Source organism: Neolamprologus brichardi, chromosome 17 (assembly GCF_056152115.1).
Source record: "Neolamprologus brichardi isolate AB-2024 chromosome 17, ASM5615211v1, whole genome shotgun sequence".
Taxonomy (NCBI): Eukaryota; Metazoa; Chordata; class Actinopteri; order Cichliformes; family Cichlidae; genus Neolamprologus; species Neolamprologus brichardi.
The window spans coordinates 28,098,760-28,242,938 of NC_142120.1; the positions used below are offsets into that span (position 1 = coordinate 28,098,760).

At 38.9% G+C, this 144,179-nt stretch overlaps 1 protein-coding gene across 3 annotated transcripts; it reads right to left on the reverse strand.

The window, feature by feature from the left end:
- Positions 1-30,334: 30,334 nt before the first annotated feature.
- Positions 30,335-86,109, reverse strand: LOC102787175 (BMP/retinoic acid-inducible neural-specific protein 3-like). 3 transcript variants are annotated; one of them, XM_006797813.2, is made up of 9 exons: positions 85,360-86,109; positions 70,162-70,531; positions 52,471-52,661; positions 49,874-50,064; positions 44,157-44,262; positions 43,743-43,979; positions 39,371-39,593; positions 33,137-33,479; positions 30,335-31,643 (listed from the first exon to the last, which is right to left on the reverse strand). In XM_006797813.2, exons 2-9 carry the CDS (start codon positions 70,380-70,382, stop codon positions 30,873-30,875), a joined length of 2,283 nt encoding a protein of 760 aa, XP_006797876.1. In that variant the 5' UTR covers positions 70,383-70,531; positions 85,360-86,109; the 3' UTR covers positions 30,335-30,872. The 3 variants fall into 3 exon arrangements, with proteins under 3 accessions (XP_006797876.1, XP_006797877.1, XP_035766639.1); XM_006797814.2 differs by lacking the exon at positions 85,360-86,109 and adding an exon at positions 84,186-84,224; XM_035910746.2 differs by lacking the exon at positions 85,360-86,109 and adding an exon at positions 71,672-71,775.
- Between the last annotated feature and the right edge of the window lie 58,070 nt (positions 86,110-144,179).

Genomic DNA, 144,179 nt, shown 5'->3' on the forward strand with positions numbered 1-144,179 from the left:
GTGGTAACCGACGTCTCCGAAAACGTAGAAGCATTTTTGCAAATATGTGTTGTCTTATTAAACTGAGCAGATATTTGAAATTTACACAGCTACATTCTCGCCTGAAAATATCTTAAAAGTTTACTTTGTGAGCCGAAAAGGGTAATAAGAGTAATATTAAAACTAAGTGGCTGCCGCCATTGTTGGAAACTAGAATCGGCTGGGCTGTGCTATGAATTCTGGCATAGGGTGGGCCACGAAGGATACACCTGACCCATCCTTCAAAGCTGTGGAAAGTATTGTATTGTTTTGAGAGCCTTTTTGTTGGTGGAGTATTGATTTTATGTACAATTCCACGGGTAGACGCGATCTGTACGGTCCGACTTTGCACATGCGCAGTAAGGATCAGGGAGTCCGATCCGTAACTCGTTTTTTTTCTACATTATATTGAAATGTTTCATTATTGCAAACATTTTCTCTCAGGCGGAGAGAGGTCGTGGAGTGTCAGCCTATGGTGTCCAGTGTGTGTGTCCAGGAGAGATGACCTGGGCTGTTTTACTCTGTGGAGGTAAGACTGTCCTAATTTATTTATAATTTAATTATTATTCAAATTGGGCATGATTTATACTAGATTGACTATATTGAAGTAGTACAGTATTTGCTGGGGCAATGCATTGGCCAACTTTATTATATTGTGCTACTATTCCAGTCAAGACCCTTGCCAGTGTTACATTGAAATCCTTACCCTGAACTTTTCTTTACACAGAAAATGTGTAAAGAAATTTCTTTCAAGAAAAGAGTCCCCATGCTAAATCGAAATTGTGAAACAGAAAGGCAATCTCATAATTTTGACTTAGCATGTTTTTTTTTTTGTTTTCTTTTAGTGCTAGAAATAGGACTTCTATAGACTGAGATGGTTAGGGAAAGAATACTAAGGCAGGTCACAGAATCTGATTGGTCACAGATTTTGGTGCAACTTAGAACATAATATGTATTTGCATATTGATACTGGGTTTTGTGGAGGGTATTTCTATTCCTGTGCAAAATACGTATTCATGAGAGATTTTTGAAGTAGGTTTTGCTGTTGATAACACAGTCAGGCATATAACATGGTGCAGACTGTCCAAGACCGCTACCCAGGAATTTTCTGTGCTGAATAAATGACAATATTTTGGTGAATGTCTTGTTTAGATATCTGAAAAATTTCATCGGATCACAAGCAAAGACCTCCTGGGGACCTTCAATGCATTCCTTGACAAATTTGTGCCTGGCCTGCTGAAACTGTACCGGCCTAATCAAAGGAGCTTGCAAAGAAAAGCGTCTGGACTTCTTTAAGTTACTTGAAGACGTTTCACCTCTCATCCGAGAGGCTTCTTCAGTTCACTTCAACTGAAGAAGCCTCTCGGATGAGAGGTGAAACGTCTTCAAGTAACTTAAAGAAGTCCAGACGCTTTTCTTTGCAAGCTCCTTTGACTACGATGACCTGGATGACTGAGAACCTTCACAGACATGTACCGGCCTAAGAAGGGAGCTCTTTGTGAGGAGATGGAAGACCTCCTGGATAAACTTGATGAACAGGTGAGTGAAGTGCTTCTTTATCTGACATTTTTAGAAGAGAGAATACTTTTCTCTTAACAGAAACTGAAAAAGATGTTGGCTTCAAACAAAACACATCAGTGGACATGTCAGTAAAAATTAATGTCATCAGTCATTGCTTTGTTCTTATTTGGCAGTATTTCTATTTAATTTGTAAATAGAAAGTAAAATTGTTAACATGATGTTGTTGTTGGGTTTTTTTTGTAAGTTTTGCGTGTTGCTGGGTCTGACCTGTGCTTTCTTTTCATTACTATGAGAGTTCTGATTTTGCATTGTGTATAGTACACCATGTTACTACACTAATTGAAATTCTTGTTTTCCACTGAATACTATTTAGGCATCCGACATTGTGTCCCACCGGCACTGAGAGGCCTGCCCATTTTCCTCAGAGAGGATGCAACAGAGGTTTTCCTGAAGTGCTTAGTAAGTACAAAAAAGTAATGCAAGTAAAAATAATTGCTATGAGATGTTTTTAAAGATGAGTTAATCCAAAATGGAAATGTACACTTCCTCAGTGCAGTCCAGATAATTTTATAGTGGGGATTGCAGTTGTCATAACTCTCACTCCTTTTTTTTTGCTGAGCAGCAGCTGGGCATTGTTAGTGGGTGTTCCATAGCAGAAAATATTTTTGTACAAAACTCACAAGGTGGCATTAATTAAAGGAAAATAAGCTTTTTGTTCTTATAACCTCTGAGTCAAATGACCAGCATGGTATAGAGGTTAAAGTTAAAATCTTTAGAAATTTGTTTTGTCTTTAGTTTTTCTTAGCTTTCAATAATTCATATTTTACTTTTCTTCAGGACACTGACATTTTATAACCAGTGTTGAACGGTGTATCAGTTGCCATCCTCACCATCCTACAAGATGACGATGCCGATACGTCTGTGCGAGAACATGCAGTGGTGTTGGAAGGGGACATCGTGCTACATAACATTCCAGATCTCTCTACTGCCTTGGCATACCTCTTTGGCCTTCTGTATGCCCTCAACATTGATTATCCAAAGCAGATGAGTTACACCTTTAAAGCAATTGAGGCCATCTTATTTTGACCTGGTCGGACAATATGAAGGTGACGTGGATAAATCATTATTCGAAATGTAAATTTTAGTCAGATGAATCTGTATTGTTGAGAATATATGGTGAAAATTTGTCTTGTAGTATTTTAAAAGATTTGTTATAGTGTTTTCCACTTCACATGAAGCATAGAACTGGTGTTTTACCTGTTAGTTTCCTCTTCATTGATGGTAACATTTCTAATAACTTTTAACTTCCATAGTTCATCATAGTAAGCCCATGTAAAATGTCAATATCTGGGTACATAGGCAATCGTTTGTGGAATTACCCTATTTAAGGTGCAATAGTTATGTTCAGCTTTTACAAGACGGTCAGGGTGTGTGTGCGTGAATTATTAAGTTGCTGGACACTTTTCTTTTTTGGTTCTGGACTGGAATTTTAACGTCTCTGCTGGGGTGCTCAAAGCACCCAAAAGAAACTGGCAACACGTTTTTGTTTGTTTGTTATTTCTTTTTCTTTCTTTCAACTCACTGGAGTAAGAATTGTATGATTACTCAACAAGAATATCCTTGTTTGGTGAAGGCAGAAAAACATGGCATTGAAACCAGAATTTCTTCCTTATACTTCCAGGATTATCCTAATTAGGTGAACAAGAAGAACCAAGTTGGCAGAACTTGTAAATCTTAGTTAAGTCAACAACAGTTGCAAAAGTTGAGAAAACTCAAAAATCTCTTGCATCATGTTGCCTTGAAATTTTAAGTTTTCTCAACTTTTTCTTTTTTACAGTGTAGGACTTGTAGCTACAAACAGCAGAACCGCTTTGAAGTAATGTAAATGGTTATAAGGTTGCATTTGGTGAAGAGGAGTGAAGTAGGGTGGTCTTTGTGAGCTGTGGCAGCAGACTGAGGTTATCCTACCCACCGTGAACACATGCATTGAAAAAATTAGATGTTACTTACTAGAGTGCTGTGAATAAGCCTGGGGTATAGCTCGAAAGAATGGCAGATCATTGCGTTGGCAATATCACCTATTCTCAGACAGAGGTGTCGTATAAAAAATACGAAGGAACGTGGTCTGAGAAAAAAGGAGCGTTTCCTCTCTAATTCATCATTTTAATTAATTACACTCACTGAACACTTGCAACTCATTTAGGCATGCACTGTAGATATGGTGAAGATGACTTGTGGAAGTTAAAACTGTGCATCAATATGGGGAAGAAGGTAATTTCAGTGACTTTGGACATGTTATGGTTTTTGGTACCAGACGGATTGTTCTGAATATTTCAGAAACTGATGATTTACTTCCCACAGGGTTTACAGAGAATGATCAAAAAAAGAGAACATATGCAGTGAGCGGCAAAAAAGCCTACCTGATGACAAGAGAATAGCTAGACTGCTTTGAGTTTATAGAAAGTCAATAATAACAGAATAACCACTCATTGCAACCAAGGTATGCAGAAGAGCATCTCTGAACTTACAACATAAACCTTGAAGCAGACAGTCTACAACAGTGGACCATGCCAAGTGCAACTACTGTCAACAATTAACAGGAAACTGGACCTACAATTCTATTCAATTCTAAGGATTGGAAAATGTTTTGTCTGTTCAAAAGAGTCTCAATTTCTGTTGTGCCATTTCAATGGTAGAAACAACAGTATAAAAATGCTTATAAAAGCCTGGATCCATCCTGCCTGCTATCAAAGGTTCAGGCGGTGGTGTAATGATGTCAGGGATATTTTCTTGATGTACTTTGGGTTTCTTTGTACTAGGGCTGGGCGATATGACCCAAAATTCATATCTCGATATTTTTTACCTGGACGGCGATATAAGATATATATCTCGATATTTTTTTTAAAGCCATAAAGTAAGAACAAAAAGAGAGTTCATAGTCAAAGCTGTGTCCCAGATGTCACACAGGCACTTTTATTAACATAGAACATAGATGTACATAAAATTTACTCAAAAATAAATTATGAGCATTTATTAAATAATAATGCTCCATAAATAAAAGAAAACAATGTTGTTTTTGTGCATAACAAAAAGCTCACAATTGTGCAGTCAAAATGTAAACTAAAAGACGCAGAGCATAGTAACAAAGACGGATTTCACAGCTGCTCTGTTCCCAATTTCTACTGTGTGACTGACAGCATTGAGTTTGAAATCCTCTTCGTAACCACGTCTCTTAACAGGTGCCATTTATGGTCCTTATACACAGTAGGGTAATATTACGTTGAAGCACAGTACGTATCACTCCGCGAGGCTCCTCGGTAGCCGTAATGCTCCAACAATCCATCAAGCGTTGCAGCTCCGTAGCTTACCAAAGTCGTACTAAAACATTTTTTGACAGATTGCTGAGCGCTGTGTACCACATAAAATTGGTTCGCGGCCATCAAGCACAACCAGAATTCATACATAAGGCGCGCTGTCAACTTTTGAGAAAATGAAAGGATTTTAGGCGTTAGCGTGGTTAGCTCGTTAGCGTGGTTAGCTAGCTAACACGTTGACGGCGTCCAGCCCCACGCACGGGGCGATGCGCAGTAACTCGTTAACGGAGATTTGCAGTGTCCATCTTGTCGCTTCCTGCAGGTGAAGCGATGGGGGAGGAGGGGGAGTTGTGTTCAGTGAAGGAGGGGCGAGGCCGAACGAAAGAGAGGCAAACTTGCGGCTCCACTAGTATAGTTATAACGTAACATAGACTATATCGATATAAAGGATATTGTCACATCTTATATCTCGTATAAAAATATATCGATATTTTTGAAAAACTTGATATATCGCCCAGCTTTACTTTGTACCAACTGAGCATCATTTAAACGCCACGGCCTATGTGTCATCTTGTTGCTGACTGTGTCCATCCCTTTATGACCAGTGTACCCATCTTATGTCTGCTTCCTGCAGGGTAGAGCATCATATCACAAAGCTCAGACCATCTCAAACTGGCTTCCTAAATATGACAATGAACACTGATGCTCAAATAGCCTTCATGTGGCTGCAACCAGACTTTTGTTATCTTCATTACCACCGAGGTTCAATCGTTTTCTTTATTACAGCTTTTGTATTGTTAAGGCAGGAGGTCTTATATTATAATATTATCTATTACAAGTCAGTCCATTTTCATGTGGTTTGCAACAGAATTTATTTCAGACAAAATATGGGGATTTTTTTCCATGAACCCTTGCTGGCTCATTTCTGGTCCTCCTAGGTGTCACTGAATTTAAAAATCCTGGAAACACAAACACAAATTGCTTGCCCATAAGAGTATACAAGCAAAACTTCAGTGTTATCCAGAACTAATGACTTCCTTGATTTGCAGCCCTGCAGTGAACTGCAATAGTCCATGTAGCTCTGGCCGGCTCTGGCCGTGTTTTCTTTTTTACTTTCATTTTGTTTTCCTTTGTATCTCAGGTTTGAGAGTGTGTCTTTGTGCATGAATGTGTGTCAGTTCCTTGTTTACATTTGTTCCAGTATGCTGGGTTTATTGTGAGTGAGCGTTTATTCAATAAAGGCTTACAGGGATTTAAGATGAATCTCGTTTCTCTGTCGTTTTCTGTTCCCTCTTTGATTTTAGTACGAGGGCTGAAGATAACGATTAGAGCTGTGCAACCTTCAAAGAATGTGTTGGGACTATCTCAGAGGCACGCGCCTTTCATGTGACCTCTTGGCTGATTTATGTATGACTCAATCTGATGCTGTAAATATTCAGATTAAAAGGTGATGTATCTGTAATCACTCCAAATTATCTTGTCCTTTAGGAATAAAATTCTATCAAGGCCTGACGCTGGTGCCTTGTAGGATGTCTGGGTGGTCCTTTATTTGGCGTTATCCTGGTGGCTTCCTTCAGTGTGTCCAGCTTGAAAGGAAAGCTTTGCATCATGAAAACCTGAATAAATTACAAATTGTCTAAATGCTCAAATGAAAAACTTTCCTAAAAAAAAAAAGAAGTGGACGTCATTCCAATAAAAGGTCAAAGCTGGACAAGATTCGTTGGTCTCCAAATGTATATCTGAGGCCTGGGTTCACACCTTGACTTTCTTATATATCTCACTGCCAGAATGAGACCAGAATATGAACTGTATGCTCACCCAGACATTGAAAAATCAATATAATTTGTGAATTTTGCATTGTAAACCCTTACATGGAAATTCCAGGGCTTTAAGGCAACAAAAGCCTCTGAAAAATTTTATTTTTTTTTTTGTGGTAAATCGGCTGTAATTTGGCTCGATTTGTCAAGTCGGTATCTGCAGGTGCACCAGCGAAAATACAAATGCTGTCCCTGTTTGTGTCAGATTGATCGTTATGACATAAGTTACATGTTATCCCGCTGCTCTGGCTTATCTGATAGAGCTGTGAGCTGACATATTATCAAGAACATTGGTGTCCTTATCAATATTCACTCTGCATCCTGAACCGCTAAGAAACAGATGGCTTCGCTGCTCTTTTTACAAAAACCCACAAGAAGTTGTTACAACACTTGCATACAAAACACAACACAGGCTAGACTAATGTGATGTCACTCTGCATAATGTCCATGTTTCTGATGGATTTAGGCACATAATGGATTCTTAATTAATGCCTGTAAGTTTTGAAAGGTGCCGGTGCCTGCACAAACGATAAGGCTCACTGACTGCCCTACATTTGCTTTTTGGAAACAGCGCATGTGAACTTGATGATGATGATGGTGATGATAACATAAGTAATTAGTTTCCTCTGCGCCTGTGCATAGATGAGTGTGCCATACAGCCATGGGTAGTGATCCAGTTTTCACAAACGTAAGCTGAGGACATTTGTCTTGAGTGTCAAAGCCACTTGACTTTACAGGCCCTCAGGCTCACTTCTCAGAGACAGGCTGACAGGGATCTTGCCAGGCGATTTGGGGCCATATAAGACAGGGCTCGACTGTCAGAAATGCCCTCTTCGTGCACTCACCCAGTAAAAACCTGGTGAAAAGACATCAAAGACAACGTTGTAAGATGTTTAAACACAGAGATTCGGTTGAAAAGTGAAATTTGAAAATGTGTTCTTAAAGCCTGTTGAAAAGACCTCCCTTAATGTCTAAATGTAGTTGAGAGGTGAACAGACCCATGACCCATGGCACATATGAAGGGTGTGTGTGTGTATATATATATATATATATATATATATATATATATATATATATATATATATATGTGTGTGTGTATACACACACGCAAGCTTCTCTTGTTCCTTCTTCCTGATGTCATTCGGTATGCTGTCATTCGGTATCGATACATCTATCACTATGACCGTCTTTCTCTGCTTCTTTATCACCACTTTGTCTGGTTGGTTAGTCATCACCTTTTTGTTTGTCTGTATCTGGAAGTCCCACAGGATCACTCTCACTCTCTACCACCCTAGGGGTGTCTCCCATTTTGACCTCGGGACTTCCAGGCCATTATCAAGCACAGATGTTCCTACATACTATGCCGGCCACTTGGTTATGGCGTTCCATGTATGTCCTGCATGCTTGCATCTTGCACCCTGCAGTTATGTGCCGGATTGTCTCAGGGGCATCTTGCCTGGTGTGATAGACCCCAACCTTGGTACTTTTCAGCAGTATGGATCTTGTATATAAAACACAAGATCCATACTGCTGAAAAGTACCAACAATGGTTACATGAGCATCATGAGCATCAGAACAGGACCACCGAACAATAGAAGAAGGTGGCCTAATCTGATGAATCTTTTTTTCTTCTGTTTTCTTTTACATCACGTTGATAGCCGGATGCATCGGAAGAACGTAAGCCAGTGGAAGCAGTGTGATGCTTTGGCCTTTTGCAATGTGTGTGCACCTTTTAGACATCTTTTGGACCTCTCTTCAACAGAAAATTTCAGTGGGTAAACATAAATAAGTGGATGATCTTCTTTTTCTTGCAGAAAATGACATTGATGGACATCTAATGTAACAGAGTATGTCTTCTGGAAATCCAGCTCTCAGGTTTGAAACCTCAGTGGTAGAGGGACACCATTTGCCAGGGTGCAGCATGATGCAAGAGAAAATGACTAGATTATACACTGACTACTGCAGCATGATGGGCTTTAGGCCATTTTGCAATTTAACCAAAGCTCGTTAAGTGGTGGGATGGAGGATAGTAAGAGGCACAGAGGCCTTTAATCTCATTCTGTGTAAAACTGTTTTTATGAGTCATATGATTTTTTTTTCCTCCACATTTTTTTGTGTGTGTTATATTTATGCAGGTTGCTGCTGTGGTGACAGGACTGCATCAGTCTGCAGTCCCGCTCTTGCCTCAAAGAACGAAAAAATGATTTGAAGGGCATCTTTTTGCACTGAAAAAAATCCCAGAATATAATGTATCCAAATTGGTTTTAGGAAAAAAAGAAATGGTTTGCAATTTGCACCCCAAAATGGGTGGGGAGGGTGTTTTTTTTTCTTTCTTTCTGATCTAACAAGACTGAGGGGGAAGCTTGCACTCCTGCTATGTCTCATAAATGTCTCAGCAATGATTTATTTCCGCAAGATAGCCACAACGTCACCATTCTGTCAAATCCATTCACTCTGATCAAGGAGCAATTTCAGCAGATACACTAGAAGGGCTTTTTTTGATTTAGTTTTTGACATTTTTGCCAATATGTCTGACATACAATATATGCAAATTGAACTTCTCTAATAAGCATCTTCTTTGGTTCATTTGGTTCAGACCTTTCTTTTTTCCCTCTCGCTCTCCCTCACTTTCTTTCTTTTTTTTTTTCTGACAGTCTGCATGCCTAATTTTGGTCATGAAAATAGTCTTATTATTTCCCTGATAAGGGCATGCCTATAGAGATGTCACTATTCTGTTCTCCTGGAGCAATCACCCCATCCATTCAATTTGGATTCAAAATATCACTTGCACTCCTCAGGGGAGATTGTTACCTCTCCACAGCATGTAGCTACATGCGCAGATGCAATGCATGCACACACACTCAAGCACCTCATCACTGTCACCTCAAATAAGACTTGAATGATGGATGGTTTTGTATTGTATTCAAGGCCAAACGGGAACACTGTGCTCTCCCAACCAGTTTTCCAATTTTTTGCTCTCTGCTTTGCCAGGTAGAGGAGCAAAAATGCAACATCAATATGTACTGTTGATGTTTTCCTCATATAAAGAAAAATGCAAGAGATGGTAGCTCTAGGGGGTCAGTGGGAATCACATTAACTTCCTATGAAGGAACAGCATAAAAGACGTATATGACCATGCCTTCTGCCCATTGTTCCACCCTGCACGGTCCCCACTCTCTCGCCATGGGCACACTCTCCCCACGGGGCTGAAAAATGAACGGCACCAAAGCAGATCTCAGAACTGTTACCAAGCAGCTGCACTGTGAAATTGATATTAATTGAAATTGATTATTCAATCTGGGACATATGGGTCATTAATTTCTAATCTTTCCCTTCAATCAATAATATATCCCTCTCTCCACAGCATCTTTTGCCGCTTTTAACTCGTGTTTATGAATAAAAATGATCACAATGATAGCATTCCTTAATTAAAGCCACAGCTTCCCTGTCTCGCCATTATTTTGGAGAATTTCATGCCTCTATTAGATGAAAAAAAGTCATTAAAGCTAAAAGAAACAGTAGGAGTTGGAGAAATGTCCTTGTGTGAACTCACAATGCAAATGTGTTTGTACCTAATTTACAGTTTGATTCATTTCAAGTGAAAGCAGGGGGGGGGGGGGGGGGGGGGGTGAGAGAGAGAGAGAGAGAGAGTTTGCTGCTGCTGTCCTAACCCCATTTTAATAAAAATTCAAATGCTAGGCTTTTTAAAGTCCTTTCCCTGATGTCACATACTGATGAAAATTACATCCATTTACATATGTGGGTGTCACAATTCAGGGGACGTTTATGCATGAACCCAACAGCTGACAACCCAACACAAGACTGAAGGATGCAGTGATAGTAAGTATGTTATATTTTAAGTTATAGTAAAAAAATAAATAGTGAGGAAAAAATGGTTAAAACAAAAAGTAAAGCTTGAAGAACAGGGGCAAGATTAGATGACAAAAGGGCAAACAAAATACAAACATCAGTTAGAGCGATGAAAAGGAACAGATAAACCTAAGACAACAGAAAGGGCAGAAAAAGAAACAGAAGTGGGGAAATAAAGCAAATCTAAAACAGAATGATACAAAAGGATCTAACCTTTGAATTCATGCTAGAAGTAAACTCAAATAGGGAACAAGAATAATCTCACTCAAATAACAGTGAGGCAAAGTGCACAAAGAAGAGTCTGAACATCAGAATTCTTTAATGTGAATATGTTAAGCTTTCCTGTGTTTATATTAGTTATAGTGTTGAATGCGCAAACCAAACATTGCCAAAGTTTGAAATAATGAGATCAGTGTATTTGTTTCAGATATTCATATTGCTCTATCACGACTGGTTCACGTTTTGGTGAGCCTGGGCTATACTGGGAGACTTGCTACAGATGGTTTTCAACTTTGTTGTCAGCCTTGTATTAAAATTTAAAAAGAAAGCCTTTTGTTTTTACTCATTAAGACAGTAATATCTAGTAATTAACTGACAATGTAGCTAAGACCAAAATGTAAAAAGTAATGTAAGGAATTACTTTCTACAGTGAGTAATTATAATACATAGGGTCGTACTTTTTTTTAACAAAAATGAGTTACAAGTAGCATTAATATGGTAACTTAGGATTAATTAATAAAATTAAAATTTGTTGTAAACTTGATAATAAATAAGGTAAAGCCCCTTGGCCCTTCATTGTGGAGTCCATTTGGGAGCCTAGTGGTGCAATGCAGTGTGGGTCCCAAATAGGAAGGCACCTGTGAGCCTTGGGATCACCATCTGATGTGGCAGGGCTGCTAATTCGAGCCCTCTGTGGCCTTGCTGGAAAGGAGGCCTTGCAGTACAAAGTAGTACTGAACAACAAAAAAAGACTGTCTTTAGGAGTCGCTACAGTGCATAGTCTTTCTTCATCTCATCCTATCCCTAGCATCCTCCTCTGTCACACCAAACCACATGTCCTCTTTGCTGCATCCTCTTTTCCTCCAGCGTGCCAATTCCATATTCATCATCCCTTTTCTAATAAGCACATTACCATCTGTCCTTATACAATTCTCTCCTTGAGACCTTACCTGACCAGCACTTCCTCATCACCTCTCTTCCCTTCACCCACATGTGCACTGAAATCTGCTCCAATAAGCACTTTCCAGGGAGCTCCTAAGGACACTCTCTAACACTTCATCCAACTTACTCCAGAATTCCTCTTTCTGTTCTGACAATCAAGAACAATTAAAAAGGGGAAAATTGCAAAACCTTGTATATAGTGTATTATCTTACTTATTTTTTATTTGTTTTGTATTTTCCTTCTAATATCTGTACCTGAGCTGAGGTAACGCAAAAGTTTCCCCGTCGTGGGATCAATAAAGTCTCATCTCATCTCATCTCATCTTATCTCATCTTCAAAATAACACAAACAAACTCTCAAAAACAATAAAAACACCACCATATTTGACAGGACAGCCAACAGTTACTGTCTGTAGTGGGGAAAATCCATAGGCATCAACATTAATGGGCTTCTGACAAAACACAGTTAATTTCAAACATTACTTCAATATAGCAATTTAGGTCATACAGGAGTAATAGTTTATATTTATATTATATGGTACCGACCTTCTTGTTCTTCAAAAGAGAAAATGAGTCTCTAAAACGTGGCTAAAATCCAAGCAGTCTGATGATCTTTAACCAATATGCTACACTAACTGCATAACAATCTTCAGCCATAAAAAAAAAACAGAGCACAAATAGTGAAAACGTTCATGTTCACACACAAGTGGCTGCTTTTCTTCTTCTCTTTGGCAGCCTGGGCATGGTTTAGTGCATTGCTTTCTCCTACTGATAGAATGATGTCATTGCTTTCTTACGTGTTTATTCTTTTAACATCACTTCAAAAAAAAAATCAGTGAACTTCTAACAATTAACAGCCACTTAACTCATTTTCTTAAGTGAGGAAAGCTGGTATAGTTATAGTGCACATTTCTCTGGAAAAACTAGAGGCTTCAGCTACCACTGATTATTTATCTATAAATAATAATTTATCTAATATAAGTATTATCACAGACATGTAAAGACTTTTTTAATTTCATTTAATTTAGAAATTTAAGATCACCAGTATTGGTTCTAGCTTTAACTACAGAGTACTCTGAGGTGCTGATGTAAACTTCAGTAACAACTAAACAAAAAGTTTACTTTTTTTTTCCGCCAAGCCTGTTAACTTCATTTGGTAAACTCACTATAACTTGCCCACAGAAAATTGTTAAAATTACTATGGGGTTAAAGTAGCCCACAATAAAACATTCACTTGGATCAAAAAGGCAAAAACCGCTGTGGGCCATGTGTAGGCATACAACCTTCGCTGCCCATACAGGCTTGTAACAGACCCAGTGACAGCCGCTGTAGGTGTAACAACTGCTAATCAGACAATTTATAGTAAAAGTAAACTTCTGTAAAGTAGGAAATGGTTTCCTTGCATTACAGTAAGTGTAATGTCACAACAAAAACCAACTTGTGATTTGGCAAACACATACAAACATTAGAATCACCAGTTAACCTTACGTGGATGTCTTTAGACAGTGGTAACTGACACAGGTACAAAGAGAACATGCAAACGCCACAACATACACAGCACCAGGTTTGCACTAAGAAAATTGCTTCATTTAGTAAATTTCATGGTAAAAGCGCAAAACCTTTAAACTTATTTTTTCTCTGGTAATAAATGCCTATTCAAACGGAGATATCTTATATTCTCACCAGCAGCCACTTTATGTAGAAGCAGAAAATTAACATGGGCTTCTTCAGGCAACGTAGCTTGCCACAATGCAGCCTGATTGGGCGTTGATTATGTTTGTTGGCTCAACCTTAATTATCCCGGCTGTTTGGTACACATCTTCTCCCTCTGATTGCTGACGCATATCACCATGAGGTTGCAGGGAGCAGCATCCTCCGCACGTCAACTGCAACGTCTCAAGTGCCACTGAGGCTCCTAATGATCATTTCCCAGCACTTCAGGCTGCTCAGAATTTGATTTGGAGTGTGTGTGTGTGTGTGTGTGTGTGTGTGTGTGTGTGTGTGTGTGTGTGTGTGTGTGTGTGTGTGTGTGTGTGTGTGTGTGTGTGTGTAATGGAAGCTTCTTTTCTTTTTTAACCAACACAAGGCATGCGTTTTCTTGAACGCGCCTTTTCTTTAATCATTATTCTTAAAGATGATGAGCCCCTTTTTCGAGTGTGAAGTGATTGAATTACCCGTTTTTTATTTACATTATGTTGTGAAGTAATAAACAAAACCTTACCTTACCTACATGGGGCGATCGTGGGCGATCGTGGCTCAAGAGCTGGCAGTTCGTCTTGTAATCGGAAGGTTGCCGGTTCGAGGCCCCGCTTGGACAGTCTCGGCCGTTGTGTCCTTGGGCAAGACACTTCACCCGTTACCTACTGGTGGTGGTCAGAGGTGGAGCCAGTGTCCGGCAGCCTCGCCTCTGTCAGTGCGCCCCAGGGTGGCACAGTGTAGCTTGCCATCACCAGTGTGTGAATGGGTGGATGACTGAATGTGTAAAGCGCTTTGGGGTCCTTAAGGACTAAGTAAAGCGCTATACAAATACAGGCCATTTACATGTCAAATATACAGCAAGTGGAAGGTGTGGCTTGGTATCGCTGAGAGATATAATACACTCACTAAAACAAAAATAGTGGCTGATATGATTTTACTTCATTAGATTTATGATGCAAGGAAAACAAAACCTAATGCAATAATACAGTCATCTTATTTATTCTTGGAACTTATGCTACTGATTTTTATAGGTCTTCAATTAAATCGGTGCCAAATGAGCATAGGAGAGATAACTCTTCTAATGTTGTAATCATATACAGCATTAGCCGTCATAGCTCATAAGCAAAGCAGCATCTCTATAAGAATCATAATACCAATTGTTTCCTAGATACAGTAGCTATCACAGTAGTGATTTTTATACACAAGAAAGCATTGGTGCAAATGTTTATTTCAAAGATGGCGTGTATTGTTTTTGACATTATCAACACTAAGAGGTAATGTTTTCATGAGCAGGTCCCTTGCAAGATGCTGTAAGAAACATGAATGCTAGCATGTGGGTAACACCTGAAAATTCTTAATTAGGTAAATGATCATACTTGAAACTGAGAAAGCTTCTTGGATGAGAAGTGAAACATCTTCACGAAACTTAAAGATGTCCAGTCGTTTTCTTGCCAAACTCCTTCATCCTCCATTCTTCTGAACTCTGAATCTCAAAGTGAGCACTTGTGAAGTACTCCACAATTAATGGGACCCCGACCCATGCTAACAATCATCTGGACAAATAATTTTCTTACAACTTTCATGACTTTTTCAACATAATGTATCAACTGACTACCCACTTTGGGCCATTCCATATTAAAAGCACCTTTTTCGTGAATGATAACTTTGTTCTAAACACACTGTTAAAAAGTGCCTTACAGTTTGCATAAAACCACACGTTAAAGATAAGTGTACATGTCAAAACATATAAACACATACATACAGTTTTACATTCATTCCTGCATGCACACTTCTGTATACATTAGAAGGAAAAGAACAAAAAATAAGAGTCAAATGATTAAAGGAAAAAAACTCAGCACTTGTTTCAAAATAACCACATGGACCACACCAGTCAGGTGATCAGAGACTCCAACTGCTGAAATGAGGTCTGAGCAGGTCTGCCATATATACAGAAGTCCAGCCATAGAGGGCTTTATATGCCATTAATCTTTTTTTAATGTATTTTGAATTTCATTGAAAGCCAGTGAAGGGCATCGGGAATAAGGGCGATGTGTGAACAGCCTAGCTGCTGCATTCTTAACCGTCTGAAGACTATGGAGGACTGGGAGATAGATGTGAAAAGTGAGCTACAACAATCAAGATCGGAGAAAGTTAAATTTATTGGGAGCCAATAAAAGTTTTGCGATGGATGAGCTTTAGGGATGCGAGTTTCAAAATGTAAATGTTGGTGAGAAATAATGCTAAGATTCTTAGCAGGTGTTTTGACTTTGGGGAGGAGAAGGAAGAGTTGCCTGTGTAATGACTGACTTCCTTAGAGAAGTTAATGGGAGCTGAAGACATGAAGCCCCTTTTTGCCTGGATTGAGATGGAAGAAATTTAAAGACATCCAATTATCGATGGCAGTGAAGCACTCTGTAGGAGCTATAGCTAATGTAGAGGTATCACAAAAAAAAAAAAAAACACCTTTTCATTTTCACCAAAGCTTTCTTCACAGCCGATTTTCTCTTATGGTACTTCTATCCATTTGCAGTACCTCCAGGAAAAACTACATAATGAATCCCAATTTAAATGACCCCAATTAGACATCATTATAAGGGCCAGTCTAACATTAAAGAAATAAGTAAGAAATATTTTAACTGTCAGACTACAGTGTCTCAGTTATCCAGGGAAGAAATAGTACTGATTACACACCCCGGTCCCTTTACACACAGACAGACTCAGACATTGACTGTGGAGAAGTCTATTTGTAAAAAACCAACCACACATACACAAGAAAAAACAGTGACACAAATCCAAATAATTCATAAATGACCTTGTCTAGCACTGGTGCCTCAATCCTCTGATGAGTACATGTCAGAGCAAAGGATTGTCTAATAAGTGATGCATTGGAAAGCCTGGACAGAGTATCCCTAAAGCAATTCTTTTGTAATTGATGTTGCAGCATAAAATGGCTCTCAGTGGGCCTGGCTGATTAGGTTGGTTTTTTGTTGCCGTCTAGCCGCTCGCCTCGCACAAGCAGTCCCTCACCAGGTGGAATGACAGTTTCACATCCAATTATCCCATTAAAGCCGATCGCATTCTTGTGTGTCCCGCTGTGTTTCTTTCATCTCATCTGTAAATGTGCGTTTTGCTGACCAGAACGGTACGCGTGTTTATTCTGAAGTCTGATCACCTGGAATAATGAACAGTGGTGAAAACAAACACAAACAAGTTGCTGGAATTTATGGGAGCGTATTAGAGTATTGGTGAGAGCAGTCCTTCTTTTTGTCTCTTTTTATCTTCGGCTTTCCGTCTCATCTCTGTTGTTTTATTTTATTTTTTTGCATTCGGTGCCATGCAGACTCCGGGGACTGGTGTTCCACTTTCTCTTCAATCCAACAGGGTTCATCAAGCCTAATCAGATGCGTGCTCTGTTGATTCCCCTTCATCTCATCAGATGCGGAGAAACAAGCAAACGTATATTTGTTTGTATACGCAGACGTATAATCCTGGGAAACATGTGGCTGCATTCTGCACGGGCGTTGCAGCCACCACATGCCTAATATTAGCTTACTGTGCAAAAAATAGAGATTATGATAAAGCCTGTATGAATACAGCACTAAAACCAGTGGCCCTTACAAGCAGCACTATGCAACATATGCTGCAACAAACTGACAATTATGATAACACCCTAAAATGAGTTCACAATGTGCTTTTGGTGCCGTGCAAGCAGCATTTCTATTCAAGCATAGTACATTTGTGTTCTGTTGGGTGCATCTGCACAGTTGCTGTGGTGCTGCGTGTGACGTTTGAAAGAATATTTCCATAATAAAAGTAGAAGCAATGTCCGGCCCTGTCTCTCATCCTCCATGCTGACGATTTCATGCTGTTTTCTCCACTCTGTGTGATGTGACAAGGACACATCATTCTAGTGATTTCTCGAGTACACACAGTATCCAGCTTACTTTGGGAAAAGAAATGTGTTAATATACTGGACCAAAAAATAAATAAATAAATAAATAATTGATTTTGAGCCGAGCTGAATAATTAACAGCATTTTTTTGCAGTTGTGGACTGTTCCTGCCTTGTTTGCAGTGTGACTATGCCAATTCAATTTATTATTAATGTGTCAGAAATAGTGCTGTAGTACAATATATCCTGTGTAGGGTGCATATAATGCCATAACATTTTGAAAAGGCCATTCCTACAGCTGTGTCTGACTCCTTGAGCTCCGTGTTCTTGGACTGCTGTTAATGATTCCAGTAACGAGCCAAGTGGTTCTTCTCATATCGTGTGTTGTGCTGCCCAGTGCTTTTACGCGTGATCCCTAAGTACAGTATTTTAATCATATACATGAATTACATATTGGATTAAACACTTTTTAGTGTAATTTTGAATGTAGCTTTTTTACATAACCCAGTGTAGTAAAGTAGTACTGCTCAAAGGCTGAAATTTTAAAATGAAAGCACCTGATTGACTTTTAATAAGCCTACACGAATAGTCATAAATAAGTTATTTCCCTCCTGCTGCATGAACCCTGCAGAATGCGTTATGACAATCTTTCTTTGAAACATATACCGGTATGTTACACTACATTGATTTTCTTCTGTCCATCTTAAAATTTAAACTTAAAAGAATAAACTTAAAAATTCTTATTTTCGAGACTGGAGTATTTTTTTTTTATTAATTTACATATAATTAGGGGAGAATTGCAATGATTGTGTAAAAGTCTAAAAAACGGATCGATCAAATATCAGTTAAGGGGTTAATCTTCAAATTAACATTGTCCTCTTCTATGCCTTGTAATCTAGCTTAACACTTATTTCATCCCCAGTACAGATAAATTCAGCCCAAACTCCAGAACTGTTTTCTTCCACTTGCCTGTGTCTTTCACTCACTCGCTCTCATTCTCTGCACATCCACGGTCGATGCAGCCTCACCTCCTAATGAATGGCATTCATCTAGCACCCTGAGTAATGTCATTTTACAATGCATCATAGTGACTAATAAACTCGGGATTGATTTGTGCTTATACAAAAACACATCAGGCGGAAACCATCACATCAGTAATAAATTGATGCTGATCTGGTCGTAGGGACGGAGCAGCCAAATGCCAGGAGAGTTTTATTTATTTATATTTTTTTCTTATCGGAGGCTCCTCAGAGGTGCAATCGATCTCAGTGCAGAGCCTTTTGTTCTCTGAAGTAATAAAGCAGCGTATTGATTTATTGGCGGGCGACAGTTACCTTTTGCCTTCTCCTCCTGTTCTCTGTTTCATTCCAGTGTCGGATCCCCAGGGAGGAAAAGTTTGGTCTTTACAGAAGCTGAAGTCTTACACTATGCTACAGTAAATGCACATCCACACTGACATTGAGATTTAAAGTCTGCAAAAATACAATGGAAGGGATATTGATTTGAACAAGTAGATTTTTCTGGAAAGGGTGTTAGACAGAAGTGTACAAATATGTTTGTTGATTCTGAGTCTCTCAAATGATAAATCACATACCATAGGATTCTTTATTCAGGTGACCTGCTCTAGCAGGGATTAAAAAAAAAAGGGGGGGGGGAGATAATACGTCAATTAGTTGCACAACTTTTTACTTTTTAAAGGTTTATTTGAATTTGTAGATGAGAAAGGGAATATTATATTACAATATGCATGTCTTTTTGTTTTTACATTAATAAAACTATAGTGTCACAACTTCCCATCTATAGGTTTTCTTAATAATGTCTTTATCTTAATAATGGGTGTATAAAAAATATTTTAAATCATCTGTGCTGGTGTACAGAACAAAACTGGTGTACAGTAAAACTCGGACACATACATATGGTAAATGGTAAATGGACTGGTTCTTATATAGCGCTTTTCTACTCTTTCTGAGCACTCAAAGCGCTGTACACAATTTGTACATTCACCCATTCACACCCATTCACACAAGCACATTTTTCTAAGTGCTTTCTAAGTAACATTCACACACATTCATACTCCGATGGATGCATCGGAGAGCAATTTGGGGTTAGTATCTTGCCCAAGGATATTTGGCATGCAGACTGGGGAAGCCAGGGATCGAACCACCAACCTTCCGATCAGTAGATGACCTGCTCTACCACCTGAGCTACAGCCACCCCAATATTAGTACTGTATAACCAGCTCAGTACATGACATTCACTCTCAAAAGCTGAAACTATTTCTTGGATGGCCACTACCACACAACACAATAACTTCAATTCCTTCTAGTATAACTAGTTAACTAGTATAACTCCAGAATGGGTATTTGCATTTCCCACAGCCATCATGTAGTTGTTATGAAGGGAGGAAACAAACTGGTTTTTGCACCTCTGTAGTTAGCCATCTTATGGTGGGTTTCTAAATACAGCGGGGGTCAGAAATTCCAAGTTCCCAGTCAGATTTTTTTTGCGGACCGCTCCCTCAAGTTGGATTTTCCGCTCGGAAAGTCCAACATACCAAAAGTAAGCAGCAGTAAAACTATAAACTTTTAATCTATACTTCCACTATTGACTCATTAAGTCATACGGAGAGCTCTATCTATAAGTATTAAGCAATATTCCTATCACTTTTTCTGGACTATGCTAATGTGCACCCCTGAATAAGTCAGAAGTTGGAATTTGAAACTTCAATGTGACATGATTTTGAAGTCAGTCTCAAGTGGCCATTAGAGGAACTGTGATTCACATTAACCAGAGGTTGCTCTTTGGAGTAAACAAGCATGCAAACAAAAAAGGCTTAACTGTGTTTTTGTAAAAACCTTTAGATGAATAGATGGAAATCTATTCAATGTGTTTGTTAAAGCTCAAGGATGTTTACCAAAGAACCCTGAATGCTAGCATAAATTTGGTTTGTTTACAACAAAACTCAACAAGGTACCCTTAACCGAGACCATGATCTTCCCTTGTAGTTAATTTTATTATGCCACTGCTGCTAGAGTTTATTTTAATAGTAGCAAAAACACAAAAATAATGATGTTGACGAGAACTTTTTAGAGTTCTGATTTTTCATTTTTCAGCCTGGAAAAATTATTTAACAATGTTTGCTCATCACGTTGATAGAATCTGAGATTTAGTGTAGTCCTGACTTCATACCTAAAATCGACCTCACAAATTACCACTTCAGTTTATAGCCAGAATCAAGCAATTCTTGTCTAAGCAGATTTTGTAGAAAAACTACTGAAATATACTAAAAACTTTTATCTATAGTAATGAGATTTTCTCACATCTTTGTGAAAATCAAATCAGACACCTCAGATGTAGCTCAATAAGAGCACCATGTCTCTAACAAAGTTCTCATTGCTCCAATTCTCAAATATTTGCTCTGGGGTTCATTCTGTCAAAAACTGATTTTAAAATAAAACCGCTCCTTATAAATCACTACTCTAAGTGGTTTAGGCAAGAAAATACAAATCAGACATTGCACAGGAATATTGACCCACCAGACCTCTGAGGACAGATAGCAGAGATCTCTCAGGTGTCCAGAGAAGTACAGCAACACATATGGTAAGAAAAAAAGTTCTCTTTTATCCATTAAGTATGCTCAAAATGTGTTTGCAATTGCTTTTAGTCAACTGAAAGTCTCTACAAATTACCTTACCTGTCTTGTCTGTTTTTTTGTTTTGAGTAATTTATTTTTTTAAAGGTTTATTTTTAAATGTCCAAGGTCATCATCTGCATAACTGTTCTGCCTTTGGGCAAATTTCTCTTCAGATTCAAAACAGAAAATGAATGCATAAATAAAGGTGAAGCAAACATCTTCAGGAAGCTTCAGATGGAGGCTTTAATCAAGACGCTTTACAGTGAATTAGACACGCTTTTCTAGCCTCTGATGCCTCTGACTGACAGATTACTAAAGGTCAAAGCTTCTCTAATCAAAGCGCTCTTCTTGCCACCCACTCACACTGTCACATGGGAGGCCTGTGGAATGAAAAAAGAGAGAGAGAGAGAGCTATTTACAAGCTTGAGGTAATGAATTATGGCTATAGCTGCCTCTGCTGGATGAGTTTTTAGAACCGAGTGTAGTAATTGCACAATGAGCAGAGTGCTGTTAAACATCATAATTATGGGCGTACTACCTTGGGATCTTTTCATTTTGCTGGAGGAGGAATATGTACTGTAGGGCAGAATTATTTTCACTCCTCCATTTCCATTTTTCTTTGAAAATCACCCTCCAAATCCCTAATTACTCAGGCTGTGTGAATGTCTTGTTGTTATTTTATGTATTTCTTTAGTTTGGTGAAGATGGGGGAAATGTTGTAATGCCTTTCCCTCCTGTACACTGAGTTACAACCTATTTAACAACTTCAGGATTGCTACTCAGTTGAGTCGGTTTTTGGACATTCACAAAGTTGAAACTATGTCATAACCAGAGGTGATGTCTTTCAATCTTTCCGAGCTGCATATTCCGTGCAGTGGTAAGCGCTCATTTCCTGTGTGTAATTGACACGGCTGTATCCAGGAAAAGACATGCTGACATTTGGTAATACATTCCACCACTCACATCTCATCAAACGCTACTCATCCATGTACCGTCCTCATCCACCGTAGCTTTTGACACGAGTTGGAGTTGATGGGAGGAGCAGACAAATTGAGGTGATGACTGTTAACCTTCACAGGTGCTTGACTTCCCTTTGGTGTGCAATGTCACTGACGCACGTACATTTGAACAGATCAGAGATGACATCTTGCACCTGAGATTAATAATGCAGGCAGGATCTTTGACCTAGAGTACAGACGCATAACAGGATTTAATCAGCAGCTAAACGTAAAGCCCATATGTTTATTTATCTCTTTAGCATTATTTGATCCCACCTAAACGGGAGACATTAGTAATTAATTAATGTGAGGAAAAGTAAAAAGCCAGAGTCCACTCATGTGTGAAACACAACCTACACAGTGAAGCTTGGCTGCCTACAATTAAAGTTTAAACCCATAGCTAATGTGACATTAAATTCACAGCATGCTTTCATCACACATCAAGTGATATTTGACTTTCTTAACTCTGTAGTTTTCTTTTTTCATGCTCACTGTCCGCATGTACGCATTTTTCCAGAAGCGGGTGTAGTTCAGCATTTAGTATTAACCTGACAGGTGACGGTTGACTGAACCAAATAAGGTCATGCACTATATAGTGTCTGCAAATTATGGCCTCGGTTTTTTAAAAGCCAGAAGAGTTTTACTATTTGTGCATTATTCCAGGATTAATGTTCAGTGCCTCTGGGTCCAGTTAGTTTGCGTGCAGCGCATATAAATGATGCAGATTCCTGGTTGGAAAACTGTTGAAGGGAGTTGTGAAAGGTTTATGGGAAAAGCTTCCATGGCATATTTATATGCGCACTCAATAGGTAGTTTCATATTCATACTAATTTTGTGAATTATGATCCCCAATTAGTGTCAAAATAGAGAGAAATAAATGGCATGGTCACTTAGCTACTTGTCATTCAGCGTGCAGTGTCCACTGTTTCATAGTCAAATCTTCCCCCACATCTGTGATGTCTGGTATTGAAAAACAAAGATGCCCAGACTGAAGGCCCTCCAACACTGAGCGTGTGGCAAAAATATAACACAAAATTTTGCCTTGGCTGTTGGTGGCTGGCACTATATATATATATATATATATATATATATGAACTGATCTGAATAGATTTGAATCTTCTTTCTTTTTGTTTTTTAACATCAGGTCATTGCTAACAGTCGTTTTAGGTGTGATTTATTATAAGTTTGTCCTCCTCTCTCACGGTGGAGAAAATACTATGTTGTAATGTTGTAGTAAATGTGTGAAATCTTAGACTGTTTCAGGTAGAGTGTTCCCAGCTTAACTGAACTTTTGTTGATTAAAACACAAATGGCTACCTGCTGCTGTCGTGTTGACAGCCTCCTACTATCATTTTACACATGCTCTAAAGAGACAGTCTCTCATTGAACAACAGTAAACTGCCAGCGGGATAGTTCACTTGCTCACTAGCAAGATTGCATTCGGTGTTTAAATAGACAGGTTCTAATTTTGTATCAGAGCGGCCACCCCTTTAATTCCAGCTATTAGTTGCTCAGACCAGAATGTACCCAGCATAGTGGTTTGCTTTGTCTCATCAGGCAGCACAGGGATTCTGTAATTCTCTTTTGAACTGAAAAGAGCAGATGATGATGAGTACATTTCACTTTGACGAGTGTACCTCTTATTCACTAAAGGTCATGGAAAGATTGAGGTTGTGCTTAAATATTTTTGAGCGCTGTCTGTACAAAATGGCCCCTGATGTTAAAAGTAAAGCTCTTGTTTTCTCCCCCTTTGCCCTGACACACTGACACAACCCCACACAAAGGCATTTCTTGCAGGCACCATTTTAATGATGGTTTTGCTATGCACTTTAGTTGAACAGAAAGTGCTGTCTGCTGCCTGAGCTAATTGGTATTTCGTCCCATCACCTTGTCTAAAGCGGCCACACAGCGGAAGCAGCATGTCAACATCACAATAGCAGCATCTGCTATCCTGTTAGGGTCTACACTGGATCTGTTCGACAACAGTGCACCGCTGTGCACTCAAGACTTATTTGACAGAGCTCAAAGCCCAACACACAAGCATATCTGTTTGTTTAAGAGGCCTGAAAGTGTTGACAAAGGCTTCAGCTTGCAGTTAAATGTGTAAAGCAGGAGGGAGGCCACTACACAGCTGGTGTAGCCAGCTGCATAGGTATAGTGTACCTCACATCCCATCCATCCACCCATCCATCCATATCAATCACAGAGACAGGTGGAGAGACTGGAACGTTAAACTCACACATCCATTGCTGATGGGATGTTATCTTCTACAGGCGAGAGAGAGATTGACATATTTCTGAAAAACCAAACACATTGAAATATTTATGTTCCTAAACCCGGCACCTGACACTGGATGATTAAACAAAGCTATGAATCCACTCTTTATAAAGCTTAGTCATTGTTTTACACATATGCACATCATTGCTACTCTTCTCTTTAGCCAAAAAATCATCATCATTTCCATATACGATTTCAGCAGAAAATACTGTTAAAATATAGAGCCAAAATTAGTCACCTTATAAGAATTGATACAACATGACCTGATAAAAAAATTGTAGGTTGAAAAGCAGGAAAATAGGGATAATATCACAGTGATAATTGGCTTCTGTTTATGTTAATGTGTACTGAAATATTTGTGCGGCCGGCACATTTTTATCACACTTTATTCCCTTGTAAATAGCAGTTTATGCACATGGAAAGGCACATGCATTGTTTATATATCTGGCCCTCGGGCTTTAGTCAAATGCTGCAGCGGCCCTCTGCCCTTGACTCACCTGTGAGTTCCAGTGTTGATTGTGCGTCTCTGCATCTACCGCTCCTGTTTTTCAGGAAATCAGCTCAGCAGGTCTACGTGCACAAAATTGCGAGTGACTAAACACACAATTCCTTTCTGCAATTTGAACCTCTTCATTTCAATTTCACACGGTTCCCCCTTGTTGTTTTTTTTAACACACGCTGTTGTTTAAAGAGAAAGTAAATAAGGGATTTGCTTCCAAACCAACCAAATATTTTCAGAGAAAATGTACTGTTTAACTTCTGCAGATTTACCTACACAAATAAAATAAAAGGGAACACATCCAGCATGGTCTTGGAAAACTCTACTAGACAAGTGACAGCAAGCAATCTAAAAAAAAGTAACTATATGTATCACCTTTTAACTTATTTGTTTGAAATGATACTATAATGGCAGTAAATGCAGCAGATGTAATCAGATGTGGAGCACATTTCTCATGTCCCTGAGCATTAGTTTTCTGTTAAATGAAGTGGTTTCAAAATCTTGAAATAAATAAACAGACATAAATGTGTGGCACACTCTTGGCTTTCTACTTTCTTTCTTGTGTTCTGGCACTCAAATCACATGTCACAGTTCAGCCCTGCTACTATGGGTCATGCTAAGGTTCCCAGCTGATGGTCATCTCTCTGGCCGCTCACAGTTTGTTGTACTCCCTCACAGATCAGTATCTACTCCAGTTATTTCTGGTGTACCCAAAGGCTCTGTCCTGGGTCCTTTACTTTTTATCATCTATCTATCCTACCCCTAGGTAATATTTTTAGGAAGCATAACATCCAGTTTCAGTGCTACGCAGATGACACCCAGCTCTACCTATCCTCCAAACCCACAGCTACTCTCCCACCCACATCCATTTCTGACTGTTTAAGTGAAATCAAGGTCTGGTTTTCTCACAACTTTCTTAAACTTAATGGCAATAAAACAGAATTCATTTTAATAGGCACCAGATCAAAACTGACTACAGTTCCAACCAGTCTTTCGTTATCCATTGATAACTCTGTTGTCACACCCTCCCCTCAGGTTAAGAGTCTTGGTGCCATTCTCGATAGCACTCTGTCCTTCACAGCACATAAATAATAATTAACCGTCTTTGTCCCTCACTCACACCACACAGTACCGCCATACTTGTCACATCTCGTCTGGATAACTGTAATTCTCTTCTCTATAGTCTACCTCATAAATCCCTCCATAAACTGCAGTTGGTTCAAAATACAGCTGCTCGTATTATTTCCAGAACTAGATCCACTGAACATATAACACCTGTTCTTAAACAGCTCCATTGGCTCCCAATTCACCTCCGTGTCAATTTCAAGATCTTGCTTCTCACTTTCAAAGCGCTTCATAACTTTGCTCCTCCATATCTATCCGATCTTCTCCATACATACTCACCCCTTCGTACACTCCGCTCTTCTTCAGCTTCCCTTCTGTCAGTTCCACCTGCTCGCCTGACTACCATGGGACTCAGAGCCTTTAGTTGTTCTGCCCCGAGACTTTGGAATGCACTTCCACTTGCTCTATGGACCACACACTGTCTCACCACTTTTAAATCACTACTCAAAACCCATCTGTTTAGAATTGCATACACCTGATCTGTCTTAGGCCATTTTTACCTTGCTCAGTTTTTATATTTGCTTTTATACTTTTATGACTGTTTATGTCTAAATTTTATCTACCATGTTTGCTATATATACATTTTTCTTATGTTTTTTATGGTATTGTTTACATGCTACTGTAAGGTGACCTTGAGGGTCTGAAAGGCACCTATAAATAAAATGTATTATTATTATTATTATTATTATTATTATTATTATTATTGACTATTTTCATTTTGGCAACAATCCATTAGCATTTACAAACCACCTTGGCAAGTAGCTTGGGTGTTCAAATCACTATTGAAGGCTTAACAAGTGTTCCTAGACATTTAAACCCAAAACCGTGGGAATCACAGGTGCTGAAGTCCATGCAGCACACTCTGGGGAATTATTGAGGGCCTGCATCTCTACTAATTGACAGCTGAAAGAAAAATTGAAGTTTGTTTTCTCTCTTTTTACATTTTCAGTTGTGTTTTAGCAAGAAGGGCCTGGATTCGAATCCGCCATCTTGCCTTTCTATGTGGCGTTTGCATTTTTTTTCCGTGTCTTTGTGGGTTCTCTCCTGGTACTGCAGCTTCCTCTCACAGTCCAAAGACACACAGTTAGTGGGGTTAGATTAAGTGGTGATTCTAAATTGGCCTTAGTTGTGAATCGCTATCTATCTTTCAGTGTTAGCTCTGCAACAAACTGGCGACCTGTCCCGGTTGTCAGTCTTGCCCTATGGCAGCTGGGATAGGCTCCAGCCCCTTCCCATGACTCTGAATTGGATAAGTGGGAGAAAATGGATGGATATATTGCATATATTTATTTAATTATAAGTGAGTGAGTCTTTAATGGTGGATCATGGTTGTTTAGTTCAAGTTACGTCCCTGACCAAAGTGTCCTCAGTTGTAAGCAGGCACTTAAGTGTACTAGAAATGTCAAAGGTGACTATTAAGTTTCTCATTTAATTCACAGAAAGCAGAATCAGTGCATCATCAGAATCAACATCTCAACCCACAGTTGCTGGCAAGAAAGTAAAGAGCTGCTGTTGTGTAATACTGTATTTATATAATATGCATGTACTTTGTAGCAATAACATCCACTAGTTATGATTTGCAAACAAGCAAACACAAAGGGAATTTTTCAGAGGTAACAGATAATTTAATGCATACATGTTGTTTCCTGTGAGCCACTCGCCAGTTTTTTTGTTTGTGTGTAGATTGTATTTTCTGTATATTTTCTTACATTATTACTTTTTAAACTACTACAATGGACATAACACTTCTGCACACTTTTCAGAACTTCTTTCATCTTACCTATAACTTGTATAATTCAATTTTATAATCATCTTTTATGGTGTTGAATAATAACGTGTTTGCATATCCCTCTTACTGCAGATATGTCAGTGTTTGTCAAAATTAACCAGTCCCATTCAAATCCACTAGTTACGACATGTAACCAATCAGTCAAAGTTACAGATTTAAATCAAATATATTTCAGATGTTCTAGTTTAATTAGTTAGATTTGTCTGACATTTGCTTCACACTTAGCTCTTACAGCAAAAGCTAAAGACTGCAAAGAGCCTACAATGCAGCAAAGGGATATTGCTGTTGAAAGATTTCAGTTCGCAAGAGGGTACAAAAGAATTTCAAACGCATTAAATATACCAGGATACACAGTGAAGACAGTCATAAGTAGTAAATAAGTAGTAGAAATATGTCAGAACAGAGGCACTAACAATAACTGGATATCCTGTCAATACTTATAAAAGGACAAAAAGAAAACTGGGAAGATGGACTTCCAAGAGGCCTACAGTAAAACTAAAGGCCCTGCAGGAATTTCTTGCAAGAACTGTTTGTGTGCTACATGTGACACAATCTCCACATTCTTCATATGCCCAGCTTACTTTATATGGGAAACTTGTTATGATCCAATGAGACCAAGGATGAACTTTTTTTCAATAATTCCAAAACGTACATTTGGCTCAGAAACAGCACTGCACATCACCAAAAGAACACCGTACCTACGATGAATCATGGTGGTGGCAGCATCGTGTTTTCTGGCAGTTTTTCTTAAGTTTGAACTGGAGTTTTAGTCAAGGTGGAAGGACATTTTAACAGTTCCAAGTCACAGTTAGTTATCAGACAAAATCTGCTGAAAAACTTGAGACAAAGAGATGTTTCACCTATCAGCACATCAACTAACCAAAAAACCCAATGGCTCCACCAGAACAAGTTTTGGAATAACTTGGCAATTGCACAGACCTGAATCCAACTTAAAATCTATGAGGTGACCCCAATTTGAGATATTTGGGATGTTTTTATAAAGAACACTGCCCAAATCCAAATTGCTCCATGTTGATACACTCTCAAGGTTTTAATCTGTTTTTCAATTGAATTTTACAGGTTATAGTTCACCTTAAAGGTGAAAGAATTATAAAATTATTTTTTACAGGCTATACCAAGTACACAGCTGTGGGTGCTAAGGGGCTACCCTTAATTCACATAACGTTATCCCCACAGCATGCCCTGCATGAATTATTTTTAAAGAGGAAAGAATATCTGAGACAAATGGAACATTTTTACAAGTATATTTAAGAGCCCCTTGAAAGCGTAAATACCATTCTAATATAAACAAATCACATGTGGCACATTGCACCATGCATAACATTGCACACAATGTTAAATTAATTTGCTGAGTGTGACATATCCAGTGCTAGTACCACCTTGTGCCCTTACAAATTAACATCTTGTGTAGGACAACGTAATGCACTGTAATCAAGTTCTTGGGGTTAAACGCTCTATTTAATGAGGTCTCACTCACCTGAGAAACAGCCTGAACAAAGGTAAGTCTACTGAGACTGCTGAATGGTTTGACTGTACAGTAGACCACAAGGACAGCCCACCTGCTTGTAGATATGGCACAGACATGCTGTGTTTCCTTATCTGGAAAGCTGACATAGAAAGTCATTTATGAAGCCCAGTGTAAGATTTGAACTTTAGACAGGACCTGCTGTAATGTATTCTTCCATTCTCCTTAATATCAAGTAACAGCCTAAACAACACTTAATTTTGTCTGTGAAGGTTCTCAGTCCTCCAGGTCATCGTAGTCAAAGGAGCTTGCAAAGAAAAGCGTCTGGACTTCTTTAAGTTACTTGAAGACGTTTCACCTCTCATCCGAGAAGCTTCTTCAGTTCTAAGGTCACATGGTGGAGAGTCCCAGATATAAACCTAGTGGGAGTATCCCCCCACAGAGGGACAAAAGGACCCCCTGATGATCCTCTAATCGCTTGAGCCAAGGTGTGAAACTGGGTGTGGGTCCCAATCAGCCAGAGTTTCGGGTGAGCTCATTGTGAAACCTGGCCCCACCTTGACATGCGAATTCCTGAGGTCAGATGGCCCAGGATGTGAGTGGGCGTTAAGGCGTCTGGGGAGGGAACTCAAAACTGGATTATAGATGGCAGAGAGTTGGTGTCGTAAACCACCGCCTCTGTTCAAAGATGGTCGCTCACAGTGGACATAGATGGCTTCTTTCATTCCTCTTTCAAACCATCTGTCCTCTTTGTCCAAAATGTGAACATTGGCATCCTCGAAAGAGATGAGAGGTGAAACGTCTTCAAGTAACTTAAAGAAGTTCAGACGCTTTTCTTTGCAAGCTCCTTTGACAACACTTAATTTTGTAATCCAAGTACTGCAGAGTTGTGCTGGTTAGTGCGCCTGTCATTAGCTGTACTTTTTAACCTGCTTACTTACAATTTGCCTAAATGGATGGCGACTGTTGTCTGTAATATCATAGAAATCAACATTTAACTGGTGTTGTGCATTATGAAAAAAGTAATGATTAATTTAACTGACTAATGTTCTTGGTGCAGACTAACAACTGTCTGGTCAAACTGGTTGTACAAATCCCTATATACATGGTACTCTGTACTCTTGACTGTCATCCTGATAACCCCCCGAAAATTTGAACCATGCTTACAAAAAGTCTGTGATGCAATTCCTTAATACGAAAGGGACCCAAAAATTTTTCTGACAGCTGGAATGTGTTATAACATGATGTTTTAATATCAATTTATCTACAAAATCTTGACTGACACCACTGTATTCTGGTTTCCATGGAAAGTGCACTGTCACTAAAGCAAAGGAACATATAAAAATTACAAACAAACAGACTGTACCATTTTTAACATAAAATGTCCGTTCATTTGTCATTGGTACTTACAGTATAAATGAGCAGAGTCATTTCGAAACAGGATGGTTCAACTTTATGAAGCGATATCTGAATTTCTACTGTAGACATCTTTTGTAAAGAGTTTGTTCTGGAGAGTTGTGTATTTCCTTACTGATCCTTCCCATTCATTATACTATAGCACTGAAGGTAGTTGCCACAAAAGAAAAACCAGAACAACCAGTACAGTACATTCTTCAGCTGTCCACAGCCAATCAACTCCTGATTAATTGTAGAGTCTGGTAATCCATAGACAATGAGCACAAATATAAGCATCTGTATCACAATGGGCACAAATCCTATGTCCATGAGTTCTCCTTCTAGCCATTTACAGACTGTATTTCCTTTCAAGCAGCTGTTAACTGCACAACTTGGTGGTCTCGTAATCCACTGAATTGGGCAGACGTGAGCTGAAGGCCTGTAAGGAAGCATGGATGCGAACCACCTCGCTGGCAGTCAGTTTGAGTCTGTGCCGGAGAAGGCAGGCAAACAGGTCCAATCTCTGTTGACCGGGAGGGGACAGCCGGTTGACCCGGTCTCGTATTTCCAAGAGCTGGAGCATAGCTGTGTCCTGGGACCCTTGAGTGTATGGGTAGTCCAGTTGCAGAATCAAGTCACGGATTGCCTCCGGGTCAAAATGCATGCTGTAGCCAAAGACCTGGATACTGTTTATCTTCATGTAGCCCAGGTTCCGAGCAGGATCTGCCATTTCTATAGGCTCATAATAAATGCTGTCATTCAGTCCATCCTGAGTCTTTATCCTGCTACGAAGGTAGATGTGGATGGTTTCAAAGAATGTCTTCCACTTGTTGCCCAATGTCAGAGTCCAGTTGTAGCAGTCAAAGGGCAGGTCCAGTTTGGTGGCCTGCCAGTCTGGAAAATTGTTCTCGTTGACAGTAATGTACCAGCTCTCTGAGTGGCTCCCACCAAAAGGATTGATATAGAGTGTAAGGGCAGGCTCCAGGGTGCTATTCTTTGTAAGGCAGATCTGAAGGGATATTCCCAGCAGCATGTGGACCATGTTGGTCTTATACTTGTTGCTCTTAAGCGTCAGCAGCATCCTCTTCCTCCATGATGGATCAAACCAGCTGTTGAGTCGCATGTCATTGCTGATGAAGATTGCATGGACCTGTCAGACAAAGTAAATACATACTTTCAGTAAAATAAGATGCAGTGCTAAAAATAAAAATGAGATTAAAACTGATTTTTGATGGTTCTATTAATGTTACTCATACGTTCTGGTAATCTGTGGAGGCGAGGCTTTCACTTCACCTCCATGTCTACTGGAGAAATTCTATATTTATTGGAGAACAACATGAGTTCTAAATGCGATCCTTTCACAGGCATGCTATTCTAATCAGTTTGTCTATGTTTACCTTTTTTCCAGATTATGTGATTTCTTGTCTTTGGACTTGAACTGACCTGAGTAACCTTAAGACGTCTGCAGATGTAAATAGATGGGATCGGTCACAAACTGGGCTAAATTAAGTTATGTTACAGAAAAGGGTTTTTATGCGCATGACTTTTTAAGTGATAGCCAAATAAGGTGTGGAGTATTCTAAAAACTATGAGCTGCCTTTTTAGGCAGCTTTATAAAAGGCATATTACAAGGCAAAAGAGCCTGGTTTGAATTGAAGAAGGCACAATGTATTTATGGTTTACACATGATATTAAGATATTAGAAATTGTGACATGCTCAGATGGAAAATTGTCCTCTTTTTTCACTGTATTTTAAGAGCAAAATGTAAGATCCTTCATGGACTTTTTTTTGGCAGTATGGAAACCATCTTGGAAAATGTTGTTTGTTTTTTACGCATCCACATGCCAAAATCGTTACACTGTCATTTAATAGAGCTGAATAAACCAAATTAGGGCATAAAGAATGGGTTAAAACTATCCCGTGGCCTTTGGATAGAGTCAGTCTGCAGTCCTTTTTGACAACATCAACTTAATTCACAAAGGAAGGCCATGAGAGGCATCATACTGTAGTTTCTAGAGCAGGGGTCTCAAACTTGTGGTCCGGGGGCTATCTGCAGCCCACGCCACTTCCTATATTGACATGAGGAAATATAATGCAATTTGGCCCTTGAAGTTACTTTTTTTTTTCTCAGGGATGGAGGATGTGTTTGTTGCTGAGTGCAATGTTAAATTAAGTTTAATATAACATTAACAGGACGGCAATATGAGCAGAGAGTTAATTAAGAGTGAGAAGAAAAAAATGTGTTCATGTTTGCAGTTTTGGCTTGTTATACAATGTCTTGTTTTAAAAAACAAACAAAACATTACATTTTCAGAAATATTGGGTGGGTGTTTTCTTGTTTGATTTTTGTACTACTTGAACACTAAAGTGCCAGTGCCAGCAGTGGCCCACAACTCATTTAAGTTTGAGACCCCTGTTCTAGAGTGACTCCTCCAGGTCACTTTTTCTAGCAAAAGTAAGTAAAATAAAAAGAAACCACAAACTTTCTGTGTGGTAGGACAATAAATGGTATAAAAGAAAAAGTGGTGAAACTAAAGGGTTTCAGTCACCAAGAGGGCGAGATTTTTTACATGTGTCTTTCCAAGACTACTGCTGCTCTCACTAAGCTTGACATGATTACACAAAGGCCAAAAGAAAACTACCTCAAGCCTGCGGTCAGCTCTCTGCAGTAGGTAGCCCAGCTCCAAATCCTGAAGGTCTGTCTCGAACCCCAGATAGTTCTCTGTAGAGTCTGCCACCATAGGCCTGCAGGTCCCTTGTGTCAGGGCAAAGCCTGGGTTGCAGCTCCCACAGCGGGTTTGGTTGTCTGGTGCACAGGCCGCACAGGCCAAGCCTTCTCCAACAGAGCAGGGCGGAGGCAGCTGACAGGAGCTGTGTTCATATCGGCAGCTGCAGCTGTGGAGCTCCTCTGAGAATGCACCAAGCTGGTTGTTCTCTGAGCAATATAGGAGTGACTGGAAATGACTCAGCCAGTAGGACTGAGGCCTGGTGGGGAAAAAAAGAAGACAAAGAGATAAAGGCAAAGAGGGACTGGTTATTGAACTAGCTTTAAGGATGAGCCATTTTAATAGGGAAGTGTTTTATTAAGCCCAGGGCACTTGTCTGGGTCTGCAGACAGCTTGCTTGTTAAAAATTAAAAGAAAGAAAGACCTGACATCATTTTAGTGATCGTTTAGGTCATTTACAGGTCAAAAGACTTGTGCAAAAAGTTTTTTTTTAACGAAATCTTTATTTCAAGAGCTTGTTGACACTTTGTTGTCACTGACTTTGTATTTACTACTTAGAAAAGCAAAATGTCCAAAGACTTTTTTTTCATTAATTAGGTTATGTGATAGTGACAAATGATCAAACTCCATCAGCCAAAAGAAAGGTTCACAAGAGATGGCTGAAAGCTGTGGAATATTTTGATTTAACTTTGTTCTAACCTAGATCAAGTGGAACCAACGACTGTTTGACTAAAATGAGTACAACACAGTCGTCCCAGTGTCACCAAAGGACTGTCGGTTCTTTGTCAGTCCTTTTCATTAATGGGATGGTAACCTAAAACAAAACAATTCATAAGGGTTTCTTAAGGTCAATATGAAAGTTCCAGCCTGTTTGACAGCCTGAGGAGGACAAAGAATTTCCGTAACACAAATATGGTACTTTAAAGGCAAATATGAAAATGAATTCATTCCTGAGCAAACAGCACTAAGAACTGGTATTTTGTACTGAAGGGTACAGAATCCAGAACTGTTAGACCAAACACTACTGGATCTAACAATAGGTTAACACTTATAGTAGGCGTATAACGACCATTAACTCTTTTAACTTTTCTGGCATGTAGATAAAAGCTCTTAAAAGCATAAAATTCACCAATATAGCAACAATCACATGCCCGTGAGTTTACAACCCATCATTGCTCCAGAGAGAGATTATCATTCTGAGCATTCTTACATAATGCCATTTGGTCAGTAGCCAGCAAAACTGTGAAACTTTACCTGTGTTGACTGAATCAAAATAAATATCTCGGCTAGTTATAAAATCTCCATGTCCCAATAGTTTGATATTTTTCTGCTTTCTACTGAAAAGATTTGTTGTTCTATGTTTTCTAGTATAAAGCACACAAAATAATGATATTTTTATATTTTCTTTGGTAATGTGTAGATATGTAGACATGTTAACGCTTAAACAAAATACTTATAGAAGTACCTGAGTCTCTCGTATTAGTTTGCTTTGCTACACTTTAATATTTTATGATGTAGGTTATGCATGCGAAGACTGCGGGTACAAGCAGTTCTGGAAAGTAAAGCGTGAGAACCTGAATAGAGAGCAAGAGAAACTGTCTTTGATGAGTTAGTGACATAAATATTGGAAGTGCACAGCAGTTGTAGGGGGAGTTTAATCTCAGACATACATATAATTCCCCCATGAGCACTTGAGTTTGATTCCCTTCTGTAGGACTTTATGGCTTTTATCCTCTTTGCTTCATGAATGCAATGCTCACTCTATACCGCTGGCTTCACTTGTAGAAAAAAAGGCTTCTTTGATGAGGATGCATTGAAGTAAACTTTATGCTAATCTGAAAATGTTTGCTGGATTACATTTAGGGTATTTTCCTCTGTACTCTGCTATTATTGTGTGCTTGACAGTGGCAAGCAAGCCGGAGCTCGGAAAATCACTGATTTGAATATCAAAACCCTCTAATGGAAAATGCGGTCATGGGAAATGAACCGAAAGGACTCTTCCTTTCCATCAACCGCTACCTGTGGGTAAGGCATTTCACCTCTGACAGCTTCAGCACAGCAAAGCAGTCACCAATAGAAGACTGCGGTTGTACTGTTAGTTCCCCGGTGTGATTATGTACAGGCTTCGTGCTCCCCACAACTCTTTCTCCAAACCGCTGCTGTAAATCACAGAGTTTTGCGCTGCGAGGAGCCAGCAACACTGAGCTTTGATAATACAATCAAGCAAATACAGAGCTGTGTGAGTCATTTAATTCTATAGATAAAGTACATAAAATATTATAGTCAAGCTTCAAGTAAAATACTGTACAACATATGGTGACTTGCATATTATATACACATGTGATAATTGAACTTATTATTCTGATTCCATTGCCATTAATCAGATTTCTAGTCTTCTGGGAAGGAAGGAAGATTTTGGAACATGGGTGCAGGGATTTGCTACCTTTCAGTCATAAGAGCATTAGTGAGATTCAATAATGATTTTAGACGATAAGGACCGGCTCGGTTCCAATTTATCTCAAAGGTGTTGGATGGAGCTGAGGTCAGAACTTTGTGCAAGCAAGAAATCAGTAAACCGTTTATGTATTTGTACAAGATGTACACATGGGATTTGGCGGATTTAGCTGATGTCACCGATCATCCCTGTACATTGGGATGTGTACAGTGACATTTTTTTAAAACGCACTGAAAACAAAAGCAGGAGGAAATTAGATATTGAGTCTTTAGGGAACAAACATAAGAACAAAATAATGGTGAGTTGTAATAGTAGCATAAAACGTATTTATAAAAAAACAAAACAAAACTCTGGGTTCTGCAGGTACCCCAAGACTGAATCAAATCATTATTATCACTGTGGTATTTTACAATAATAACACTGCGCTTGAAATACTATTTCTACTGCTAATGTTCTATTGTTGGATTTGCAGTACAGGCTCCTCAGAGGAGCACTGTGCTACTTATTTTCAGAACATTTCATCATGTTTATCTTCTGCCAGAGGTACTGTATATTATTAGTCAGCCATTAACAGACCAAGCCATCAAGAGCAATCAATATGAAGAACATAAAGAAGTCACCAGAGTCATGAAGTGCAATAATTGCACTTGGGCCATTTTTTGTATCTGTACAAATGAATGTCCATTAAACACTATGATTTTAAAGACAAAATTGTCAAATCTACCAAATGCCTTGAAAGGGTCATTAAAAAGCTATTCAACACTTTTCAAGTCAAATCTTAATTACACTCTATAAGAAGTCAAAGAGGAGAGGACTCATCCAGAGAAACATTCAAAAGTGTACATAGAAAAGGAAAAATCAGCACCTTTACGTGGGAGAGATCTATGCATAAGAAAGGTATTTTCTAACCTGATTAAAGCATAAGTACTAAAAGCATCACTTGAATGGCAATGTGGATCATTATGCATAATGGCCAAAGTTTGAGCACAAAGAGTACTGTGCTGTCTCATCATTAGCTGCTGAACAAAAGCCAAGCCGACTGCTGCTTCCACTGGCTTATTTGCTCATAATTGTCAGCGCAGTGGAAAACTAGCCCGCAGGAAGCAAAATCAATCACATATCTCCCTTCTATCGCAAGTCCTACGAACAGGATGTTAAAGAGAGACTAAGGATGGTTTTCAAGAGCTTCCCTTTCTCTCCAAAGCCAGCTGACGCACACCCCTTTCCAAGTCTCTTTTTAGTATGGAGATTTCTATGAAGACAGAAAAGAAAGGGAAGGCTTCACAGTTGATGTGCCAATAACAACGTAAATAAACAGTGCCTGGACGAGTGCAATGACGCTTCCTGGCAAACTTGTGGGAATATCAGCTGCATAGATCAGTGATTAATGTGTGTTTTGGCAATGTGGTGAAGAGAATAACATTGATTAAGAAGAGGGTGCACTGAGAAACAGAAAAGAAAGAACAACAGAGACATGGGCTGGACATTAAACAGAGCAAACTCTAATAGATTAATCTGAAAGTTGATTTATGTGTTGATTTATGTTGCCATTTCTGCAGCATTACCGTGGCGGTTGAATCGAGGCGAGCGTAGTGTGACTGACAGTGATTGCTAGATTCGTCACCTTCTCCAATCGCCTCTTCTGGCAGGTAAAAGGTACCCATTACGAATGTGGATTTCTTTCAATCTTAAAAGACTAGTGTGTGATTTGACTCCTCCAAGCAAAAGCTCAAACACTTACAAGGGCAGATTTACTGACAAATGACCTTTTTATTCTCATTTTGGGTTTCTGTTGAGTAACTTCCTGTTTCCTGTAATTTTTGGTTTATTTACACCATTATCAGTTTAACTTCCAGCCTGTGTTAGTTTTCCCTCCTCTGTGACTATATGCCCTGCCCTAATTGGTCTCCCCTGTGATATCTCTCACACCTGTTTCCAATTAGCCAATCACACACCTCTGTATTTTTTGAGAAGTGTTGAGTGGCTTGTTACTTGGCTTGTACTCTACCCTTCTGGTGTTCGCTGGGTGGATCTATATTTTCCTGTGTACTTTTCCTTTTGTATTAAATTGTGTTTGCTGTTACTTTTCTGTGTCCTTCCGTCTTTCAGTTCATGTCTGAACTGAAGACTAGATTTTGGATCTTATCCTACCTCTGTGTGTCCTGCGCTTGGTTCCTCGTCCCCTGTGACTGTCACACTCAAGCCATAGAAATAAAAACCTTCCTCTCTCAGCAGCAAATGGTTAAGGTGCATGATGTTAGGGTTTGCCAATATGTTATTTTTTTTTTTTTTTAATTAAAGGATTAATTTTTTAACAAACTTTTAGATTTTTACAAACTGCTTGGAATAACATGCGATTAAATGACTGAATATGTGGTTGTGTAAGTGGGAAATCTTCATAGCTTCAAAAAACTAGACTAAAGGGAATAAATGGACTTTGGTATTTGTGCTACAAAAGTACATATATATTGTGTGTGTCCTGTGCTTGTCCTTCCAAGTCTTCAACTATAAAGTAATTCATATTAAGGAGACAAAAAACAGCATCTCCACTGCAAATATTAGCTAGCGACAGTCAAATCAACACACATTATAGAATTCTTCTGAGCTAGGTGACTACATCTGGACAATTAAATTATTGTGTGATTAAAAAAAAAAAAGTGCTTCCCTCCAAAAATAAGACAACTCTCAAACAACTCTGAAAGCAAATAGTGGATACAGGAATATACCTTTACTTTCCCATCTCTACATAGATGGTGGATGCTAGGTTGTCATAGCTATCCACCTATGTGTGTGTGTCTGTAATTGTTTCAAAAATGCAGGTGCCTTTTGCACATCAGTCAATAATTCAAGTAGGTTAAACTGAACCACAGAAGTCACCCATCAGAAAACATTGTGGAACAAATGTAGTGATTATATTTTTTTAAATATTGCCGCACAAGCATTTATGTATAATAAATGTGTTAAGAAGTCTTAGAATGTGTTACTTAATTTGCCTAAAACCAAATTTGTCACTTAATTAGCTTAACTTGCTAATTAATCAATTCATTAATTAAGTTTTAATTAACAAAAGGCTTTATACCTCATAATTCTGTCTTTGTATTTAGACAAATTAGGGATTTTTATTCATTTTTTTATGAAGATTTTCAACATTCAGACATGAAACAAGTCAAGAAACTCTGGTTTCAAAAACATTGCAGGGGGATTCAGTAATGCATACTATGTGAACTCCTTTCTTTTGAAATCCAGCTGTAAAAACCTTGGATAAAAAAATTAAAGCTATTTAAAAATGCCTGATCTGTTTTAACAGCATTTCAATGACTGCAACAAGATGTACAAAAATTCTTAGCAAATGCAGGTGCAAGAGTGATTCCACAGAAAAATCTATCCCATAATCTCCCCCTATTCAAAAAGTAATTGCAAGGGTACGCAGGCTAAATGCCAGAACTACAATGGCAACTTGTTTACTTTAATCAATGTGTCTGGATTAGTTTATAGAGTAAACTTGTGATGTGCAACCTCTATGAGGAAAACCTCAAACAAGAACACTGCACCAAAAGACACCACTTTAATGTAAAAGGCCACAGTATATAGAGTTGTGGTATGAGAACATTTTGAAGCTGTGCAGAATTATTGAGATTTAATGTGAACATAATAATGGTGAGCATGAGAATGCGTGTTACTGTGGTTGTGCTCACCGTTCTCTTGGTATGCGCACTTGGGGCTGTCTGTGACATCTTTTACTGAGACTGAAGAGTTTGAAGATGACTCTCTCAGCACGTCTGGAGAGGACCCGCATGTTGTTCTCCAGCTGCTCATATCGCCACTGGAACAGGCTATCCAGGGACCACAAGTGCTGTATGGTTGACATGTTCAGGAAATAGTTTTGGGGCAGCCTTGCATAGAAGGCCTTGAATTCATCTGCAACAACAGACATAGGAGAAAGAGGTAAAAGGCATAACTCATCACCACTATTGCAGTCTTACTAAGTAAGTAGTAATATTAAGAATTTATCTTGGCAATAGGACTGGGATATGAAAATATAACTGAAATAATAACCAGTTTTGTTCAGGTCAATGAGCAAAACTGTCAAGACTGAATTATGCAGTCAGCCCGCTATGAAGCTGGCTTATCTACACAAAATTTAAATCCCTCAATCCTCATTTCATCCACAACCAATCCTTCACTGTTGGACAGCACATGACCACAATATTTTGGTTATGATAACAGACCCACACTATTGTGGTTGACAGGCCCCTCCCTTTTTTTTTTTTTAAGCCATGCAGCTCAACTATTGAGGGCAAAGACAGCAAAATGAAAAGAACAACAAAAGCTACCACTTCAACATGAAACATGACCAAGTTATTTCAGTATATATCGAAGATGTCAAAGGATTTTAGTCAAGTGTACGGACAAAAGAAATGGGCCAAATCAGAAAATCAAAGACCTAACCAGTGTTCACAGCAGTCCACAATAAAGGTGTTAACTGTACTCCATGTAGTGCAATTATTTATTTAGGAGGCACCACTGTTGGGAAAAGTAAAACCATCCATATATTTAAGTTATTTTAGTCAAAATGTACTAAAAAGATCTTTGAAACAATCCTGCAATATTACCTTTGGTGACCCTGTAACGCCAAGAGTATCGCATTCGTGAGACTTCACAAGACTTTTCTCCCAAAATCAAAACAAATACATTTTTAAGCAATACACTGAAACAAAAGGAGAATGTGGAAAATATAATAAAATTAAACCTTATACATGCAAATTAATATTTAATTTTATTTCAGAAAACATCAGACCGCATCATATCTTTAAGACCGTCTGCCATTATTATCATCCCAACAGAGCATTTTGCTCTCAGACTGCAGGCTTGCTTGTGCTTACTAGAGGTTCTAAAAGTAGAATGGGAGGCTACACTCCCGTCTCTTCCATCCCCATGTGATTATACACCATTACTGTCATGGTCTCAAGAGTTCAGATCTGGTTTGGTTCCTTGACAATTAATGCATGTCATTAAACTGTGTCTTCGCTCTACCATCGTTTGTATTTTCTCCTGTCTCCCTCACTTGTTCTGTGTCCTCACCCCCCACCCGAATGCAGCAGATGGCCGCCCCTTCCTGAGCCTGGTGCTGCAGGAGGTTTCTTCCTGTTAAAAGGGAGTTTTTCCTTCCCACTGTGCTGCTCAAGTGCTTGTTCACAGGGGTTTGTCTGATTGTTGGGGTTTTCTCACTAATATTGTATGGTGTTTTTTTTTTTTTTTTTACAATATATAAAGTGGCTTGAAATGACTGTTGTTGTGAATTAGGGCTAGATAACTAACAATGAATTGAATTCAATTTTTAGTGCATTTTATTTTTACGTTTTCCCAAAGTGCTGTACAAAAACAAATCAAGAGATAAAGCGAAAGACAAAACCAGTCACATTAAAACACATTTTACAAAGTTCATTGCTACACTGCTAAATATCTGATTTATATTTTATTGTACTAAGATGGTCAGTAGTAGATCAAATCATTATGTATTTGAAAGTAACTTTTCATTTACACTCTTGTTTTCAAAAAATTGTGTCAAGACTGTTGTGGCGGGGCGTGGTCTGCGGTGCCGCTGCAGGGGAGGCAGACGCACCTGAGTGGCATCCGCAATCATGCCTCGTCGGCTTAGAGGCTGAACTAGATCCTGTACTGTTGTTGTTGTTGTTGTTGTTGTTGTTGTTGTTGAAGAGTTCAGCTGCGAGCTGAAAACCTGCAGCTCTGTGTGTGTGTGACAACAGCAACCGGTGAATAAAAGTATGCTGAATAGCATGGAAACGTGGTCCAGTCTGTCGGGCATCTATTACAACTATGAAAAGTGGGAAAAAAATGAGATGGTGCATATTGTCTTTACCTGTGACATTTTATTGTTTTTTTGTTTTGTTTTGTTTATTTTAGAGATATATAATTTGTTGGCCAAAACATGTTTAAAAGAGAAAAATCCTGAATAAGTACCAGTCCAGTTACCATTTATAATGCATCCCTATGCCATCATGGATACTGAAATTTAAAGCATATGCTTAAAGTTAGTTTCCTCTGTCCTCTTTTGTGTAATGAATACACATCCACGATTACATCCATGATTTCCAAAAGTAATTTCATACTTGTATTGATCAGACTGCAGTAATTTTCTTCAGACTCTTTGAGTGAGATCTTTCTAGCAGAATTTCTGGAATATGTGTACATTTATCTTCTATGCTAGTTTTGTGTGTTTTGTTTTTTTAAACTTGCATTTGTAGATGCTGCAAACTGTGTTTGCTAACAGCTACTTTTGGAAGTACTTCTAAGTATATTCACTGACTTCTACTAGAGAATCATGACCTATATTAAATGGATATAGGTTCTATGTATTAAACAGGGCTGTATGTTAGCCTTACCTAAACTGTAATATGAGGATATGTTGCCATTAAGTGGGAGAAGTCTAAAAACTGTATGGTATCAGCTGTGGGATTTTACTTTCACACAGATTAACAGCTTGGATGAAAAAAAAATTCTGCATGACCTTACTGTGATTTTTCTGTCCATCATGTGTAGGATGCTAACAAGGAAAACCTTTATGGCTTCCTGCCATAATTTACTTCCTGCAGCGGTTAGTTCATGTAGGATATTTATCTATCGGTTCCGCAGTTTGAGGCAAACAAACAAGGAGCCTTTTAATGTCGACACATTTTGGCGACCTTGTCTGTTTTGACTACAAATCTAGACTTTGGAGTACCTGAATAGGGACGGCATCTGGCAGCTGGTGCTTTGCAGAGTCACTTCTCACCCTTTCATCATTTTCAGTAAAGCCAAAAAAATAAAAAAATTGGTTGCACTTTGGAGCAGAAAGATACATTTCTCTGTCTGTGGATCACGGCTCAAATTTGAGAAAGCAAAATCTGATAAAGCATTGCGACAAAAACAGTTTTTATTTGATGCTGAAAGCATTGAAATTAAAAACTTATCATGTAAACAGCCTTATTGGTGTTAAGAAATGTCTCCTTATCAGCTAAATTGCATATATACTATGTGAATTAAGATCCTCTGAGGCCAGCAGTTATAGACAACAAATATATAATGTATCCTTTTATCACCAACCAAGAATTAGGAGTCTTTATTCTTGGTTGGATTTAGATGGTAAATGGTCTGCACTTTAATAGTTATTTAGGCATGTTCTAAAGCTCGTTACAATGCCTGTCAGTTACCCTTCATATACTCAGCTGCCATGCAGCGTGCTCCTCTTGGCATTCAGTCTTTTTGAAGGACACTTCAGCAAATGAAGAGGCTGGGGATCAATCTGCCAAACCGACAATTATTGGACAACCCGCTCTTCCACCTGTGCCACAGCCAGCCTTTATGACTTCTGCTTCTGTTGATAAAGCAGCGAGCTAAAAATCGGCGCTATCCCCTGCTAAAGGACACATTTATGACACCTGTGGGTGTCTATATTCTGGGCACGCTCCTGCCCTAGCTTCACAGCCAGCTACTAGAACATAAAGTTTGAAAGTAATTGCACTTAGGAATATTTCAGGCAAATCTCAAGACTGGAAAAAAACCCATCAATTTTGATTTCATCTGAGTAATAATCACTAAGGCTTGGTGACCGAGCACAGCAATAATAACCAAACATTATGCTTAGAGGTTCCATTCAAACTCTGTTTCACTGGTGATATGAAAAGCTGGACGGAGAATAAATGGGTTTTATAGCTGCTTAATCTGCTCCAGACATATTGTAAACTACCTGAGCCGAAAGCTGTTGATTTTTTTTTCTTTTTCTAATCTGGTCATGTTGCGTTGTTAATTTGCTATATCCAGACAGTATGCCAGGATCCCCAGTGCTCAGTCAACTATAATAGTTTACCTATAAATCATAGAATAAGGAGGGACATACATAGAGGATCCTCACTCAGATTTAATGGTGCAGATAAAACAGCTGAAATCATCCCTACTTTCACTCGTATAAATGATTTATATTCAAACTGTCAGATTTTCCTGAATTTAAATGAGGAATGCGACGTGAAAGGCTCCAATAATGCATTTTTATCAAGAGGCCCTCCTCACCTGATTCTTCAAATTCCTTATACAGCAGGCCCCATGTCTCTGTGATTCTTTCCAGGCTCTCCTCCATGGCTTGGATGTCCATGTAGGGGCAGTTGCACTCTGGGAACTTGGGGTCACAGCTGCACCAGCAGTCACTGTCCTTGCAGACAAACTCACCCTCTCCATTGCAGGCTATGTAGCTGAGAGCCGCCTGTACAAAACTCTCTCTCAAGTAGTCTGGAAGGATCACTTGCAAGCCTGTAAAACAAAGCTGGGTTTAATTTTGTCATCAAACTGAGACCTTGGAGAGTCAGTCTGCTGACAGAGTGTGTAACGCACTTAATGCAATCTAGAAATCCCCATATTTCCGTCTTTTCAGATAAAATTATATAATGTCACAACAGTCACAATAAAAGTGGTAAAAATTCAACAAACCTTGCAGCTGGACTTTATTTTCAGGGCTCTGAACCAGCACCGAGCTCACAGAATCAAGGTTGTCATAGTTACTGCATCCAAGAGGACCTGTGCGGGTCTCTGTCACCTGGGCAACAACAAATAAAAAGCTCATTTATAAATTCCCAACTGCATCCATTTTAGGACAAGTGCATGATTATGTTAGATTTCTTTATAGAAAGATATGCTAAGGGTACTTCTACATTTCAGGCACAAATGATGTCACAGAAAATGTACCTTATGCAACATAAATGGCTGTCTCGCCTCTGATTAAATAAAGTAGTTCCTCCATAATCGATTGCACTAGTGAATGTGAAAGGAATGGAAACGAGGTTAAGCTCATTTTGAATCCTCTAAATTGCTGTAAGAGTGCTTTGTTGCACTTATTTCTAAGCAAGAAGTCTACTTTTCCTTTTTTTCCCCAACCCCAGCCACTGATTGAAGATGTTTCGATTGACCTTTGTCACAAAGCCTCTCCAACAAAGACTCTGTTTTCACTTCATTTGCAAGACAAGATCCTATTTCAGCTCTCTCCTTTTTTTTCTTTCCATGACATAGTGAGGAGCACCTAACACTTTCTCATTTTTCTCTCTTTGTGGTTGCGGGACACCATATTTTGTTCAGTGATTTGTCCTGGTCAGGCTTGTCAGAGGACAGTTGGTGTAAAGTGACAGATGGATGAGGCAAGACAATAAGGGTCAGACGATCGGTAGCGCCATCACAGAGGGCTGAAGGGCTTGGGAACTAATATCAGGCCGGGGCTGGAGAGAAGTGAAAACTCAGTACGGGGCTCTTTAATCAAAAGCCTAATCCAGAAGAAAGATTCGGAAGGAAGAATAAATATCCTCTGTGAATGGGAAAAGGAAAATGGAAGATAATTTGAGTGCAATTCTCTGACTATAATATTTATATCACATTATAAATCCCTTGTTTCCCTTATGAGGGATTTTAATGCCGATATGACTGTGAGGAAATGAGATACAATGCTGGCTTTCAGACCCCATGAATATTGAATCCATATAAGGAATTATTTGATATGCCATATGATATGCCATATGGCAAAACACTGAGTGATGAGCAGAGCATTCAATTTCCGCTTTGCTTAGCAGCTGCTATTCACTGTAGATACATTCTGGTATATTAAAAATACTTAATAGGACATTATTGGCCACCTGTACCTCAGCGCAAGACTACATGAGGGATGGAAGCACTTGTGGAAGATGAAAGTGGAAAATGTGTGTCTTTGTCTGGCCATTTTCTTCACCATCTCCAATTGTAGTCCAGTGGCAGTATTCGCAAACATTCTGCAAAACCCTCACAGAAAACTGTTCATTTGGCCTTAAAACATCCTGCAAGAAGTGTGAGCTTAGGAGTGATTGACAAAAACTTCTTTGAGGGAGCGAGGAACCAAAATTATAACCTTAGTGCAGTGGTCTGGCTGACCAGGCTGGCACACGCTTTTAAAGGTGAGGAAAATTGAGACCCCACAGGTACACGAATGCTTCCACTAAAGTCAATTACAATAGATACATGAGACGCGAGAGGTAATGATAAGCGTGTGTGTGTGTGTGTTGTGTGAGCATGCTGCAGACACCTAACGTAAAAAAGGAACAGGCCTTCCATTTTTGTTTTTTATCTTTTATGCAAGGTGCCTGTGGAGGAGTGAGGGAGTGTGGGAGTTTGGGCGTGTGCCAGAAAAACAGAACAGTATAAAGGAAACAATACATGTGCATTCAGATTCCTCTAGTAGCTACTTACATTCTGCCACATAGCTGTGCAGGATGTATTAAAAAAGCTGCTTTTGCAGTATCCTTTTCAAATCCTGATATTCGTTTTATGTATTTTCCGTGACATGGGCCACAAACACTAACCGTGCATGATCTAATCTGTAGTGTTGTCATTTCATCGAACCGATCTCTGTGACTTCCCAGTTTTTAGCTCACTTAAGGGCTATTTATGGGGGAGATCGACCAGCCGGGAAACTGAATTGGCCAATTTTCAGTGTTCTCAGCGTGGACCGGTGACGGACCGCCTGACACACAGTGCTTAACACATTTCTTAGATCAAGGTTTGTGCCAAAGCTGTCCTAAATGAACGGCATTAGTAATAATCACAATAATTTCGTATGTTTCTGTCATTGTTAATCCATTAGTAAACGCAAGCACACTTTTTCATGAAATATAATTATTGGTGTTATTCATGATTTTTCAAATGTCAGTTTTATTTAAAAAAAAAAAGCAGATCTGTTTGTATGCAGTATTGTCACGACACGTTCACATTTAATTTGTTAAGGTGAATTTAATTTCAACTTTTTGAATTTAAGCAAATTGTAAGCAAATTATTATTTTTGATTATTTTTGATTATTATTTTTGATTAAGATGTAAAATGACAGTTACCACATAATTATTGGCAATATTTATAATAAAAGTGTGAAAACTCTGACTCACACATATGACATCACTGCAAAGGGAACCTGAGCTAATATCTGACTAAGTTAGCATTAGTGACTGGCTGTTATGAAATGATGTCTCTGTTTCATAGTCTCTGTTTCTGTTAACCTGATGGATTTCAGGTCCATTCTCACTTCCTGTTTAGTTTTTGACAAATCCTAAAAAATTACAAACTTTATCTCAGAAATTCTGTTTTCTGAAGCTACTCTTCATAAATTGCTCCATTCCCTAACAGGAATAGAGATACATGCAAATTTTCTTAACAAGAGAGAGAGAGAGAGAAGTGACCGCTGTGCTGCAGACAGCAGAAATGTGTGGGCTAAAAAAACAACAAAAACCAGCCTTCTCAATTGCCTCCAACTGCCCTTATGAGTGTGTCAATTTGTGGCTCTGTGTGTGTGCAGTATGTCTATGACTGATTTATTATTTTTCTCCTTGGTATCTTCATGCCAGACATATCCTGTGAGAAAAAACTAGTTTGAAGGAAATCATAAATGACCACAGCAGCTGCCTATCTGCTCTGTGATAGTTCAGCCACCAATCGATCGAGTCACAAGACTGGGGCGCACTCAAATGTGAGCCACAAAGCCCAACAAATTGACTGTCCACAAGAAGGAAATATCAAAACCAGACGATCCTGCTGTTTTCTACTTCGTGACCGGCACACTGTTCATCGCTGTGTTTAGATAGGCTGGCAAATATGGTGTGAGTCAGGTGGGGATCTGACCATTGATTCAGTCTAGGAAATTCTCAAATTGTAGCAAAACTGCTCCCCTCTGTTCTCTAACAACTGCAGTCATTACTCATTGTACAAACAAGCTGGTCCAATCAGACTTTCCTCTGCACTGTGACTTCTTGAATAAAGCCCAGATTTCCAAAGTCGTCCCCCCGGCAAACTACAGCAAAGTGCTTTTTCTTCAAAATGAGCTTCAAATTTCTCTTTGCATGGAGACCGCCGGAGGGGGCCTTTGCCTCACCTGCAACCCTCTCATTCATTCCTCAAGTTCAATTCATGCAGGTCTGTTCTGCTACTGTACGGGTCAACACCCTGTGGAAATGATGCGCAAGTGTGGAGGAATCTGTCGCTCCTTTGACTCTCTTTCCACCAGCGTTGGAGGTGAATCTCTCCTCATACTACTTCCCACCTGTCAGTTACACCAGATGACTGCCTTTGGAGCATGAAAGCAACACTCTTTCGTCTTCTCTTCGCGTCTGTAGCTTCAGAAGGAGAAAAAAAACCCTGAAAAAAGCCCTGATTCCCAAGAAATGAAACAGACAAAAGTTTCTGCCTCTCCACCTCACATGTGCCTGCCTGATCTGCAGAAAGAAATATCCAATCCTCCCCGAACACAATGTAGCGAGAGGACAGAGCTTTGATATAAGTAGGGGGGATCTGATTCATGTTCTGCTACAGCAAAGAAAGCGTCACTTCACAGGACCACCGCCGCTGTGTACCGAGAAATGAAAAAGGTAGAAAAGAAGGGTCATCCCTCCCTCTGTCACCCTATTAACCCCATGCTACCTGAAGGTGACAACTGGAGGCAGAAAACTGTCGTGAGGCGTGTTTCACAAGGCTCATTTATCTTTCCCTCACCATATGTGCTCATCACGGAGCTTCCTCCAGACTCGGATGTGCTTGCAGCTAAAGATCGTATCTCATCACAAGCAAGAGGATAAAAAGTATAATCTTCTGCTTTATTTTCATTGCCATTATCGCTGTGTTTTAACAAGGGAAAGCGTTAACAAAGGAAATAGTACTGCACCCACAACCATTTTTACCAGTTTTCAAAAGCTAAAAGGTTGAAATTAAAAATTATATATCTCTGATAGCTCATAAGAGGAAAACTTTTATTCATCATTTATAGAATAATAACAGTTATATGCAACTAGGCAATACATTTTTTAATGCTTTTCATTCAGTACTGGTCTTTATCTTTTTGAGAATTGCAGGAATAAAAGTACTTTTTGCTATCGTGCATATTCGATGTTTTATCACGTATTATCATTTCCTATGTTAACAATTGTGTCTTGTCTTGTTGCCTAGCAACTGTAGTTGTTTAGACACAATTTAAAACTATGAGCCAAAGAGAGCTTGATTTGATTAATAGATAATATGGAGCTATGAAAAAGTGTTTGTTTTAATTCAGCTGCATTGGAGGGCTGTTGAGTGTGGTTAAGTTTATGTCAAAACATCTCAGATTTATTTCTGGTATTTGATTAGGCTAGTTTTTTGGTTTTTATGAGCCATTCAGAGATGGTCTTGTTGGTGAGTTTTGAATCAATGTCAAGTTTCAGGGCAAAACTATAGTTGATCCAAGCATAGTTCCCAGAGGGTGGAAACATATTGTGTAGTTGATTTGTGTGGGAATCATTGCCATGAGGAGCAAAGCTGAAGAGCTGGAAGATGTGGATGGGAAAGTGTGTGGCAAACAATTAGAAAGCATTAGTTACTTTCTTGATGAATTTTAATATGTGTGTCATGTTCAGTCTATTCAGTAAAAAGCTAGCACTCTGTTATAAAAAACATTTTCATTTTAAAGTTTTACACACTCATCAGCTACAACAATTAAAAGACTGGTATGTGTTAATTATCTTGTTTGTTGAAGTAGAAGTTTTGAATTTCTGCATTTCCCATTTCTCATGAACGTCTAAAGCAACTGCAACATAATTCAATCACATAAAATGAATCTTAAATTCCTTTTATGTCCAGTTTCGACACTGCTGCGGCAGGTGGTTAAAATGACCTCCATGGTGGTTCCAGTGGGTTCTAGTGCTAAATGGCAACAGTATTCCCACCCACTTCTGCCTGTGTTTTCATGAAAATGAACCTTGTAATGCAGAATCTATCTATCTATCTATCTATCTATCTATCGTAGTATTAACACAAAAATTACTCAATTCACTGAACTGAATTCATATTTTTATACCCAAATTTAACAACACTAATTGTATTTTAGCATCAGAAATATTATTTTGATTAAAGAACTTACTCATGCTAATGGATGAACCATTACAGACACGAGAAATATTATTTTGGTAATTACAAAGTGTGTTATTTTTAGTGCAGCTTTGGCACAAATCTTACATTGGGTGGGGGGGTCTAATACATTTTTAGGCACTATATATAAGAGGAGTCTGATTTAGCTCCAAGTATGCAGCAGAAGTGAAATAATGTTCCAAGTTGAGAAGGAGAGATGTATACAGTTAGATATGCCCCTATATAACTCATAACAAGCACACAAAGATACCTTGATTGCAGTGGAGGCGATCTGGATGTGGTGCAGCTTGCGCAGAGTGCTCTCCCTGTCGATGAAGTAAGAGGCAGCCAGCTGGTGCAGAGCTTCCAGAGTCACAGTGGAAGAGTTGCCCGAGTAATCGCTCACCTCTGCTTTCTTACTCAGTTTCCGCTTATCCACAAATATGGTTAAGGCCTCTTCTCCTGCAATTAAAAGATAATCAAATTTAATTATTTTCAAATGCCGCTCGGAGTTTTAGAAAAGGGAATAGAGAAATAAGTCAGGGTCAGTAGCTCTGACCCTGACTTATTTGGGGTTTTTTTTTTAAGTTGTTTTTCTTTATCGTGGAGCTCAGATCTTTTCACTTGCATTTTGTCGTACCTGACCAAAGCTCATTATGCATGTTAATAGATTTTTTTAAATTAACTGTATTTGGGGGGATTTTTAGCCTTCATTAGGACAGGACAGGCTCAGTAGACAGAAAGAACACACATCAACCAGGTGAGCTAAACCAGCACCACTAAACAACCTAAAGTTGACATTATTTGAAATGTTGAAAAGGGGAAAATGTCAGCAGCATTTGTAGCATATAGAACTAGAATGTTATAGATGTTTTCCCGCATAATGTTACATAGGTGGTCTTTAAAAGACACTTAGAACATGAAATAAATAAATACATTCTAGGATCCAACTTTTCCCGAAGGCATTTATTTCTAGTGTCACAATATTTTGCAGCAGAGCTTCAAAATGAGACCGTCCCCAAACCTCTCTGTTGCCTCTAATAACCTCTGTGTAAAGAACTCTGGACAAATATTATCAGAAACACCCAGGATAAATGATTGTTTGAATAAAATCCACCCAGTGCTGCCTTTCTTCAAGTGAATGTAAGCTAAAGCTAGCATGCCTGCAAATACAGATGAAGATCATGTGCAAGCTCTTCCACATATGTAGCTAAATGCATTAAGTGTCACTGAGGTCAACTACTTCATTCAAACTTTAGGAGCTGATCTTGTACCTCAAGCTAGTCCTTTCAAGATTGCTTTATTAGCTAGCATTGATGCAAATGGTCTTTCAATTGATAGGGTACTAAAACCTGCTGAGAGATACATGCGCCAAACTCCAGGTGGTTGTGAGCACAGTGACAGCAGGCGCCTCTGAAGCATAAAGACACTTGACCATAATTAGGATAAGTCACGTCACCCCGAATCAGACGGCACTGATCATTGCAATCAGGACTTCATAAGTCTAGGAGCTGTGATGCAGCACACTTGGAGCTCTGAGAGTTCCCAAGACACTGCACATCATATTTCTCATCATAATGCAGTGCTAATGCCTCAGGGCCATTTTTCTGCCCACTGCCTTTCTTACTCAGCTGCTGAAGGGCAAGCTCTTAATATTGCAATCTATTTATTAATTTCATTAAGTCCATATGTTTCCGAACACAGAGGCTATCCATTCAGAACCACAGAGGCATATCACTGGCAAAGATCCAAGGCAAACTCCTCATTCTCCTCTCTTCATACCACTCAGTCCTGGCTGAGCGCCAGAGTGCAGGGCTGCATCAGCTCTGGTAGCTGGGAGGGTTGCATTTTATGCATCTACTCACAACAGCGACCTTTTCAAAGCCAGGAGTTGCGTCTAAAGTAATTGACATGTGTTGTTTTGTAAAAAGCAAATGTGCTTTTCAAGACTTGCCCGGGACTCTCCAGCATCTTAAATGACTTTTTTTTTTTTTCGCCTCTCGAGTCAGAGAACTATTAGTGCTTATCCATTCATCAGCCGGTAGAAAATCAAAAATTCCGTGGCTGTGACTGGGAGTGGGAGTGGCAGGTTCACGATACACAGGCTTTTACATGTATTCATACATCTCTGGAGACCAATTTTCTGAGCTGCCAGTGGCATATAATTCCACTGTGATGTGTTTTTCGGTTACTCTGAGTGTATTGCATTATTATGTCCCGTCCATCTGTTTTCCATACAGACCACCTGGAAAACCAAATTTTAAAAGCTTTTACCGCAAATTGCATACTTTATTTAACCCCAGATCACCTGAGTGAGAACTAGTTCCTTAAAGCACATTTCCCTGTTTATTCTAAGCTGTAATATATGGGCTAAGTAGTTCTACGCTGGAGTTTAAGAGCAACATTGCTCTTTTATTTCTGTTAGTCATTTGCAGGTGCTGACCTGGGACCAACGTCTTTTTGCATCATTCATTATTTAGCTCTGAAAGCATGTCAGAAATATGAAAATCAGGATCAGAGCTGTGAGTTGAGCAAAACTGCCTAGCTGAATATCTAAAGTAGGTAGTTACTGCTGATAAGATCTGCCAGCAACAGATTTCATAGAAGAACGCTTACCAAAAACTGTAATTCCATCTGTTTAATCTGTTTTGCTCCAGTGTGTCATTTTGACTTTTCAACTTCAATTTTTTTTCTTATTTTGTCTGAAGTTCATGGCAAAAATGGAAATGTGCACATACACATAGTTTCAACAGTTCTTCCAAAGTGTGAATTAATCTAAAAACAGAAGCTACACGGTGGTCCTGAACTGCCCAAGGAAACAACAGTGAATGGTAAAACAATCGGTCGAGGATGGTTAATAATTGTTACCTCCCAGGGTAGCTGACAACAGGAAGTGAGTCCCATACTTCCTGATCAGGCTGTCAGTGATCATCTGGGTGGTGGGCCTGCGGCCCAAGAGTCGGATGTTCCTGATGAACTCAGGAGTAAGAGGTAACGGAGACTCCAGAAAATCTCTCCTTTCCACCGCCAAGTTGTTCACCTTCCATCTTCCAAACTCCCTGGAAAATGAGAAGTGATTATTATTAATATCCACTAGATTAGGGTTTCTAAGTGATAAGAGAAAATAAGATTACCTGAAAACAAGTGAAAACAAGATTTGCGCAATTTTAGACTTATAGCAAACAGCTTGTAGATCTGAAGCAGACATGCTCACTGGTTCACACCGATTAACAGATGAAAATAATGTGCCAAGATATGCAGAAATGCACCAGCAAAGAAGAAGACAGCAGCTTAGCAAAGAGAAAGAAAAAAGCACATATAGAAGAGTATAGACAGATTATATTTTGTTGATTAACACTACATGTAAAAGTAATCTTTATTTAAAAGAAAGGTTCACGTGACTTTCAATCATTTATGCAGATATAAAATATGTCAAAATCACTTATTACAGGTTCTTTAGTATTTTCTCTGTATTCTGGCCTTTTTACATAATTGCAAATTGAATTGCTTTGATTTGAACTGTTGCTGCACTTAGCAATGTAATATATGGAAACTTCATGCTATAAATGTTTATTAACAAAACTCCTTGAAAAGCTTTCAGTTGATCGAAAACGTCACAGCAACAGTATAGAATAAACAATTAGCAGTGGAAAAACATGGCTTAAAGTAGTCATTATGGCATCACTTCTTCTAAGGTAAAGGAGTTGACCGCGTTTGATTATTAGAGATACAGTGACATCATACAGATAGATCTTCTGCCTAAAATTGAGCTGAATAAATTACATGAAGAGACAGAAACAGCAAAGACAGAGAAATCGTGAAAGAAAGAGTAGTGCATTGCATTTACGTTATTATATTGTGTGCTATGACAGTGTTCAAAACCTCTCAACCACGCTGACACAGCCATGAATGTACAGCTCAGAAAAAGAGTGCGAAACAAAAGAATGAATGAATTCACAAGAATTCATTTAGAAATAACATCCAGAGTAAAATCTGCTATCAGCTGAAACCACAACTGCCACATGGTATAAAAATGTGCTCCAACTACGCAGCTTCCATCTGTTTTCTTTAATAACCCCATCATTACAGAGATATACATCAAAATGCACAAGGTACAAGGCAGTAAAAGAAACAATAATGGATATTTTCTATATTGAAAAAGAAAACAAAGTGAGATGAGCCTAAAGAAAAGACTCTGAGCCTTTGTTACGTCTTCAGATTCTTCCTCTCTGTCATTTCCTTCAAATTATTTTCACGTCAAGTGTAGCTTATGTGATGCATTTACTGTACATTAATACTTGTTATGTACTACAATATGTATGAACATATTTGTGTAGGATTGCACTTGACAGACCATAATAATTCAAGAAAGAAAAATGAATAATACGATAAAGCAGAACCATCTTGCCACCTCTCTCCTCCATACAGCCTATATGCTGCTGAGACTTCATCGACTTCCATGTGAAAACACAGCAAGGACATCACGAGAGGAAAAATAGATACCGTATGTCAAAGACAGCACGATAAACTGAAGCGGAGTGAGACGCAACCAACTAAAGGATACAGATGTTCAATCAATAAAGACCAACCTTGCACCCTGCATGCATTTTTCCAAGTATTTGTGTGCAACATTTGCCCGAGGCACAGCTCTTTGTACTGGGATTCCATTTGGCAGTGCTCTGACTTCACACAAAGTTCTTCTGTTACTATAAAGTTCAAGGATGATAGATTTCCACATGAAGCGTCCTTCACACATGGTGCTGTTTACGTTAGTTGCACTTACACACTGTTCTCAACAGAGTGAGCCTCAGTGAATCAAATGTAGCCTCTTATGTGCTTTGTTTGTCTTGCATGTGGCAAAAAAGTACTGGCTGAGAACACTGTGTTGTGAGAAGAAAACTTCGTGTAAAAAGATCTCCTTGGAGTTTTGCTATAATGCATTTTACTTTTGCTACCCAATATATTTGTTTTGATTAAGAACCAGGTAATAACAAAACATAAAGTGATAATAATCATGCATTTTATTTTAGGCACCTTTCAAAGTACTCACGGTCACCTTGTATAGAAGTGTAAAAAGCAGTAAGAATAAAGAAAAATATCAATCAAGTCACTAAAGCACATACAAATGCAGTATGTAAAATGTTAATCCGCTATTTCTCCCCCCACCTCATCAACACGATGGCGACTGCCAAAACTGAAATACAAATGTCGGCTGCCAATATGAGTCTAACTGATAGCACAAAGTTTTTTTTTATCAGTGTGGTTTTGACCCAAGACACTATTTACTGCTTTGAAAAAGCCTCACAAATGTGAAGTTAATCACCAAAGAAACCAAAGAGATAAAACTAAATAACTTCTGAGGCTCCTCACAGGCTTGTGCTCTGACATAAAAGGCCCAAAGCCTACAATACACAACATTAACCGCTCGTAAACTAAAGCATGGCACAGGAAATGACTGAAAAGCTGACTGCACACATGGGTGAACAGCAAATAAAAAACTTTGCTTATACGCACTCATTCACCATATATTGACTCGGTCTTTTGTTCAAAGTATCAATAGCAAAGTGTGTCTGCGGGTTCACGCTCTCGAACCTATAGGGTACTGTAGTTGCAACATATGCTGTGTACCCACTGATCTCAGGTGGAAGGTTTTTTATTTCAGTATCTCCAACAGGGAGAAAAAAGTCTGCTAACTTTGATGAAAGTGCTGCTACTTAAACTTTCAGGCAAGGCTTCAAGTTGTACTCTGACCATTGCTACCCTGCTGTCATAACAAACAGGATAAGAGAACCTGTGGCCTAACTCCATGCAACTAAGGTAGCCGAAGATCAAAACACAGGGTCACTATACAGCAAAGAAGTGAGTGCTGAGCTCAGGGATTCCTAATCTGTATCGATGTTTAAAGGCCCAAAAGATATAACGCGAGGGTGGCAACAGTTACTTTAACCAACTTCAGTATCTATGCTGGTGTTGCTCACATTAAATGTTCTGGGACTTTATGAAAATTATTATTATTTATTTCCACCTACCAATCAGATTTTGTAAAATTTAGATGAGAATCTTAGTTACATTTCATTTTGTGTTGGGATTTTTTATTATTTAAGTAAACATGGAAGAGAACTGCTTATAAAATCCACTGACAACTCAACAAGCTAAATGTTGAAAAAGGTGTTACTATAAAATCTATCCAACAATGCCTGACAGCTGTCTTGTTAGCTGTTGTTGATTTGATTTGGCTGTTATGTTGTTCTTCTTTTATTGTGGAAACTGTCTAATCAGAGAGATTAAACTGCAGTGGATGCTCCTTCATTGTTTTCTTTAAAAGCAGTGGGAGTTGTGGGGTTAACATCAACAGCAACATGCATAACTTTTTGAATGAATTTAATCTACGTCCCTACCCTCACCTATGGTCACGAGCTGCGGGTAGTGACTAAAAGAACGAGATCGCGGATACAAGCGGCAGAAATGGGCTTCCTTCGAAGGGTGGCTGGCCTCTCCCTTAGAGATAGGGTGAGAAGTTCGGCCATCTGGGAAGGGCTCAGAGTAGAGCCGCTGCTCCTTCACATCGAAAGGAGCCAGTTGAGATGGTCAAGGCATCTGACAAGGATGCCTCCTGGGCGCCTCCTGGGTCAGGTGTTCTAAGCATGTCCCACCTGGAGGAGGCACCAGGGCAGACCCAGGGCACGCTGGAGAGAATATATCTCTCGGCTGGCCTGGGAACGCCTTGGTGGTCACCGAAACAAGCTGGAGGAGGCTGCTTAGGCTGCTGCAACTGTGACCCGGACCCGGATAAGCAGAAGAAAATGGATGGATGGATGGATGCTTTTTCTTGTTCAATTGCTGTCCACCCCACATTAATATATTTTTTCCATAACTTCACAAAATCAATATTACTTTAGTTTACTTCAGCTTTAGGAAGCAGAGCAGCATTTTGACATTTTCAATTTGAAGGCTTTTTTTAAAAAAATAACTTTTTTCTGTTACAGATTTCCTGACAGTTAGATTAAGTATAAAACACAGATATTTAATTTATGATGGGACTTGTATTAATATTATCATGACATAGATAAAAAAAGAACAGATAAACATGAAAAAAGACATCCCGCCTACAGAGAAATAACCTAGTTTGCCAATTTGCTAAATTAAGGCTGTTTCCTTTTTAAAGCTGTTCAATGTTTTTGATGTTTAAAAAAATGTAAAACTTAGTTATTAAGCCAAGAACTGCTGAAGATATTTTTTTTTCTCGCTCTTTCCTTGCAAATCTACATTGCAATGAATTTCTAAAGAGACATTTATGAAGTCACAGACAGATATCACAGCTGTAATTATAACAGATAGACTGTGATTACTTTGAAATTTCTCTTGGAGGGTACCAGAGTGTGGTGCCAATTTCTGCTTGGCGCTGCTCCCAATTTACTCACATAATCACGCTCATGTGAGAAGAAAGTAACAGGAAAAATGTTCCTCAAAAAAACCCTTCTGCCTGTTTTGGAGAGCACTCTATTCATTTTAAAACTTTTTTATGATGGGTTACATCCTGATGCAGCGTGAGCACCAAAAGCACAAATGAGCCATGCAGAAATGAATACGACTGTCCCGAGTGATGGATTATTTTTGTCAGACTTCACTGTGTGGCAGGAAATAACAAACATTTAGTAAATGTTTGTGAGCTGCATTGTCCAATCAGTCAAATGTTGCACTTTTCTGTCTTCTGAGTAAAAGCTTGACTGCTGTAATCAGAATGGGTTGAACAACCTTGGCTGCAGATGATGGATGGAGGGAGTGTGGCCTTTTGAAAGGGTATATATCACATTAAACCAGGAGTAATGAGGAAAGCTCCAACACACAGATGTTTAAATGATACAAAGACTAAATCGCCAAGAACTCAGGCTGCTTCATACAAAAGTTAGAGCAAGCTGGTGACACAGATTATAAACAACTCATATCATTTTCCTTTTCTGTTATAGAACTATAAAGCGAGACTGATTCACACAAAATTAAGCAGAAATTGAGGGCAGTGTGCGAAGTAAACATAATGATGTTAAATGGATATGTGGTACCAGTTGACCTTTTTGCTGACACTGTAGTATTCAGACAAAGGCTTTGACTAATCTCTTGCTCAGATATATCTAGTGTAGCTATTAATCTTCACCTCATTTCATGCCGTACAAATAAATGACCTCTTCAAATGGGACACTATGTCTCTTGAGTTCCACTTTGCAGTGTGAAAGCACTACTTCAAAGCCACAGCACGTTCTGTGGGACCAAAAAAAAGAGAAATAGAAAGGGAGGGAGGGGGAGGCGGGGGGAGTTACAGGTACAGGAGGAGTATTCGAAAATCCCCCGCTGTTGTTCGTTTCTTCAGTTATCGTTGACTGTGATAAGCTAGGCCTGTCTTATCTTAAACCCCCAATAGGCCAAATGGTTCATCCTGCAGGGAAAGGATAAAATGAAATGGGTTTCACTACAGAGTTGATTTTAGGGGCTGCAGTCCTCTCTACACCCAGCTAAGTCATTATTATTATCAATTTCATTTCTTCTTTTTGCAGGGGTACATCAGTTTCATCAGTTTCAACTCTCTTAACACCATTACTGCCAAGTTGTTGATTTTTTTTTCTTCCTTTCAAACCCCAAAAGGTCCTGTTTCAGCTGGACCATCTCTGCATTCTGATGTTCGTATGGATACCGTAGATCTTCAGTGATATGGCGATGAAACGTTGTCCGGTTGTAGATGATATTGTTAGCTGCTGTGGAAAGGCTGTGAGTTAAGTGTTGCTTTCATTTTTTTTTTCTCATTGTCATTCCTTTAGTGCCATCATGACTTTGACGTTTACAGTTTCAAGTGAAATATCTCTGTGACTTACAGCTGGCTTGTCAGATATTTTATTCAGATTGCTTGGTTTCAGCCGCAGTTTGTTTTAGGCTAATTTGCAATGAACACACAGCACTGTGGCACTTGACATGCGTTACACCTGCTAAATAGAAACGTAGGTTATTAGCATCAGCGCTGACATTACCATTTAGCTCAAAGCACTGTGAGAACAGCACAGCCTCACCCAACCATTGCAGTCCCAGCATCAGACTATAAGTCCTGTTGAAATAAATTCACCCTGATTGTGTTGCTATGTCACATTAAAGTTATGTTTTCTTAGATGCATTTAAACAATTATAGAAGATAGTATGACAAACGCTTTAAATCAAGACCTCAACGAATTTGAAGAGCCACAGTATGTTCATATGTATTGATACAATAATCACAATACAACACTGCAATATTCAAAAGAGAAACAGGTGAGACAAACTGTCCTCTATCATGTGAGGAGCTTTCACCAGTAAGTGTTTTTGACCATTGTGCTACATTCCTTTGTGCTCGTCTGTTGCCTTGATAGCCTGAGTCTGTCAGAAGATCACTGGCAGTAATCTGAATGTTCCTGACCATCTTTTAAGGGAAAAAGCCACTAAGGTGACCTTATAGAAGCCGCTACTGCCTTTGCACATGATATTTCTTTTACTTTAATCAGCATGCAGGATATGCATGATTACAGGGGTTCAGTTAACCAATAACTGAGATCTTTTGTCCCTTTAGCTATTAGCTGTTTAAACTAGACGAATCATTATTACTCTGCCTTCATATGAATATTATTCTTTCTTTTATCTCCACTGAGTGGGTAAGTGGAATAATTAAAGTGTGTTTTTTTTCTCAGGGCATGTGTACATTTCTGTTTTTGTTGATATTTTCTTTTTTTTTTGTCTTTGTGTGAGGATATTTGATGAGGCAATCCAAGGCAATCCAAAATGATATTTTGAGTTCATAAACATTCACTCTACTCTGCAGTCCTGGATAAATATAAAGGACTCAACAACTGATGCACTTTTACTAAACTAAAATACTTCCATGTGTTGTTAATTTTGTACTGCTCAACTACAAATTAGAGGGATGATTGCACTCCAACTTCTAAACCACTCCAGACTTAAAGAGAACGCAAAAATGTCAAATATCAGCTACACAAAACTGCAGTTCAATATCATCCCTACCAGGTCTTACAATTAGGTAAACACAACCTGAGATGAACAGCCTAACATGACATATCACACCATGTCATTACTTCACACACAAAAAAAACCTAAGCCAAAATCCAGAAGCATTGTGCGAAGCTTAATATACTCCATCATTTAATAGCTTATAGAGGCACCTTCAGCAGCAATAGGTCTAACAATAATAACTAATAACTGCAATAACGTTCCCATATGAATTTATCAGTCTCTCACAGTGGTGTGGAGCAATTTTGGGCCACTCATCTTTCAGTGTTAGGTTCTTTGAGGTGTGCAAGCCTTCATTTATGCACAGCTCTCTTAAGAAACAGCCACAGCATTTCAATCAGTTTCAGGTCTTTACTTTGACCATTGCAGCACCTTGAATATTTTCTTTTTCGGTCATTCTATTGTAGGTTTGCTTTTTTTTTTTTGACCAAGCTTTAGCTATCAGAGAGTTGACCTCGTATTACATTAGACTACTGAATATTTTGGTTTACACTGTTGCCAAAATGACTGAAAGGTACAAAGATCATGTGGTGTTTGGTTTTTGTCAAATGTTGTACTGTGTGTTTTAGCAAAACAGCTCCACTTTTGTCTCATCTTTTCGAAGGACATTGTTCTAGAAGCCTTGTGCTTTGTTAACAACTTAACATAAGCTGTGCTGCCAGTAAGAAGAGGCTTTTTAGTAAGAAGAGTCTTTCTCCTGCAACCCTTCCAAATAAGCCATACTTGTTCAGTCTTGTTCTAATATCACTGTCATAAACATGCTAACTGAGGTCTGCAGAGTCTGAGCTGTAGCTCTTGGGTTTTTGCAGTTTCTCTGAGCATTATAAAGTCTGACCTTGGGGTGAATTTGTTAGAATGTTCACTTCTGGGAAGATTGCCAACTGTTTTGAAAGTTTTCCACTTCTGGATAATCTTCCTCTCTATAGAATAATGGACTTCCAACTGTTTGAAAATGATCCTATATCCCTCGCCTTGATGGTCGGCGACAATTGCTTTTATCTGTGGCATTGAGCTAACAAACACCTGAATACTCCAGACCAGGAAGCTGCCGAAAGGACCAGACTATTTTTATTGTCCTGAAACATAAACCTTTAGGATTTAAGAACGGTGGGCTTTTTTCATGAGTGTAAGTGGTTTTACAACCTTTAATCAGCATAATCAATTCAATCAATTCACAGTTAAATTTTATTGAAATCTTAAAACACAAAAAATAACCACATGGATTTTCTAGGCGCAAGAGGTTCAGAGTAAGGCCAAATGCATGTCAGCACTCCTACCTTCACCCTGGTGAATTTGGCAGCTTTCCTCTTGGCAGTGTTTGCCATGAACAGGTGGCTAAGGCAGAAGGCCCACATTGTGTTTGCATTGGAAGCAGTGGGGATGCTCTCCAGTGAATCCCCAAAGCACACAATCACACACACTTGCACACCCACAAAAACACAAAGCCTCTTTCATTTCCTTTGCAGAACTTGTTAAAAAATCTTTCAAATTCAATCAGTAAGAAAAGTGGGAAATTGAGTAGAGGCATAACGTGGTGTGAATTCATTACTCCATCACTGCTGAGCCAGCTCAAACACTGTAACTCGAGCCACCGATTCTGGTAATTCATCTTCTCCTGTCATTGAGCATTTATTAGGATTTAGCAGAAATCTGAACTACACATGTGGAAGAGCAGTCCAGAAAATAATATTGTCACTTTCAATCACCTCTGCCCTGCAGTCGGCGCTAAGCAGCGTGTCTTTCAACTAAAAAAGGACTGTCAAAAATTATCACTGGCAACAAACACAAGCGAAAGCCAGATTTACTTACGAATGTAGCGCAATGGTCAAAAACACTTACTGGTGAAAGCTTCTCACATGATAGAGGACAGTTTGCAATATTCAAAAGAGAAACCGGTGAGACAGTGTTGTATTGTGATTATTGTATCAATACATATGAACATACTGTGGCTCTTCACTATCTTCTATAATTTTTTAAATGCATCTAAGAAAACGTAACTTTAATGTGACATAGCAACACAACCAGGGTGAATTTATTTCAACAGGACTCATAGTCTGATGCTGGGACTGCAATGGTTGGGTGAGGCTGTGCTGTTCTCACAGTGCTTTGAGCTAAATGGTAATGTCAGCGCTGATGCTAATAACCTACGTTTCTATTTAGCAGGTGTAACGCATGTCAAGTGCCACAGTGCTGTGTGTTCATTGCAAATTAGCCTAAAACAAACTGCGGCTGAAACCAAGCAATCTGAATAAAATATCTGACAAGCCATCTGTAAGTCACAGAGATATTTCACTTGAAACTGTAAACGTCAAAGTCATGATGGCACTAAAGGAATGACAATGACAATGAGAAAAAAATTTAAAGCAAATGAGCCTGTATTTTGTCCATTTACAGTGGAATCATTGCCTCTTTAATACTTTTATGATTTTTACGGATTTAAATAATTGTGGAATGTTTTTTATTTCACTTCCAAAACAACCAAGTGCTAAGAGAGCAACACTTTTTCCAAAACAATCAAAGGGAAGAGTCTTAAAAAGCCTACAATCTATTATGGTACTTTTACCAGATTATTTACCTCATGGGAGAACTTGGAGATGTCAAAACCTCTAAGGGGATTTCAGGAGAGGAGATAAGACAGAGAACATCAGTTAGAATGTAGCAGTGGGATGTTGAGAAGCAGCGCTGAGGGAGTTTGCTCTAAAACACTCACCTCAACCCTCTTCAGAGCACCTGCAGTCTCCCTTGTGGTTTAGGAACTCTGCTGTTGTTCATTGTAGCTGAAGTGCCTCTTATATCAAACCCTAAACTGCTTTGTTGTGATCAAGTTGAACACAAAGAATGGGTGCATCATAAGTACTCTGGCATGTTGAATAAATAAATTAGGAATAATTAGAAGAATCCTTTTGTTTTAGTCCACTATTCTTTAATATACAGCGGAGCTCAAAGACACATTGATGCTATCTGTGCTGTAATTAATTCCACTGAAAATGGTTGTAGTAGTTTAATTATGTGTCCTTAATTTAAAGTGTGAAGCAATTATGTGTTGTTGATGACTTCAATATCTATGTTGACAGCAGCTTTAGGAGTGTTAGACTAAATTGACTTCAGCATGTTGAAAGACTGGAGTTTATTTTTAAAGGTTTGATCTTTTAATATGTCACATTTACATGTTTCAGATTGCCTACTTTTATATTAGACAAAGATACCCATAATAACCAAAAAATGAAATTTTTAAATGATGATTCACTTATTAGGGAAAAGAAAAAAGCTTTCTAAATCTGTCTGAGCCTATATGAACAACAAAGGTTAATTTCGCATTAGCCAAAAACGTCTTGATGAACCATGAGACATTTGGGAAAATTGTCTGTGGATTGACCACTCAAGAGTTGAGGTTTTTGGAAGGTTTGAGTCCTGTTACATCTCATCTCTGATATAAAACAAAAACACATAAACACACATACATATAAAGAGAAAGCAGCAGACAGAAAGACAGACGAAAGAGAGGGAAGGTGATCCGGACTGGGATTGAGTTGGAGTTGCCAGATGGCAGAATAGGAGACAAACAGGAAACTACCTGATATCCCACAGGCCAATGGGAACCATGATAAAGACACAAGAAGGTCAACCAGCAAAACACCTCTAAAAAGGTAAGCCATCTCAACAATAAGAATAAGATCCAAGCCATCAATACATACACCCTACACTGCAAAAACTCAAAATCTTACCAAGTATATTTGTCTTATTTCTAGTCAAAATGATCTCATTACACTTAAAATAAGACAGTGAGTTACAGGGCAACATTTCAGTAAACTAAAGGAACTTGTTTCAAGACAGTGAATCTTAAAACTAGAGATTTTTCACTTGTTCCACTGGCAGATTTTTTTTCACTTAATACGAGGTATTTTAGCTTGAAATAAGTGAAAAAATCTGCCAGTGGAACAAGTGAAAAATCTCTAGTTTCAAGATTCACTGTCTTGAAACAGGTTCCTTTAGCTTACTGAAATGTTGCTCTGTAGCTGACTGTGTCTTATTTTAAGTGTAATGAGATAATTTTGACTAGAAATAAGACAAATATACTTGGTAAGATTTTGATGTTTTGCAGTGTACCAGTCATCAGATACCTTGCTGGAATAACAAGCAGGCCACAGAAAGTCCAGCACCCTGAGGCTCTATGAGCAACAGAAAGAGGGAGTGCAAGGTTTAGTGAGTGTCAGCGTGACAATCAACAATCCGAAAAAAATAGATCAGGAAGATGCCCTCCACCCTGAGATGAGCTGCTTTAAGAATGCCCAAGCTAGCTGAAGACAGACCGAGTGACCGATGCACCTGGGATGTACGATCAACAAATAGAGGAAGGGGCTGACATCAAGAAATCTTGCCAGTGGCTAGAAAAGGCCCACTTAAAGGACAGCAGAGAGGCTCTGATTGTGGCAGCACAGGAACAGACCCATAGAGTCATAAGTCTATCACAGCTGAAATATGAGAAAGTTGATGTGTTAGAAGCAGGAAAACTGGGCAATCATACGAATTTGGGCAACTTTGACAAAAGCAAAAGCATGATGGCCAGACGACTGGCTCAGAGAATCTCCAAAATGGCAGCTCTGGCGTGCATGCCCGGTCTGCAGTGGTCAGTATCTATCAAAAGTGATCCAAAGAAGGAACAGTGACGGGGTCACGGGCAACCAAGGCTTATTAATGCACATGGGGAGTGTCACAGATGACCGTTACCTTCATCAGCAACTCAGTGGGAAAGGAGAGGAGCTGTAGACCAACTCCAAGTCAGTGATCACCAAGTGCAAAAAAGATCAAAGTGATGCACTGTTCCCACTGCTGTTCTGCATAGGCCTTAATCCTCTAAGCCAGCTCATCACAAAGAGTGGATATAATTACAAGTGGAATGATGATCAGCCACCACCTGCACATTGGTGACATCAAGTTAAGTCAAGAGTGACTAAAAAAATGTACTCACTGATCCACATCACCAGGATCCACAGCAAGGGAATCGGGATGTCATTTGGAGTGAATAAATGTAGTTGAATGAAAAAAGAAAGGAATAACCCAAACTGAAGGGGGACAAATGCTAGAAAATGAGGATGCAGGAAGGTCACCCAGCTCAGTAGTAAGAATAGAATAAAATAATAATAATAATAATAATAATAATAATAATAATAAAATAAAATAGAATACCTACACTCTACGGGTCATCAGACACCCAGCTGGTATAATAAGCTGGGTATGTAACTATAAATTGGCAACCACCTGGTGAGCACTGTTAACTTAACTGACATCGCCTGTTTAGTGTTAAACTAAGCAGCCTCATATTTATCACTGTTAAAATGGTTAACTGAAACGTTTTTCTACTGTTGTTATTAGGAACAAAAATCCTGTCCATTAATTTTCTTCTTCCTCTTTTGTCAAACATCTTGGTCCTCGACATGTACAGGAAACCTATGCGTAATATGGACACACATCTTTGGATCAAATGTTGGACCAATCTGGACTCATGAACAAATCAATCTAAGGGCCCCTACGTGTTAGCAGTAGCATACAACATACTAGAAGAACAGAAAGTGAATATATTGCACCTATTATTAGTCAGCAGTCAGGATTTTCAGGCTACACCAGCAACTTTATTTTGTTTAAGTTTTTCATTTAACAGCAAATTTCAAGTCAAGTGAGTTGACACGCCTGAAATCATCCTATGATGACAATGCATTTCTCTCTCTCTCTCTTTCTCACTCACTCCAGCTCTTGGTGTTCGGTCTATTGCTTACTGTAACATAACATGTCGGTAAGTCGGTGATGTTGATGCTGCTATTTTACTTGTCAACTTTACTTGTCAACTAACCTCCACATGTGGCATGTTTGTGTATGTGAGAGAGATGCACTCAAACTGGGAGCAGATTATATTCTTGGATGTATTTATTTGCTACATTTTATTTTACGGAGTAAGAGAGAGATGTTTATGGTAGGTTTGATGTTACTCTAGCTTATTAATTTATGCATAAAGTCCTCATTTTGAGGAAGAGACTAAGGAATGGATCTTTTAATACTGGGATTCAATCAGTAATCACAGCATACATAATGTTCTGGTAATACTTGCCAACACCTCTGTGTTTCCAGAGTTTCTCTATTATTTCAAAACTATCTGTTATTACTCTCATAACTTAAGTCGAATTCTATTTTGTGTGTGTGTGTGTGTAATTGCCAGCTAATCTTTCTAATCTAACACACTCCACATAATACGTATACTTTGAACTCATCTGTCACAAAATCTGGTAACCCACCACAACCCAATTTAAAGGGCATGTGCAGAACTGCTCTCTGAATAAGCAGAGAGATGAGTTACATGTGACATTTAATAAAGTAAAAACGTTCATCAAAGTGAAGCATCCTACTACCTAGACACATCTACAAAATCTCACACCAAATAAAAAGGATGAACAACAATATTATTTAATCTGCACACTATGGGATCACCAAGATCACTTCACACATCACTGAGTATATTACAGAATATAAAAAAGAGATGGCAAACTTAGTGCAAAACAGTTTTAATAGCTCCCAAATCACTTCATACAGCAAAAAAGGGTTTTATCTGGAATTTAGTGCAATTCTTAAAACAATGAGCGTCTAATAAACACAGCTATAATATAATATGCTAAAAGGAATCCATTGGTTTTATCTGCTAATGCTACTAATAATAATGATAATAGGCAGCAGATAATGATTGAGCTGAAAGGCAATTTGCTTGTAGTGACAAATATTACAGTAAAAGCACCTTTGGGCTTGTCTCATCCTGAGAGGTACTGCAAGGTTTGTGTTAGATAAGCCAGGAATATTTATCTCCACACAAAAGTCATTTAAATGCATCCAAGTGACAAGGCGGTGTAGGTTGACCAGAGCTTCAGCTCAGCAACTTCCACAACAAACACTAATGGGGTAGCAAAATAATGCTGAGCAGTTCTGATATATATATATATATATATATATATATATATATATATATATATATATATATATATATATATATATATATATATATATATATATATATAGAGAGAGAGAGAGAGAGAGAGAGAGAGAGAGAGAGAGAGAGAGAGAGAGAGAGAGAGAGAGAGAGAGAGAGAGTGTGTCATCTCAGAAAGCACAAACACTATAGACTGGAAAATATTCTAGTTAGTAGTGAACCAGAAAACACCAATGTATACTGGCAAAATATGTAACTGCTTGGTGGTGGTGTGTCTAAAGAGTGAAACCATGTGCTTAAACGTGTATTATATTAAATTGTCAGCAATGATGACTCTTCAGGTTACAAAATGACTTCATATAGAAGAAGGAATGACCAGCTGACCAAATTTACACTGGTTACTGGTTCAATTATCACTTAAAGTCATAATGAAAATACTAAGGACTGGTCAGTTATACTTCTGCCAGTAAACAATTTAATAGTCAGGTTTTCCCTCTTACGAGTCACAATAGCAAAAAGTTAAATACTCTGGGCTACACAATGGTAAATCTCTAACCGCAGGGTGGTAGTTCCAACTTTTAAATACTGTCTAATTTAAAAATAAAATAAATAAATCTGTAATTCCTCAGTAAATTTTTATTAGATTGATTGTATATATAATGTGGTCAGATTTTTCTAAATCACAAAACTATGTTGCCATACAAATAAAACATTACCTTGTGTGGCTGCTTGTGTTAAGACAATATTCCAACATTGCATTATGGATATAAGAAATAAAGTAAATTGCTATTATACAGCCACAGTTCCAAAAACATTGTGTAAAATGTAAATTAAAAACATGTTTTAGTGACATAGTGCGAAAAAATAAGAACTGAAAAAGAAAATAAGATCATGAACGTGATGGCAGGAACATGTCTCAAAAGATTGGAACAGGACCATGTTTACCTCTGTGTAGCATCCCCTCTTTTTTTAAACAACAGTCTTTAGGGAGATTTTTGCACATTGGTGAACCTCTGCCCGTCTTTACATCTGAGAAACTGTCTCACTAAGATGCTCCTTTTACCCCCAATCGTGTTACTGACCTATGCCATTGACTTTTCTCAATTTTTTGTTGCCATAACCCAACCTTTCTGAGATGCTGAATTCAAAACAACCTTATTATTTCTTAAATGGTACATTTTCTCAGTGAAAGCACTTAATAAATTTTCAATGTTCTATTATGAATAAAATATGGGTTCATGAAATTTCAATAATTGTATTCTGTTTAAATGTAATTTAAAGTTTAGGCAGGATTGTAACTTTTGAGGAAATACCCAGCTCAATTACTAATAAAAAAGCTGAATCAAAACCAATCAACACCACACCTATTTAGGTCCCTTTTATTTAAATAAATGCAAACATCAGTCTTTGAAGATGTGCTCGCTATTTTTTGGTTTTGAGGAGTAGTAAGTAGGATTCATTTAATCTTTCGCAGGCCAAAAAAGGGTCAGTGACTACCTTAACAGTGCATAGCCATCTGTTCTTGTAGTACAGAAATAGCCTGACTGGAAATTTAAGGACATTTGTAACACAACAGGGGCATAACCATGTAGTTTGACCCCCTTGGGAGAAAACTGCAGCGGGCCCACATTTCTTTAATAAAACAATCCTCCCTGAATTTTTTATGAGCTATGTCCAGGTGTGTGTGCCCAAACTCATCACTACACTTCACCCCCCAACACAGAGACTGAAAATAAAGTTGCTGTTGTTTTTTTAGGTTTTTTTTTGCTAGAATAAAAACACACAGCTCTATCCGCCCATGTCTGTCGGTTACTGAAATCAAATGGGACTGAATCCAAGTGAATTCAATTTGGGAAGATTTACAGGCTATTTACTTTTTAGGTTGGTTTTTCCTTTTAATATAATCACTATTAATCAATGCCGCATTGTAGTAATCTAGAGGGCCTCAAACACAACCTTGCAGCTGACAGAAGCCTCTCCAGGGATTCTGTGATAATGCAGAGTAATAAGTACTAAGAGCTCACTAATCACTTGGCCACATGATAAGACTATTAATCTTGCCGCCCATGCAGCTCAGCTCCAGCGGACCACTGCCTTTTGCCGGGGAAGGAAATATTAAAAAGCTCGAACACAGCGACCGATCACAGAAGCCATAAAGCATCCTTACAACGATCCGTAGATGACAGGAATCCCGTCTGTCCATTTCCAGAAGCCTGGACAACATCCTCCTAAACGACGACGGATATGATTCATGACACAATCTCCACTAATTTGGTGGCGTGGCGATACCTCTGACTATGCTGTCATGGCAAATCTTTCTTCTTTTACAGTGCTAATCAACAGATCTCATTTGACCACCTGATCAGGTGACTCCCCGAGGGTTTGGAGAGCAGCAGAATGTGATATAGAACCAGCTGATAGCAGCGTGCGTGCATGTAATACATCATGATTCTGTCTAGGCGTGTCAATTATCCTGTGAGCACTGTGCTGTGAGGATGCTTTAATGCATGACAATGCAAGCCAAATAATACAGTCTGTGTATTAAAGAGCCATGAACAGGGATTTTATAAAGCATACTGCCCACTAAATGCTCTACAGTTATGTTGAATTTTCTCTCCTCCCATACACGTTGCAAAAATAGAAAACAAGGAATGGAAGATGTCCTAAAAACCCTTGGTACCCTGAAACGTGTATTTTCAGAATAAAATCCCCCTGCAATATCTTTCTCTTTAACTTTGACTTGTCCCTTACGTGTATTCTACAACAGATGTATGAGCATGCTTTTAAAAGCTTTTCCAACCATGGCAGATAAAAGTTTACTCCTTTCCTTCCTCATCTCCATCATTTCATTTACATGAAGTGGCTTCATTTCATTGCAAGCATTATCATTTTCACTACAGTGCTTTGTGTGGGTCAGTAAAGGACTTTCATTTAGCTCTCAGGTTGCCAAAATTCACATTTCACATTAATTATGAAGAGTACATGTGTAAATCTTTCTTATTACACACCACAAAATACGCAACAGCAGACTGATAATCGCCCGGTGGTACCTACAGGAAATAGTCACTGCCAATGTCTCTTTCTTTGAACAGTCCAAAAATCAATGCATTGGCCACACAATGAATGTATTGTAACTGTGTCTTTTGCTAGATTGTTGGTTGCTAACTGCATTGAATCAAAATAAGCTGATTTTTTAAATATATTTAAGACTTTTAAATTGTAATAATAGGTGCAATATATTCACAAGCTAAAGAATTTTGGTGTCAGCCTTTCTCTGTTAGCGGTTAAAGTGTTTAGCATGTGCATACTGACTGTACACAGAAGCCTGGAGTTAACAAAATGCTGAGACTGTGACTAACCTCAAAATGTAAACACATTAACATCGATATCATGTGGCCTTATTTACACACAGCTGATCTTTCAAAGGACAACCACAGAGACTATTTGATGCGACTGCTGTGAGATCTGTCATGCATATAATAGGTTAGCAATTTGGCAGTAGTAAATACAGTGTAAAAGTGTCTCCTCATGCTGCAGTCACAACTCACCTGTATATCTTGTATCTGGTGGAGAAACCTTGCCGGTTCTTTTCCACAAAGTCGATGTACTCTGGGGAGTGGTGGAAGGGCCCCTTATCAGACAGGAGCCAGTCCAGGGGTCCCCCGGGTTTGTCATTTGGGAGGCTGGCTGATGTTGCTGTTGCTGTTACACTGGACCATAAACACACCCAGCAGTGAAGGCTGAGGCTGAGGATGCCCCATAGAGCCATCAGAGATGGATGGAGGTTAGGAGGGATGAGGGTGGTGGTGATGGTGGTGGTGGTGGGGGGGCGTTCAGCAGCCAAAGATACTTGTCATTAGCTGGCTCCTCCACTGGGATGACCGAGGGACCTGCATCGCCTCAATGCCCCCCGAACACCTAAAGCAAAAGCACAAACACACAGTTCAGCAAACAAACAAACACCCACAACCAGCAATGAAGAAACTTGGCTACAAAGACAGAAATAAACAAGAAAAAATCCTCAGAATATGTTGCAGCTGACAGAAGCCTCTCCAGGGATTCTGTGATAATGCAGAGTAATAAGTACGGTGTGGCAATGCTGTTTGAATTGGGTTCATTATGTGGAACTTGAATTAATAAATGTAAAAATGACACCTGCTAATTTAAGCTTGTGAGCGTCTGTTGCTTTAATGGTGCTGCTTCAGTAAAATGTCATGTTACTTTACTGTACAATAATGACAAGTCCTTTTACAGTGTGTTTACTGTAATCTATAAAAACAGTTTCTTACTGTAAAAGAAATGATGCACTGTGATGTATAGAATATAAGATTTGCAGTAGAATACTGTCAACTGTTTGGTTGCTATTATACTGTTGCTTCATTGTTTTACTGTAAAATGTCTACACCTGTGCCCTATTTAAGCATTTTCTTTTCCCTCCAAGTTTCCATTTATCTTTTATCACACAGATATGGAACATTATGAAACCTGGCCTAATGGAAGTAGCCACTAAAGCCTCTATCGTGGTGTCCCAGTTCTAGTTCAAACCTTCTCACTCCCAGAAGCACAGGAAAACACATCACTGATCCACAGCAACCAAAGCCTAATCCGAAGGAACCATTACAGCATCTCTAAATGAGATCTGAATTTAAATGTAACAGTAGTTTGCTGTCTTAAAGTGAAACAAATGAACATTACTGCATAATTATTATGCATTTTTACAGCAAACTGTTAAAATGTCTGCAACATATCTGAAAATACTGAAAACATCAGACTATAAAAAACTGTACAAAACAAGGGACTTCAAAATGTCATGCTATTTTAAATAAATAAATAAAACGGTCAACAAACTAAAACTAAAATCAAAAGCAGCTAAAAAATATCCATTCTGTGTTTTACAGGTTTTTTCAGACATGATTTCTTTGATAATGCAAATGCACACAAAAAAAGAGATTGCCAATAATTAAACGCACCCAATCATTAATTATAACCCTACTTTACACAAATAAAGAGAAATAATTTTTCTGGAGCATGATGAGAAAGCAATAACATAGAGTTTACCCCCAAAATTGCAGTATTTTCAAGCAAAAAGACCCAGCAATAATTAGGGATGGACCGATCCGATATTATGTATCGGCATGGGTCTGATACTGAACTAAATTACTGGATCGGATGTCGGAGGGAAATAAAAAATGTAATCCGATCCATTAAATATCACGAAAGCGCCTCACAAAACTTGCGACATGGCGTAACTCGGCTCATAACCTTAGCAGGTATGCGTCATGTGATAGAGCGGATGTGGTGTGCCAGACCTGTCAGCGGTGTGCTTCAGCATTTGGAGCTTAGCTATACCAAACCGGCATTTAATCTCTGAGAAAGTTATCCCAAAGAGAAGTAAAGCAAGTGTGTAAGTTCATCTCTGAATGTTTGTAAAGCATTCCCACGTTAAGCTTAACAACCGATTTATGGAGAGACTGCCTCTTGTCTCCCCCTCCCTCTCCTGCTGCTACTTCAATCATGAAGCTGATCAATGATCAGCTGATCGGCTTTTCTGTCGTGACTCCCGTCTCTCTTGTTTGTTTTTGGCCCACTTTGCACCAGAAAGAGGAAACCAGCGGCTAAACAACAGAAACAACAATTAGAATTTATTTAATATTACTTTCTACACCAGGATCCTTTTCTACCTAACTGTGCAGGGCCGGGTCTAGCAAAGTTGAGCCAGGGGGCCAGGTAGGGCATTAACAGGGAAAAGGGGGCACAAAGACATACTTTTCTTTCTTATTCTCATTTAAAATGTCTTGCTTTTCATAAATAATTATCTGAATCTTACACCCAAAGTTTTAATCTGCTGTAAAATGTATAGAAGTCCATTAATGTATATAGTAACTATTAAGTCTAATATACCCTAGTAAGCTATAGTACTTTTTCCTTTGGGAAGATACCATCTGTGCAGTCTGCAATTCTGTTGAAGAAAGATGTTGAATCTATTTCATTATTGTAGAAAAATGATTGATTTCTGTGCATTTTTTTACACATGGATTGAATTTAAATTGATTGCGTCGATTAAGCATCACAGGGGGGTGGTTGCCTATTTTTTTTTTTTTTTTTTTTTTTGCTGGGAGTTGGCAGCCCTATTATTTAGGTTGTTTAATATTTCTGCTAAGTACTCTTTAAAATACCAGAATAGGGAGGATGGTGTAGGTTTGAGTAAATTAGATAGATCAGTGTTGCTGAACTATGAAATATTTTGGGTGCAGTGTATTTTTTGCCTACAGGTATAACAGAATAGCTTTAGTGTTTTGTGTTTTAAAACTCGAGTGTGAACTTATACAAAATGCAACAAGATATATTTAAAAAAAATAGTTTTATTCATTAAAAAATACACTATCGGATTCATATCGGTATCTGCAAATATCCAAATTTATGATATCAGTATTGGTATCGGACATAAAAAAAAGTGGTATCGTGCCATCTATAGCAATAAAGTGCTGTGAATCCATCTTACTTTAGAGAGACACAAAACCATTTAGCCCCCCACCCAAAAAAAAGTGTATTTCACTTTTGTTACAATTCGCTGCGTTCACTGCTCCATGTGAGCTGGGATTTCCATCCAAAAGAAAATAATATGAGCAAAAACTGAAACGTTTTCCAGACTTGATTACTAATTTTACACACCTCTACTGCAGTCTGGCGCTGTGATTTGCAGAAATATTCGGCTGTAGAAGTTTCACCAGGAAGAAAAAAGTCTAAACTGGCATGATTCTAATTATAAATTCATCTCTTTAACTTGGTGAATAATTGCTTTGCTGCTGTTTTTAAAACTATCCCCGTCATACTCGAACACTTTACTGTCACACCGCAACACATCTATTAAGAGCTGCAGTTTCATGCAAATCAACGGAAGGAAGAACACACTCCCACACGCACAGACACACTTTAAGATAAAAAGTCTTGGCTGCTGTGATTTATCAGACTACCTGCTGTTCAGACTGTTGTCCAGAGCTCGCATTAGTCTCTATCACCATTCTGAGTTCTGTCAATCATCTCCCCTGCAGTGTGTGTGCATGTATGTGTGTTGGGGTATTGGGGGTGGGGGTGAGTCCCATTACAGTATTGTGATGACAATCTGTCAAGTTAAGTCAGCCATATGACCGGGGGTGTGAAGGTTTAAAAAAAAAAATCACTGCTCTCAGATAATGCAGGCGACTGCACTGGAAGAACACACCACAGCTTGAGGTGGGTAAAGGGAACAAAAAAAAAAGAACAAAATTGCTATCAAATAGGATGATATATTCATCTACAGGGTTAATTATTGAAAGTTAAACATGCAGGAGGACTTTAATTTAGTCATTTTAATGAGATGAGATGAGCTGGCAATTTGGAAATTGATTTCAGTCTGACATCGCTGTCAGCACTCCCTAGACTCAGTTTGTCAAACCCTGGTGTGTGTGTCCATTCTCACTTGTGTTTATGTAAACATCTGTATAACCAGCTTTATGGTTTAGTGTGCTTTTAATTAACAGAAAGCACATACTAATGCCTGTACATGCAATTTGGTTTCTGTATGACATCATTGAACTATGCAAAATGTATTTTTTTCTTAAAAGACATGCATATTCAGATCTCCAACAGGCAGTTAAGTCTCAATTGCACCAGTGGAGGTCTCAAATCTAAACTCAAATGTCCAAGTTGGGTTATAAGTATTAAACTGAGTCATAATCCAAGCTGTTCGAGTATTTTGTGGAACATTTTTCTTTCACAGCTGCTGCATGGTGCTTAAAGTACATTGCCAAAATTGAAGAAATTAGTCTCTAGCCTGACTTGAATCTTGCGTTATTTTACTTTCAAATCTTCTGTGAGCTCAAGACTTCAGGGAGTTGAGTCAAAAAGTCACATTTCAGAGCAGTCCAGAGCAGTCAAGTCTTTGATTCTACAGCTGGGAATAGACTTTAAGTTTATTAAAACCTGCAAAGAGCACACTCCCTGTCTGTTAGACTCCTCCTAACATGCCAGGGTTCCCCGATGTTAACAGCTGAAGGGTGGGACATCTGACTCAGTGACTGGAGTTGGGATGCATCCAGCCCCTGAAATCCCACCTTTTACAAAAAAAGACACAGACGAACAGAAAGAAAAAGCTGTGCTGCTAATGCATGTTACAGCTTTACATTGTAGAGCCACAGACACAAAGGGAAAAGCCAGACTTGGACGAGGCGATGAAAAGCTGGATGTGGGAGGGGAAGAACTCTGCAGGGACAGCCGATGGAGACAGCGCTATATGAGACTGAGGTGAACTTTGCCCAGCTGTGACCCTGCACTGAAACCTGATGAACTCGATCAGAAAAATTATTTGCCCACTGCTTTATCATTTGCATAGCTTGCGCTTTTATATTTATTTATTTTTTTGCCGATGGTGGAAAAATCATCTTTATGATAATCTAACTGGGAAAGACTTGATCAAACGGAAAAATTAACTGATCAAGTCAGGTCAGGTCAAAGACTCCACCCACAAGTCTGCAGTTTTGATAAGTACACATTACCTTAAGGTCTTGTATAACATGCAGTAGGCAGAAACGTGGTACAATTTTAATGAAACAGGGCCGAGAACGGTGTTACCCGGTGCCGAAACAGGGCAAATCCTCCCCCGGATCTCTTTCAACTTCTTTGTTGTTGATGCAGTTAAACTGTGAGTGTTTCCTTCAGCAATTTCTCCTCGCATTCCAGCAGCGCTGACTAGTTTATTTGACTGTGACAGAGAGACCTCTGTCTTCCCAGCATTTCTGTTATCGTCTGCCACGCTCTCCGTTTGAGCTTGAGCGTTTCACTTTTCTTTCTCCGTCCCTATTCCTTCAGCAGAGACGCTGCCACACAGTGAGCAGTTATGCTTTGTGTGTGTTTTGTCAAAAAATCTGACACCAAAGTTACGGGTTACTATCCTATAGTGTGAAGTTTGAGAACAAGTTGCTGTGTACTGACAGTATGCCTCTGCTGCAGTAAAATGGCCCCAAAAATAAGCTGCTAGTGCAGCTCCATTAGATGAATCCACACCTACCTCCAGCCTCTCATAACACAGATGAAATGCTTTGTTTTTTTTCCACTTTACATTGTGCATGTTGTGTATAAAGTGACCTTGCTCAGAGGGCAGTTTCTGGCATGTTAATATCAAAATACAGCTCAGAGGTCACATTTAAAGACTCTTTAATCCTATCATCCAACAGGCAGCTGTCCAAAACGCTGATGCAGGAGAACACGGGCCTCTCTCGATTCTCTTCGCCTCGCTTTCTCTCTTTTTCACCCCACCATACTTCTTTTGTCTCACCTTCCTCACACAACCCACTCTCATCCTCATCTGCCTCAATTACCTCTAAAAGCCAACTTTGCATCAAATCGCTAATGACATACGGACATTTGCTATTTTCAGACAAATGCATTTCTCTCTTTTTTTTTTTTTACTTTACCTCTAGATTATGCTATCATATTCAACTTGTGCACTCAGTGCATTTCACGAAGCCGTGTTAAAAGCACTCGTCCTTGAGCCCCCTATATGATCTAGAAACAACAAAACTAATGTCAGGAGATAGAAGATGGAAGGAATTTTCATCTGAAGCAGTAAGGAAGCAACCGGAGCTCCAGCAGATCCACTCAAATATGATTTTGCACGACGTGGGCCAGCAGTTAGCTCGAGGCTGTTTGGAACCTCTGTATAAAATGAAAGCACTGTTTGTTCATGTGAGGTCCTCTCAACGGAATTGTGACGGGAGTGCAAATGATGGGGGACCAGATTTTCCCACACATGAATTTAATGAAGAGTTGCGTCCTCCGGATTGGCAAATACCTAGAACATTATTGGAAGGAGGCGAGATGGGGCATCATATAGCAAATCCATGTTTATTTGAACAATCAAGAGACTATTGTTTTTCCACTCTTTTCATAATCTTTTTGTAGGTCTCAAAAAAGGCTGCTGGGCTTATTCTATGAGGACTGAGGTAATTATAATTTCAATCTACAATCTGAAAAAAGTAAAACATAATGTTCCATAAACCTTTTTTCCTAGATTTGTAAACACCTGTCATTGTGCTCTCAAGGTTTCCAGCAGCTCTCTGACGAAATGGACAGTCAGCACGTGCCCCCATGCACAATACCTTCAGCCTTGTCATGTGACACATGATTGTTTTTCATGTAAAAGAAAAAAATTGTTCAAGACATTTGCAGAGGAAACATAATGTTTCTTTGAGCAGCGGGAACGCTCAGAGATTGCAATTTATCTTTGAAATGACACCTATGACAAGGTCCTGTTTATTTCTGTGGGGAAGAAATATCCATTTGGAAATGCTTTCCTTTTTTTTTGTCCTGCTACTTCAATAGAGAGAGGAGGGTGTTAAACAAATGGCCATTCCACTGAAGCACAGCCAACAGTGGATCAAACTACAACATTTTTACGCCCACTGCCCATCATAATGGCAGGCTATATTCAGTAAGCACCGCTGAACATCAAATATTTCAGCTGAAAAAATACTTAACAAGTCATCTTTGATGACTCTCATCATATGCAAGGTTTAATTTCTTGTCATTGCTTGACCTAAAGGCCACGTACGTCGATGGCACAGCAAAAAAAAAAAAAAAAAAAAAGGTGATGTGTAACTCTGTGATACATCTTTCTCATCTTATTCAAATTCTGAATAAAACATTTGTCAAGTTATTTCCAAATACATTTCACCTCTTGGGGTTTAAACCAATCTCTGCGATTACAGAAAATTCCCTTAGCCTCATTTTCATTTATATAGAGTTAGATCACAACAACATTCATTCTAAGGCACTTGATAATCTAAGATAAAGACCCTACACTGCTGCACAGAGAACCCCGATGTTGCAACAATCCCCTCTGAGAAAGCACCTGGCAACAAGGGGGAGGAAGAACTCCCTTTTAACAGGAAGGAAGGGCATCTGGCAGAAGCGGGCTCAGGGAAGGGTCGGCATCTGCTGCGGTAGAGGAGTACACAGGTAGGAGGAACATAAAAACACAGACAACATGGTGTGTGCTCAATAAAGTCTGAAAGGAGCAAAGAGTTTCTGCAGTATACTTTCAGACAACATTTTCTCATCTGGATTTGTAAAATATCATCTCAAAACTCAGGTTTCCTTCTAGTTTTTTCTTTCTTAATCTTAAAGTCCAGGTAGTCACACTAAGGTACAGATTGTACTTATTAACATCGACTGCCAACATCTATAAAAGTGCTTGTATGTGCAGCACTAAAGAAAACCTTGTGTCCTATAAATGAACAAAAATGCAATTATATGATCAGAATCCTTAACCTTCAGCATATGGCGGTGATATAAAAGACCACACGATTTTATTCTTTTCAGGCAAAAGATACAACCGTTGGGTTTGCTGCTGTATCTCATCAAGCGTATTAAAGGTAATTTGGAAAAAAGAAATGTGACAAAGGGAAGAATCTGACGACTTTTATGATTTGATACCATCAACCAAGACAGGCTTGCTGAGGCTAAATATGATTCTGTGTGCTCTGGCTGGTGTGTACTGTTAATACATTACTTTTGCTTAATGGTGGAATTGAGAAATAAACTCCCCAGTCTCTCTCTCTGTTCCTCCCTAACTGTCTCTCAATCTCTCTTCCCGTCTCCACATATACAGCCGTGTCTGAGCCACGACGTTATTAGCCATTAAGTTGATAGCAGTTGGATGGCAGAAAAAAAAGCTCTACAAAATGCCTTGCAGGTCTCATCCAGTATTGCCGTAGGGTTTTCTTTAAGATATCCAAAAAAGCAAATATTTAATTTGCTGTTTAGATATTTTTATTTCCTGAATGTGGGTCTAGAATTTGAGCTCCTAACAATACATTAGTGACTTACAAATATTGAGAGCCCAACACAATATGAGCCATTTCATCTTTTGAATGAATTTTCAGATTCAAATCAGTGATTTCAGTCCCTAACACTTCTAACGCAGGTGTATCATCCATTCTAAATTGCATGTGTATTACTGTGGACTTCTGTTAGATATTACATTTGTTGGACTATTAAGTGCCGTATCTCAACTGCAATAATGACACGCTGCGGAACGTGCAGTCATTTCACAATGAAAGAATTACCGTTGTTCTCGGAACATAACTTCAGATTGGAAAGCAGGGTTGGCTGTTTTATTTTTATTTTTGCGAGAACACCAGTCAAGCAAAAATGAAACACATGTCCATAACTTAGTCATCTCTCAAAATGTTCTTCCCTGAGGCAAAAAAGTCAATGAAAAGATGAGACACTGAGTCAAAACATTTTTCATCACAAAAACTACTGGTGGTTACATTAAAGGTATGACGTGCACAGTGCGGCGCCAGCATTTCCTCCAGCTATTTGGAGCATCTGCGTGAAAACGACAGCTCTCTTTGTTTTGTTTTTCCCGTTTTTCCCAGAAAACACTAAAAGATTCAATAAAAACCATTATTTGTAATGCCCTCAGATGGTACAGCTGTAAAATCTCACAGTTTAGCAGCCCTGGGATGAAATAAAACGTTTGCAAATTCCTCATTTGGTCAAAGAAATGATTTCATAGAAGCCGTGATTGCCGATATCCTCGACATTATTCGTTGCTCGTTTTGAAAGCGGGTGATTGATTCACAGGCTTCTTGAGCTAAATTAACAAAATTAGCAGTGTTGCCACTTTGAGTTAATATCTCAATTGATTTCGTTAAACAGAATATTCTAAACAGCTCATTTATTTCGCCTTGCCTACCAATCTGCTCCATTTGTGATGAATAGATGTATCTGTCTGCACAATTTTTTTTTTTCTTTGAGGCTGCGCTGCAGCTCTTCCAGTAACTTTGTGTAACAGCCAAAATTACATGTTTCCTCCAGAGATATAGGGCTGGCTACCGACTTCAGTGTTGGATCTTGACTCTCACCCCGTCTTTTGGAGGATACAGTAAGCTTGATGAGACGAGGGAACTCCCAAGCCTAATCTTTCTTGAGAATTTCAGCAGCCATTCTCGCCGGAGATTGGGACAAAACTGAGCTTCCAGCCCCCGAACATCTGCTCACTTATTGAAGAATGCCAGAGCTGTAATGGTCACCTGCCTGAGCTGTGTGTGTATGTGTGTGTGTGTAAGTGTAAATGTATGTATGTGTGTTCTCACAAAGTGTTCCCATATCCATGTCTGGAACACACACACACAGAGCAGATCTACTTTCTTGGCACAGCAAATATGCAAATTGAAACAAGTCTCTTTTTGTGATATCTCACAATTTGAACACATTTGAAGGAAAACAATAGTAGAAAAGTAGATGGAGGGGAGGCATGCGCTTTGCAGGGGGGAGGATTTGATTAAAACATTTCATTAGAATTTCTTCAACAGGATCCACTTTGTAACTTGTCTGCAAGCCAACCCTGAAACCATCCTCAAAGTAGGGAAACAGGAACTGATAAACTTTACATCTTCCCCTCCGTGCTGACTAATGAGGTTTTTGGCCCTAATTAACCTAGTTATCTTCCCCGCTACAACTGTCAACAATGCCTCTCATACCAGTGCCACGGGTAAAACACAGCCTTTGTGAAATTATAATATGACTGCCAGTTGCACTCATCCGGCTGTCTTACAAACAAATAAAAAGGATCAGCTCCCATGGTGTCCTGGGAAAAAGACATCAAAGACCAAAAAATAAATAAATAAAAATAAAAATGTCACTATCAAAGTGCTTACATGCGCAGCCATGAACACACATATTTACAGATCTACAAACATGCATTTAAAAACTTTAGACATGAAAACCCAAAACAATAATACATGAATAGCAACGCTAAGCTGCTGCGGGGAAGGTCAGTGGAAGTGTGTAGGCAGTGTGGGTGTGTGACTGGGTGCTTTTTTCCCCTGCACAAACTGTTGTGTAGGTGTTTTTCTGTGGACTCTCAAATTTACTTCTGAGACTTCTGAAGATGCTGGTGATCCAATTTAATGATGGAATGTTTAAAAAAAACAAACGCCCACCATGATGCTCTCGGATACTAAAATCTGAATTAATAAGAGAAGACAACAAGTCCTGATTTCATGTTTTACATTAAACTGCTCTTTTAAACTCATTTTATCCCTGTAAAGCTATCAGACTTTGTGATTTTCTGCAGTTTTCTTTATCTGTACTAATCCTCTTTGTATGCAAATACATTCCGGTCTACTCATAGAAAAAATGGAAACTTATTTACATTTCCTATTTAAATTGGCTGGTGCTGCTATAATCATATACACTACTGTATATTAATGTATTTTTAACTCTAAAGCAACCAAGCTATTTTAGCAAATAAAATGACAGAGTGGGATGATTTATGGTCCCATTCTATTTTAAATAACTCTATTAATGGCTCTGATTATCATACCTAGGCTGCTTTCTTTACTTATGACAAATGCTCCAACGTAATAATTGTGTTTTCCAATCATTTTACATAAAAAGGAGTGCAACAAACTAATGCAAACAAAATGACATTTACTCAGGCAATCTTTTTCTGTGGCTTACGAAGCATTTATTTTTTAACAATACAGAAAGACAAATACATGTTGAAACTTCTGTTTGTTTGATTGAATTGTGTATTACAGCACACTAGTATAATTTCAAGACCAAAATAGAGACAAAATTGTGACCCTGTGATACTTTAATCATCAACAAAACACAATAGCATCATAGTCAGGCTTATGTTTTAATCTTACTTACTTCCATGCCTCTTCTATGTAGATTCATGACACTCAGGAAACATTTTTATGATTAAAATGTATAATATATATAGTAATAAAAACAATATAGCAGAAGAATAATAGTATATAGTATAATATACAGCTGGTTTCATAAATGAGGTGACAAAAAAGTACAATATATCCTATAAATGTTGACAATTATTTGTTGTTTTTGATATGGATAGATCCTCGAACTGCAGGTTAAACATATTACGAGCATGTTTAAGCAGAAATATTTACTTATTTTGGAATGGTGCTACTAGAGTAAGCAATTTATATATTTTGAAAAACAGATCACGTAACTGTGTAAGTCATGGATCTGTGATACACAAGAAATCAAGTGAATTTATTCAAATCAATTCTCGCTAAACAGCAATTGTAACAACATGTCTAAAACTCAGCAAACATTAAGATGATTTTTTTTTTTGAAAGACAGTGTTTTTTGTTTGTTTGTTTGGTATCTCCCACCTCTACGAGGGTCTGGAGCAACTAGACCCCCCAAAACAATGCATTAGAGTTAAGTATGGCGAAGGCAATATACTGTGTACTAATGATGCATTTGCTCAGTGTGGATGCTACTGTCGTACAGCAAAAACAAAAAACTCTTTGTTCTCCATATGAAATGAATGCAGCTGTGCAACAGTGGAGCCAGGCAGCATATAACCCAATAACCCAACCCGTGTTATTGTCACAAATGCACGGTGGGACTTTACAGTGAAACAGTGTGCAGTTCTGTTTAACAGGCATAGGCGTGTGCCACATAAGACTCTATGTCTTTGTATTAAAAAAAAATCCAATTTAATCTTTCTGTGACTATTTACAAAATGAGACAGTAGCTTATTAAGGCGGAGAGACTCGACAGCAGACGTCTTCTAGGCCAACATGGAAATAGATCAGTCCGACAAATCCTTCTCCTCGCGAACGCAGGACGGAAAATTTGGCTGGAGGAAGCAATAAACTGATAACAAAAAACAGCCCCCCCCCCCTTACTACAGCGACAATTCATTATGAAAGATGAATAGCGGCGCGCCCAGTCAGCTCACACACTGACATCAACATTTCACATCATTATGCAAAGAAAGTTAGCTCGCAACACTTCAAGCTCCTCCAAATCAATCCACAGCAAACTTTGATTTCCGAGTGTTGACTATCAATATAATTATGTTAGCACAGGCAGAAAAAAATTCCGAGTGTTTCTCCGGCAGCGTACAGTATCTGCATACGTCTTTTCCTTGCGGCGGCTGTCTGTGGAGGCAACGTGAGATCAATCGTTTAGCTCAATCGATGGCTGTGTGAAGCAGGTTGGAGGTTTTAACGAGGAAAACTCAGTGAGGATTAATCCGCGAGAATATTGTAAATCATTATAAGGTGCCGTGCGTAAAAGTTCAGCTGAAAGCAAACAGGGGGAAAGCTGTCTTAATGATTGCTCCTCAGACTGTAAACTTCTCACTTTCTAGCATTTATATGGCTGCATATCACTGAGTGGCCAAGAACATACAGAGAGGAAGCTTCTATAAATCACCGGAGAACACAAATAGGCCTCTTCTGCTGGTGGCCTTGTACACACAGACACAAAGGTTGCTCTTAAATTAAAGGCACACATTCCTCCCTCACTATTTACTCTGGGCTTCTTCTGGTATTCTGCTGCAACTCTGGCTCTGTGCATATCTGTAAATAGAAATACATGTTTCACTGCACGATTCTTCCACTACTGAACAGGAAAGCTGGTTAAAATTTGAAAAGCAACCCCCCCCATGTGTCATCCAGTCACATGCTCAGCCACCTCTGTCAGTGCATATTTATGGGCAGGGTGACAGCGTGACACCTGCCTGTTTTAATGACAGGAAGTCTGTGCTTGATCTGTAAAGAATTATGTGCAATGTGGTACAGTTTTGCTCTCAAAGCAGCCCTGTGTCCATCCGTTTGTGTGCCTCTACAGAATACGCTCAGACTCAACATTCAATTACCAGTTGCCTCAGAGAGAGATTTTTGGCTTAATGCCCCCGTCGGTCTTAATCTGAGAGATTCTACTTTAGCGCCAAATGCAGCCTCAAATCCCTCAATGAGACTTTTTGATTTTCTCCTCTTTAGCTTTTCTCTCATCTTCTCATCTCTCCCACTTTTCCCTCTTCTCCTTGCAGCGGCTCTTCTCTGTCTGAAGTGGAACTTTGTCAGTTTGCTCATTATCATAAATTAATGGGCTGAAGATGTTGAGCGGATCCCGGCAAAACTCGACCCTCGAAATACCACCTAAACCAAGATGGGGTGATCTTCTTGTTTTTCTTCTTCTTCTCGTTTCTTCTTTACCTTATGACTTTACTTCCTTATGTCATTGTGTCATCATGCCAACTGTAATTTGCCCCCTAAAAATAGCAATTATGATCAATTACAGGGTTTCTTAAGCTGAACACTTGTTACCACTCTGCCCTCTAAACCTCATCCACCGATCCTCCTGAAGTCAGCAACAGAAAACTACTTTATGTTGCATTAACTTAATGTTCTGCGCAGAGCTTTTCTCGTCCTTTTCCCTGTGCTTTCTGCTCTTTTTTCCCCCACTTCCTCCCACCACATCCGCCCTTCTTCAGCCATCACACCTTCAAATGAAGCCGCCTCCTGCCCACCACTAAACTGTAAGAACAAGGAGCCCTCTCAGGCATGTAGTGCCTCCTGTTAGCCTCAGTCTAAAACGCCTATAGCTAGTTTCCTGCTCAGTCACAGTTGCCCTATAAAAGTTCTGTTCAAGCTCGATTTGTTTCCTCTCAAGTACACGTCAATCACAGACAGATGGTCCTGTCATCGTCACTCTGACGGACAAGCAAACAGACACGAACACGGAAAATTAGACTTACATGCCATATACAGCCTCGATTGGCATCTCAGCAGTGAAGTAGAGAAAAAAAAAAGAAGAATCAGACAAGGTTTTGAGCTCTTTCCGTTTTTGTTGCTCAGATGACCGATGCAAGGAGAGAAATCTCTCTTTTCATAGGAGGAGACAGTGTGCCTTTCAGGCCTGGACACGGTTGGGTTCACCAGTCTCCCAGGATAGATGAGGACACTGCTGAACAGTGGCCCTGTTGTGGCCCTATAAACAGTCTGAGGCTTTGGCACTTGTGCCTAACACTGGCAAGTGGCAATGAGAATTACAGCAGTGATTCACTGACTTTTCTTTTCCTACCGTGAAGCTTTGCAACAAAACAAACCTTCCTGCCACTGCAGTTGGGGGTTTTCACATGAAGTTACATTTAAAATACTGCAAATAGCACCTATGCCAGCATGCCCTCGGGCCACTATGATAGCATTTTAAATGTTATTTGTTTTCTTGGAGGGTATTTGGCTCATTATCGCAGCCTCCACTGATCCCATAAGGCTGCCTTTGACTCATGTGCCTTTTTTTGAGGGTGAGGCTTGAGGGTGCGATGTATAATTATGAAATCAGTGGGACTATTTTTTTTTTCACTCTTCCAGCCTGAGAGCAGAGCTGGGAGCTTGGCGAGCAGTACTCTGTCCACACATCAGTGTAAGAGATCTGATCCTCCACAGGAGCGAATGCCAATACACCCCTGAGGAATATAGATTAGAAATGTTTGTTGTTAAGGCAGATAAAGAGTGGCAGTGTGGGTGAAGGGGGGGTAGGTAGGTGAGGGGGCTGGGGGGGGTGAAGGAGACAGGCAATGAGAAAGGAGGAGGAGGAGATGAGTCTGATTGTGCTCATGTATAAACTGACAAGGCATGAAAAGCAATATTGTGTATGCTCTCCTGAAAGTGCCAGCAGATACAGTACGGGAGTTTGTGTGCATGTATGCAGGGGTGAGACTGTGTGTATGCGTCTGTGCGTGAGAGTTTCACATTGTACTGTGGTCAAGCAACAAAGAAATTCACTGATGTCACAGTCACAGCAGATGCAAAGAGCTATTCGGGTCAAACACGGTGCTGAGGGTGAACATCCACAGGTAGCGTGGGGTTTTTCTTTTACTTTATACTCGCACAAATTCGACAAATTTAAGCTGAATTGCAAGAACTCACCGCGGTTTAGGACGACAGAGAAAGTTTAACTCAGTGTGTCCCATGCTCTCGCCGAATCCCGGTGGCTCTCAGCTGCCCAGATTGTGGAGAAACTCATTTCACAGTTTGTCAGGGTTCAACTGCAACTCCACGGAGGGAAAAAAAAACAGACCACTCAAAAAAAAAGAAAGAAAAAAAAGAAAAACACTCCGAGAAAAAAAGAGGTAAAGCTGCTCCGGACAAATCCGACGGTCGGTTCTACACCAGTGAGAAACTTTGAGAAAAGCAGTCGGGGGTGCGCTTGGGGTTGACAACCGGCTTATCCCACAGTTAATTCAACGTTCCTGGAAGCAGAGGCTCTGACCTTTCTGGGGATAATGACTTTACAAAATGAAATCATCCAGCAGGAGATGTAGTCAATCGGAGAAACGAGCAGAAGGAGGAGGAGGAGGAGGAGGAGGAGAAAGACTCCAGGAGCGCAGAGGAGCTAACGTTCAGGAGATTAAAAGCTGTCTTAGCGCAGTTACCAGAAAGCGGCGGGGACCAGCCTCGGACAGATGCGACGGAATGCGGCTATCTGCCACCCCACGAAGATTGTTAAATATCCCGTTGTGAATTCCGCCCCGGCACCGTTTTTCTTTTTTCTTTTCTTTTTTTCTTTTTTTGTTCCACCTACTTGACCCGCCTACTCCGCAGCGCTGTGTGGAGGAGCGCAGATCCTGTGGAAACTGAAGGTATAGGCGCTCAGCAGATAACAGGCATGGGCGCTTCGGCTCTCCCCTGTGCCCCTCTCTCACTTAGTCACATGTTTAAGACACAAGTAGCCCTCTGTAATAGCTGCCAAAGGAGGGTAGACTAAGGTAGCCGACGTGGCGAGAATAATAATGCGTGACTTTCTCCCCCCCGCTCACTTCAGATGAAAAGCCCTTTTCGCAAAATGCTCGAAATGGCATTCCTGCCATTAACTTTATGTCCCAATATACTTGTTTTAATGCTGCAGTTATTTCTAAAGACACGAGCATCGGAAGTCATTGAATATCCCTCATAACTGCTTGGCTGCAAACTCCAGAAAAAAAGCCCCTCTAGAGAGGACGTCAGTGTTTAAGTCCTTATGTGTCTGAGCTGTCACATTAGTTAGAGGAGGAGAAGGTGTTGAGCATAATGCCTAATCCTCTTTGGTTTTGTCTTGTGTAGCATGCCTATGCATGAACCATGAGTCATTAAATGGCACTGCAAAGGCGGCTCTGCTTCAAAATAAAATAAAATAAAAAATAAAAATCACCATGCAGCAGAGATACAGCAACTGAGTGAATGAATAGATGCTGGCATTTTCATAATGACTGTGACAGCACACATTATAGCAACAGGGATCAGCGCTGTTCAACTGTATGCTGCCTGGGCACCTGATTTCATTTCAGATTGCATTGATCAAAAGCGGCGCCAGAGCGTGCAGGATGTGAATTGGTCAGGGAGGCGGATTCCGTTTCCTTTTTATTGGCTCTTACTACTTTGCAGAAATAATTAGCATGCAGGCTGGTGGGAAAGCGTGCGCACTGTGCCCGAATTACATCTGAAATGCAATTTGAATCCTCTCAGAGAGCAGCCAATAATTCCTAAAACATCAAGAACCAAAAAAAGTGAATGCTAAATACTTCACTGCAGAGATTTCATATTGCATGCACTGATAAACGCTGATGATGAGACTGCAACATATACAATCCTGTGTGTGTCTCTGTGTGTGTGTTTGTGTTTGTGTTGGGGGAGCGGGGGGTGCCCGGGTCGTTCCTCATCTCATAATTCTGTCGGCACCCGAATCTACCCAGAAACAGCAGAAATTAATCCGTGGGAGCAATCGGGGTGTGGAATTCTGTGGGCACAGTAGCCTCGGTGTGGTGCTAATTAACCCAGTTTCCCCGTGCGTTCCAGCCTCCTTTTAGTATGCTGTACCGTACTGGAGCTGTCCGTGGTTCTGAAGTTGATTTATGTCGCGTCCCAGCAGAGATTTGTGGCAGATTCAGCGTGACACAGACTCTGATTTTTTTTTATATCCCCAACTGTCAATTCCGATCAGACCGGTGCTGCAAAATGTGACAACTTGTTAGAAAAATGCGTCTAATGTAAGCATTTCCTTAAGTGGGTGCATCCATCTGTATGCTGCAAGTACAAAGATGACAGCGTTGTCCCACTATCCCAACTCATTTGTCATTCATATTAAAGGCCTCTGGCTCCGTAGTTGTTACTGGTGATAAGCCCGTGGGTGGGGTGCTGACCTTGGGCAGAATAACCACAATCTTTTGAGCTCCTGGGATCGTGGAAGTTTAACTTTCTGATCGGCTAAAAACTTTCAATGCTTGGTTGGGTAAACAAGTAGTTCCCGAAGGAAGGCACACACAGTTTGCACTTTGAGTCAATTATTACATTATACAGCTGCACCAAACAAACAAACAAACAAAAAACAATGGATGCAATATATTTACTGCCCACAACTGTTAGTATTTATTTACCAACCAAGACTCTGATAATCCTGATTTGTCTTCTGACAAATCTCGTGTGACGCAAGTCCATCTGGTCAAACTAAAACACAAAGTAAAGGAAAAAGAAAAGGAAATCTTTGTAAAAGCTGGCAGTTTAACGTTGTATGGGCTTCAGCTTAATTCAAAAGAATGCAAGAAACAGTAGGGTTATGTGTTAGACTATGTGAAAAGGTTGGACAAGGTAATGAAGGGAAAATTATAAAGAAATATTTATAAATATGCAGATGATGCTGTTTAACTAACAAGACAGTTAAAAGAAAGGCCAATGGCAGCTCACTTGGCAGAGAAGCCAGTGTGCATATGTGAAGGTTCTGCCTGTAAAATGTTTGAAAACCACTGGGATAGACAGTATATAAAAGTTCACATGTTTTGTTGCTTACTGAAGTCAATATTGTTGCATACACCATGACGTCACTCACTAATTTCTAGACTTAAAGACTTAGCCAGAGGCGATCTTCAATTTTATACTACCCATTTTATGGGAGATAGCTGTAATTCAGTAGTGCAGCAGAGGGCGCTCACAAGGTTGTCCTCAATGAAAAGGTAAAGCTAAATGGCTAAAATAATTGCAAATGAATTTCCCTCATCATTTGTAGTGTTCGCAGAAACTGTATCAACATGTCCAAAATAAAGCAGTGGGCTACATGCTCTACTTGGAGGATAGAAACAAAGTATCGATCCTATCGCTCTAGCATCGATCCAATGCCAATACCAGCGTTGGTATCAATAGTATCAGTAATTAGATTGATGCATTCATCTCTAATGCGTGCCGACTGGTCAACTGAAGATTTAAGACCGAGCACACTCCCTTGGTGGCATCTGTTTTTAAATAATCACACACCATACGCATATATAAACCACCGTGACAAAGTGCATGTGCATGTGAGAAGCAGATGATTGCAGTGGTCAAAGGTGACTGCTACCAGGAAGCTGATGCTCAAAATTCTCTGCTTCTGCTCACTCACCAGTGCTGAAACACAAACCACGTCCACATTTCACTGGTTAAGTCATTTCGTATCTGTGAGTGTTAAATACAAAACATAGTCACTGATTTTTGGATCTTTAAACACTCTCACTAGAAACATGTTTCTTCCTGCAAATGGCTCCTACTGGAAACAAAACACCTTCCTTTTCACTGTTCTTGGCTATGACCCACCAAGTACTATAATTCTATTAATTTCGCTATCAAGCATTAATGACTTCCATTAGCATATTAATGAGCGATGTTCATGAAATGGATCTCCATCATGGCTGGTGGAACTGGAACAACCCAGTGGATTTGCTGCTCCAGTGTCTGTGATGAGCAAGACTGTGTAACTAATTTACACCTTAAGCACAATCTCATTAGAGGACCTGGAGGTGTCTGGAGAGCGTCACATTTCATCCGAGCTCCATGGCTGTCTGGATGATGTCCCTCTAGCAGGAAGAGGAGTGTGATATTTGGCCTTTTTCGCTGTCATTCTTCATCTTCTAATGCCAGCGATCGCTTCAGAAAAGGGGTTCACAGCCATGTCAGTGCTTAGTCATTCCTGAATCACAGATGTAACCTTTAAATTTGCGTGAACGCTTGTTTGATTTTACATCTTTTGTCAATAGGGACTTCAGTACACAACAGGAAGGGTTGTTTTTTCTTTCTTTTTGTTTTAGTGGATCTTAGTGTAGCAGACCTGCTGACTGTCAGGCTCCTGTCAGGCTCCTGCAAACTCTTAAGGTAATTTCTCCACAGTCACACACAAGTTGAATCCTCGCTTGTAATTTGACCTTAGCAGTCTCCAATATCCCTCAGGCAGCCATGGAGGACAGTTGATTCAGATAACTCCATTCCACTGGGTCTGTGAAATGAATTTAGGCCTGTTCAACGAAGGGCCCATTCATTTTGGCTCCATTTCACCGTCTATCATCTCCCCCAGAATACCACCAGAGCAGCAGTTATCTATTCTATATTTAAAACAGCTAGGATTATTTGGTGCAGGGGGGATGAATATACCTCATGCTTCATACAGATTACCCCAAGCTATCTTGTGTTACCTTCTATCTATTGCTGCACTACAGATTTGGTATTAGAATATAAGCCAGTGGCAGCAGTATCATACCCTGTTTATTATGGTATGTGCTTATCTTTGCATACCCGGGACAAAAGGTTTGTGAACAGAAGGAACTTTTAAAACGGCTCAGAGAGAATATTTAACATTTCTTCTCTCCGCAAAAGGAAAACCGCTGCTTTTCCCCTTGACTTTTTAAGGAGGTAAGTTGGAATCATTGTTATTTACCTTTTAGTGCGCAACAATGAAATCTCTCTTTCTGTTGGACCTATTGTGCAATTAGCAACACTCTGTGTAGTGGCCGGCATAAGGGTTAATGCTGACCCCTGTGAGGAGAGAAATTAACCTGACACCAGAGGTAGTATAATAAAGGTGAGATAACCTTGTGAACAGTAACACTCTGATAGTGATCTGTGTTCGCATTGGAGATATTTATCACTGTACGACAGCGGCAGTGCTCAACTGTGTGGCTGCTAATTCATTTGGATTGTGGGATTGATAAAGCTGTGGAATAAGGCAAGCTGCTTTCTCTGTCCTTTAGTGAACACAGATCCCATTCATAATCTCATACAGATAATGCTCTTTTCTGACAGCCACCTTACTAGAAACACTGGAGACTTTAGCAAAGAAGTCAGTGTGGGCGATTGTGGCTCAAGAGTTGGGAGTTCGCCTTGTAATTGGAAGGTTGCCAGTTCGAGCCCCGGCTTGGACAGTCACGGTCGTTGTGTCCTTGGGCAAGACACTTCACCCGTTGCCTACCGGTGGTGGTCAGAGGGCTCGGTGGCGCCAGTGTCCGGCAGCCTCGCCTCTGTCAGTGCGCCCCAGGGTGGCTGTGACTACAATGTAGCTTACCATCACCAGTGTGTGTGAATGTGTGTGTGTGAATGGGTGGATGACTGGATTTTGGGGTGCTTAGGGACTAGTAAAGCGCTATATAAATACAGGCCATTTACCATTTACCAAAGACAAATTGCAAATAAAATGTAAATTGTATTTCCGTTCACTGTTATTGAAGTAAACTTGAAAAGTTGTATGAAAAAAATCCCTCTACAAGGTCAAAAAAACAAAAAAACAACCCACACTCAGAGTGCCCTTAGGTTAGCTAAAAACTGAACCACTACCCCTGCTAAGCTAATCATTAGCAGAGCTGTAATAAACATTTGACAAAGAACTCCCACTGCTTCTCTTTGCTTTTGCTGCAATGTTTTCTTTTCTAATAAGCTTAATAAAAAGGGTGAAATATTAAAAGACTCAAAAATAATCATCATGATCCGCAGCACAGCTAAATCCATCTGTGTAGTCATATTTATTCTTAGCAATACAGAAATTTCAAGAAAGAAAGCTGGAAAAATTGAGAGATATGGATAGATCAGTGTGCCTTTATACCAGGACTACGCTGTGCCGTGGAGGATATCACCAAAACCCAATGAACAGATAGCTTGAAGATTTATCTGAAATGATATAGTGCTGTGAATGAGAAAGCTATAGCTTCTCCATTACCCATCCATCACCTATGATGTATTGCAGATAAACTACTAGGCAGCAACAAGCTTTTGCTGAGAGGCTGACCTCATTGATGAAAGCGAAAAACTCCCCCATGGCCATCGCGGAGTACACAGCCCCCTCTTTTCAATACAACAGTCAGAGCTTGTCTCTGTACAAGGGAATTCATATCAACGCTATTACTTGTTGGGGGTTGGTGTGCGTGTACTGACAGAACTGAACAAACTCACAATTTGTCTCCGCACTTGGGATGGAAAGGCCCATACCTCTACATCAGTGCTTGAAGGTTAAGTCAAAAGGCTGTTCTCGCTCAGCGCTGAGGTGAATCTTCGCTAGAGCGTCTGCTTTTATTTCACACAGGCTCGTGTAAACAGACTGCAGCTGAGCTCGTATTTTGAGTTAAGTGAAAATAAACGATGAGCACGAGGTCTTGTAAAATCTTTTGACATATTTCGAGGACTTTTAATATCCAGGAATCAGTGGCACCAATGAAGCGATGCATTGTCAAGCCGAGTCGGTGGGTGAAAAGGGCTTTTCCAAGAGGTGGCTCGTCTTTTGAAACAGAACGCACTGGAAAACATGACTCTCAGCAAAAACTTTGCATAATGTCCCAGCAATAGCGGATCCCTCTGAAGTACCGATGCCCCAATTACGTTTTTAACCCACACTGCCATAATACAGTGCGTGCTGAAGGAGGCAGACCTAATATTTACATTTCCCTTTATACTGTAGGACAGCAGCATGGTGTCTGCACTCCAAGATTCCCACATTAAAATTAATATGCTGCTGTTTAAATATTTGCATTTTCTAATCAAAGTGTCCTGTGACAGGGAGCGTGGCATCAGTCTGAATTTGTTGTAGCTGCTTCAGGATTTGCTCATTCTCATCTTGCTTATCATCATTAATTATTATTTGTTAGAATTTTAGGCACCTGTGTGGAAGATGTCACTTCTTTGGAGCTTTATTTGTTATTATTTCAGCCTTTATTGGTTTTAGACAAGGGCAGTAGAGAGCAGGAGGGAATGACACAAAGGAAATGGGCCGAGGCAGATTTGTACTCGGGCCCTACAGCCTTTGGGCATATGGATTGCCTGCTCAGCCAAGTGAACTGTAGTGGCATCCCAGAAAGTGTCATTTGATCAACACTAATTTTGCTCTTCTGTGGTGGGTGATCGCATAGATTCCACATAGATTACTCTGAGCTGCAAGTGACCCTTACCTTAACTCTTAGTGATATAGAATAGAATACAATAGAATAGAATATGTGATTTTTGGCTTTTGAAAATTTCACTTTCTGATCAAAAAGCTCCTATTTGTTTTTCTTCCAAACTACAGGGCCAGTTTTATAGTTTTCATTTGTGGCTGCTGTTATGTTATCCAATGATTCTGTTTCCATTAGTTGCCTTAAGTTGCAATCAACACCTTATTTATTGGCTTAAATGATCTGATCTTGAAATTATAGGTGTGAGGTTGAAATTGGGGCATGTTTGGCACTGTGTTGCAGGCTAGGTAACAAAAGGGTTTGATATGTTCTCTATGTACTATTTTCAAATAAACATAGGGTGTAAATGGTTTCCTGGTAAATAATATTTCCTAGATTAGGTTATTAAATCCATTGTTGAAGTTATGAATCAAATGTTAATTGTACTTTATTTTTTTTCTCTTTAATATCTGCCTGTCATAACTAAAGCTTTTTCCCTTTCCTTTGAAATAGATGACACAGTGTGTTTATTTCAAAATTTGCTTTATATGCCCTGGGTTTTGTATCCCCACTCTGTACACCAGTTGTCTGACTAAATAGTTATTCCCTAGGGTTGTGTGCCTCCAGCAAATCCTTGGGTTGCAGTCTGCATCCACGTCAGCACAGGTAACCCTAAATAAAACTTTAAAGGACTTCGATCTCTTGGCATCAGATATTAATCTCACCAATCCGGTATTCAATCAAATGTAAAATATTAAAAAGGGCACAGATTCTTCTTTCTGTGGAGAGTAATGATGTCACAGTGAAGTCAGCCACTGACATTATATAGAATGTTATCCGATCATTGTTTTATCCTATTAGATATTTGTTTGAAATTTTGTCATCTACAGCTTTCTGGAGGTCACAGTGACTTTAAATTTCAACCATCAAATTTTAAGTTCTTCTTCTAAGTGAATTATGCCAGATTTTAAGAAATTTGCTCACAGAGATCACTTTTATAAGAATGGGATGGAAGCAAGGTCTGCAAGTGACAGTTAGGTCCAAGTGAAAGACAAAGATAACATGTTCATGTGACCAACACTTCCTGTTCTTTTCCCCAGTTGTTGCTTATAATAAATATATAATAATTTAATAATAAATAAATAAAACACAATCAACAGCAGAGCTGCAGATTCCAGATTGCATTTACAAAAAAGTTCAATCCCTCTTTTTATTATCCACAAGGACTGTTTACTTGCAGGTGCCTGAATTGGTTGATACAACCACAATGCCAAAACACGGGGATGCTGTGTAAAATAATTAAACCAGAATGCAATGAACTGGAAATGTCATAAAATAATGTTTTATTCACAACTGAACATAGAAAACATATCAAATATTAAAAGGGAGAAAATGTACTTTTAGTTTATATAAAAAATGTAAAGTCACTTTAAATTTGATTGCAGGAAGACAAAAAAAGTTGTGATAGAACCATTATGATAGATACCACATGGATTGACGCTTTTGTAAGTCTTTCTCCTACCCTCAAGATATTGTGTTGATCAAGGAATGGACTTAACTGAAGTAGCTTTGAGTGAGATGGTCTGACTTCCTCCTTATCCTTTAAGATCTTAATTTCTTTTCCAAATGCTTCTTGTTGAACTGTCCGTATGATGAACTCCTCGGCTTCTTTCCTTTCTTCCAACGTAGTACTTTCATTGGACATTTCCTTTGAGTTCTTTGCATACTTTACACACCGTCTCAATCTTGCTATTGCTTTCACAACTCTCGTCCAATCTGAGAATTTTTCCAGTCGTTCTAAAATGGATTTCTCTTCTTTTGCCTTAACTGCGAATACTGTTGTGACTTTGAGTTCTGGATCTTCGATACTGATCTCTTTTACTTTAGCATCTTCTTTTGGTATTGACTCTTCTTCAACACTTTTTTCAACAAAGTCCATCCATACATAAGGTGCTGTGCTTTTTGGAAAACAAATTTCCCAGAGGAACCCACCCGAGGGATTAATAAAGTTTTATCTTATCTCTTATCTTATCTTATCTCTAGCACATTAAGTATCTCGGCTGGAGTAAGTATTTCTTTGACTTTGTTTCTGCTTACAAAGTGAACTTCTGTTTTGAGCTTGTGAGCTGGTTCTACAGCTGGCAAGACTTGTCTAACAATAACACGATGGCTTACTCCTATTTCATCTTCACAATAACCTTCAGAGTCGCTGTAGCCAATGATGCTCCAGCTAAGCAGAAATTTCTGTGCAAATGGCTGGTCTCGATCACGACTGACCACCGCTAGAGGGAGTAATGCTTGAGGACAGTTATATCCGATCAGTAGTCCAACTTCACAATCAAGCTTGGGAGCCATCTCCTTTGATAAATGTTTCAAATGTGACCAGTTCTCTGCTGTTTTGTTTGTGGGAATATGTGATCTGTTAGCAGGAATGTAGTCTCTGGTATAGCTTGTTGGTAGTTTAATTCTCGTTTCAGAGTAAATGCCTCTTGTAAGTCCTTTAACTTGCTGCTTGAAACAACTTTTGTTTTGGACGTTATAGTGGAAATCTTGAGTTTAACTGGCTCTAACATGGCATTGAGCGACTGAGCTGTGTCTTTCAAGATGAAAGTGGTGTCACTTTGAGTATCGAGCAAAGCATACACCAACTTTTCATTTCTGGTTCATCCACAGTGGATACATAAACTGGGATAACTTAGGAAGTACAACCTTTTGACTTTTGTTGCACAACTCTGTTGGATGTAACTTGGTTAGATACTTGCTCTTGTACTTCAGAAACCTCTGTTTCCTGGTTAGTCTTTGATTGTTGTTGGCTATTCTTTCTTTGTTCCTTGTCTCTTTTCTCTCTGTCTTGATGTAGACAAGTTGGGTGAGGCTTTTGGCATTTGTCACACACACTTCTGGAAGTACAGTTCTTAGAGTTATGACCAGTCTTGAGGCAACCAAAGCACAGTTTTTCAGACTGCACAAACTTTACTCTCTCTTCAACTGACTTGTCCATTATCTTGCGACATTTCTGAAGCGTGTGACCAGGTTTCTTACAAAAGAGACATGTGACATTTGTCCTTTCACTAGAGCTTGTACTAAGTGACTTAGCATTCAGCATGTAGTTTCTTTTGGGCTTGTCTTTGAATGCATGCTTGTCTTGTTCAGTTGGCTTTATTGCAGGCAGAGAAGTGATAGGATTACATGCATTCTTGCTTCTTTATTCAGGAATATGACAAAATGACTAAAATCTGGGAACATTCTGTGTTCATCTTGAAACTCTGTTCCATCGTGCACTTAGCCAATCAGGCAGCTTTGCAGCTATCCTCTGATTTTCCACGCAGTCATGCAAAACTTGTAAACCTTGAACATAAGGTATGGCTGACTCAACACTGCTTAGAAAATCTGCAAACTCACGTAGATCTTTAGTGTCTTTGTTGTTAATTTTTGGCCATGACTGAATCTTGTCACGATATGATTTGCCTATCACAAAGGGATCTCCAAACCTGTCGTTGAGTACCTCCCAGGCAGCATGATAAGCGGTGTCTGTTCGAACCAGAAAATGTCCTTCAATAGCCTTCTTCGCTGGACCTCCAACAACCTTTCTCAGGAAGAAAAGCTTTTCTTGAATTGGCAGTTTCTTGCGGTCAACTAATGTTTGAAAAGACAACTTCCAGTCGTTATACTGCAGCGGATCACCTGTGAAGACTGGGGGCTCTGGGATTGGGATTCTGTTTGCAGTGATAGCTTCAGCGAGGATCCTTACAAGATCAGTGGAGGGCGTTTCATTTGCACTACGAATTGCTGTTTGAGGAACAGAGGCTTGGAGAGGTGCAGTTTGTTGCGGAGCTCTAACTTGAGAGGGGATGAATGGTTTCGAGTTCACATTTGGAAAGCTTGGTTACGGGAAGGAACTATCTTGTCTTACTTGGGAATGAACAGGAGATTTGTCTTCATCCTCACTGTTCACACTTTCAGCATACACCTTCAGTCTTGCTTGTGCTGCATTACGCTTTTGCAATTCTCTCAAAAGTTCCACTTCCTTTCTCTTTTCATCTAACCTTGTCTTTATTGAGGTGCTCTCAGTTAGAAATTGAGCTCTTTTCCTTGCATCCTCAACTTCAAGTTCTCTGATTTCTTCCTCACACTGATGCTGTGTTTTCATTATTTTAATGACTTCTTCTGTAGCTGCTACTTCAGCTGCAGCTTCTTGTCTTTGTTGTAGTGTGACCAGAGATGATTGCTTTGACATCCCAGAGATAGACCTTGACTTATACGTGATCCTTGAAGAAGCGCTGGATGAACTGCTGTCATACACGGACTCTGAATCAGGCCAGGGTATACTATTTGGATCACCATCTTCTTCTAAAAGGCACCGAGCCTTTGCTCTGGCAGTTTCACTGATAGCCATGCACACATCACATCTTCTGCGCATTTCAATATCAGGACTTTGTATTTTTCTGATCTCATCATGAATGTTACAGATGTCAGTCATACTAGCGTCTATAACACTTACAGCTTCAGGTATTAACTCAATGTCTTTATTCTTCACCATTCTTTTAAATAAGTTTATGTGGTATTTCAACTTCTTGTAAACTCGCTCAAAATTGTTTGTCAAGTCATTTAACTTGGCTTCTTGTAAGGATTGTCCCTTTTCAGTGAGAGTGCGTGTGCGCTGGCTTCTGCGTAAGCTTTCTGACTGTGTGCCTTCAGTAAATACTGAGCACTGTGGAGTTTCTTCATTTGTCTGCTCTTTACTTTCATCACTTTGAAAATTATCATCAGCACTTTCTTCTTCAGTGGGCTGTATTGCATCTTCATTTTCATCTGCCATGTTGTCTTAATAGTATTTTCACTTGACTTTAACATTTACTTGATAAATCTTGATTTTAGCTGCTCCTTAATATGAAAGGTCACTTTGAATTTCAAATGGAACTGAGGCTTGATAACAATTTACAAGTGCTTTGTTACTTCCAAGACAGGGACTTTTGTGCTTGCTTGATTATTTTTCACTTGTTAGCTTGCTTCTTTACGTATTCAATGCATTTGCTGGAGCATGTGATACTTCTCTTGCTAGTAGCATCTCTTGCTAGTAGCATCTCTTGCTAGTAGCATCTCTTGCTAGTAGCTTCTCTTGCTAGTGGCTTCGGTCCAACCATCTCGATGCCTTCTCCGGGGCAGTGCAGTGTTCTACTATGCCGGCTTGTACACATACACGAGAGACACGAGAGTTCTTCTTTACTGATGTTTACTGTGCTTCTTTAACGTACACAGGTACACCGTAGAACTGGTGAATACAAATGTACAAGAAAATTATGTTTCAGCATTAAAACATATTACAATATAAAATTCACAAAATATAAACAAACATACCACTTTGGCCTGCAAGTAGACAAACCGGTGTAATTGGAGCTTAGGAATTATTTCTTCTTTCTTAGCTTGACTTTTACACGGCTAGACCATCACCATGGGCAGCTTCTCTGACCTTACTTCCCAAAACAGGAAGTGACCTCTGCCCTTACCTTATACTTACAAAATTAACCAGTTATTTTCCATGTATCAAATTAACTGTACACCAATCTGGTAGGCAAAAAAGGAAAATGTTAACATGCTCAACACAAAAATAAAACATACAAAATAAAATGCGTTAATTACATTATCATTACAAGAGCTCCGCCTAGTGGTCAAATACTAACATAACAACTGTTACAACCATATTTAAAACTGTAACATTCCCCCAACATTTTATGACCAGCCAGTAAACTTCTGGAGACTTCTAGAGTGGCACTTGTTGGACTACCTTATTTGCATCTTACATCTCATGGCCCGTAACACTGAGGGCCATGGGAGCACTGCAATATCAGATTCCTGTGTATGATCTGTATATATGGTTTTTGACAGTAAAGCTGACTTTGACTTTGACTTTGAAAGGTCTGAACTGCAAGAGGGTGTCTGATCTGTGTAGTTGTATTTTTCCATACTTCCTTCTTTCCTAGTTTTTTCTTTGTTTTTTTTCTCATCAGTTGGTTTTGTTTCATTATTTTGTTGGTTTTTTAGTAAAGTTTTTGGCCACTTGGTGCCTAAACTCCTTGGCCAGTGCAGGTTGCTTTTCCATGCTGACAAGAAAGCATGACATCAGGGTTAATGTTTTCTGCGTGTGGTGGAGGAGGTTGCTTTGGCTGTGGGCGCTGAACAGAGCTGTGGTCCTGTTTGTTGAGAAGGTAGATCGGATTAATAGGCTAGTCGAGGAAGGGGTCGCTGTTGGGGGAGCTTTTGTGTCAGTTGTTCTGCTGGGACAGCCTGCTACTCGATCACTCTTTCTAATCTGCCCCCATTTATAAGTGATGAATTTCAGAGATGTGAGCTTTCAAGACGTTTGTGTTGTGTTGAAAGTTTTGTCTGGTTGCAAATCACTCTTACTTAGTCATTTTGTTTCTTATAGACACCAGGTGTTTATGATTCTTCACAATGAATCAGATGAGCTTAAGCTGCACTTTCATGTCAGACTAGAAGATTATGATTAAATTTTTTTTGCAGTGTCCACTGTTATGAAGTGCTTTGGCTGTGAGGAAGAAGGAAATATGATAAAAGTGAGTCCAAATGAGGAAATTGTTGATGCTTGAGCTGTTCAGGTTGGTGAGGTGGACCATGCAGGCCTGTCTATAGAAATGAAATATGAGGATCCTGCACCTCCATTAAAATGGCACAGTAAGAAAACAAATGTGGATAAAGCTGGTGCAGAAGTTGGCGCTAAGGCTAGAAGACAGAATCAGCCAGCTGGGTAGAAGAACCGGGCTTTCTGATGACAGTGACAGTGAGAGCGTGTTCTCTGATCAGAGTGACTTGTTTTGTACTCAGAGGTCAGAAACCAAAGACAAGTTGTATCCTGCTGTGGCTGTTAAAAAGTTATTACAGGAAACAGAAAACATAAAGAGGATGAACTCAGAGTCATTTTTTCAGGATATACAGGTTGTCTAAAGTTCAGTCTGGTCTAACAAACCAGGAAGTTTACAGGTTAAGGAAACTTTGGCCAAAATAAAGAAACTGATTTGACAATGATGGACACCGCTCTAGTTAGGCTTTTGTTTCTTAGTTTATTGACTGTTTCTGTTTTTTTTTTTTTTTTTAAATATTTAAGGCTTTGTAAATATTTTCAAAGTAGGCAGTTTGAATGTAAATGACGCTATGAAACAGAAAAAGAGAGCAGTGTTCTTTAAAACTGCAAACCTTAAACAGATGTCCTGTTTGTATAGGAAACCCACAGTGATTTGAACAATGAAGTGGACTGAAATAGAGAGTGGGCAGGGAAGGTCTTTTTAAAACATGGTGCAACACTTAGTGTAGGAGTGGGGAATTTATTTTCCAAGGCATTTGCCCCAGTATCTGTAAGAGTGGAGACAGTGGCCCAACACAGAGCTTTATTAGTCACTGCTGTTTTTGAGCTTTTTAATGTTTTTTGTTTGTTTGTTTATGTTTTTTTTTAAATCTCTATGCTCCTAATGGTGGAGCAGAGCAGACATGTTTCCTAATGAAAAACTGAAAGATTGCAGTGTTACTGCTTATTTATTTTTTAGAATTTAACTATACTGAGAGAGAGCTTTTAGATCATCATGCAGAACCTCTTTTAATTTGCCAGTGTGCTCTGGAGCGCCTGGATGTATGGAGAAGGATGCTCGCAGGCTGCAGACAGTACACATGGTCTCAACATAAAGACAGTAGGATTTCTTTGGCTCACCTTGATCGCATTTCTTTCTTTTCTCATCATTTTGATGTTGTTAAAACATTCAAGATCAAGTTCCTACCTGTTGGTTTTACGGATCATTCTTTGGTTGAATGCAATGTTTCTTTTACAAATATTTCACCTAAAAGTGCCTACTGGCCTTTTAATTCAACTATGACTGCTAACAGATGTTTTAGGGAGACTTTTATGTTTTATTGGTCATGTTTTAAATAGAGAAAAAGTGACTTCCCTTCTTTGAGTGAGTGGTGTGACCATGGGAAGGTTCAGTCAACTCCTGTGTCAACAGGACACGCTTAATGTTGCTCGTAACATCATCAGATCTGTTGGAGTCTGATATTGTGGAACTTGAGCGATTGAGTGAATCCACAGGAAGTCAAGGATATGTTAAACTCCTTAAAATGAAGAAAGTCTGACACAAAAGTACAGGGTGCTCTTGTTCACTCTCGCTTCATTTTTTGGGGCCTGGAGAAGAAACAAGGGCAGAGAAAGATCATCTGCTCTCTCTTGTCAGATACAGGGCAGGAGTTGACAGAGCCAGCCTTGTTAAGGAAGAGAGCAAGCTTTTATTCTTCATTGTTTTAAAGTGGGTACAAAGAAAGGAAAGAATCACAAGAGGACTTCTTCATTGGTCTGCCAAGAGTCTCAGATGAGATCAGATGTTCTAGGCTGACTCGGCTTCTGTCTATAAAGGACCTTTGAGCTGCCCTTCAAACAACGCAACTGCTTTCTATGGAAGACCATGGAAAGGTTTGAGTTTTGTAAGGTGTATCTGGAGGAGCAATGGTGAAAAGTTTGGATTTTTCTCTGTTTTTAACTTGTTTTAGATCTTTGCAATTGGAACGATCGTCAAGCCGTGTGCTATTTTCAAATACACAAAGAAAGACAACATGTCTCTGCACTGGTTGCTGGAAGAGCCTCTGATATGTGGATCGAGGTTGAATGCGATGTCTCCATGCCTGGGCTAGCAAGGGCACTTTGCAATGGTTGTATGCTTGAAACAGCTGGTGCAAGCAGCTTACCAAGGTTAGCTAGCTCCATTGCTAAAAGTGTACTCAGGCCAATTGATCCAAAAGACGCTGGCTTTCTGTAACAGAGAAGAAACTTGTTTTAAAGTATGCAATTTGAGAAGTTATACCAAACCTGTTGGATGTGTTCTCTGATTTCCATTTGACTCCTGGGTTCATATTTCTGAATGGTCCTCTGAATGGGGACGACTGAGGCGAGAACCCCACTCCAGGAGCCGACTATGAAGACAGGAAAAAGCAGGTAAGTTTTCACACAAGATCTAGACTGAGCGATAGTTACACCACTGACTAACATGGGATAGCAGATACTTGGGCTGCTGCTGGATAACTGCAGGAATTTGCATATCATTATAATTTGTTATTATTTACCTTGTGCACAGCATCTCAAAGTTGCCAGTGCCAAAAGTCTTGTCCTCTCACATCTGCAGATACTCATGTTCACATACAGATATTATATATAGGTTGTAACCTGCACTAAATATCAGAGTCATTCTTTACAATTAGCTGCTTAGCTTTGTGGGTGGCTATGGCTAAGGAGGTCGATTAGGTCATCCATCCAGTTTATTGTTTGTCTTTCAGCAAGATACTGAAACCCACAGTGGTGCATGAGAGACAAAGATAGTTAAATTGCAATCCATTAAAATAGTCAGGAGGTATGTGTGAATGTGTCAGAAATACTTTCACACTCCCAGAAATTTCAGTTTTTAATGTTTCCATTCTTTTAAGACATATACTTAGGCCTGCATTGCTGTAATAAGATACCTAATGTGGTGTTGGGAATTGAGTCTAGTTATGCCACCAGAATGCCTTGGGCCAGTCTTAGAGATGAGAAGAAAAAAAGTATTTGATTCATCAGTTTCTGAGAGCAGATATTTGGTTCCCTTTGACTGTAACCGGCTTGTTGAGGTACAGTATATTTGGACAGACAGAATGAATCTACCGTCTTATCCTTGCTCTGCTTTGAGTTTTAAGGCTGCTCTGGGTGTTAGAAAAAGGACTGCTGGAAAATAAAGTGGTTCTCTTGTCTTTTTTATGGTACATTCTTCTAATCTCTCCTTTTGCTTTGGGTAGAAGAGTAAACAAATGACACAAAGCTGAGTGGAAGTCATACAGATAAATTCTCAACCTGTGGTTTGCGGAAGATTGAGCACTGAAAGAGGGGACACGTTAAGGCATGTGAAGTGACCTGGTCCACATTACCCCTGTCACTATCTGTATTTCCCAGCTTGCCCTGATAGATCCATGGGCTCTCTGCTGACAGAGATAATACAAGGCAGAGAGAAAGACGGTTTTGTGACAGCATTGGGAAAAGCAGAGAGGAGTGGGGGAAAGGAGAGATGGGGAGGGGAAAGTGCATGACTCAGCGAAAGGTGTTGCACCATTAAAATTAAATTTACAGCTGGTTTCAGACAAATCTGTAAGCTCGGTGGCTGTAGGGAGAGCTGGTTGGGCGTTTGGAGGACAAATTGACACCCCAGTTCTTGGGACTTCTGAATCATATTTTACACCTACCACTACTTAAACTGTCTGAGCAGTGATGGGTTTGGCACTCGGTTGTCCACAGTTAATTCATCAGAGCTGAGCTGGCTGGTGTACTGTCTGTCCAGCTCTCTGTCATTAAAGATCTCAAAATCTCCATCTTCAGCTTGCACGTTTTCAGGAAAACCAAAGGGGAAGCTTTCCTGCATGTTTGTCTATCCATTTAAAGGATAGACAAAGGGATGGATGGATGGATGGATGGATGGATAGATAGATAGATAGATAGATAGATAGATAGATAGATAGATAGATAGATAGATAGATAGATAGATAGATAAATGGCTGGACACTTGATATAAGCTGAACTACTCCAGTGTTTTAAATGAAAAACATTTGTTATTCTACAAAAGTATCCAAAATCAGCAAGCAGAAAGAAATAAGTGTTCACAGGAGGTTCTGCGATCACAGAGTGTGCACAAAACCATGGGTAGAACTGATGAATTTTCTTCTGTGGTCTATGACCCCTGATTAAACAAACAAATTAAATTACAAATTAATAACTATAACCTGGCGTTTCCCCCTGGCGATATTACAAAAATCAGCACTGCCAACTTTATGCAGAGAAATCGATTTTTTTATATTACCATAATACCCTTATAGGCCTATCTATCTTCCCAAATTAAATACTTCAATTACAGTGGAGCTTAGGAGAATGGATTAGAACATTTTGGCCAGAGAGCAAAAGCCAATCACTTCAACTCGACAATCATTTACACATTGATACTGCACACACACACAAAAAAAATCAGACTTACAAATGAATGCATCTGCAATCTAAATAACTGCCACTCATTTGTGTTTTTCAAATGATTTTCCTGTTCTTCTCATAATGCAATAAGGCGACAGGTTAACCATTAGCCTGTCGCCTTATTTAAAAGCAACATCACATCATGCATGGCGTAACATTCACCGCATATTTTTTACCCTCGTTCTGTCGCCTCGCTGTCCAATAATAAAAATCATAAAAGAAAATGCTGTGTGCAATATTCCTCGATCGCAGTCATGCTCAGGGCGTTTTTCTGCATCACCAATTTCTTTCATTTTTGCTCTGATTTCTGACTGTAAACAACTTTCACATCAGACTTTAAGGTTTTTCATTTCAATAGAACAAAACCACAGAAAGCATGGTGGGGGCTCCAGAGTAGCACACAGACTCAGTGTCCATGATGCTGCAAACAGCATCTATAGTAATGTGCAAAAGTCTATAGAGTCTATAGAGCACCCCTCATTATATTTTGCCTGGAAATGGAAAATAGCTTGTAGTAACTTACTTAAACATGCACAAAAATACATGGAAATACAAGGTATTATTATATAAGGTCAAACATCAATATTTGGTACGATCACCTGCTTTCTTCAACACAACCTCAACACTCTTAGGCAGCTTTCTTGTGATTTTTTTCAGTAATCTTCATGAATTGTTCTCCAGGCTTCTTGACAGATATTCCAAAGCTCTTCCTCTATTGAGATGTCTTTACTTTAAAGAATTCACAGACACAGCACTGACACAGAATTGAATTGAATTATTTAGATTTTGGCCACTTTTTCTTCCATTTTTCATCAAGATGATCACAGACTGCTTAAATAATGTCGAGGGCCGGGCCAATCCATGACTGATAGTGTGCCATTGTGGTTTTTTTTGTGCGCTTCAAAATCTGACCAGAGTTTTAATAAGATTTCCCCCCCCCCCAACATACTAAAAATCTGAAGCAAAGATTTCAAATTTGGATTCTAATACTCATTGCTCTGAAAATGATCAGGTGCACGGACTGGGCTGAAATTAAATGAAAAAGCAACCAACATCCAAACACAATAAAAATTGTTTCGGGGGACTTTGATGTGGCAGTTTCAAACTGTGAAGAAAGCAGTTGATCTTGCAAATAGTTTTGTATTTGTGAATCCAGGAATTATAAACAATACCTTGAAGTCACTCAGGATCATTACAAAACAATGAAACAAAACAAGATTTACATTTTCATATGTAAATATTACATCTCCATAATTTATGTTTAGTAGGTTTGTTTTGTTCTTGGAGCGCAGAACTCTCCCAGAAGAAATTAAGATCCTAAAACAGAACAGAGCAGGCATGAACGAAAACAGATATGAAATGGATGACGTTACCACACATTTACTATTCTTTCCAAAAGTCTCATTTAACTCCAATTTTAGCCTCGACCAAATCCTATAGCTTCTGTAGCTACTGAATTGTGTGTATACCCATTATGTGCACCATCTGTATGATGCTGAGAAGGTTGTATACAGTGGGCCTTTTTAGATTTATGCTGTGACAGTGATCCAACGTATTAAAAGCTATGGGCTGAATTGCTAAAAACTGGGCTGAAACATGCTATAGGCCTCCATAATGCTGCTGTAGATTCAGCTTAAACGTCTCTGTAAGTCCATCAATCATCACGAAGGATCACTTTCACTTTGTCTGGGGTTTTTTGTAGTTTCTAAGTAATTTTTGTAAGCTATTGGCTGCTTTCAGTAGTATAAAACCAGAGCGCAGTAGAGCAAATAACAATGTGTGTCTATAAATGTGCATAAAGTCATGAAAAATAGTTTTCTTCCACCGGTAAGCTCACCTGCAATGGAAAGAGACATATATTTATCAGCAGCTAGGCAAAAAGTTTAATCAAATTAATCAAATGAACATGCTTTCAAATCAATACATTACTCATAGAATTAAAAATAAAATATGTCAAAAGAAAATGCATCATCATTGACCTGAAAACACTGAAAGGTCATTGCTAGAAGCAGGTATTTCTGACATGAGCTATTAAGTCGGTTTCATAACAGAACCACCTGCCTTGGAAAATAATTGGGATGCCGAATAATTATTTGGCTTCCTTCCAAGGAAAATTTCCATCCATCAACATTTATTTAGACGTTGAATGTTAGACATCTGTTTTGGGGGGTTCGAGAGAATATTTACTGAGAAACAGAGCTGTCGCCAATCCCTGGCGTTGTTGTTTTATCCCCACTACAGACAGGGGATTTAGAGGTGCTTTAGAAAGAGTGATTGACAGCCATGTTAAATTACACAGCGGTTCCAGAAGAAGCTTCTTCCCTCGTGGTTAGACTGGCTGTAATTTTCCCTGAATCTGGTGCAAGCATTCCCCTGTTCCCGAGCCCTAATTTAACAGTCCTAAACCACCCTTGTGCACTCGATGCTGAACAAAAAACCAAATGTTGCTAATGCCAAGTTAATTAATAGAACCCCAGCTGCTTGGGCCTCAGAAAGACATACTATGCCAAGGAGGAAATCTTCTGCTCTCTACGTGTCCATAGTGACAATATTGCACCAGTGTCAACAGGACATGCCCTTATTGGCCTGCTCATCTGCTTTGTTAATTTTGTTTACAGAGCCTTTGCTTTCCAAAAAATGTTGTGATTAATTTCAGTATCATGGCTCTTGGGGGGCTTCCATATGCCGTCAGATCTGAAAGGCAGCTTGTGCTTCTACACAAGAGATGGTTGTGATAACTGGAAATCCAACTAGGCAGGAAATTTGTTCAGGAAAGACTTGTTGCTTGTTACATATGCATTTATGAAGACACAGAGACACGCACAAGTTTTCAGTTTTACACTACAAAATTTGGAACCAACAATTTTTCTGTCCCCATCTCCATATAAACAGCATGAGCAAGAGCACGGCACATGATGGATTTCCATGATATTCTGAACAGGTATCCGTGGTGTCCATGAGATAAATCCTTTGGTGATAAGGACTAGTGGATATACAACACCCCCCCCCCCCCCCCCCAAAAAACCCAAAAAAAAAACAAAAAAAAAACCCAAAACAAAACAAAACCCAAAATATTTAAGGACACAGAAAACCGTTAAACACAGAACATGGAGATAATCACTGTATTTAAGATAACATGAGTAATCCCTCCTCTTCATCAAGGAACAGGGGTAATTGAAAGGATAGATAGCACCATGTTTCCATTGAGTGCAAAGCTTTATCTAATCCAGTTTTGAGTGAAGATAATTAAAGGTCAAATGGCCGACTAAGGCAGTGACGACGGGGCCCCCTGTGATAAAACACCATGTCACCCAATCATTTAATTAACTTTGCTTTACATGTGGTATCTCTTGAATCGAGACAATATGTGATTGTGGGAGGCAAGGTCGTAAATCATCTGGCATGCCTGTAAACACTATCACTTAAAAAGGGACGGTAGAGATCTAGCAAATGCTGTTAACAAATCCCCTTTGACCCGAGAAGCAGACCAGCAGCCCCCCTGCTCCGCCCTGATGCTTTCAGCAGAGAGCAGCAGCACTACACACCTTTCCAATTTGTATCTGACTCTTTAATTTTTCATATCTAGCCAACCTCCTGATATGAAAAGGCAGGTCAAATTGAGAAACATTGCCCTCTGTATGGTAACTGTGGTCATTTAATGGCTCTGAAATATGTACGCATTTTTCCCTCAGCACAAGGCATGCATGCTATTGATTCCTTTGGGGTGCCCATTAGTCACAGCGATAACTCCACCGTCACATAAGTTACTGAGAGCCATCGTTCAGGCCAGAGGCTGACAGAGGATAGCACAGGAAGGGACAGAAATCTATGAGCTCTCTATCTATCTACTTAGTTTTATTCAAGTGTGGGGGTTGTTGGTATTAGCAACTATGTTGTGTTATTAAGAACCAATGTGAAAAATTAATGTATGTTCAATTTCCACCATTATTACGTCATATCCAAAAACTCTTGTGTAACTTCAGAGGTCATATTCATGAATATATTTATACAGTAGTGCACATGGAAGTGGCATCGGTCAATCTGGACACTCTGGAAAAGCTGCAAGCAGATCAAAGGGCAAATTACATTCACAATGTTTTTTTTTTCATAACTTGTTCTGAACTAACTGTTCCACAAATCAATGAATATATTTTCTTTAATGCTATCATTTCATCCATCCATTTTCTTTCGTTTATCTAGTTCACAGTCACAGGGATGCTGAAGTCGATCTCAACTGCCACTGGGCAATAGACAACCATAGACCGTGAATTGATCTGCTAGCTGATCTTAAAATAATCTTGCATGTCCTTTTTGTGTTTTCTGAACTGTCAAAGTAGTACATTTCAACTGTGTAGTAACATAATTAAGAAGTCCATTATTCCAAAAGAGAAATACAGATACATGCATATCTGTTCTATTTGCAGAATGTTTTGAATAGAAGTAGACATTTGCTAAAAAAAAACATGTGAGCTACAAGATGATTTAAAAGAAGAACTACATAAATTACACAGAAATACATGAAAAAGTTTGCAGAACGTTTGCAATGGGAGCAGAAATCTTGCTGAAAAACATGTGAGGTACAAGATGATTTAAAAGAAGAACTACATAAATTACACAGAAATACATGAAAAAGTTTGCAGAACGTTTGCAATGGGAGCAGAAATCTTGCTGAAAAACATGTGAGGTACAATCAGGGGTGATCATTTAAAATGAATGAATTTATCACTGACATCTACAGGCATCCATGTGTACCTAAGCAGGTTACTCTCCTAAAGAAATGGCACAAAGAAACAGATTTATCATCTTATAGTGCTGAGCCAAGGTACAACAAAAGAGAACAGAAAACTAAGCCATGCATGTGTTTTTTGTTTTTTTTAAGAAGCATAATTCCTTAAAACGCAAACAGTTCCAGTATACATAGTTTACCTGTTTGTTTGTTTGTTTTTTTCAGTTTATTTATTTATTTTGGTGTCATGAATAATTTTAATACATGCATCCGAAAGTTTGCATGGCTAATGAAACCCAGGTTACCAGACTGCCTACTAAACACAGTTAACATGTACAGAAAACCAAACAAACTAAAAGCCCTTCAGTCAATCTTCAGCAACAAACTGGCAACCAGCAAGCCCAAACCTGATTTAAGAGGTGTCTGTGATGCTGCTCTTTGTGTAAGCAGAACAATTAGCCACTGAATGAATTAGCGGCTGTCTTATCTGTTGCTTCACCAGTTCAGTTCAGCTCTCCTTACGCTGAAGATAAAGAGCTATAAACACCAAGGTTTTTCAAACACGCCAAAATTAATAACTGCAAATTGAGTGATGGGTGAATTTTCAGATTTAAGTTTGTGAAAGTTATTTACAAACTCACTAAAGCTGGGAAAAGTGCCAGTGATTCCACCTGCCCAAATATTCAAAGGTTTATTTTGACTTCATGATCTGAGTTATAAAGCCTATGACAAATTTAACTAAATAAATGTTACACCCCATTTGATTTAATCACTGTGACATTTGCCAGTTGTTTAGTTTATTTTCCATTTGTTAGTCTAGCAAATTTGTGCTTTGAGCCACAATTTTGTTGATAACATACAGACCTTGAATTGACCCTCCAACTTACTACATAGAGCTGAAATACATTTGTAGTGAACATTTATTATGCAATCTTTAGAAAAATCATGTCATGTGGATTTTTCTTCCAAGTGCTTCTTTTCTGGGAGGAACGGGTCACCCCGCAGTGTCACTAAGAATTGCATCAGTCTAGTTTCTGAGAGCTTTTGTCCTGTAATAGCTTGAACATTGTTCCTGGAGTATTTCCACTTTGATGAGAGCACAATTCTGGGCAACAATACTTGATTGTACAATAATTTTTTTTGTTTTGTTTTTGTGTTTTTTTGTTTTTTTTTTGGGGGGGGGGGGGGGGGGGGGGGTCAGATCATATTGAATTGCACTACAAAATACTCACTGCTATTTTATAATACCAGCGTGATTTTCCGCAGTATCAGTCAACCACATTCCAAATTGTGTCTTTGTTGTGCAACATATGGGTTTAATGTAGATAAATGCAATTAGTCTTTTGACAGTAACAGGGATGTTTTGAAAGTCAATTTGTTATGTTTCTGTTTGACTGGCACCCTGTGGACTTTGCTGACACTGTTTTAATTGTGCTGGTGCAGAAATTCTCTGCCATCATGTACTGCACCAAGATTAAAAATAACAAGATTGATTTGCAAGTAGTCTTTGACCCATGCCTTGCTCGCAGTCCTGTACAAATGTCACTCATATGGGCTGTATGTTTGAGGAAAGGAAGGAGTAATGGTGGTGTTCGGGTGTAGAGTCAGTATTTAAATATTCTTAAAAGAAAGGGGGGAAAAAAGGACTGGGATGCAAAAACAGACTGGTCGCCTTTTCCTTTCTTACAGCCAGATATGAGTTAACAAGTAGCCATTATCTGATTGGTTTGCTGATGTCAAAGCTTTCCTTACATAAAATATTCATTAAGCATGTTTTGAAATGCTCTCTGTGAAGTCATAGCACAGGGTTGTTTGCAGTGGAGTGGTTATGAAGGATTTTTCTCTTTTTAACATGATGATACATCATCATCATCATCATCATCATCATCACCATCACCATGTTTTAACCCCTACGCAAAGCCTTCATGCTGAAAGGGACCACATGCTTGTTTTTGGTTGTTTTTGATTAGACCAATCCCTCAGATGAAGTTTGATATACAGTACTGTGTGAAAGCATGAGTCATTCTTCATGTTTTTATATTGTGCTTCCAGGGAGTCAGGCTTTTTTTGTCATTTTTTTTTTAAAGCTGAGCAATAGTTCTACAGGCTTTTGGACATTTTGGACATTTGCTGCTTTTCCAGTCCAGTCCGTGTACTCGACAATTTTCAAACGATTCTTTTATTAACACAAAGCTACACATCACTCAAACATAAAAGCAGTTACCTAACTAAAGATATGAATTCAATAGAATTCAATTTATTTACATAGCACTCTTCACAAGATAAAAAACACAAAGTGCTGCACAGTAATATAAAAACAGATATACATAAAAAAGCACACTCAAACATTCAGCACAAATCTAATTAAATATAGATATGAAACACTGTTGTGTTTACACAGACAACTGAACAACTACCCAACTTAAAAAGGTCTTAAAAAGGCATTTTATTACTTGCCAGCTATTGCAAATGTTGTGTCATGGTCCCCGCACCTCGCCAGCTGACAGCAGTCAGGCGCTATGTTTTGTGTTGTTTGTTCTCCTCTCTTGCCTCTGCTCTCTTTCTCTCTCGTCCTCTCCCACTCTCTTTCTCCTGCCGGGGCGGAGCTCAGTATGGGCTCCCGCCCCTGGCCCACGCACCTGGGGATGATCAGCACACCTGCTGCTGATTACGAATCAGAGTACTACTTAAGATGGCGAGTCTGCTCTACTCGTCGCTGGATCGTTGAGCCATCAGCATCTCCCCTGGACCCTGAGCAACTGTGACTGAGTGTGTGCAAGACGAGTGGTGGTGAAGAGAGGAGCTGTCGTCTGTGTATGGAAAGCCCCCACCCTGGACTCCTTCCCCTGTCACTCCTGGACCCCGAACCCCGACCCTTTTCCCGCACACCTTTGTATATATATTGCACCTGTGGGAATCACTGTAAATAAATTCACTTTTGTTTGAAGGAACTAGTGGTCTGCGCCTGAGTCCGCTTCACTAGCCGTGACATGTTGGCAGTTATTGATTTGAAGCTACAGAAATAACATTTGAAAAACATGAAATAGTTTTTTTGAAAAATAAAGCAATTCACAGCATGCTATTAGTCAGAAACATGGCTTACATTGGCATCATAGCAAAGTGTGTGGTGCATCCTTAAAAAATTTGAGGAAACTGGAGCACAAGAGAGAAACTTTGTTCATCAGGTGTAGATAGCTGACATCTTCATAAAACAGTCTCTGAAAGCCGTGTGCTCAAGCAATAGGAAAACAAAAGTCCAGCATTGTTGTTGGTTTTTGATCAGGATCGTGCATGCACCTGCAAGAATCAGGTGGGAACCACAGGGAATGCAGGTCTCTCCAACTGTCACTGCAAACTCAGCACATCGCCACTGCCATAGGTGAATGTTTTTCAGTCCCCGGAGACCTCTAGTGGCCTGGGGCTGCAAACAGTTGCCTGCTTTGCCTGGTGGTAAACATCACCACGGAGGGTAAGTATTCTCCATTGGGGTTTGGTCTAGATGTAGGTGTATGTTGTTGCAGCATTGGCAACCAGACCAAAAATACATGTAAAAATCAGTTGCATAAGCAACAGTTACCTCTAAAAATGGAAATAGTAGATGGGAAAGGTGACAGAGTGAAGTAGTGTTTTATTAAATCAACATGAAACTAAGAAAATAAATCAGAATTTTGACTTGCAAAGTGAACATTTTTGCACACATTCCATCACAACTATTTACATTGGCTAAAGTGAAGCAGTGAATATAGAGTGAATTTTACTGTTCTTATTGGCAGCTGCAAAATTTTATCATATACCATGCTTCAATATAGTTTTTATGATTAAATGTCACCAGATTGATCCATCAGCTCAGGTTGTAGAGAACATTTTTAGGCCAGCTCAGGTTTAGTTTTGCCACTCGGTGTTTACACCTGGGTTTCTTCTCTGTGCTACAGACTGGTCTCGACCATCTGTCAGAAGCCAACCTGTTCTCAGGCATTGCACCTCCACACCAGCTTTACTCACCTGCTAACCCCACTCTCTGCCTGCTTTGCCCTCCATTTCAATTAAACACCTTTCAAATGTGATTTCTGGTTTGTGTGTTTCCTGTAAGCTTATGCTCTGCTTCATTTGGCTGGCTCATACTGGAAATCGTTTTTTTTTTTTTTTTAATGTTTTGTGTGACATTTGGTACTATATGTGTCAGGGGAACTTCTTCCCTGACTCCCTTCAAAGGGCCATCCATATTCATTCAAGTGCCATCAACTTCACTCAGAGCTCAAGAGAGCTGAATTCATTCAGGAGAGACTTAAATTAGAGGACAGCTCAAAGAGTAATTAAATGATTTGACATGGTGTGCACATAAGGAAAAGTTGAGGAAAAATGTGAGGAGTCCTTTGCGAATAAATTTCTTTTACAGACAGTTGGAATATGGTGATGCCGTCTACCATTGGGCCTGTCCCACTACTTTAGCTAAATTAGACCCCATTTAGCAAACTGCCCTAAGGTATATAACAGGGTCACACTTCCTGACTCATCATTGCACTTTGTATACCCTTGCTGGATTTACTGCACTCAAGAATCAAAGGATGAACCATTGGTATATTTTTATATACAAGGCTATTGTAAGCAAATTGCCATCATATATCTACACCAAGTTCATTGCCCTCCAGAACACCTGCAATCTCAGAGCAAGTAGTTGGCTGTGTTAAAGTGTTTAACGTGCCCCTTGTGAGCACAGAGTCAGGAAAGTTAAGTCTGTCTTTTTTCAGCCTGTGGTCCTGGAAATATCTGCAGCTCAGGTTGATGTTGGAATTTCTCATCCCTTTATCTAGTTTCAAACAAAAACTGAGAGGTTTTAGTCACCAACTGTACCTGTAAAATTTTAATATGTGGGATATGAAATTGTTTTTAAATGTTGAAATGAATTTTATATATTTTACAGTTTCATGTTTTCTGGTAAATGTGAATAATTTTATAAATTGTTGCATCTGTATATAAAGGCTTGTTTTGCACTTGGCACACTGCTGCTTCTTGGTCAGGACATCCTTGTAAAAGAGATTTACTAACCTCAATGGACATTTTTTTTCTTGGTTAAATAAAGATAAATTACAAATTTGAGCAGGTAGTCTTGACATTGGTGCATAGAAATATCAGTTGATAAACATGTGATGCTGCAGGGGTGAAGAACAATGGAAGGCTCATGATGTAATCTGAAGCAGGACTACTGATGAGTTCACTGGAAGGACATATAAAGGCTGGCTAATGAAAATAGGACAGCTGACAGATGCAGAGAAGGAATATTTTTTAAACAATTAAACAATTAAGTCAGTGATTTTTTGGGCAGAGATTGTTCAAAATGAAACTGGTCAGGAGGTCGGCCGCGTGGACCCAGCAGGTCCGGTGGCCGACCACGCGAAAGGCAGTGGCGGCGACTGAGCAGGTCCGAAGGCCGACCACGCCGGCGACGAAGTCCACTCAGTGGCCTGGAAGGTGGCCACTTTCGCCAAATCCGATGTGGACGAAGAGATGGCGGCGGAGCAGCAGCTGCAGGCGACGGCGTGGGAGCCGGGAGTGACGGAGGAGCAGCTTTTTCCGTTCTTTACACGTGATCTGATATTGTCACATTGGTGTTATTCCTGGGTCAAAAAAACTAATATTGATCCAAGTTCAACAGTGCGAGTGAAGAGTCCCATTGTAATGATGTCATTGTTTTGTGACATGAATCATCATCACACCATACACCAACACTGTAGCTCTAATCCCACAACCTGTAACAATCATCACATCCCAACATATAACCCTCATCCTGAAATGATCTGCCTCCTGTTTTAGGTTCTCTTTCCTTAAAATTTTCCAAGCTGAAAAGCTATGACATCATAACAGTGTGATTGGTTAGATGCAATCTTAATCCAGGAACAACACAAATATGAGAATATCTAATACACTGTTCTTTACTGGGTCTTACCATGTCTGCAAACATAAATTCCTGCAGTTTAGAGTAACAGTCTTCTTTTGACTGCACTTGTATTTACATTGCACTATCATTTGAACCACAATTCATTAGCCTGACAATATCAAAGCCATTTTATTCTGTAAGTAACTAGTTTTTCTGCTGTATAGTTGCATGCCAAGTTTCAGTTTTGCATTGGCTTTCTTGGACTAAATTGGTTTTTCAACAGGAAGGCAGAGCAGAGGAGGCTTTTTAGTGAGCAGTGACGTTTATGGAAAGAGCACACTCACTAGGTGAACTACCAACTTCATACAATACAGCTGTCAACATTTACGACTGATGTCTTCTGCTCACTATAAACAGTCTAGAATGGGAAATCAAATGACTTAAAGAGGTTGAGTGCAATGGTATAAATGAATGGAAGCTCAATAAAAGGCTTCAATATGACTTCAAAATACTGAGAATAAACAACCACATCAGTGCTTATAATAGTCTCCTATATCCATTACCAAGCCATTGGTTATATTTTAGTATATATTATGAAAGTTTTCTTTCATAAAGAAGTTCTTTTGAATGTTTGTCCTAATGAATCAAATCAATTTCTTTGCTAAAAGCGGAGTTTAGCCAGGTTTGGTACAACTTTAATGACAGTTATTTAAAGCCAGAAAAAGGTTTTTGCAACAAAAACAAATTAATCCTAATTAAGTGGTGTACTGTACCTAAATTGAATACAACTATTAGAGAAAATGGCTACAAATACTGAAACTGGTGAAATAACCAGAGGCAATGGCTCATTTTAAATGGTTGCTCTCTTTTCGTTTAGCTGTAATAAAAGAATATGATATACCAACTCACTGTTACCTGTGTAGCAAAAATGGTAGACATAAAGAGCTCATGAGGGTTTCAGCATTAATGCTCATAGTAAATTCTTTTTTCCAATGATTTTGGGTCAAATTTACTTACCCAATTAGACTCACCAGAGCCAAGGATGCATGATTTAGACGGGGTCTAAATGAACTGGTTTTGTCCCAGTAGGGACTGTTATTAACATGGACTCCTGCTTAGAGCCTCAAGCTTTAAACTGTCCTTAAACTTGCAAAGCAAAAATTAGAAATTAGCAAATGTCAATCACCGACTGACACTATTATCAAGAGAAGTCAGTGGGACTCTGAGAGGACCCGCAGGGGTGGTGCTAGGGTACAGCCTCTATCACTTTGTCTGAATATCAACTCGTGATGAGTCAAAGCAAATCATCTCATCCTGTCACCTTATTTGTTTAATATGACAACCACTGGAAATAATGTGGGGATACCAATTACATGCCATTAAGGTACAGCTATCAGTAGCACTGGATTTCAAAGAAGTCACCATTTCATGTGCTTCCCTATGTGTACAATACAATAAGAAGAAACTCAGAACTGATAGTATGTCTTTATCCCACGGCATCAAGCACTGCTGTTATGCAAATCAAGAGTTTATCAGCCAGGACAGCAGGATTTGTGTCTTGTTTGGGAAGTTGGTGAAATCTGCTTTTCTTTATTTTTACTTGCTTTTGCTTTTAGTTGGAGTTATGTTAAGGAATCCAAAGGCACTTAGTTTATGAAAATATTAGAGTTACAGTTAAAATATGCCACATCGCAACATTAAGCCTTCATACTGAAAAGCAAAGCTCCGCACTATGTTCCAAGGTGACGCCAATAATTGCTTCTCTGTTGCTGCTGAGTCATGGCGCATACACCATGGGACACCTTGTGTGCATGTATGTGATGCCAGCAGCTTTGTCCAAATTTAAGGTGTGTGATGCCTCTGGAACAAGATCAGGCTGGAATTTAGTTTGCTTAAATCTCCTTTTCTCCCCAGTTTGGTGTAACATTAAATTGTCATATTTATTAAACATACTTTGAGTCTTTCGAACGACTACTCTAATAGCAGCATCAAAGAATTTGAAACCCAATGTCCCCGACCTTTATCTTTCCATAGTGCAGTTTTAGGTTTTCAGATAGTGTGAGGATAAAGGGACTGGGACATGTAAAAAAAAAGCACACCCAATGGTGCCTGGAGGCATAGAGGCTGTCTTTTGTTATTCTGAGTAGAAGAGCAAAGTGTGGGTCTGTGGCCCAGCTGGACATCGAATTGGATAACGAGAAAGTATTTCTTTTCTCTTTTTTCTTCACACTGAGCACCCCCCCACCACCACCCCACCACCACTGCATAAACTTCTCCCAGGTATAGAGTTCTTTTGATGGAAGCACATTTAATATGTTAGTGAAAGCAACGGACATTAAAAAGGCAAAGTATCTGCAAATTGTACTGTAACAGCCTGACAACATGCAGAAGAATGGTGCAAAATCGCAAGTTTAAATTATGAGCATCTGTGTGTGTGTGTGCATATGTGTGTATGTGTGTGTGTGAGAGAGAGAGGTAGATAGATGAGGATTAACTGTGATTTATTTGTGACATTTGCTTTGATACTTTGCAGTACAGGTGATGTATTTACTACTAAATGATTAAAATCCTGGATGCAAAGACCTGATAAATGTGACTTGGCAACTTATTTCCTGACTTCCCCATGTTGACAAGGACCTTCTGAATGCACCATTAAACAAGCGGCCATTGCACAATGAGCTGCAAAAAGGTACAGCAATTTCCTCCCATTTTAAAGCCTTAAGTAGAGGACAGGTCTGTCAACCTGGTCTGATATACTAGGTTTTGAAATATGGACTGCCAGAGGATGCAGCCTTTGAACTGACGCACAAAACAGCACAGAAGTGCCAGACAGAACCCCTTGCCTCTGACATTGTGTTTTCCTACAGCCAGCCCAGTGCTTTCCTTTCTTAGTTATTTCTCAGCTGCCTGCCTTATCATCCCATAATGTACCGAAGCTGTGCCCTCATTCATTGCTGTGCTCTATTTGGTTAAGAGGAACACCTTACCAGTGTTATTTAACCCTTTACGACCTATCATAGAACCAAGTCCGACAGAGCTTATATTATATTTTTACATGCTGTAGTGCCATTTTTGGGAGCATCTCAAGTTAATATACATCAATACAACCATTATAGCCCAAATTTATATGAAATTTTAATAATATGTATGCATTAAGTGCATAGTAATTACATAAATTGCAAAAAAGTGCAATAAACTTCAAATAAATTGAAAATCGTTTTTGTTTTTTTGACATATATTTCTACTTAGAGAAATTAAGGAGGCGTATCCCTCAAAACTGTAAATACAAAAAAGTTGCACAAAATAGTTTCCCACCACAGGAAATTTATTTTAAGTGTCTTCATGGTTTTATTTTTGAAATACACCAATTTTTATATACTGCAGGAAAAACGAAAATAAATATTATAATGCAAATTTGCAAAAAAACAGCATATGCATCAAAATAAACTATTTCCAGCAGTGCAATATGAGTCCTAAGCATCCCAGAAACGACACAGAAAGTCTTAAAGTCAAACATAACTTTTAAAAACACAAATATAGGCTCATAAGGCCTTGATGGTAAAAAACTACATTTCCGCGAAAATGACATCACTTCCGGTTTCGGCCAGGTCATGGCGGACATGCGATAGTTCATGCTGATGGACGTAGGAAGTGTTGATCAAACAGCTGATCCGATCGGCAAAGCGTGTTTCTGGAATATTATGTTTTTGTTCCTGCAAGCGCTTTTTATGCAGTATTTGCAAAGCTATATGTGGAAGGAAACCGTGACCTAGGACAAGCTGATGGCACAAGATGTAAGTACAACTCCTCTGGTTTCATATGCAAAAAATATTTTTGCGCTAGCTTACGTGGTTGCAGTGCTACCGGGATTTAAAAATAGTTACGCAAAACGGAGTGTGCCCGCTCCAACGGGCTTTAAAGGGTTAAGGTATATGTCTTGACACGTCAGAATTACACAAAATTGACAAAACTGGGAGAAAGCTAGAAACTAGATGACAAAAAACACACTTAATAGTAAAGTACTGTTACATCTTCAACACCATTGTTTCTACTTTTCAATAGCCCCAAGCTTTTGTGTTTAATTTCTTTAAAAGGCCCCTCAAGGCTCTGCTACCTGAGTCACATGACTTGACACGGAGACTTATTTTAAACATCACTGGCTTAGTGGAATTGATTTTAAATCTATTTTGGTATGAAAATCATTTAAATGATCAGATTAGACCTTACATGGTCATCCATGACAAACTAACAAAGAATCTAAAAATGGAAAAAGTAACATTAGTTGAAAAAAAATCACAGTCAATTTGGCCTTATTTTAGACTTCACTTTTTCCTTAGCTATGATTTAGTTAATGTTCAAACTTTTTGGGAATCAGTTCAGGGTGGTGAAATCACTTAAACTGACAACATAGATGTTAACTTTCTCAGAGCCATCCATTATAGATGATTCATGCATTATTCAAGCAGGTTTATTTTACTTTCTAATATCCAACTATCCTTCCATCCATTTTCTTCTGCTTGTCTTTATCAGGGGCACGGAGACCTGCAGCCTACCCATTTACCAAAGGGAAAAAGGTAGGGTATATAAACAAAAAGCACTGCAGGGGAGATACAGAATCTAACACAAGAGACTAACAAGGAAGAAAAAGACCCCAAGGGCTTGAGTGGATAAGAGAACACTGTGCAGGGGACAGTCTTTTTTAATACAACATACTTTTGGACATGAAAAACTAGGTAAACACAGGTGAAACTACTCATGCTAACTGGAAACACTACATCTGATGACAAAGGCAGAGCCCCTCTGGAGCAAATGGATGAGGGAGAAGACCTTCAATAGCTTAAGCTGGCATTCAGTGGCAACAGAGGAATCCTTTTGGAGTATGGGCCTGATGATGGCAGCAAAGGCTGAGAGGTGACCCCACTGGATTGCTAATTTGGGGAAAGACAGAAGTGGAAACGAGAGCCATTGTCTGGCTTGGCTGTCCTCTGAGATAGCTCATATTGGACAAATACCTCAGGTACAGGTTAGAAATCAGACCTTGTTGCTGACTACATGGAGAAATGAGTCATATATTAACTCAGGAACAGAAGTTGTGCATCACATAATACATTCCACCTATGATAACCAAGCTTTTCAGATCATCCTTTATTAGATATGTCTCTGCACACTGTAAAGGCACAATTAGGTACTGATACAAAAAAAGTCACAATTCATAACTTTTTGGGGTTACTCAGAAAGCAGACACAAATACACACACTGGAAAGTGGTAGGTTAAACTAAAGCAGACACAGGAGGCAAAAAGGCCAGGGTTAAATTCAAAGGTAGCAGATAAAATCAATTGGCTGGAAAGCTCAAACATAACAGACAAAGAGAATCTGATGATGAAACAATGGTGGACTGGTGGTACTCAGGGAATGAATAATAGAAGTGCATACGGGTGAATAAGGTAGAAGATAAAGGAGATGAGGGCTTTTTTGAGCTGGCAACTACTCATTTCCTCATCTACAAAGTGCAGTAACTAGAGAAAAAATGCAGACAGTTGTTAGCAAAGTTCGGACACTACAGGGATGCATCACTCCTACATAATAAAGCTAAATTAATGTCCAAACACCTGCACCATATTTAAGCTACTTTGTGTACTTGGACAAAAATAGCATAGTCATTGAGCCATATCCCTCCACATGAATAAAGAGAGTTATTAATTAACTTACAACAAACTTGGATTGTACCATATCACCCTATAAAAGCACAATGAAAACTGCAGCAGTTGTGCTTGCGTGTACTAATCTTCAATTAGTTGCTAATACACTGTATTTATCAGTAAGCAAAGTCTCAACTAAGTGTCAGGTTTGATAGCATTTTTAAAAAACCTGCTGCTCAGACATGGTTCTGGTCGATGGATATAGTGTAAAATATCTGTAGACCGCTTTTTATTGACAGTTTTGAATTACACCGTAGACTGGATGAAATGCATAGTTTTGTGTTAACTGTTCATTAATACAAAAATCTAATCAACCAATTACAATGCAGCAACTAAATGCATTTACACATGTCGACATGGTCAAGACAAAATGCTGGGTGTAAGTTTGAAAGACAGATGATTTTAAGTGACTGGCTCCACCGCTGTTGGTGCCAAAAGGACTGGTCTGATTTCAGAAACTGCTGGGATGTTCGGACACAACAGCCTCTAAGGTTAACATAATAATAAAATAATAATAATAATAATACATTTTATTTATTATTAATAACAGAGAATGATCCTTGGGCCTTGTAGATGTCAGAGGTATAAGGAGAATGGATAGACTGCTTTTGTCTAGCTGATAACTCAAATAGCCACTCACTGGGGTGCCTGTGGCTTAGGTGGTGGAGCAGATTAGCTACTGATTAGAATGTTGGTAGTTCAATCCTTGGCTTTTCCAGTCTACATGCCAAATATTTTTGGGCAATATACTAACCCTAAGTTGTATCTTGGGGTTATGGGTTACACTCCGATGTGTTCATCGGAGTGTGAATGTGTGCAATTGTTGGTTAGTTTGCACTTGAGTTTAGAAGTGCTTGTATGAGTGGGTGTTAATGGGTGAATGAGGCATGTTGTGTACAGTGCTTTGAGTACTCCGGGAGAGTAGAAAAGAGCAATATAAGAATCAGTCCATTCCAACCAAGGTATGCAGAAGAGCATCTCTGTACAAGACATCTAACCATGAATCAGATGGGCTACAACAGCAGAAGACCATACTACGTGCTATTCCTGTTACCCAAGAACATGAAACAACACTGGACAATAGAAAATTGGAAAAACATTGCCTGGTCTGATTAGGGATGGGTATCGTTTAGGTTTTATCCGACACCAGTACCAACCCTGTACTTTTGAAACGGTGCTGGTGCTTAAACGGTGCTCGAACCGGTGCTTAAAGAATGGAGAACACAAACTTTGTCCTAAAACCTCTCATGTTTAGCTGTTTTTTTGTAAAAAGATAACAATGTTAGCCTTTTCTGCAGCTATAGGGGAATTATGGCATCATTCTTGGCTGGAAGCAGTGCTTAAACAATGGAAAAAACACAAACTTTGTCCAAAAACCTCTCATATTTAACTGTTTCCCACTTTTTCTTTGGTCATTTTAGCCTTTTTGGCCAGAGTGAAGGGAGTATCTGCCATCAAACAAGAAGACAGCCGCATGTAATTACGACAGTGTTTGCTAGTTCACCTTACGTGCATTAATTTAATAACGTGGTTAGCCTACTCAACGTAAATTATACACGAACAACATTAAGCTACTCACGCAGAGAAGAACGGCTGCTGCTGCCATCATCATCCGTCATCATTTCTGCTACACTGGCAGGGCTAGGGGCCAGGACTCTAACAAAATGCTATACGTCGCCAGGTGTTTCATCAGATTTGAGGAGTTACCTCCTTTGCACAGTATCACCTTAAAGCCCTTGTTGCAGGCTGCTGAGTTTGTATCTTTTACTGTGAAGTACAGCCAGACTTTTGACCGCTTCGCTTTGGGCATTTTTAATCTGCAGCTCTGCTCTAAAAGAACGTACGTACCTGGACCCGCCTATTACGCTCGCAAAGGTAAAATGATTGGCTGGAATCCAAAGTGTATGACATCTCAGGAAGAAAAAAAGCACCGAAATAAAGCACCGAAATAAAGCACCGAAATGTGCGCTGCTTTTCGGTCTGGTTACTACCGTTTATGTCAGAACCTACCGGTAGCCATCCCTAGGTCTGATGAGTGTCAATGTCTGTTGCCACATTCAGATGGTAGAGTTGAAACTAAGCATAAATTACATAAAGGCATGGATTTTGCTTCTATGAAAGGTTCAGGCTGCTGGTGGTAGTGTGTTCTTGGCACACTTTGGGCCCCTTACTACTAACTAAACATGATTTAAATGTCAGAGACTGCCTAAGTTTTGTTGCTGACCATTTTCATCCCTTTATGACCACAGTGTGCCCATTTTCTAATGGCTGCTTCCAGCAGGACGTTACAAAGCTCCAATCATGTGAAAGTGGTGTTTTGAAAATGACAATGAGTTCACTGTACTTAAATGGCCTTTTCAGTCACACTTATCTCAATCCATTAGCGCACCTTCGGGATGTGGTGAAATGGGGTAATCACATGATGGAAATCTGCAGAAACTGTGTGATACTATCATATCAATATAGACCAGAATCTCAGAGGAATGTTTCCAGCACCTTGTTAAATTTGTGCCATGAAGAATTAGGGGAGTTCTAAAGGCAACAGGGGGTCCAATCCGGAACTAGCAATGTGTACCTAATAAAGTCTCCTGTGAGTGTTGTGCACTATATATTGGGTTAATTTCAGCATATTGATTTATGTGGTGGTGATAAGGGCAAGGAGGTGTGGCTACTCTGAAACAACAGATGAGTTAGAATCTTAGAAATTCATGAAAAATTTTACTGTGGTGTTGCTGAAAGTGGCATCACAAATGAATGTGGGCCTAAGGGGAAGACAGTGAGAAAGCAAGAGTGAGCCAGTGCCTGTGTGATAGGAGAGCATATGCCAGAATTTGTAAGGTCTATTAGCTGTGAGGTCCCCCTGTGAGGTCTATTAGCTGATAGATCTACAAAGTGAACAGGTTTCCATGACAGTAGGTGGGACATTATAATACAGATTTAAGTGCTTCCCATTGTTCCACCTTCAACCTGCATAAAAACATTATTCATTATTCATACATCAGTTTTGAAAATTAAAACTTGTTCTTGCTAAGTTATTTCTAATAATGTTCACCAGCTATTTTTATAGTCTTCGGGGACCATCCAAAACAAAACAAGAGGTCACATCTACCAATTGTGTTTTTTGTAACAGGCAGTGGATATTAAGATTTTCTCCCTGATAGCAGAGGCCAGCAGTGTTAGCATGTGCTTTTTTTCTTTCTTTTTTTATGTTTGCCTGCTAAAGGCCATTTGCCAAGTCTGCTCAGTTTACTTTCTTTACTTTACCAACTCTGTACTGCTCAACCCATCAGATCTTATGTCCCCTTCATGCCCAAAACCTAAATTTCCTTCCAGCATCAGAACTTCTTGAGACAGTTCTGTAGAGCTTGTTTTAACAGACCCTATCTTAAGTGTCAGTTAATCAAAAATCTGCAGCAGACTTTCACAAAATCAACTTATTAAGGGAGCAAGTGAAACATAACATTCGCTCAGGGGTCATATCTTGCTTATGACCCTATATTTCTCAAGGTGTCACCATTCTTGAGAACCATTTGAATGTTTGATTTGTTGCAGATTTTACACCAGATGCCCTTCCTGATGTAACCCTCCAATTTAGCCAGGTTCAGGACTAGCACTACTGCAGGATCGCATTTGTTTTTCCCACCATTTTGATGAGATATCGATACAGAAGCGCAGAGATTCACAGATTATAAAGAGGGAGGTGCTGCAACAGGCTGAAAAAAATTAGGCTTTGGAGAAAAAAACTCAGGAATTTCATCTTCTGGTTTTGACTTCTTCTCCTCCTATATCAGCGCTGATGTAGAGGAATTGCCTGATGGGTGACGCCATTTGGGACATCATTCAGGAGAATACTGCAGTGGTATTTGGCACTGAAACAGCGAGCTCCAATAATGTGGTTGTGAAATAACTATGACTTGTAGAATGTGATTTGAATGAAAATATTCAAAGGTTTGTCTTGCTAATGAATGTAACTCTTCTTTCCATTATGTTCCCACAACTCTGCACTCTGCAACCACTTGTCTCATGTTTACTTCTACATGTTTTTTTTAATCCTAAAGAGAAATGGAAGTGAAGCACAATTACCAAAACACACCGCTCATCAGCTGTGAGCTTGGATGGATGCAAGTTATTGGTCCTTGCTTTTCATGAATATATTCAAATTGTAGTTGTCACGAACTGTAGTTCAGCACACAAACTGGACCCAGAAGCAGAGACAACACGCCAAGGTGTGCACAAAATAAACTTTATTTTTAACTAAGGGTGTCCTGGAAGGGTCAAAGGAAAACACGCCGATTAACTGGAAAACCAAGGGACCGGGAGATAAGCAACTCAGGAACGCCGTAGTCGGGACTGAGGGAGGCTGCAACAGAAAGAGGAAGAGAGTTACTGGGGAACGGGGAAATAACAGCATAAGCAGGGTAGAGTTGTTAATCTTACGATCAAGTCTGGGCCGTGGGAACCGGAGGGAGGGGTGAGGGTCCGTGGGAGAGCTCCAGGGAAAACAGAGGAGATGAAGACCGGAGGTGATCCGAACTCCAGGCGGGCAGGAGGACAGGCAGGTGAGGGCTCAAAACACGCCGAACGGTTACCTGTGCGCACAAGGAAAGGATTAGCGTTGTTTAAAGCAAGTCAGAATTTAACAACCGCCTTCACGTGGGGCCACATTACCGCTGAAAGGTGACTAACGGACTGGCGTGCAGCAGCTGGCTGAGCTGGGTTAAATAGTCCACCTGATGATCGCCTGGGATGGGATGCAGGTGTGGAGTTGACAGCCACACCCGTGGGCGAGGGCATCCCATCAGCTCCTTGGACACCGGGCCGCGGACCATGACAGTAGTGCTGAGTTCCACACTATGACATTTGAAGAGACTCACATTTGTTTTTGCTACTAAGTGAGGTGAATCATTGCAGTCATCCTTTTTTGCGAACATCCAAGAGCAGCTATGACAGTGCCGAGACCTGTGGAGTACTACACTGGAGGAAGAAACAGAACTGGAACAGATAATTGGGCTTTTTTGTTTTTCATTGACTTTCATTCAGCTCTAGTCAGGGGATCTGCAAAATATTTGAACAGCTCCAGATACCCATGTTTCACTGTAGCACTGTCAACTAACATTTTTTTCGTTCAGTGGAGGGTCATCTTCAACAGTCATTTGCAGTTTGCTCTACACAAGAAAGTAATCTTTTTCCCCCACTTCTTACCAGCGTGCTGCTGACAGAGCCTTTGACATTAAAATCACATTTTAATCAATCATTTTACTTTCCAGAGGGTGGACAAAAAAGTCATAGCAGTATCCTTGCCTGGACACACAGTGTCAGACTTTAGCAGACAGGGGTAATGCAAATCTTAAACAATGACAAATAGTCCTTGATTAAACTTCTGCCTGTGAGGGGAGCTGGATTTGATAGCATGAGAGTGCGAGATCATTTGCAACGATTATGTCAGACTCTTGTTATAGAGAGCCAATCCCTGAGAATTAACTTCAGTTCCGGAACTCTAATCATTTTTAACCATCCAGCTGAAATGAAGGCAAGAGTGATCGATATGAGTTTGACTGATTCCATGTGGGGTCACTCCACTTCTTATCTTCTTCTCCAATAGCATTGACAGATGAATTTAACAAGAGGGGCACTATCTGCCTTGCCAAGAATAGAACAGCTAAACTATCTGCGGCCTTGCTTGCATGGTTTCAGCACTATTGATGAATATATCACTGTGAGTTCAGTCAGAAGGAACCAATCCTCCTCCTCTTCTTTTCCTTTCCTTTTCTTTCTTTTTTTTATCACCACTTTGGTTAGATTTCTTCCCACGGAGCTGGGTGCGATGACCCACAGTAAGCTGCATTTTTACAAGCAGACCTGAGTGCTGTTAAATGGAAATGCTCTCTATACAAAAATGCATTTATTCCATCTAATCTGCTTAAGGTCATGAGTGCTGTAATAGCTCAGTAATCAAGTTGTAGGCAATGCATGTGGTGCAGTACATAAAAATAGTTTCTAACAGCAAATGTATGTGTGTGTATGTGTGTATCCATCAATAATTAAATATACCTATTGTTAACAATAGATAAAAGCCTAGTTATTGGTAGTTGACAAATAATTATGGTTTGTTATTACTTGTGTTTATTAATGTAATGAGTTTATGAATTGAAAAAACACTTTTTGTTAATTTTACCAACTAAACTCATGTTGACAAAGGTTTCCTTACTAATTAGTGTGCCCATTGTCATCCTTTAGACCAGGGGTCTGCAACCTTTAACACCTAAAGAGCTACTTGGACCCGGTTTCCACGCAAAAGAAAAAACTGGGAGCCACAAATACTTTTTGAAATCTAAAATGAAGATAACACTGCATATATTGTTTTTTTTACCTTTATGCTTTGTGGGAACAACTAAAGTAAGTAAGTAAGTAAAGTTTATTTATTAAGCGCTTTTCACAGACAGGCAGTCACAAAGCATTGTACACAAATATTAAAATAAACAATACAATCAATAGACATTATACACAATGTAAAAGATCAAATGTAAATAATGTAAAGAATATAAAATACGTAGATCAACAAAAGGCTTGTTTGAAAAGAAAAGTTTTTAACTGCTTTTTAAAAGAATCCACAAAGCAACTAAAGTGTGTTTCTTATGAAATCCATGAAGTGCTACCGAGAAAATTACATTTTATTTATGTAATTAACACATTTTGAACTCTTAAAGAAATATAACAAAAGGAAAGACACCCAGCTGAACTAAAATGATCCATGTAGCAAACAAAAACTGTTGTGAGCCGCCACCCTTATATCGCCTTTGGGCTTTTGGAGCCTTGACCTGACTTTTAAAAAGTAATTGGAAAAAAGCACTATGCTGCTAACAGCAAAAGAAAAAAGATATTTGCAAAATTCTGCCTAAATATGTATTTTGCCTGGTTAATGTGTGTGGCGGGGCGTGGTCTGCAGTGCCGCTGTATGGGAGTCTGACACACCTGAGCGGCACCCGCAATCACGCCTTGCTGCCTTAAAGTCTGTGCTCTCTATGCTGTTGTGTTGGTATGTGTCGGGCTGTATGCGTACCTCAACCGTGTGTGAAAAGTGGTCAATAAAGAGATGCTGAAAAGCATGTTCATGCAAACATCGTCGGGTCTGTCGTGATATGTTTACAGTAAGACTTATGGTCCCGAACCTCTGCGCACAGCATCTGCAAATCGGGGCTTTGATCTTTACGCAGGACTGTAAGCTGTCATCTGTGGGGCGTGAGCTGTGTTTGTTTTTAACATAGTTCACGGTGGAGAATAGCTGCCGACATAATGTGGATCCGAAGATCCATAATTGGCCTACCTGGGGTCAAAAGTCTCGATAAATGCACAGCGTTTCGGCGGGTACACCGGCTTCCGCGAGTGTGACGCTTATTTTGAGCGATGAAAAAATAATAAGATATAATTTTATTTGTATATTTCAAAATCACAATAATCTTCCAATTTAGAACTACAAGTTAAAAAAAGAACTAAACACAAATAAAATACACTTCAGCTAAATACAAACCACCCGGAGCCGCAAAATAAAGACTAAAGAGCCGCATGTGGCTACGGAGTCACGGGTTGCCGACCCCTGCTTTAGACGAACATCTCCTTGATAGACATCTAGAAAATGCATGAGCTAAAAACAAAGTGTAAACCTACTCAAAACTTTTTTTCATTTTTAATAGAAATAAAAACTTCTCAGCTCCCACCTGAGCAAGTAAACCCAGGTAGAGTTTAATCTGGAGTCGACAGCTGCTAGTATTAGCTAACACACACACACAGACACACATAAAATTATTTATATTTAAAAAAATCTAACATTATCCTTCTATCAACTATATTCTATGTGATGTGTGCGTGTGTGTTAAGATAAAAAAAAAAAGCCCAGTCTTGCAGTATATTCTAAGGTAAAGTACTTACATGGTGGCATAGTTTGTTTTTCTAAAGATTGATTAAGTGCGGTGCATAGGTTAACAAGATCCCACTGTGGGAAATGATCAAGGACATTTATTAATATCACAGCATGTGCAGGCCTGGGGAAAAAAGGCCACTCTTTGTTTTTCAAAGCAGTATGCTATCCTACAGTGTCAGTGCAGAGGCAGGAATTACATATTTACCACTTGCCCCTTAGGTTCTGAGACATTTTTGTATCAAATGCATTTCTTCTGATTTTTTGACTAGCAGAGAAAAACAGGAGGTCCCTATAGACATAGCTTTCACTCTATTGATGAAATCCAGCCTGCAAATGAAGACACTGAACACTTTTTTTCAGTTTGTCTGGTTCCCCTACTAATGTTGTTGGTAGTGAACGGTTCAACTGAACACATGTAACATTAAAAAAAATAATGATTTTTTTCATGTAAATGTGAAAACATGCATATATCGTTATAAATACACCATTATGAGTTTTTCACCAAAGTCAGAATCTGCTAAAACCATCATGGCTGAAATATGGAGCTGGAAAAGTTGACTTTTGCTTCAGTGAACATGTGTGGTAGAGAAAAAAATGAATGCCTTTTAGTTTGGGGGTTACTGATGTCAGAATATCATCAATGTGAAAATATTATCCTCAGGGAGAAGTGTGTATGTGTGTTGGTGCGTGTTTGTTTCTTGTCATTGTTTGATAATGTGAAAACCATGCCCATAAATCATACTTTGATAGAAATGAAATAGTTTATAGGTTAGACACTGGAGTTATTTTGTGGCCATCGATTATGCACTTTAACTTTGTTAAGCAAATGTTCAAGCAATATGAGCTTTCAAAAAGCTCCAATAGGGCAAGAGGGCTCTGAGTCATGGCTACAACATACAGTATCAACATCTAATAATGTAATAAAGTGCCATAAAGTCTAATAAAGTTTCATACTTCAAACATCCAACACACACAAGCGTTTACTTGTAGTAATGGTTATTTTACAAATGTAAGTGTATGTGCTGTTTTACCTTTGGTATGACCCTAACCAAGTAGTATTCATCTGTCAATGTAGGTAGATACCCCAGCTGGATGTTAACTGTTTGTATATTTTGGTGAAGCACTACTGCTGCTTACTGCGGGTTGAAAGATTAAATCACTTTTTTTTTCAATATATAAAAAGCATGCAGTAGCAAAAGTAACAGAATAGTAAAACAAATTTCATATGTTTTCATCTGTTGCTGTAAGCATATCAGTTTCTCCCAGTGTATTACAAGCCAAAGTGCAGAATTTTTGTAGCTCAAATCTCCAAGCAGATGGTGTGAGTTAATCAGATAAACATGTTCATCCTATGTCTTATAGTTCAAGTAGGGTAAATCCTTTATTCCTTGGAGGAGCAAGGTCAACTATGGTTTGGTTCCCTCCAGCTGGTACAGATACATAATAAGGTGTCTTTTAATTTGACAAACCAAAAGCCTATAAGCCTAATGCTAGTGTTTGACTAAACTACTGGTACTAGTAGTTTGTCTTTGCCAGCATATAAAAGATTTCTTTGACAGCATTCATTAGACTGACTAGCACTCAGAACAATAGAAAAGTCAAAGGAACACAGTGAAGATTTAATAAGGAGGATCTGCAGATTCCAAGATCTTCATTTCAAGCAACTGTAAACACTGTGACAGATGTGTCAGTGTAATGCCAAGGTTTGGAAGAAGACTTAAACTGTCACCCTAAGATGAGAGGAAATTGGTTAGGATACTCAGGGTAAACCCAGGAACCACCAAGGCTCAAACAGCTGGAAAACTAGTATAATAGCTGAGGTAAAATTTTACACTGGCATTGACTGAGAGAGTGTTGACCAAGAAAGAAACACCTACTCAAACTTAGGTTTTGAGTAGGCTCAACTATGTTTATATATATATATATATATATATATATATATATATATAAAAATTCATCAAATTCACCTCAAATCAACAGCCAGACAGTTGAAACATCGACACAGCTGGGTGTCCCTCACCAATTTCATGATTCATTATCCGAATCACATCAAAACTGGTTTTGGAATTGATAAAGCAGGATGACATTAAGGTTCTGGTAGGGCCTTGTCAAAGCCCCAACCTAAACCCACTTTTGTGGAAGATGTATAAAAGCTGGTTCCGTGCCAGGAAATCAACCAATTTAAATGAAGTTTACCTTTTTTGCCAAGAAGAGTGGTCAAATATCTTGCCAGAATTATGCAAGAAGTTTGTTAATGGTGATCAAAAGCATCTGAATGAGGTACAACTTGCTACGGGACATTTATCCAAACGTTGGTGGGGGTATATCTGTGTATTTGAGTCAGTATGTATAATTTTGTTCCCTGCATTGATTAGATTAAATCCAAAATACATTCAAATTTGTGTACCAAACTGTTTTTTTAAGTTATTAAAAGATTTATGTTGTACAATCATTTCACCGTGGGAAATTTCAAAGAAATCATTAAAAGTCCCATCATGAGTGTATGCAAAACAGATATATGCTTTCTTTTTACATTAACTTTTAACTAGCAAGTGTTACAGTAAAAAAAAATGCTGCACAAAATGATGAGATGGTTGACAACTTAATTACAAACTGAATTTCCTCCTTAACTTTTCATTTTGTTAATTGGCTACCCAAATGAAATTCTATTTTTTTTTATTTTCCTGCAGAGGTAATTAGAGTAATTGGAAACATTGCAGTTAGACAACAACAGGCCACACAACTGTGCTTGGGGAGACAACCACTGCTGCACTGAAATGACAGCTGAATTGTAAGCACTGGACTGGCAAGAAAGCAGAGGAATTTTAAGAGATGGAAAGACAAAACGAAAACGAAAGAGGGGGTTGGGGAGGGAAACAATCATTGGGAGAGGAATGTGCTATCCACAGGGGCTCCTGCTAATTGCCTCGCTCATGAGTTTGTGGGACGTGTTTGTCGACTACTGGATCTGGATCCAGCTCTGCCGCCTCAGGGGTGTTGGCATCTCAGCTCACCAGACGACAGCTCAGTTTGACATGGACTGTTTTTTTTTTCCTTTCCTTCCAGCCATTGCAGCTTTCCTCCCCCAGAGGTTTCCCCCCTATCAGAAGTGGCCTAGCTATGATGGATTGGCATCCTGTGAGTGTCAAACTGCTTTATGGCTCTTTAATGAGGCGATCAGGCACAGGGAGCCTCAACTGCTACTGCCTCTATTGGTGCTTAAATAGGAAATCAAAACAGGTGAAGTTTCATTATAGCTGCTGCTGTTAGCACCTGCCTTCGGTGGCCTTACTACTCCCACGTTAAGACAAAACACCTCTGAGCATGCACACATTTTTTCAGTGAGAATAAAAGTTGAAGTATTTTCATATTTCCATTTCCCTCAGCTCTTATGTTCATATTTGCATAGGATGTTTGAGATTTGTGTGGATATACTATAAATTATCCTCATTAACATGAAGTTTCCAGAATCCAACTTTAGTGAAAGCTATCCCAATACATTAAGGCAAACAGCATAATTAAGTCTTGTGTTACATTGAAGGGCCATACTGTATTTTTATATGTATAGCATGAATTAAGAAAAACAATTTACACACAGAAACCAGATGTCTTCCCAGATTCATTTTCACATTATTTTTGGAATTATACCATTAGCGTACCACCAAAGAACAGCCAGCAAGCAGATAGCTTCATTAAATGATGGTGTTACTGCTCACAACAATCTGTTGGTTTAATATATTCTGTATTGACAGTACATCCACCCACACATGCAGTTTGCACATGTGCACAAACCCACACAACTACTTGTGTTTTCTTTTTTTTTCTGGAAAGATACATGGCACTACACATCCAGCCTCCTCAAACAAACTGTAACAGTCAAAATGGGCACAAAGTGAACCCTGTTGACAAAGAAATCCTCCAATTATTCATAAAAGAAGATACATGAGCAAGCAATTACTCAAACGGAGCCAGCTGTCACAACAGTAATATGACCGTGCGGACGCCATATTCCATCAATCAAGAAACGGCTACATGTTTGTCTCAGCATAGAGATGCAGTGTGATGAAAATAATCTACCCCAGCAAAATTAGTCATATTTCAAAAGCAAAAATAGGTTTGTTTGCAATGAAGAAATCCCACCAGAACGTATTGTGCATATTCATATTTCTTCAAAACTGCACTGTGTTGGAGGAAGTTACTTGGAAAAACATTTTAGCAAATGTAAGTAGAATTGAAAACTTTGTGAACAGAGCATGAACTTTGGATAGTTTTCTCTTTTTTGGTACATATGGAACATTTCCCATGCAAAAAAAACTAGCTATGTCAAAAACAATAAACAGGTCACCCCATTTCCCCCTGTTTGTCACATGGTGAACTCAACTACAGTTAAACTCAAGTTCTGAAAGTTCTTTCCAGGTAATGGTCATGCACCCCTCTGAATTTCATTAAAATCATATTTGGTTGCATTTTATAACAGTTTACCAGCAAAAGTAACAAAAACAGAGGGTAAAATTACTTTTAATCATGCAATAAGACCAAGGTGATTTACTCTCATGGCTAGTAATTCATAAACGGTGCAATTTACCAGGAGTGGGTGGTGGAATTTTTACATTTTGTTGTCCTATGCCAGTAGCAATGACATTGTGTAGAGAGGATTTTCCAGATCTTTTATTATGCCAAGTACAACAGTTTAAGTTTGGTTGCATTAGATCAGTACTACTTTACATCCATGTTGAAGTACCCCGAAAAACTGCATGACATTTGAAACCTTGTTCATGAAATTTGATAACTTTTGAGTGCACCACAGAACAGTTTTTGAACTTGTTTTACATTTTAATTGTTGCAGAATAAAAAAATAAAAGAATAAAAAATAACATTTGTCCTACATTAACCAAGATTTCTTGGTTTTCTTGGTTTTCTTACATTTTCTTACATCGTCATGCAGTAAAAGAAGTACTGAACGATTCCTATGGAATTGTTGATAATGCAATAGTGAAGTTTCTGCGATGCCTCAGTTACATCCAGTTTGCATTTTCTTTTTAAAAAAGGCCATATGTGGTAACCTATTTATTTTAAATTAGTAAGAAAATCTCTTTTTCAAATACTCTATTTATGTCCAGCAAAGAATATGCAGTAAGCAATGCAACCTCTATAAGATAAAGGATCATGTGTAAAAGGAAACATATCTAATTCGTGCTTCGTTTTATTTATCCAGTATGAAGCAATTAAATTCTCGTATTGGAAAAAAAAATATTATAAGCACACATTGGTGCTATAGTCAGTTCCTTAAGGACTTGCAAAATTAAAGGCCATCTCATGAGGTCACTGCTTATTTATTTTTTTTATGATTGAGCCAATACAGTGAGTTCCAATTTGTCTTGTATCTCCATAGAGGGTGAACATAGAGTTTTCTGATTAGTGTTCCTCTTTAAAAGAAATATGTGTCACAGGAACTGCCTACAAACAGAACCAATTTCATGCTGCTTTAACACTAAGGAAATCCTTTTAATTCAGCAACACAAAGCTGTTCCCAACACGCAGCAGTCAGATGAAGGCCATAGTGACTCAGGGATTAAATCAACAATACATGGTATTGTTATAAAACGCTTTATGTATTCCTTAAACGCAAACTTATCTCAGTGGAGTCAGCATCTCCATCGGGGGCCTACAGATTCAGTGGTATTGCAATTTTATTTGAATTGTGTAATTGCACCTCTGAGAGTTGTGTTTAACAGCACCATGTTTTAAAGTTAGTATAGGTCCTGTACATAAAACAGCAAAGAGTGAGTATACCCGTCCCCTATTCCTCCACTCACATTGGACTGTGCAGTGTTTCATTTATTTTAAATTCAATGTACAGAGAAAAAATCCTACAGGGCAAAGGGAAGGTGTGCAAATCATCGTGGCATAATGTTGGATTTTCACATGGTCATATATCGAACTTTGATACCAACATTTAATGTAGGATTTTTTGCTTGTTTGTTTATTTTGTTTTTGATTTTTGTTTTTTTGGTTTAGTTTTAGTTTAGTTTTCTAATACCAATGCCAATCATAATTATTGTCTTGAGCTGCATTCCAAAGGGGACTGTTTGAGTGTTTCATGTGCTTGGGCTCAAATTATCTATGCTATAAGTGAGTGACAGTTTGCAAAAAAAAAACTAAGAACAGTCACTGCCCAAAACTCATTTTGCTCCATTTCTGTGTAAAAATTGCTTCTTCCGGTTTCTTCCTTCCACAGTTAAAGTCCTTAACATATAAACTGTGTGACTGCTATACAACTGCTATTACCAATTAAACTAACCCTGGGTGGCCAACTTTAAAATTCTGTACACAGATATATGGGTGGTGTCATGGTCGATAACACCATCGGTCATCTTCTGTCTAACATGCACAAATCTGAATGCAAAAACCTCCTTGAAAATAAGTTTAATTGATAGATATTCGGCATTTCCTACCAATATGCTAATCATTATTTTATGTCTTACCTTGCCACGCCATGCAAGTCTATAATACAAACATGTTGTTTTTAAGAAAGTCACAACTACTGATCTATTCATAGAGACATTCAGCATTTTGAAGGACCACAGGCTCATACATACTGCCCATCCCAGCAGTATATCATTTCTAAGCATTTAATTTGTCCATGTACTTAACGTTTTGGCTGGGGTGGGCTTCAGTCATACTCTGCTTTATATGCAGAATGAATCCATAATGTACATGCTTTGCACCTATAGTGATTCAGAGACCTACTCTGTAAATCCACAAAAAGTCCCTACAACTACAACAAGTGGGGATTATGTAAGGTGAAAAGTGGTTTTGAAACTTTTAATAACTTCAGCCTGGTCCTGTGGAACAAATTCAGTGCTTCACAAAAATATAAGCACTGCCTGTCGAGCATGGCATCATAAACTCAGTTTAAGAAGAGCTATTTGGACATACTTTAGATCCTAATAGTTTGTACAATGTTTTTTTAAAAATGAATTAGGGAAATAAAGCTCTGGTTTTGATGAGCTTTGATTGGTCTGTGCATCAACTTTTTTTTAAACATACATTTACTCCACTCTAAACATTTAGATTCATTAGTGACCGTCCAAATAATGTATCTTAACAACTTCCATCAGCAGATGGAGTTTTGCTCAGTTGTTCTGGAAATGGTCCAGTTATTATAACGTGAATTAAATATCTAATCCTTGAATGTATACCCATCTGTTATTTATCTACAGATTGCTGCTTTGAGAATTGAACGAAAAACAAAAATCTGTAAATCAGCAAGTGGACCCTCAGGAATAAACTTTGCATCTATTAAGTTCATGTCACTTTGCTTTATACTGAAAAACCTTTTTTGTTGTTATTCTGAATAATTTGATTTTCTGAAAATGCTGCTAATAATGACTTGGTAGAGGGAGTGTCCATCTTTTTATTCTGCTGAAATATCTTATGATAATTAAGACTTTGAGTTTCTGAATAAAACTTGGACTTTAATTGATTTGAGTGTATATTTAATACAGCCAATGAGCTATTTGGACTAATATTTCTTTTATATTATGGCTGACATAAAGCAGTTATGGCTTCACTGCAATACTTCATGCAAGTTAAATTCCATATATTGGACAATGGCTCTGCAGCACTCTGTTATTACTGAGATGAGCCCTCCAACTTAGCTCATTTCCATCCAAATGTCAGCTTTGATTAATCACCTCTGTGAGAGCCCTTCACCATCCCATGCACTTGCCAAGACCTAGCACCACCACACAGCACACCAACAGACTCTCAAATAGGCCCTTGTTCACTGACAAACTCAGCATGGAGAATTTACAGTATGGGCTACAGCACAACAAGAGGATATTGAAAGAAGGTCACCTGAGTTTCATCAAATTAAATCATTTTCTGCAAAGGTATCAACAGATCTGGAAGTCGAAACTAAATTAGTCCAAGTCATGATATTTCCTGAGTTTGACTGATGTTTCCGTCATATGCCATGTTCCAATAAATGTTTATCATTATTCAATCAAATTACAAATTGAAGATTAAAGTTATCTAAATGTATTTTTATAGCTGGGATGAGAATTTAAACAGTTAAATAAAGCCATCTGTGGGAAAAGCCAATAAAGTTAAAATAATCGCTTCTACAACATTATTAATAGAAATAGAATATCTGTGAAATGTGTCATTCAAAATTATCTTCCCCATTTAACTGTGATTAGGCTTTATTAATGATGAATGATAAGTACAAAGGTTGTTGATTTATGAAATCTGATTGAACGTTTATAGAGAAAAAGTTATTCAATTTTACAGAATGTTTGATCCTAGGAGCACTTTCACAGTATGGAAAACTTTACTTTGTATATTCTAAGGAAGCAAGTGGAAAATTGTTTGTGGAGGTCATTTTGAAGGTTGATAACGCTGTCTTCCATCATTCTTCACACTGGTAATTTGCAGGAAGCTCAGTGGTAAATTTTTGCAATATAGTTAATAGATGACATTTGTTTCAAGAAAAATGGCACTACTAAAGTAGAAATTAAGTTGAGTTAACTTTCATTTCATTGTGTTCTCCTCGGGCAAAGAAACCTTGTTCAAATATAATGTGAAATACATTTTTGCTGCTCATTTGCATGAATATAACCACCATACCACTGTAGACAGGAAACAGGAAAGTGAGTGGGAGTGTATAAAGTGAAAATACATTTTAAAAAGGTCTTCTTCCTAACAGGCAATTACTGGACAAAAGTAGTAGATTTCAAATCTAACCAAGTCTTGGTGAACCCAGTGGTGCACAGGTGGAAGTCATGCTGGAACTATAGCATTAAATCATGCACATAAATTACGTGGTCTTACTGGTCTCACTGTTAGTTACAGCAAAATCGGACCGTGTAACTGGTTTCTTCTAACTGTTTCTTATTGTTTTTTTGTCAGGCGTCGGCGTTTTCAATTTGTGGTTCATTATTAAAGATCCATTTACCTTTTTGAAGGCTTTATTATCGTTTCATCAGAAAAGTAAAGGGTAAAATGGCAAAATTTAATGGCATTGCTCCAAAAGAGATGCTGCAATAATGTTTTATTGCACAGGAAAAACCATGTGTGCAAAACCAAGAGGCCGATGGTGACATGCCTGATAGTGTTTGTTTCGCAGTTGGACCTAATTTGTTGTTGCCCCATTGCCAGATCTCAGTAATTGCTTTAGTGATTGCAGTGTTATGTATAATTTAATATCTAATAGAACTAGAAGCTGAAATACAACACAGTGGAAATTTGTAGCGAGCTGTGATTATTCTTTAAGAAATGAGTAAATATAAATGAGGAAAACAACTGTTCACCTGTCCAGCTTTGTTTTCTGATATTTGCATTTCTGAACTATACGTCTTACAGTGTAACCATGTGTACACGTATGTGCATATTTTTTAACTTTTTGAATTTAAACCTATATGTCTCTTTTGTTTTGCTTTGTTTTGTTTCATTTTGAGCACCTTGTATCATAGTGTGCAGTATATGGACATCTGTTGCAGTCATTCAGGTTACCTAACTGGGCTTATCTGCAGGCTGGCATAAAACAGCTTATTTCTTTCTACAAACTTCAGAGTTTGAAGCCTAAATGAGATTCTGTTTAAATGATGCATTCTCATCTTCAGAAAGAAAATCTCTGGAGTCTCCTGTATTCTCCCTGGTCATCCTCTACAGATGTGCACTGGTAACATTAAAAAGTGAAAATATAGTAAAGTAATCATGGCAACGTGGAATGAAAAGAGCTTTATATATTCACCGGTAATTGTAGAGCTAATTATTGTTGACTTTAACAGATGGTGCAATAGAGTAGAAACTGATTACGAGAATCTTTTGGCAAAGTTCCTGGATTGTTGTTTTTTTTTTTTAATCTCAGCCACCCAAGTTTTGAGGATGTTCATTTATGGCTTTGCAATAACAACCACCGAATGATGAAAAGGTAACAAACAGAAAACTGAGACACTGATGCAACATTCCTCACATGGTGGAAGACAAACACTGTGACACACTCTGAGCACAAATGTAGTAATGATTAAGCAAAGTTTATTTACTTATAGAAATAGATATAGATAGATAGCTATAGAGCTCAATGGTAAAAAATAAAAATAAAAAAATAGGCAGGATATATATATTGATATGGATTGGGTAATGCGTTAGGAACCGTTAGCCATAAATGGAGAAAACTTGGAAAAAACTTGGAACAAAAGATACTCAACGAGTGCATCAAAGATTAAGAGGTCAAAAAGAACCGAGAACTGCGAGCCTGGCCTCAAGTGCCTTGGTTAACATGATTCAACAATAAGAAAGAGACTGTGTAAAAATGGTTTATATGGTTCCAAGGCAACAAACACAGATGGTGAAAAAGAATAGAAAGGCTCATCTCACATTTGATAGAAAACATCTCAGATGATTCCCAAGATTTTTTAAAGAAAATGTTTTGTGGACTGACAAACCAAAATTACAAAAACAAAAAGTTTGCATCCCATTACATTTGGAAGAAAACTAAAAAAGCCTTTCTTTAAAAAAAAACAAAAAAAACAAACAATTAAAACAATTCTACAAAAAAGAGTGGGACACAGCCATGTGAAAGACTCATTGCTACTTATCACAAATGCTTGATTGCAGCTTGTGTTGTTATCTTTCTCTAACACTGGAATGTGGTTGATGAAGTGTTCATCAATAAAAAATCACAATAGTTTATTATTTCCAGTACAATTTTTGTGATTAATTCTGGAGGCCTGTTAGTAAAATAGTGAGCTAAGTTTATAATTGTAAACTTTTTACAAGCAGTAGTTACTGTGAAATTAAGATTGTTTTCAATTCAATTTAGGAGATTTAAACCCACTCTTTTCTTTTCTTTTCTTTTTTTTTTTAGGTTTTTGGTCTCCACCACTATATTTATTACTAGAAGCATAACATACAGTGAGTTTGTCAGAGATTATATGTATGTATGTATTTATTAAAGCAAAACATCTACCATGTGTGTATACACAATCACAAAGTTGGGACCAAACCAAAAGTTTGGAGCTATAAACTCAACTCAGCAAACTGTAATCATAACAGCCACATTTGTTTATCATATAATAGTTTTGTACATGCACTTTATTTCACATACAGGGACTGACACCACAGATTTACAAGGACAACCGGCATGTGGTCAATGCAATTTTGTCCAAGTAGTCCACCTGTCAGCCCTCATACTGTGAACTAAAAACAAAGCTAAGTGTTGAATTTGTCTTTAAATATGTAATATGCATTGTGCATGCTGTTTTGTGTATAATTAAAATTGACATTTAAGGAGCTTGAACTTTCTTTCTTCCCACTATCAAATTACTGGAATAAAAGTACTTAGAAAACACAATTTGCCTGTAATATGAAAAGCATTCGGCCCATGAGTGACAGTCAATGGATATTTTTCTAATTAAGTTATCCGAGAAGAAAAAAAGAATCAGATTGTAAAATGAGAACTTTACTTTTTAATGAACATTTGCTCAGATGTTGTGGACCTGATGCTTTGATAAAACCTTTTTTATATGGCTTCAAAAAGCACTGGAAGGTACTTCTTAATTACTGTGGAAGAATATACATCAGTGCTTATGTTTTGCTTATCATTTCTTTGGCCTTTTTGAGGCTGTTAATGCCTTTCAGACTTGATGCACTCTGATTTTAAAGAGCTTTAAATTGATACATTAATGGAAACCAGAGATGGTTTGTCTGTCAGACATACCTGCAAGTAATTTGAGGAAAACAGAATCAGGAACTTCACATTTCTCGTTTTTTGTTTTGTTTTGTTAGTTTTTTTTGTTTGTTTGTTTTTTAAACAAATTTCACCAAATTCTGAATTCTTCATTGTGTTTTGCCAAAAAGAGTGGGTTGGGGGTGGGGGTCTCTTTTCAGACTAAGAGTGCATTTTCTCACTACAAAGAGGAATCAGTGCACTAAAAGAACATCTGTTGATGCTGTGTGACTCGGTATTTTAATGTGAAGCGGTCAAGTGCTTGCCACATCTCCCATCCAGTCCTGCTTTTCTAACTGCACTTCAGCTCAGCGCCATGTCAGTGTTTAAAGCAGTGTTTATGTTAAATAACAGCAATGGATAGGAGTGTGTCAGAAACAATTGTAGCTATCCTGCTCTCCTTGTGTGTGTACGCTACACAATTCAGCAGTAGCCTAACTCCACTTGAAATAACGCGCGAAGTCAGGATGTAGCGTCCAACTCCTTTTAATTAGTAAGCATTTCCTCATGGAGTAAAACTGAAATACAAATAACATAGCTAAAATTAACCTAGCATCATTAGCACAACAAAATTAGATTCCAATACACATCCATTAGCATTAGCACGCAACTACTAAAGTATTCATCTACAGCAAATATTTTCACAAAATATACATAAAATACAATCCTACAATTCAATACAAATGAAAACTTACAGACGGTGGTGTCGATGGCACAAACAAAAGGCAGATGTCGCCGGATCAAATATCTCCACATGTGATCCGCTAGGAACTAAACAAAACATGGCTGACTTCCGGTCACTTCCTGAAACTGGTTTTCAAAATAAACGAATTTCAAAATAAAATTAGCTCACTGCAAAGAGCGCCTATATTGCAATAAAATTAAGAGCGGAACAGTAGCAATCGACTAAAGTATATAGTTGTATATACATACATACATACATCGTGCAGCTTCAGCCAGCATGTCCTCAAATCAGAACAAGAACAGTGCAACTGAAGTCTCTCATCTTTCCTTCAGCTGGTTTTGTCTCTTGTGTATTCTGACAGCTGAAAAAAGGAACAAAATTTGAATTTTCCCCTGAGCAACAGTGCAGCAAGAATCCACAGTTACGAGCGCTGTCTCTTAAAAAAAATAAATAAATTTTTAAAAAGAGTGGTATTTCTGTAATGGCTACATCTGAAGTGTCAGCTCTTGTATTGAAAATCAAAAAGCCTCAATAATCATGTTTTCTATTTTTGTGGCGTGTTGATGGGTGGGTGGGGTGGGGGGCAGGGAGGGAGGGAGCTCCCTTTTTGTTTGCGTCTATTCTCTTTTTGAGAAGAGACCCAAGAGAACAGGAGCAAAGCTGTTGAATGTGTTGTCGGCTGCAACTGTGCATTTCCAATCGCATATGGAGTGACAGACCCAACGTTGTGCTGCGCTTTGCACCCCAGTATGCGCACCCTTGGATAACTGTCTTAAATGAAATGCCACAGTGTTACTGAAAGATACATTGGCGGTCACGGCAAAGTAGTGGCCTCTTTTTTTTCTGCATGGGATTTCTATATCATGCTGTGATATTTGGTGTGACTCTCATAAATCATTCCCTACAACAGTGTTCTCCTCGGAGACTAGCAGTGGCTGATTCTCCTTCTGTAATGCATACATGCACCCAGACACCCCAGTTCAGTTCAAAACGCGGTGACGGTCAAATGCCGTGTTGATTCCCACTTGAGCACGTCTCAATTAGCAGCCCACATGATAGGCTGTTTTGTGCTTGCTGTTGCTATTCTTATTAATAAATGTTGGAGTTTTCAGTCCCTGCTTTCTAGGTACGTTTTTGTTTCCTTTTATTTGCTACATACATTCAACATACAGTGCCTTAAAATGCAGAGGTTGAAATAAAAATGTAGAACTCACTCTGACTATTCTGGATTGGGAAGGAAGAGCCCCATGTGACTTCCTTGGTAGATGAATTGTCACAGCTGGGAACAGACTGTGGATTAAACTAAAAGTCATGTTTGTGCTTTACCAGGTCATATGAATGTGTTTGATATAGAGGGGGGGAATTATAACAGCAGCATGGGCTTATGTTCGTCTACATGGATTCTATCTGTACTGTACATCTCCTGCTGAAGGTATCCATGGAGATTTTTTACTTTCATTTCATTAGTTTTGGTAATTTATTATAACAAGGTGGGACTCCGCAATGTCCTAAATGAGATCTGGGGGAGAGACAGCAGCGTGAGAATGGTTTAAAAAAAATCAGAGGTTTTCAGTTGTAATTTTCTTCAAAATCCATTTGTGAAAGAAATTGCAAGCAAAAATTAAAATCATCTGGTAGATGTTTTCCCAACCATGTCTTTTCAGAAAATGAGAAAAACTGACTTTCTTTCCTAATTATGTTGTGATGGCAATGTAATCGGTGACCAGAAGCAATACTTCATTTGAATAAATGAAAGCTTCATTTATGAGCTAGCAGGAGTTAGCAGGAGCTTATAATATATCCTTTATTTATTCAGGTGAAAAGACTCGTCGAGATTAAGAATCTCCTTTTTGAAGAGAGGCCTGGCTAAGAGGGCAGGTAATTGGTCGTAGATGGAGAGCACACAAAGTGCACCACTCATAAGCCAGGGTTCACCATAACAAAAACATTTTTTTTCTTACATCATTGTGGATGTTTTAATATAAAAAGAGCCTGTATATTTTCAACCATTAACTACATGGTTTGAGTGTATAAGCACACCAAAAGAAAATGATTTAGTGCTGAATAAGATCATTTAGAACTGAAAACATTAGTATTGCACATTAGTGTCAAAGCATGTGCAGTTTGAGAAATATACAGATTTGCATAGTGATTAAAAAAACTCTAGCAATTACTCTCCAGTGCTACGTTTACTTTATTTGTTTCTGTTTTATTCTTTCAGGTACAGAATTAGAGGAATGTAAGCAGCAGCTGCACTTTAAACATATTCCAGTTTATCTAGAGTGCAATGTTTCCTTTTCTGATTCCAAAAATAATTGTAGAGTAAAAAAAATATATTCTTCCTGGTCTAAGGAGCTTGGAAAGAAAAGCGTCTGGACTTCTTTGAGTTGCTTGAAGACGTTTCACCTCTCATCCGAGAAGCTTCTTCAGTTCTAAGGTCAAATGGTGGAGAGTCCCAGATTTAAACCCAGTGGGAGTATCCCCCCCAAAGAGGGACAAAGGACCCCCTGATGATCCTGTACCTAATCACATGAGCCAAGGTGTGAAAGCGGGTGTGGGTCACAATCAGTTTGAATATCCTTTATTCGGTTTCCTTTATCTCCGTTATGTATTCATGATTGACTAACAAAACATTTCAAAAAACTCTTGTTTTAAACTAATGTTTTATAGTAATATAAAATATAAACAAAGAAAAGCATCATTGTGATGTCATGTGATTCCTCCAATTTATTGCCTTTCAAACAGACATATTCCTAACAAACTTGTAGGTAATGAAAAACAAACATTATAATAAGGAGGACAAATACAGCCTAACACATTGCAGGTCATTTGGGTAAGATCTGAATAAGTTGAAATTAGCTTGAAAACTGAAAAGACAGCTGCATGTAACAAACACAAACCAAAAGTTTTGAGTGAGCTTACTTCCCTTTCATTCTGTCAGAGTCCTTGTTTAAGCCATTAACTTATTCTTGAGGCTGTTCACTTTTGGTGAGAGCTTAGCACAATCCAGCTCAAGGAAAAGTTTCTGGAATACTTCCAGGGTATATTTTAGCTCTTTAGGATAGGCAAGATCGACTGCATATCTAATCCAACAAGCATTGCACATGCTCTTGAAAATTACCCAGATTTCTGGTTATGTTATTGCTAGGATTGCTTGGTGACTGAAAATGACCAAGAAATCCAAAAGTTACCATCATATATGTGACCATTTATTAAGACAAACTGTGAGAATTGGCAGTGTTAATATAAACTGTTAAATATCAAATTATGATCATATGGAACATTATGTGGGATAATTAGCTGATGTTAATGCACATGTGTGGATGCTGACAGACAGTCAACACAAGGGTATTGTCAACATTATATAGGTAAAGACAACTCCGAGCTGACATTCTTCAAGTTGCATGATTTTAGTCATTTGCAACTGTGTGCTTGCCTTGAAGCTTTTAACTAAATTAAATTTATGACTAATATCTCCAAGTTTTTGTGTCTGAAATCTTTAAATGAATCTTTTTAGTAAATTAATTGAATTTAGTCATTTAGTTTTTAATTTAATTTAGTTACTGTTGGTAAGAAAGAGTTTTTCTTTCTTAGGACAAAACAAAAAACCCAGCAATACCAGTACTTGTGTGAGTATTTTTACTAAGAACAGACGTGTATTTATAATACAGTTAAAACATGAAAACTATAAGTGTGTTGTTAATTATATCAATGTTCCAACATTTCCTGACGTCCTCTTGCACTGACAAAAACATGCAAAAAAGTTAGTTGAGCTATGCACCATGCAAATGAGTCTTAAAATTTGACAAGAAAATTCTTTAAATAAAATTCCAAGCTGAAATGTCTGTGGAAAATACCTTGGCTATGATAGCCTGCAACTTCAA

Coding starts and splice junctions, on each gene's coding strand:
- LOC102787175 (XM_006797813.2), bottom strand. CDS start 70,382: ATGGCTCTATGGGGCATCCTCAGCCTCAGCCTTCACTGCTGGGTGTGT. Junction 44,263..49,873: donor TCGCCTCCACTGCAATCAAG/GTATCTTTGTGT, acceptor GTTGTTGCCCAG/GTGACAGAGACCCGCACAGG. Junction 33,480..39,370: donor GTGCGCATACCAAGAGAACG/GTGAGCACAACC, acceptor TTTCCCCACCAG/GCCTCAGTCCTACTGGCTGA.